At 37.5% G+C, this 144,179-nt stretch overlaps 1 pseudogene; it reads left to right on the top strand.

The window, feature by feature from the left end:
- The first annotated feature begins 29,577 nt into the window (after nt 1-29,577).
- LOC119865439 lies at nt 29,578-29,729 on the top strand (annotated as a pseudogene).
- Nucleotides 29,730-144,179: the final 114,450 nt, after the last annotated feature.

Raw genomic sequence — 144,179 nt, 5'->3', positions numbered from 1 at the left:
GAAAGTAGAAGCGGGGTCACTGAAAAAGTCAATTACTAGATCACCTACAGCTTCATAAAAAGGGGAACTTCACCTGTCAGGCAGCCTGGTTCTTTATCAAATTGTGTAGCTGGCAGCGTGTCCATTGGAGTTGGATGTCTTTCAAGTTGATGTTTCAGCAGTCAAAAGCTTTTTACATTATGATCAAAAAAGGCAATTGTCAGGCATTTTACACTACAGCTTGCTCTCAATCAAAGCATAGTCTACAGAGGATTGCAGGGGTGTAAGCAAATACCTTGTGAGGCAGATACATATAACACTGAGTACGAAGCTGCCCGAGAACCTAGGTAGGGCTGCACAGAAGGTTCGGGAAGGCTGCAGCTAAGGTCGGAGATCAGTAATAAGAGATGCAGATTGGGATTCTTACACAAAAGAAATTTCACTGTATTTAGAGCTTTCTGCTTGCCCCTACTTTCTCAAACCTTTTGCCTTCTCTAAAAATTACAAATTTCTTTTTTTTTTTAAATTACAAATTTCAAGAGGTCATGGACCATATCTGTGTTGAAGCAGGCTAAGAAAATCAGGCAGAGAATTCAAGGTTAGCTTAATATGCTAATCCCTTCAGCTTATATATCTCTTTAGAACTCTAGTTTCATGTATATCTTATTTAAGCATCGGAAAGACTGAACAGAATGTAGATTAGATGTTTTTATCTTACAAAGGCTGAAATCACAAAGCCTTGATGAAAAGAGTAGTATAATTATTGGCATAACTCTTCAGTATTTATGAGGTGTTTTCACATATATATTGATCCTTCCCACAATTTTGGGTAGGTAGGTAGGTAGGGGGTAGTGTTCTTGCACTACCTTTGCTGATAAAGAAATAAAGAAATTATGTCTGAGGATTTGAAGTGACTGCCTGGGATCATGTAATTGTGAAGAAATCAAAACTGGATTCAAGCTCCAGGCTTCCCATGCCACATCCAGCTCATCTTTAATTTATTGATTATGAGGACCTCTAAAGGATGTAGTAGAAAAGAACTCCAGCTTTGGGGGGGAGGGGGGAGTTCAACAGTCTCTGGTTTTTCTTCTTTTTGTAAGTCTTTGGGTGAGTCACTTAAACTCTCTATGCTTTAGTCTCTGTATATGTAAAATGAGAATAGTGTAGGGTTGTAGTAAAGATTTGGCAAAAAACAATTTGTATATAAAATGCCTACTGGAACCCTATTTGGTTCCCCAGTAGATCATCAGTGAAAAAATTATGATGATGATGATTCTCATTTGCAGTTGGATTTACAGGTATGGAGCTTAGGGGAGAAGTCTGGCCTGGATTTGGGAGACATGGGCATATTAAGGTCTAATACTTGCATTGAAGGAAGTTTAATAAACAACCTATTTGGTTAAGACCTGAAGCATTGAAGCATTGACCTTTCCATAGTCTTTCAATTTTCTGAACCAGAAAGACTCTAACCCTGCCGCCTAATCTCATCTCTGTGGGGAGTACCAGAAACTCCCTTGCTCTGGCATCAACAAGAAAAAGGTACACATGACATTTTGTGTGTAAGATTGTCTCAAGGGCTGTAAAAACAGAATGTAGTCAAGCTAGGAATGAAAAAAGCCACTTTTATTCTCTGCTTTCTTTGTATCTGCTGAGTTATTCTCTCCTTCTGAAGACCAAATTTCTTTATTCCACATGCTTTTTCCTAGGTCAACATCTCATTGTTCCAGGCCACCCATGGAGACTTGCTTGATACTCATGGTTGAGATTCTAATTCCTAGAAGACAAAAACTCCTTGTTGGCTTGGGTCAAGTGTTCCTCTTCTGACTGATTGTATTGACTAAGCTACAGTGAAGAAGGAAGAACCAGATGGTATAGATATGACGGCTAGAGGCCATTCTGGTGTATGGGATGGGGTCCTAGAGGCTGTGCAGATAACACAAAAGTTGTTTGTTAAAGTATTCTATTCTGTCTCTTCCTATAGTTATAATCTGACCTCATATAATGAAATAGATCATTATTATGATAGTCTCTGACCTTTTTCTGTCCATTTTTGAGTCTTGAGTTCATGGTATGGAATAATAATGATTTATTAAATCCTCAGCTTTCATCTGCATGATCTTATGTAATTCTCATATAGCAGAGCAGTGAGTAGATATTGTTTTCCATTTTCACTGGGGACCTGAGGGCACAGAGATATTAAATTCTTTGACCAAAGTCTACAACTAGTGCTAGAGATGGCATCCAAACCTGGTTCTGACTGGGCTGTCACAGACCACAATACTGCCCCAACCCTTTGCTTGTTAGGCCTGGTTCAGTACATTCTTGTCAATGGTTTGCTGTTGCCCTAAGGTTTTTGTCAGCTCTAAGAACTGCCAAAATTAGTGCTTTTGGACAGAAATTTGTTTAAATGTTATTTGAAAAGAAATGACTTACTGCCTTTGGAAATACTTTCTGTGGTTTTCAGAGTGTGTTGCAATGATGGAGAGAAGTAGTGCCGTTTAGAGAAAAGGTTGGAGGGTCTAATCTATCCATGTGCATGTGAAGTTTTCTCTTTAATTCTGTAACATCCAGCATTAAACACATAGGCACACAAGCCTATACATTTAGGGCAAGACTCCAAGGTGCTTTGTTCTTCTGCTCGGTCTGGGCTGATAAGCAGGAGCAGCTCAGGGTCTCAGGACTTGGTGGACGCACCTCTCAGACGCGGTGCTGGAAAATTTGGTAGGCTTTTCCATCCATAAGGCAAGAATACACCATGTGAAATGCATCTGCAGAGCTCTATTTACTTAGTTTCTGGTTACAGCTGCCAAGAAAAGGTTCCCTAATGTGCTGCAGCTTCTGTGCTAGCTGAGGTTGGGGAGGAGGCAGGCAACACTGAGTCTTATTATGATGTGGGCTAAAATCACCTCCTCTATGAATGTAACAAGCCAATAGGCGTGTAATCAGAGAACTGGGATCTCACTGAGACCTCATTTTTGCTCAGAGCATGCAGGCTTCTCTTGTGTGTGTTCAAGGTAGGATAAATTGTATATTTAGCCATTTAGCCTGGGACTGTTCTCCTGTGAATTGATTGTGTTCCTTTTCCTCCTGAGTCAAGCTTAGTGCTTTCTTTGATCTTTTTGATCCTGCTTTTTTATGGAAAAGCTACTTTTTCCAAATCCCAGCTTAGTATGAAGAGATACTGCAGATCTCCCCTGGTCATAGTCTGTATTTACAGGGACGTAGGATTTCCCTTGGCAGATTCTAGTTTTACCACTTTGTTAGCTATCCTTGCTCAGTATGGATCTCCATTTGTTGATCAGTGCCTGGGCGTGAGGGATTGGCCTACAGAGGGAGACAGAGGCTGTGTCAACAATTCAGGCCAGGGGGACAATTCAGAAAAACTGGTTTGGCCACTGTATTTTGGTCAAGACTGTTATTTTCATGGTTTATATGTGTGACAGAAAGTTCCGCAGAGACCAGCCATTCCTGATCTCACAACAATGCAAGCATACCATAAGTTGTGACTTGATGACAAATTAAAATAAAGGTGTTTTCAGGACCTTTTGGTTTCTTCTGTGTCATGCCAAAGGGAAGCCAGTAGCAGAGCAACTCCTAGACCATGCTGTTCTTCCTTCAGAAGGACCAATCTTCTATGGAATATAAAACTAGTTCATTTTGAGGATAGAGTTAGTCCTGTTTTATCCTATTCTGTGCTACTGCCTGGTAGCACAGAATAATGTGCTGCCTTGTTGCTCGATGGCTTTAATATTTCACCATTACATCTACTAATTATCCCTCTCCAGGACCCCGCATCTGTTGGAGATGTGAGAACCTGAGAGAGGGTATAGTATAAAACTATTTCTGAGTTCTAGGCTTCATTTCTTAAAACAAAATACAGCAACTCTAGGGTTGGGTCACAGGATTTGCTGAGGTTTCTCTTGGCTTGGAGAGAATGATGAATTCCTTCATCAGAACTAGCATAGTGGTTTGACTCTCTTCCCTCCTCACCTTGTGTTGGTCAAGTAAATTGGGGATTCCTTAGATTCCCTTCCTGTTCTAGGACAAATAGGATGGATTTCTTCCGGGGAAGGGCTATCCCTTCACCCAAAAGAATGAGAAATGGGGGGATATTTGGTTTTCTCTTAGGGTTTTTGTAGGTAGATAGGACTTCCAAGAGGAGGACTGGAGCTGCCATGGTAGGAGACCCTGAATGCATCTGTGTATTTAGGTACACAGAGCTGTAGAAACAGAGCATCAGCAATGTGGGCATTGATAAAGGATTTATGACTATACAGTTCTAGTATCTCAAGACTTGGAGCTGTGTTTGTCCTGGGTTGATGGGACAGTGTATAAGCTTGGAGAAGATACTGCACGAGCAGAAGACAGTTGCTCATTCTAGCAGAACCTTAGCTTCTTGAAATTCCTTATCTGTGGTGTTCTGGTAAATGTTTATTAACTGGATCTCTTTTTAAAAATCTGGGTTTTACTGTTTGCAATTTTCCTAGTATAAATATTTGTAATATTCCTTCAGTGGCTGGTCTCAAGGTACCAATGAAACCTTGCCGATGGCAGAGTTGAAAAGAAATGTGCACACCCAACTGTTATGAGTTGGGTGTAAGTAGGTTCCAGCACACCCTCTCCCTTATCTTCCTGCAACATCTTCCATGCTCATGTGCTCAGAGTCTGCCAGTGCAAAGCCCCTGAACTCAGACATTTACTCTTATTTCTGGACAAAGAGTACCAGACTTGAATGTTGTCTCCTTGACTGATTTTTGTGAAGTAGATTGGAAGAATTTAGAAGCCTTCACTTCTTTTCTCTGGGACAAACAGTAGTATGTTAGAAGCTGACACCAATATTCATGATGAATCACTTTCTCCTTGGGCCTAATCTGGAAGATACTATGTTTACCCAAATACCAGAGGTTGTAAGTTTCTCTCCCATCATAGCAGAGACACACAGACATGGTTTATTGGATACTGAAGTAGGAGAAACTGTGTTGAGTTCTAGCAGTGAATTAATAAAGCAGCCAATTCTAGAATTTTTGTAGAGCATATTGGCAGATATCAAAGCCTCATAAGAACTCAAATACATTTGAGAACACCCCCCCCCCCCCACACACACACAAACACCCCATAGTTAACAAAGCTTGAACTTTGAACAACTGCAATCTGGGAGATGGATAGTTCTCTAAAAGTAGCATTGAATGTTCAGATACAAAAGTGTAACCATCACAGCACAGATTAGAAAGATCAAAACAAAAAGGAATACTGGCTGGATGGAGTTGGAGATGCCTAGGAGGCATCTTCAAGCTCTCAGGCCCTAGGAGGCATCTTCAAGCTCTCAGGGCCTAGGAGACTGTGTTCCTAGTGCATTAGTATTTTAATATGCATCAGATGTTACGGAGGGGATTTGTTTAAAGTACAGGTTCTCGGGTATGGCAGATGCTGTCAGTACACTGCATGTATTTCCTGGGCTCCTGTTTTCCTCCCAGAGACCCCATAATGCCAGGACCTACCACTCTTTGCCTGGACTTTTCCTCTGATTGGAGGGATATACTCAATCTGAACGCAGGGCAGGCTGGAAATTACAGAGAGTTAATGCACTCTCAAACAATCATGAATGTGAGTTGGAACATAATCTAGTTCCTTAACCTTTAAATGGTAGAACTTTGAGATATGGCTACCTTTGTGGTTCTCCGTGTGTTCTGGGACCCTCTGGGGAAGCCTAAATTCTTTTAGGTCCGAGAGATCAAATTATTTTGAACTTATAACAGGATATTGTTTCCTCTTTTACTCTGATTTTTCTTGTAAGGGTACAGTTTGTTTAAAGTCAGTGAAGTTTTGACACATAGACATTTGGCAGTATAATGCGGCCCTGAATGATACAGAACTTGGTCACACAGTTACCTCATTGCTTTGAGATTAAACTATCTTGTGCAATTTGGCAACTTTTCCTGCCTTCAGTTGCATTGTTTGATATGTGATAGGAAATCTTTTGGCTTGTGTTTCAGTAATCAAATATAACAAAACTTCATCTACTTGAGCGTGCTTTGCCAGAAAATATGGAATTGTGGTTGTACCAGTCAGAGTGGGAAGATCATGCCAAAATCTCAGTGACTTAAAACCACAAAGTTTATTTCTTGCTCATGCTACGTGTTCTTCCAGGTTGGCTGAGAGCTTTTCTCTACATCACCTTCTCTCCAGGACTCCTGCTGTTGGAACAGTCACTGTTGGAAACGTTGGTCATTGTGGTTGAGAGAAAAAGAAGCGATACATTACTTACTGCTCTTAAAGTCACCCATAAAAATGCTCACATTTTTCTGGCCAAAGCATGTCCTATGACCACACTCACCTTCAAGGTTTTGAAGAAGTACAATCACACTAAATGTCTGGAAGAAGTAGAGATATTTGGCAGACTGAAATAACGGTTACCACCATTTACCCTTCTCACGAAATACTCTGCATTTAATAAAGAAAATGAATATACTCCTCCACAAAGGAATTAACTCACAAATTCAATCCATTTCCTGCACCCACAAATTAATTCCATTCCCTGCACCCAGCTTGAGAGGCAAGATTGCTAGATGATGTAAGGTGATTATTTTTTTTCCATTGGGGGAAGGTGTGTAGTGACCTGTATAATACCATGTTTGAATTAGTTCTGCTTGATCCAGAGACCACTTGTTATGCCCACCCAAACCATAATATAAAGGATAAGGTAGAACAGAGACACTACAACAATACTTTTGTTCATATAGGTAAGAATGAGAGTGATACAGTAGTCGCTTTTCTGAAGCAATTTTGAAATCTCACTGGGCAGACACTGAAGATCTACCTTGGTGGTGAATATTCCTTGGTTAACTCTGGGGGGGGGGGGTGGTGGTGGTGGTAGGGGTCATCTTCCAACTGAGCTGTTATTTGTGAACTTCAGATCCAACCTCTATGGGTTCATTCTTTTCCATCATTCTCTTTGACCACATCTGAAGAAGGCATTGGCAAACGCACCCTACTTTGGGTCTGAATGTTGTCTTAGCTTACCAACGGTATTTAGATAATTAAAAAACTCAAAGTTGGTTTTAAGTCTCAAACAGTAGAGTCCTTTTTTAATCCAAGTTGGGTTTTTTTGGCAATGTAATTCTCTCAAATAGAATTGCTTAATCTATTTAATCTCAGTCGACTTCATGTGCCAATAGAGGCTATGGTTCTTACAAATATATCCCTTAGATTGCTTAATTTTTCTCTCTCCTTAATTGTGGAGATGTCTATTTCCCATTAGACATTCTAAGACCAATGTCTGATAAATGTTTTAATCTGAAACAACTTAAATCTGGTGGTTCTCTGGTTGTTGGGATGGGAGTTGTAATGGAGGAGAAACTTTGATTTGTAGTAGATTTCATTCAAGCTGCTATAACAAATTACCATAAACTTAAATAATTCTTACAGTCTGGTGGCTGGAAGTCCAAGATCAGAGTGCCCAGCATGGTGAAGTTCTTGGCATAAGCTCTCTTCTGGTTTAGGTAGTCCTCTTCTCCTGTATCCTCACAGGAGACAGCTAGTTAGCTGTTTGGCACCTTCTTTTAACTACACCAATACCATTCATGAGACTGGCAGTCTCATGACCTCCTTACCTCTTAAAGGCCCCACCTTCCGATACCATCACACTGGGGTTAGGGTTTCAACAGATGAGTTTGGGAAGACCCATTCAGTTTTTTGAATAGCACTTGCTGAATTCCAGGGTGAAAATACTCCACCATGGCCCATTTCAAGCTACCAATATGATTGATAGAATCCCTGATTATACAGTATGTCCTCCACAGAGATGCTGTAATAACCTCAAGAGCACAGATAATAGCAAAATGTCACAAAATAATTAGAAAGTGAGCTTTAAGTATTCTTTGTTTTTAACATAATTTGTTATTTCAAATAATGGCTATGTTTAACAACTGTCTTACATATTTCTAAAACCTTGTTCATACTAGCTCATTAAGAGCCAATGACTAAGTTTATCACATCATGGCCTTAATGCAGGATTAAGATTAGATTTTTTTCTGTGTGTGATGGCCATGCACTTGATTTAACTTTTTCTATGAGGCTGAGCTTTAACTGCCCATTATTGTTTCACTCATTTATCAGTTTTGGGATTGAAAAGTAGTTGCCTCAAGTTTTAGAATGCCCAGCTGAGAGCATTCCTTGTTTAATAAATGTGGAGTAGGGCAGTCCTGGTGGCCCAGTGGTTTAGCACCATCTTCAGCCCAGGGTGTGATCCTGGAGACCCAGGATCAAGTCCTGAATCAGGCTCCCTGCATGGAGCCTGCTTCTCCCTCTGCCTGTGTCTCTGCCTCTCTCTCTCTCTCTGTATCTGTCATGAATAAATAAATAGAAATCTTAAAAAAAAAATAAATTTGGAGTAGTTTGTTACATAGCGATATCTAACCTATATACTCAACAGATCTTGTGTATAATTTAACTGGCCGAAACCAAAAGTAGATTTACATAGGTTGAAATGAGGAATTCATAGTCTCCTAGATTCAAAGTGTAGTTTCAACAAGCCAGAAAGGGCTTTGGGAGCAGTTGGGATTTGGGAACAATAGAAAACAGATCTCCCTATTGGAGCTCTCTCTCATCTGTGCTCCTTTTCATGTGCATTTTCTCTCACCAACTACTTCTACTTCATGATTTTTTAAAGGTTTTTTTTTTTTTTTTAAAGATTTTATTTATTTGAGACATACACACACACAGACAGGGGGAGGGCAGAGACACAGGCAGGGGGAGAAGCAGGCTCCATGCAGGGAGCCTGATGTAGGACTCGATCCCAGGTCTCCAGGATCACACCCTGGGCTGAAGGCAGCAGTAAACCGCTCAGCCACCGGGGCTGCCCTTTTTTAAAGGTTTTATTTTTATTTTTTTATTTTTTTATTTTTGTATTGGAGTCATCACCACAGTGTTAGTTTTTTCTTAAGATTTTTAACTGGTGTTAAACTATGATTGATCTAATTTGGATTAGTGCCCACTCATTGGGCACCAATTTATCATTAATAAATTGATTAAGGGTGTGGGGATAGGGAGGCAAGTAATCATGATTGATCTCCAGGTGTTATACATCTACCCTTAGACTGTAGCAGCTCATTTTACTATCTAAATAGTGGAGTGAAGGCTGTATAGTTATCCTGACAAGGCAAAGCCATGCATTATAGCGTACCCTGCGCATGTCAGCATGTACCCTAGTGATAGAAGAAATTGTACACAGGCACCCGAGGGGTTACCTTTACCAATAGCTTTTTTTTGTCCTGCATCCATCCAAATGAATGGACTCTCTGGAATGTCTGAAGTAAACAAGAATAAAATACTCAAAATAGAAATATTAAAAAGGCATCAAGGAGCAGGTGTCTTTTTAAGCTGAATCTCAAAAAAATCTTAAAATTACTTGTGCATTGAGACAGATTGGTTCTGTTAGGCTGCTGATCAGTTTTCAGGTTACAGATTGTATTTGTTTTCACATACAACTCCACAAATGCACATTTTAAACTCTAGGGTAAAATTTAAGCTATCGGTGTTGGAAATTAAATCCTCTAAATGAGTGGATCAGAGGTCAAATAGAGAAGACAAATGGCATGATGGAACTCCTATCTTAGAAATGAGGGCAAATAAATGGGTAAAAATATTCTCCTGTTTGTAGAATAGTGGTTAGGTATCCATGAACCCTGTGACCTGAAACATCTCTATGGGGAGAAGAAAGTTCAACCCATTGCAAAGAGAGCCTCATTCAGCTTTAAGATTCAACAATGATGCCTAATTTCTTTCCTTTTGAACAGGGTTCTGGTGAAGAAAAGCCTGCCTGAGAGTAATGCAAAGGTTAGGGCTGGTGTGAGCACAGGATGTGTGTCATCTTACAAAGGTAGAGACTAAAAGTTGGTTCATAAAGGGGTGCCAAGGTCAGTATTAAAAAACCCAAAAGCAGGATGTCTGTTTAGTAGTTGAGGAAGAGATTTGACAAAGTAGGGCCAAAACAAAAGAGGCTGTTATGGGCTGCATGTTTGTACCCCCACAGTTCATATGTTGTAGCCCTGGTCTCCACTGTGATGGTACTGAAAGTAGGGTGTTGGAAGATAATTAGGTCATGACAGTGGAACCCTCATGATGGGATTAGCATCCTTATAAGGAGAGACATGAGTGCACTAACTGGCATGTGTTTGCTTGTATGCTCTCACCCCACCATATGAGGAAATAGCAAGGAGGAGACCATCTACAGGTCAGGGAGAGAGCTCTCACCAAGAAATGAATCTCCTAGTATCTTGATCTTGGATTTTCCAGTTTCCAGAACTGTGAGAAATTTTTGTCTCAGGTATCCAGCTTGTGGTAGGGTTATGGCAGCCTGAACTCACTAGGACAAAAGCTAATGCATCAGGAAAACTGAATGAGCAGGGACAAATCAGACAGACACAACCAGCAGGAAGTTCATAGGCAAGAGTGATTGGCACCTTTAGTGGCTAGGTACTGTGGTCTGGGGCCATATTGCTTGGGAGGATGTGGCTTATCATAGGTACTGCACAAGATGGACAGAATCAGTCCTAGTTGAGGCTGAATTTATACTTCCTTGGCAACAAAGAAAAAATGATTATATTTGTTTTATATGTGTGATGGTGGCCTTGGAAGGATATTGAAAGAAGCACCAAAGGGTAAGTGTGTGAAGGTAGTAGGTGGCCTAATTTGTTGGGTAAAAGAAGAGAGAAAAGATGTGTGTATAAAAAGGCTCATGGGTAAAGCTGGCCATATTTAATTTACTGATCTAATTGTCACAATTGGAGTAGAAACTCTTCTGTAGGGTTGGCCTATTTCCCAGGAGTGTTGTGAAGAGTTTTACTGTTGGGATAGTTGCACATTTGGACTTTGTGGAAAACATTCATCATTTAAAATACTCCCTGCTAAGTCTTTCACTGCTTGTAGGAAGGCCTAGATGTTTAATCATGCTGATTTTATACTTAAAACACAGATTCTACTTTTAAGGACAATGAGGGATTCTAATCACAATTTCCTTATGCTATATAAACTTGCATTTTATACTTCTTAAGATAAATATTACTGAACCTATTAAGAAACCTTCTCAACTTTTTTCTGTGTGTTAGTTTTTAGAGTCTGTATTTGTTAAAAGAGCTAGTGCATTCACTCACTCTGAATTTCTTCCAAACACATTAAATGACTATGTAATATGATTAATCACAGTAGATTTTTTAAATAACCTATCATACTTTGCCATTTTTTTCCCTCTTGGTTCCCTCTGTCCCCCTTTTTTTTAAATGAGAAATGAGATTCCTAGAAAAAACTTCTTGGCACAGATACTGATTCTCCCAAACTGGTAGGCAGCCATGCTGCTGTAATTGGGTCTCCCAGTGGGATGCGGTATCTGAAGTCAGGTTGTTTTCAAAAGTTAGACACTGGGGTTCTGGCTGTGACAGTAGAGTCCTATTTAGTCTTTTATTATTCTTGTTCTGTAACCTGACTTTGGTTCAGGAAGAGGAAATCCTTGGACTTAATTGAAGACAATCAGCCAAAGGTCAGGAGGGTAATGCTAACCAGACCGTAGGTAAAGGTAGTGTGGAAATAAGAAGGTAAGTCTGAAGTGGATTCAAAGATTAGACCCAAAGATGGAAACCAAATGCACCTGGAAGGTAAAACATACTTGAACCCTGAAACATAGAGAACCCTAAGGAGATATAAAAATAAATCAAGCTTATTTAGTTTATTGCCTTTCCACTTCTCTGGTGGCTTATCCAGCTGTTACCCCAGTTTGGGCAGGCTGTTTGTAGGCATGATTTTTAGGTGTTTATCGTGGGGTGCCTGCTAGAGCAGCTGCTGGTAAAAAGGCCCTCAATGCCTTCATTATGTCAGCTCCCAAACGTCACAGTTCCTGATATTGAACTGCTTTGATAGGAGATTATATAGTGTTTCATTTAAATTTTAAATGGCACATTGCAGTGTGCTTTTAGGTAATCTGTAATGTGCCTCTGGGCATGGCACCAGTTTTATGTAGGGGTCTAAATTACACAGGAGAGTGGGAATGCTTTAAGATCAAAATGAGTATCCAGCCCTGTGTAGGGGACCTTCTGTCAATAACTGGATTGCCTCTTGTGGTCTTGGATATGGCTAATAAAATATCATATAAAAGTTACTGATTATTCAATGGATTATCCTTTGCAGAAGCCATTTTGGGTTGGCCTTGTTTTCCTTGAAAGGTAGCTATGATACCATTTTACAGATGAGGAAGTCAAAGGTTGTTTAAATAAGACTCAGAAATTCTTATAGACTAGCGTTATAGTCAGAAAGCTAGATGGAAACAATGCTTAGATCTGAATCCCAGTTCCATTGCATATTACTTGTATTACTCTGAGTTATTTAATCTTATATCTCTGTTTTCACATCTGAAAATAGGAATAATGCTAGTTTCTGCCTCATAGGGTTATTATGAGGAATGAGTTAATGTTTTTAAAGCATTTATTTTAGAACAGCAACTGGTACATGATAAGAATAAGCGTTTATATAGGTCTGTAGTCTCTTATCAGAAACCTTGAGGGACAGAAATGTTTTGGAATTGACAATTTTTCAGACTTTAGAAAGGTGATCAGAGACAGAAGTTTGTTATACCTAATAGCTGCAGCAGGATCTGGGCACACTGTAAGCAAACATATTGAAGCTCTGCAGCCCCAAATGGATGAATATTTAAGCTAACTGGGGAAAATTATATAAACAGGTTTACATTAATTCAACTTAGTACCAAGACTTGGTACTAAGTTACAAAAACCTGGTTTTCAGAGCCTCTTTGTATCTTGAAATTATGGATAAAGGATTATAGATATGGAGTACGGTGAATGGTAAATTATTGGAATCCAGAAATTTCTGAGGACCAGGCAGGAATTTTGTCAAGATTCTTTCTCTCAGTTTTGCACAATGAAGAAGGAGAACCTAAGTGGTTTGCTTAAAGTTCTATAACTGTACACATCAAAGATGGGACCAGATCTCTGGCTTCCTGCTGTTGAGCCCAGTATTCTGCACTAAACATAAATGTTTTCAAAAGCATACTGCCCACCTCAAAACTTTAATCCTGTAGAATAATATGATATCAAAGGAATTCTGGGATTCTTGTTTTGGAAACCCATTACCTGTTTGTTTTTGTTTTTGTTTTTTTTTTTGTGTGAGCCTTTATTCTAAGGAGCATTGTAAATCTACAAGAGGGCAATATATTGCACATCTTTCCTGTATTTATTTTCCCATACATTCCTTCTGTGAGAACATTTCACAGAGTACACTTTGGGTTATTCTTTTTTTACATTATTCTAAACAGGAAAACCTTTATGATCACTGCACTGAGTGGATACAGGCCAGGTAGTGATTCCCCATCATTTTAAGAAATGATAGCCCATTTCTTTCTAGAGACATCATTCAAGGGGGGAACTTCATTCTTCCCAAACTCTATGCTTCTAGATGAGGTTGGTTTGATTGAAATGGTACTAGGATACCCAGAATTAAGGGATTCAGGAATCTGAATGTAGCAATTTTTAAGAATGTGAAGTCCTGAGTATTTATGGAAGACATTGTTACAAATCATGGTTTTTTGAAAAGAATGTGGGGTTCATAGATAAACAAAGTTTTTACGGGTTCACTGACTTCATTTTATTTCCCATCCCACAACTTCATTAGAGCAGCACAATTTCCTTATCCTTTGGCTATTGAAGAATTTCTGTTTCATCATTTTTACCACAAGGCAATGAGGGAGTTGATGCTTACAACATCTGTGGGTAAATCCATGGCTTGGATTGAAATGAACCTTGTGGTATGTATGCCCATGAGTCTTCTAAAGAAAACAGGGTTTCTTTTAATGTTAAGATATTCCAGAAATGTTGTGCAGACCCTTAGAGATGAGTTGTTCTTCCTGAAATAATACCAGCTCTTTTGGATATGCAATGAGAGGGGTACATTATGTGCTTGAAGCATATTGTCCTAAGGCACTTTTGAGAGACTTTTGGTTAGAAATTGGCTGTTTAGTTAGGAATTTAATGCTGTTCTATATTCCTGTGAAATCTCTTGTCCCTTAAATACTTGCTGTTGGTTTCTCTTACAATCGATTATAATATCTCTTACAAGTTGATGATATTCTTTATTTAAAGAGTATTTGCTACTTTAGGAGTGAGATTTGTACTTGTGGACTTCATCTGTGCTACCAGCAGCATAGTAAGTTTCCTTAAAAAGGACCCTTGGTTCTTACTTGGGTACACATTATCATCATTCAGGATCTTTCAGTAGTGCTCAGTGCCCAGGCTACCCCTGGCAATTATATCAGAATTTCTAAGGATGGGATCCTAGCATTAGTTTTTGTTTTTGCTTTTTCTTGAAATCTAAAGCTGATTGAGTAGCTAAAGTTGAGAAACATTATCTTTGTCAAGATATCTATATCAGGTGGTATAAATTAGCTATCATTCATTAAGCATTATTTCAGGGGTTATAATCTAGTATCCTGTGAGCTGAATCCAGTCTAAAGATCTGAGTTTCTTGTTTTTGTGTTTTTTGGCCAGCATCAAATGATAAATACACTCGAATTAGAAAGCCCTTATACAAGGCTTATACTCCATTGGCCCCAGTCTCCTTAATTTGTTGTGTTACATCCAGCTGCTTTTCAAACTTTGATACCTGCCTGGCTACTATAGGTTGGAATTTCTGATCACTGAAGTACCTGGAGGGGTTCTGTAGTTCAACACTACATAAGATTAACTGAGAATGACAAAACCTACACTAAAGGCTGAAAATAGTTACTGTTTATGGAAGCAGAGATTCCTACTTGTACCCTCATAGCAGAGTTCTGTTGGGGCAAAGAGGTGTTCCCTGAGGTGCGAGGTAAACTAAAGCCCTAATCAATGTCTACCACGTGGTTAGTGGCAGTGGAATTGAGTGCAATGGACTCCTTCCCTGAGAGGACTAAATGAACCTGACCTCCACTCTGAGGGGGAGGCAAGAAGAAAATAGCAAGATGAGAAATAAGGTAGTAGTGGAAAGGGTAGAAATAAGGTAGTAGTGGAAAGGGTAGAGGGAGAACGGAGAGACTCCAGTTTGAGGAAGGGCTCCTGAGAGGTGTTCTAACTCAGTGATGAAGGAAGAATCTTGTGGCTTCCCTCACTTGGAAGGGCACAGTGAGTGTGGCAGGGTGTTAGGGTTTAAGCTGGCTGGTGGCTGGATCTGCCCTTCCCTCCATTTCAGGTTCAGATATTCTACATAAGTACATACCATGCAGGGGCCAGTGAATGCAAGTAATCAGAGGTTTATTACTCAGGGGTGAGCAGAGTGGTGGTGGTGGGGGGATTCCTGGGAGGAGGATCCTGTTGGCAGGGTGGGGCTCTCTGTTTGGACAAGAAGAATTCCTGATCATGGCGGCAAAAACAAGACAGGAGCCCTCTGAGACTTTTTTTTTTTTTTTTTTGGAATAATTCCAGGGCAGACTAACTTCCATTGGCCTGTTCTCAGGTGTGTGTGGGAGTGGGAGGGGGGTAGTTAACTTGCCCTGTGTATAACTTCTGGGGATAGCAGAAGTGAGTCAAAATGATATATAGAGAAAGAATTAGAGACCTTTCATTCAACAATTCAAAGTGTATCAAGAAGCTACTATGTGTAGACTCTGTAATCCAAATAGTTATAATCCCTGGGCAGAGAGGCCCAGACACACAAACATATTATGTCAAGGGGTAAGGATGTGACTAGGGTGGGATGTCAATCTACAGTCAGGGAAAGCCTCTCTGCTAAAGTGACCTTTGAGCAGAGCCTGAATAAAGGAAAAGAGGAGTAGAAAGCTACGTGGGCAGAGCATGCCAGGCAGGGGTGCCAATTAGTGCAAAGGCTTAAGCATGTTTGGTAGGGGAAAGGTAAGGAGGCCATTGTCCTTGTAGTAGAGGAAGCAAGGTGAGGTACAGGTCCTGTGGGACTTGGATGCTATAGTAAGGAGTTTGGATACACCTCTTCTTTCTTTCTTTTGTTTTCTTTTGTTGTCTTTCAGTATGAGAAGAGAAACCATTGGAAGCTTCTGAGAAGTGGGAAAGAATAATCTGATCAAGTATATAGCATTTTTCTTTTTAATAAATTAATTTTTTATTGGTGTTCAATTTACCAACCTACAGAATAACACCCAGTGCTCATCCCGTCAAGTGTTCCCCTCAGTGCCCGTCACCCATTCACCCCCACCCCCCGCCCTCCTCCCTTTCCACCACCCCTAGTTTGTTTCCCAGAGTTAGGAGTCTTTATGTTCTGTCTCCCTTTCTGATATTTCCCACACATTTCTTCTCCCTTCCCTTATATTCCCTTTCACTATTATTTATATTCCCCAAATGAATGAGAACATACACTGTTTGTCCTTCTCTGATTGACTTACTTCACTCAGCATAATACCCTCCAGTTCCATGCACGTCGAAGCAAATGGTGGGTATTTGTTGTTTCTAATGGCTGAGGAATATTCCATTGTATACATAGACCACAGCTTCTTTATCCATTCATCTTTCGATGGACACCGAGGGTCCTTCCACAGTTTGGCTATTGTGGACATTGCTGCTAGAAACATCGGGGTGCAGGTGTCCCGGTGTTTCATTACATAGCATTTTTCATACATAGAACTTGTAGATGCACACATTTATTGCAAGGGGGCAGGAAAGTGGGACAGAACTAGGAGAAGGGAGTAAGAGGAAGAAAGATTTATTCTCCTCCTGCATAGTCTCTCCTAAGGAAATGAGGCTGGAAAACTATCATGAGTTAATTTACCAAGGGTGGAATTTGCCTAAAAAGTAAAAGAAGGGGGGGGGGGGGAGGAGAAGCCCTGAGCCTTTCACATAAAACATATACTGGGGGAAAAAAGCTGGATAAATCTGAAATGCTCCCAGAACAGACATAGCCGTTTTGCATTTTGGTAGAATGATTGACCTTGGCAGTTGAAATCAATTGGGCGAATCTGGTTTGGATCAGTTTGAAGTGCATATGTTTTAAAATCTCATACCTACTTTCAAAAGGGTGTTCATGTGTCTTATTGTAACCTTGAATGAAAGCTAGCTATGGTGTTTCCTGCTCTATTTCATGGGGCCATTGAAAGCATTTGGTGAATGCTTAGCTGGGAGCCCTGGTCACAGCTCTAGTCTGGGTCCTCTTCCTCTTTATGCTCATTGTTCTGTGTCTCTGATCCCCTGTATCTGATGTTGTCTCTCATGTGTTCATGATGAGATTTATTCAGGCTGGGCACTTATATTTTAGAGTTGACAATTCACCACTAATCATGGTTTTCTCTACATCTAGGTTTGCATAAAGTTCAGTCCTTCCCAGTTTTCTGCCTCAATGAAGTTCAGGAACACATTTTTATTCTTTTACTGATTTGAATCCTATCTGCTGTTGCACATACCTATGCAGAGTGAATGCCCTGGGAATAACTCCCAGGGCTGCACAGATCTCTATAAAAAGCAACAGGGGAAAAAAACTCACAATAGCTTAACTTTGTTAACTCTTTCCCAAACATATTGGAGTATGGATTTTATTTTAAAAGGCAATGTATATTGATATTTTATGTAACTAGTATTCTGAGGGTCACAGGTTGGATAATGTTCTGAGTTTTCTATTTCCAAAATAGTTAGAGAATAAAAATTGTTACTGATAGAATCAAGTCAGGGTTCTATGTAGCTCCCATAGGTTATGGCTATAAAATTTGCACATGAAGGACTAAAAAATTATTGTACCCTGCAGCCACCCAGGTGATGGATGGCCTACCTGAAGACAGTCTAACTTCAAGAGAAATCTGGAGGGTTCACCCTGACTTGATCAAGAAGACCTGCTTTGTATCTTTTCCAACTCTTGTTAGGACTGGCATCTAGCCCAGATGGAATATTGGTCTCATAAGAATTAAGGATACTGGCACTAACATTCATTTTTTCATTCAATAAATGTACATCAAATTTCTATCATGTGTTAATTACATGATAAAGACTAGAGACTTACTATCTGTCCTGTGGTCCTTATGGTGACAGTGGATTTGCAGAGAGAATGAGGATTATTTGCAATTCTGAGTGATATATTTTCAAAAGGGCAAAGAGAAAATGAAGTATGTCTAAAGAGGGACAAGCATCATGATTGACTCTGCAAACCATGCCAAATATATAACAGTGGGTGTTAGATCTGATGGTTAAATAAGTATGTGCCTTCCAATGTTGGAAGGGTCACTATCTGGGGAGGATAGCAGCTCACCCTGAGTGGTTCTAGGGAACAAAACTAGAAATATTGCAGAGAAGTAACAGGGAGGCAGTTTCTGTAGGGGAAGCCCAGCCATAGAGTAAACTATTCTATGGAATGTAGAACTTCCAGTCTTCAGAAATGCTCAAATGGAAATCTGTCAATGCTGTAGAGAAGATGCTGAGGTAGTGAGGAGGTTGAGCTGGAGGATGTTAAGATTCTTCAAACTGTTAAGATTTTTTCCCCTTATACATGTTAAGGGCCGTGAAATGCATAATCTTAACATTTCTGGTCTATATTAGTTAGGATGTAGATGCTCCATGGAGGAGACACTAAGAATTAGAAATGCCTGTGAAAAATAAAGTTGTAGGAGGAGTTGGAGAGAAGCCTGAATAGTAAAGGTCTGACCACTGTGAAGAGGGAGAGGAAGGGAGACTGAGTAGGAATATTTCAATGACAGAGTGGGTAACTCTGAGAAAGTCTTGGGTAGGCTAATGGGGAACCCCTGAGCAAAGGTCACTTGCTACAGGAGTCCCATTTTGGGGAGAAATGACCTGGCGGTAGTACCCCTGCTGTGCTCATCCACTGGCTGGGGGTAGTCCGGAGGGAGCATACCCTCCATGTGAATACCACAGTGGATTGGACAACGCAGTAATTATACTGCTTACAATCCTTACCTGTGGTTCTCTCTTGAAGATCTGAGCAGCACACATGACTGCCATGATCTCTAGTCCCTAGCACAGCATGTTATATACTTCACCACTCCTTAAGGCTCAGTGTTGAAAGGACATTACAATATTTGCATTTTTTTTTACAATATTTGCATTTTAATAACCATCATTGTCTTAGCTAAAAGGCTACTCAGCGGTGAATTTTAGGTGTTAGGTAAGGATAATCTCACTATCCAGAATAGCCCTACTTTTTAGGAGCTGAATTCACAGAGCTGGGTCAGTCAGACACATGGCAGACCCAAGGAAACCGGGTGCTCTGTACTTTACCTATGGGGTCTTGAAGTGGACAGGAGTTGCTTACAGCTAAACTGTCTGCATTACCTTGAATTCCACATATATCAAGAGCCAGGACCAGGAAGGAACAAGTTGCAAGAAGGTATCACAACCCTGTTAAGGGCTATAGTCTTAGGTGTTATGCTTTTATTCCCAGCTGTGTTTCTCTCTGCCAGTCTACTTTTGGATCTGGAAGTGCCTCTTTGAACTTTCATCTCTTTCCTTGGACCTTGATGACTGATTCATCTTTTTTAGTTTTGCCTCTGGGGGCTTCTCTCTCTCTCTCTCTCTCTCTCTCTCTCTCTCTGGCTACATCCTCTGTAGCTGCTCCAACTAACCATTTCTTTAAGTCTAAAATATTTCCCAGCAAAGACCCACTGAGCTGGAGTCCAGCCATTTCTGAGAAGAAAACAGGTATATGTCTACAGTTTTCCCAACTTGAAATTATTGAGCTGATGTTTTTAGAAGTTGAAAATCTGTTTCTAGCAGAATCAAGGCTTAGTGGACTTAACTCCTTAGCCTGAATCTAGTCTCCTTTTTGCTCCAAAATAAAATTCCATTTGGTGCCAACAGTCATGCCTTAAGGGAAGCTAACTCTTGTATAACTTGAGAGTTGAATCTGAGTAATTCTAGGATAATCTCATCTTTCTAATTGGCTCAGGAATCCAAACTTAATCATTGTATGACATTTCTTGTACAAGACGGATTCATTTGGGATGGACATGTGATCTCATTCAAGACAGTAAGACTTAAGGAAACCAGCTGGGACATGTGAGGAGTTGATATGCTCTTGAAGAACCACAGGAAAGAAAGGCCTTCCTTTACTTGGGCATTGTTAGGCTGTGAGGTCTGGAACTGCTGAGGACATTTTATTCTTGCATAACGATAAAGTCTACAATTGGCAGAAGCTCACTGAATTCACAAACATAATTTCAGTCTGAGGAATAGGTGTGATATGAGATCATATGTACTATACTGAGCTGGGGTTTGCAAGGTACCTGGCATTTCATAGGTGTTCAGTATTGCTTTCTGGATGAATTTGAAAAAAAAAACAATATCCTAGATGGCAGATAGACTCTGAGATCTCCTCAGTCTGGGCTCTGTATTAACTTCATCTGAGGGCAGAGGAGGTCTGGAATTCATGAAACCTCCTTTTCCCGTAGTATAAGAGATTCAAATGGTGAAGGTGGGTGTCTGAAATCAGATGGTCTTGGTTTGAATCTTGACTTTCTATTAAATGGTATGATTGATGGAATACTTCATGACCTTCAGTTTTTCCATTTTAAGATGAGGCAATAATGTTTGCCTTCTAGGAGAAGTGGGCACTTTGTTTAGTACCTGGTGAATATTAATACTTAGTAAATGCTGGTGAATATCATTATTACTATCAGTATAGTAATATTAAGATTTCTTCATGAGGTTCCTGTTCTTCATAAGTCAGATGAATCTTGCAGGGCAGGTTCCCATTTTGCCAACAGGGTCTGAGCATTAATTGTTTTCCCATTGTTTTAATATTTTTTTCAACCCTCACGAATTCAGTTCCTTTTAAAGTACAGTCTAATCCTTTTGAGTCACATGCCTGATATTTGTTGCCAGGGTAACCCATCGTCAAAGTGGGTAATGAATGCCTGTCTTCCCAATCCTGTGCAACATTTACCATCTCCTTTTATAATGCCTTGTGGGTCAGGGAGTATGCAGGGAAGTTGGACTCTCAAAATCTCCTGTCCATTATTGCTTTTTGATAATATAAAACATACTACCACTCTCACATGGTGGAGGCACAAGGGATTGAAGCTTCCAACAGCCTGCCTAGATTTCTTATAATATGTTATGAGCTTAATCCAAATCGAACCCTATTTGGATTGCAATATGGTAACTGAAAATGTACTGCCTTTCAACTTAATTAGTATTGTGATCATGTGGTTTTCTAAGCAATTACTATTAAGCCTACAGGCTGTCATGTACTGATTTGATAAAAAATTCAACTCTTCCACTTCTACTAGAAAAATAATTATGCTCATCTCAACTTTTGAAGTATGTCCTGTAGCCAGCACTCATCTCCCTAAGTCCCACATTGAACTATTGTGTGCTTTTCTTTCACCTTCTGTGCTTTCTACTGCCTTTCCATAGTGGCCTACTATGGCTTCCCAGCCTGGATCTGTCTTTCCTGTTTCTCTGGAAAACTGTACCCTATACATTGCCCCTCTATGTCCATTCACTTGCTGACGCCATTCTCTTCTCAGGTAGCTGGGATGGTGTCCCCTTACATAATTACTTTCATATTCAGATAAATGGCTCAGGATTGCACAAAGGCAGTTCCTGATAGTAATTAGTGGAAGACCTAGGTTGCAAAGAGCTGCTTATCTCTAAACTTCAAAGGATTTCCCTCCCCTTAGGACATCTGAACTTGTTCTTTGTCTGAATGGTCTCTTTTCAGAGAACTTTTCCTGACAATGTAGTCTAAAGGAGCAGCATTTCTGTTCTCTCTCTCTCTCTCTCTCTCTCTTGAATGGGGAAGGGCAGAGGGGAAGAGAAAGAATACTAAGCAGGCTCCATGTCCAGCACAGAGCCTGACATGGTGTCAGTCTCACAACCCTGAGATCATGACCTGAGCTGAAATTGAGTCAGATGCTTAACCTACTGAACCATCTAGGCATGCCATCTACTGTTGTCTGTTTTTGTCATCTGATATTTATTTTTATCATTGAACTCCTTATTATCTGATACGATCTTGATAATAAACTTTTGATCTCCCTTGCCTAGAATTAAAACTCCTGTGCGTTTACCCTCATGGTTATCTTGGATGATGCTTTCTCCTCAGCACTTAGTAACTGACACTTAGAGACTTAATCATTTGAATGAATAATTCCATCTGTTTTAATAAAGCCTTTCTGATTTAATACCAATTATACCTAGATCAATGGATCTAAAGTATTAAAACTTAAAGTATTCTTTATATTTGTTAAAGAGTAAACTAAGAATCTCTGCATTATAGGTAATGGAAAAGAAAAAGAGAGGCTCTATGGTATCAGAGTCCTAGAAACATTCATGAAATTATAAACCTATTTTTTCTGATGTGGATATATGTTCTCTTAATGGTCTATGAGTGAATTACTGAGGACAATTTTAAAAATTGATTTGTTTCTCTTCAATGTACTAGTAATGTTTGTTACCTGATCTTCACCTCTAGGAGTTGGGGCAATAGGAGGACCCATGAGGAGTCTTTGTTCAGATAAGACACTTTATTAATAGCAGGTCCAGTACTTAATATGTGCTAGCCACTGCTTAGCTCAAATATATCTCTTACTTAAACATTTAATTGTGCTTAGCTGAATTAAATCAACCGGAGGCCAGAATTATCCTCTCTATAAATGAGAAAAGGGAGTTTTAGAGAAATAAATATATTGTTTAAAATGAAAGATATTAAGAGACAGACAAAATATGAATCCAAATACAAATGGAAAAAAAAAAAAAACAAGGACCTTTCTTTTCCCTGATTTTTAAATTTGCTAGCATTTAACTTTGAGTCTGTGTGTTGGATAAGTTTTTTTGTAGGGGGTGATGGTGGTAATTGTTATACCCTCTGTTTAGAATAGATTAATAAAAATGCTTAAGAGTCACTGGCTTCAAGGTAAAACAAAATTTGATTTATAATTGGTATAGCTGAATTGTAGAATATTCCCTAGATTTACCCAAAAAATAAGGCCTTCTTATATTGCTACCTCCCCAATTCTAGACATTGAGTAAATTTAGCAAATGGAATCTAGTTCTGCAGAGAAGACAAGCAGTCGTTACCTTTATGTTAGTGTAGAAGCACCACTAGAGTAAGAAAAGAAAAATATTTCACAGAAAAGCCTCTAAGGTGAGCTCAGTAACCCGTGAGTTCTTACTTTCTGGAGTGAAAGACCAGAGCCCAACGTACTGAGTTCCAAGAGCAGGTGGATTGCATAATAGAGGGGAAGGGTTGCTAGCCAGACGTTCAGATTTTGTCTGTCAGGATCACCAATCCTTTTCCTCTGGAGAAGAGAGAGTGAAGTACACAGATGCACAGAGGCTTCTTCCACTGCTTGCCAAGAGGATAAAAGCTCCTATTTTAGTGGATCCAGACAAAATTCCACAATTTACATGGATAATTGGAGGATGTCTGTTTCTTAATCTGTGTCAGTTTCTGGGCAAGAATTTTGGGGAAGACATGGTTTTTTTGTTTTTTGTTTTTTTTTTTTTTTGAAAAGAATAATCATCTGACTTTTGGTCAAATGGGTAAACAGATTACTGAAGAAAATGACTCTCACCCAACTCAATGTTGTGATGGGGAAATTATAAACATATGAGTTGGTTCTAGAAGCCTCTATTCCCATCTGAAAATCTTTTATCTTTTGAGGTACTGAAATTTGTATATATCTGATTTCTGTCTTAGCCATGAGTGGCCTGTCTGGATCCCTCCATTATTTGTGAATTTCTTTCTCCCATGTACTAAACCTGATCTAACTTTTTTTTTTTTTTTTCCTAAGAAGAGGGGCAGATGACTCAACAGTGCATCCCTCAGTGTTGATATTGTGGTTCAGAGCCACTTCATAGTCTTGAGTAAAATCCTGTCCATTTTATGCCATGCCTTTTGGGATCTTTTTTTCTTTTACGTTTCTTTGGGCAAGTGGAGCTCTCTGTTTATAAATGAAATGTATTACCCCCCCTTTTTTTTCTGATTCTTTGCCATGTTTGCTCCATCCTAATGGTATTGCATCTCAATCTTGGCTTTGGAAAACCAAGGAGAAGAATTGGTTATCCAAAACAAATTGCAATTAAAAACTAAAATATCTAAGGTCATGTGTGTATTTTTCATTTTTGAATAGAGGTTAATAATCATGTACATGTATACATGTGGTTATGATTTTCAACATTGATTATGTAGATCTGTCTCCCATTCTTCTGGGTTAGGCTCACACAGAGTTATGCTCAGAGGTAACAACCATTCCTTTGCCTGGTATGCCTTTTCTTCCCATCTAGGAACATCTAAAATATATTTTTCTTTCAAGGTCAGTCTCAAAGGACTAGATTAAAAGTGCTTGATTACAAAGATAATTCTACTGGACTTGGCTTTTATCACAGCTTAGTCACTTCTGGGTTGTGTAAGTATAGGGAAATTACTACTTCTAGATTCAATTTCCCCATATAAATTAGGAATAACACTTTATTTTTTAATTTAAATTCAATTAGCCAACATAGTACATCATTAGTTTCAGATGTAGAGTTCAATAATTCATCAGTTGTGTATAATCCCCAGTGCTCATTATGTCACAGGCACAATGCTTCACAAAACATTCATGAGAATCAAATAATATATGAACAAGGCTTGGTACTATGTCTGCTTCAATGTAAACACTCAAATGTAAGCCATTAACAAATTATTGAGTTCTCAGACTAATGTACAATTCTTTATTGGTATGCTTTCACCTTTCAGCTGTACCCTCCCACCTCATTTTCCATCATATGTAAGGTTTTGGAAGTTTTCCCATGGGTGTGATCTATGAAGAACATGTTATCATCATGTTCCTGGACTGCACTCTGAGGTTGCAGACACTAGGTATAAATAGGTTTGGTTTTTCATTATTCAACAAACATTTGAAAATCTATGTTCACAACATGTAAAGTGAGAGCCACTGTCTTTAGTTACAACATCAGAATAACTTTCAAATAGATTTTACTGCATGCTTAGAAACAAAACCAATGATAAAACCACTTATTTTCAAACTTTTGACTTTCTTGTGTTAATCCTAGTATTATCCTGTAGGACAGAGAAACCCTTTATAAAATACTACATGTATAGCTTAGTTTGAAAAATGCTTTTCTCCCCTCTTATCCCTAAATGAAAATCTATTTGACCCTGACACTTTCTAGAGATTATTGTAAAGGTTTTATTTTTAACAGTGTCCATTCCTCTGCTTCCTATTACCTGTTTTCAATTGCTACATGCATTGATAGCCAAATAAAACCTCTTGCTGCTGAAACATGACTGGGTCCCCCCCCATCTTAGCCCTGGAGAAATGTCTGAAAACATAACCAAAAGGGTATACTTTAGGGAGCCTTGAATATTGTACTACTTTAGGCTAACCATCTGGTTTCACCAGGCTTCTTGCTTCACTTTTTACTGGATTTGTCATCATTACTAGGGGGGATGACTTTAGGATAAATAGAGGCTTGTAGGACATTATGGTGAGTATTGAATGGAAGTCTAGGGATTTTTCAGCTTATGAAGACAGACCACATCCCACTGCCTGGGGGAAATTTGGGTACAGTTCTGCCTTTTCTCACAGAATCAGACTCTGATCTAATTTCCTTTACAGTTAAGGTTATCTAAAATATGTTCACACAGAAAGACAATGTATTTTTGGCTGTTAGCATTTGGTGTTGCCTTGGTGACAGTGTTCAGAACCAATTGCTAAAGAATTTTTTTTTTAAAGCAGTTTTTCCAGTTTTATTAGATGAGTACGTTTGTAAAGTTACATGTTCAATATTATTTGCCTTATTTTCTACAACTGTAAAAAACACCTTTTGAAGTATACGAGTATATTTGAAGATTTCACTCCTACCTTCCCACAGTCACTAAAGGAAGCTCTTAAGTAATACCCCCTTCTAATAGCCTGAGAAATAAAATTTTTAAAATGTATTCCAGGGAAAAAAATATCACGTTCATTTCAAGAATCATAAATCATGGTCTATGTGATAAACATGTGGAACTGATTTTTGTCATTTAACAGCTGAGAAAACAACTTAATGTCAATTTACTGACAAATTAAGCTGCTTATAGCACAACTGTTTTAAGAAACCATGTTGGTAGTAAAATATTTCAAAGCTGAAATGTGTGCAATGAACTTTGTCAGTGTAGTTTGCTAATTACTGAGAGAAGGTGAATCATTTTACAGGTAGGACATGTTCATTAGAGGGTGGTAAGATTATGGGATTATAGACTACTATAATGGAATGGTAATTTGGCAGTCCCCTAGACACCTCCTAGGAAAGCCCAGAGAGGGCAGAACGCTTGCTCAAATCTTCAGCCTGACATTCTTTTCCTTTATCTTCTCTAATTTTGGGCTGAAATTCTAGGAAGCCTGTAGAGCCAAGAGTCTATTCTTATTTTTTTATTTTTTTAAATTTTATTTATTTATGATAGGCACACAGTGAGAGAGAGAGAGAGGCAGAGACACAGGCAGATGGAGAAGCAGGCTCCATGCACCGGGAACCTGACGTGGGATTCGATCCTGGGTCTCCAGGATCACGCCCTGGGCCAAGGCAGGCGCTAAACCCCTGCGCCACCCAGGGATCCCCAAGAGTCTATTCTTATGTGGAGTGTACGGTGCCTATTTGGTGATCTGTCCTACTCAGGCATATATTGAAAGTGTTTTTACATGGAACAGAATTTTATTTACGAATTATAATAGCTAATAAACCTAGCAATTATTTCTTGTAAAGACAGCAGTTCATATATGACACCTTTAAAAGAAAACTTCTTAAAGGGCTATCCTTGTTCATGAAAGAATAGGAACTTGCTATTAGCATTATTTTTTGAGCATGGACAAGCTAAAGTATGGAGCTATCCATCCCAATGATGCTGTACTAAATTTTTGAGTAATTTTGTGTGTAAGTCTAAGGGCGCAGTATTCCAAAACATAATCTGCATGCCAAATGCATTCTAAATATATTTATTAAAAATGAGCCAGTACTGTAATGGTGGGGAAAACCTACAACAATATTATCACATACCCAGTAACAAAAGTAGAAACAGAAGTGGAGTGTTCAGTGAAGAATGATGGGAGAATGTACCAAATAAAAACTCAAAAGTGAGGGCTCAGTATCCAATTATAGAGAAGGATTGAGACCATGCTCCAGCGTGACCAGTGTGAAAATTACACAGCATAGCGATCCACCTTCTTCCCCCAAACAGGGATTCCAAACCTCCTGTCTAACCATGTTCCATTATAGTCTTTGCTCATGTAATATATCCTGAGCTGTATGGTTGGCAATGGGAATGATTCCCTATGTTACAATCTCTGCTGTATAAAGTTTGAGCAAAACTTCACTGGAGTGAAACAAGCCACGAAATGTTAACTGTTAACTTTTCAACAACTCTTTTAAATATGTCCTAAATAATGCCAAGTACACTGACTCTAGATAACAAATCAGCTCCTTTTGGGTTAAACTGCCAAGTTACAGGTGTTTGCCATGAATTTGGACTGTTTTGGGTTTAGATCTTAAAGGTCCTGGACATAATTTATCAATCTATCTCACACTTAGCAAAAATCTGGGCATCTACTACCTGCTAGTATTGCTACCATCTACTAGCAATAACACCCAGCTTTAGTGTCTATATGCCAGCTAGCCTTCTAAATTCTTTATATGTTTTGAATCTCCCAATGATTCTGTGTGTCATGTGCCTCTATTGTCTCCATTTTACATATGAGGAATCTAAGACACACAGTAGTTGGGTAACTCTCCCAATGACACAAAGCTATCTGAGGTGCAAACCAGTATAGCTTCAAAGTCTGATCTTACCCAGTATGCTGTTCTGCTTTTTTCATGGATCATAAAGACTTGGGCCCCAGTCTTCAGAGAACTTACTGTTTAATTAGGTAGATAAATGGATGATTTCAAAATAGTGTAATAAGTGCTATTAGAATTAAAGGATACTTAGGGGAGGCACCTTACCCAGTCCTGGATAATCAAAGGCCACTCCCTGGAATGATATTTTAGTAGAACCGTGTAGTTTGTGTTGTTTTCCAAAGTTCTAACAGACTCAAATCACAGGTCCATAGAAAACACTCAGTGCCTTCAATGTATAGTGCAGGAAACTGAGGTTCAGATGAATTATTTGGCTACAGCCTGATAAATTCTTTTTTAAAGATTTTTAATTTATTTCTTTGAGAGGGATTGAAAGAGAGAGAGAGCGCGAGCAGTGGGAAGAGGCAGAGGGAGAGAGAGAAGCAGGCTCCCTGCTAAGCAGGACTCTATTGTAGGACCCAGAGACCATGATCTGAGCCCAAGGGAGATGCTTAATCGACTGAGCCACCTAGGTGCCTCCATGCTGATAAAATTTTTCTAAGAACTTTAAGATCTAGACAGCGAAGTGCGTCTTCCTTTATATCTTATCTTTGGGCTATACTTTAAAGAATAAGTTAATGGTGTTCCTATCTTAATTGAAGATAAAATGATCTCCCTTGTTTTATACACCTTATTCCTTTTGATGTCACATGACCTTCGAGTTAGATACAAACTGTGGTGTGTAGGTTAAGTGATCTTGAAAAACAAAGGAAAGCTTGTTGCTTATTGACCCCATGGAGTATGTATTTGTGTGTGTGAATATAATATATATATACATATTTTTTTTCCAGGTGTACAGCATAGTGATTCAACACTTCCATACAACACCCAGTGCTCATCAGTGATGGGCACTTAGGCGGCCTCCATATTTTGGCTATTGGAGATAATGCTGCTATCCATATAAGGGTGCATGTATCCCTTCAAATTGGTAGTTTTGCATTCTTTGGGTAAATATCTAGTGTGATTGCTGGATCAAAGGGTAGTTCTATTAACATTCTGGGGAACCTCCATACTGTTTTCCTGAGAGGCTACACCAATTTGCATTGCCACCTACTGTGCAAGAGGGTTCCTTTTTCTCCACATCCTTGCCAACATCTGTTGTTCCTTGTGTTGTTGATTTTAGCCATTCTGATGGGTGTGAGGTAGTATCTCATTGTAGTTTTTATTTGTATTTCCCCAATCAGTGATACTGAGAATTTTTTCATATGTCTATTGTCTGTCTTGTTTGGAAAAATGTCTACTGTCTTCTGCCCGATTTTTAGATGGATTATTATTTGGGTGTTCAGATTCTTTATATATTTTGGATATGAACCCTTTATGAGATAAGTCATCTGCAAATATCTTCACCCATTCCATAGGTTTTAGAGTATAGGTCTTTCACCTCTTTGGTTAAGTTTATTCCTAGGTATCTTATTATTTGTGGGGCTGTTGTAAATGAGACTGATTCCTTAATTTCTGCTGCTGCATTATTTGTGTATAGAGATGCAACAGTTGATTTTTGTGTTTTGATTTTTGTATCCTATGACTTTACTAAACTTGTGTGTCAGTCCTAGCGATTTTTTGGTAGATTCTTTTGGGTTTTCTATGCAGAGTATCATGTCATTGTATTGGTGTATTTTGAGTATGCACTGGTATATTTTGAGGTGAAACTATATAAGCGGGCTCACCTACTAGCCTAGATTCTTATTTTAGAGCCCTGGCTTTACTACTCAACTAGCTAGCAAACTTGTTAGTGTATTTAGCTTTTTAGACCTTACTGTTTTCACTTATAAACTGGGAATGAATACTTACCTGGCAGGGGAGATACCATGATCACGAAGGTAGTATTCCCAGGGCGAGGCTTATCCATTGCACTCCAGATGTGCTGACCCCTGCGATTTCCCCAAATGTGGGAAACTCGGTGGTAGTGGGGGACTGCGTTCGCGCTTTCCCCTGAAATAAAAAAAAAAAAAAACTGGGAATGAAAATCACTTCAGTATATTAGTGCTTTGAATTCAAGTTGCATTGAGTATGGAGACTCTCAGTTGATAATTACTCAAAGAGCTCTCTTACAGGCTACCTATGAACTGTGTTAATAATATTCTTACCAAGACCTTCAATGAAAAGAGAAGAATCTTTCTTCTCATTCCTCACTGTGGGCTTTCCCTTGTGTTCTGTATACCTTTTAAATCCCATGAATGGGTTAGAGAATTCTTAAATGCCCCAATATTGTGTGCTTTTGTAAGGAGAGGGCTCATGATTTTCTTCAGTGACTGTGTTTTTGTGATCCCCACATTTTAAGAACTAGTGTGTATTCTACAAAAGAATTTGAAGTTCATTTAAGACCGATGCCTTTTCCCCCTTCCTGATCTGCACTTTTCACTATTTCTGTACTTTGCTGAGTACACGTTAGTGGTGGGAGAGGTCTTATGTTCTTTTCTGGATTTTCTCTTGAGAAAACAACTTCCAGGTATATAGCCAGTAAAGCTCTCTTGTTAGTAAATTGCCAATTAATGAAGTAACTTACCTATGGCCAGAAAGGCAGTTGTCAGAAAATCCACCTAAAACCTAACTAAGCCAGAAGAGATCTTGGCTTCTGCATTAATGTCTCTCCTGGCTGGTTTGGGTACAGGGAGTCTAAGCAGGGGCTGATCTTTCTGGAAAAACAGACTTTAAGAACAGAAAAGTGGGGATCCCTGGGTGGCTCAGCAGTTTAGTGCCTGCCTTTGGCCCAGGGTGTGATCCTGGAGTCCTGAGATTGAGTCCCACATCAGGCTTCCTGCATGGAGCCTGCTTCTCCCTCTGCTTGTGTCTCTACCTGCCTCTGCCTCTGCCTCTGCCTCTGCCTCTGTCTCTGTCTGTCTCTCTCTCATAAAAACAAAACAAAACAAAACAACAACAACAAAAAAAACGGGAAAGTGGTTGAAGCACTGTGTTCATCATTTAATATTGTAAAAGAAGCAGGATTCCAGTGAAGCCGTTGTCTGGTTTTAGAAAAGGGCTGGGACGCTTGGGTGGCTCAGCCATAGAACGTCCATATTGGGCTCAAGGTGTGATCCAGGATCTGGGATCGAGTCCCACGTTGGGCTCCCCGCATGGAGCCTGCTTCTCCCTCTACCTGTGTCTCTGCCTCTCTCTCTCTCTCTGTCTCTCATGAATAAATAAATAAAATCTTAAAAAAAAGAAAAAAGAAAAGGGCTGCTGTTCACTGCTGCTTCTCCTCAATAGTGTCCCTGGTAGTAGTGGTGTCAGAAGCCAGGAGGCTTTCACAGAAAGTAGATCTGTGCTATCACACATTTGTCTGATTGTACAAATGGAAAGGGAGGCTGACATCTGGAAGCCTGAGAGCCGAGAATATTTGCAATAGTGTAAAAATGGAATAGAATAGAGAAATCCCACTAGATGAGTTAGTCCCATCTATATCTTATTTACTTAGTGCCATATATATTTTAATTGATTCCATTTGGTTCATAATCCAGAAGCACTTGATCTCACCCATAGTCAAATAAGGCATTCAGATACAAGATGAATGTCCTCCCAGGAATTCCTGGCGGTCTGCCTCCCTAAACCGGTGACTCTCTCATCCAGGCCCTCCTCATCCCAGAATCCACTACCTCCTTCATCCTGTGACTTAAGACCTCTATTGATCTGGAGTGTCCATGGTTCTCTCCACTGGTGAAAGGAAAGGGATAGCTAACTTTGATCTAAAATGCTTCCAATGGCAATCCCATTTTTGAACTTGTATGCACTTTGTCTAAATAAACTCATTTCCCCTGGCCATTAAACTAGTCAGAAGGTTTTGGCTTGGACACTGAAGAAGAGTTAATTTCTGTATCCAAGATTAAAACATTATTTGCAACTAACAAAAACCAAAGTTTGGGATTAGATTGCCTAGAACAATGTCTGTGATTTAAGAATCCAAAGCTAAAAGTTCTTATCGATTGAAATTTAATGGTTGCTTTAAGAATTCTTATGTAGGAATTTAAAATAATTTTCTAACTACATAGTGTTTTTCAGCTTTTTACATTTTCTCCCTAAAGACAATTGCAGTTAAACTTAGGAAAGTGGTTGCAATGCTTATTGGCAAAGTTAACTATCTCCTAATATTTGGAAGCCTGACTATATTTTAAAAAGGACTTTTTTAAAAAAAAAACTGAGCCCATTCCCCACCTTTTATAATGTAAGGGGTGGCATAAGAATCATCTCTTTAAAATTCCTAAACACTCCAGAATTAAAAACTAACACAGTCTCTGGAATTCCAGATAAATAGTTATTATGAACATTTGGACATGGTCAGATGGAATAATTCTAAGGCAGCAGTAGTTTGAGAGGAAGGATGGCAATAATTTCTGAGAAACTTAGGTTGCATATTGCCTTTTTTTTTTTTTTCAAGACTAATAACCTTTTCAGTAAAGTCATCAGTCCAAAATACTAAGTCTCAACTGTGTGCTAAGCCATTGTCTCTTGATATCCACTGGCTATTGGTTTTCACACTTAATTTTCCCTATGTTTTTATTTTTCAAGTAAACTTGATATTCCAGGGTCCTAGTGGGTTATATGGATGTATTAAATAGCTCCTGAGTGAGATAATAGGTAACTGTAGGGAATAAAATTGTCAAGGAGCAGCTGGTACTCATTTCCAGACAACTGTGTTATACAGGAATATTGGCCAGTGTTACTAAAACATTTGATTCTTCAAGAGAACTAAAATCTAAGTTTTATGTGAAATATCCTGATTTTTAATTGATTACAATAAATATTGTAATGTAATTTATAAGAAATACATATTTCTCAGATATATTTTGTATGATTCATAGTTCTTGAAAATGCTTCAGAGCCCCAAAGGTGAAATAGGTGTCTCGTTCATCAATGAAGGTGACTTTTGGATCCTACTAAAGGATCCAAAACCCAGGGCAGGGGCTGGTTGCCAGGAAGACCAACCATGTGATTAGAGAGTTGGAACTTAGTCTTACCCTATGACCTGAGGCTAGAATTGAATCAGCCAATGGCTTAGTCAATCATGATTATGCAATGAAGCCTCCACTAAAAACCCAAAAGGACTGAGTTTGGAGAGCTTCTGGATTGGTGAGCATGTGGGGATATGGGCATAGAGGTACATCTGGAGAGGGTATGGAGCCCTTTCTCTATACCTCATCTATGTATCTATCTCTTCATCTGGATATTGATTTGTCTCCTTTATCATATCTTTTAACAAACCTGTAAACGTCTTTCCCTGTGTTCTTTGAGCCACTCTAGAAAATGAATTGAACCTAACGAAGAGGTCACTGGAACCTCCACTATGTAGTTTATTGGTCAGAGACACAGGTAACATTCTGGAGCTTGAGACTGGTATCTGAAGTGGGAGATGGGGTGCAGATGGCAATCTTGTAGGACTGAACCTATAACCTGTGGAATCTGATGCTATCCCTAGGTGGATAGTGTCAGAATTGAGTTGAATTCTCTGATATCAGCAAGGTGGCTAGATTGCTTGCTGTTATGTGGTAGGGATCCCCTTCCCTCATGTTGGAATTGGGTCCAGAAAAACCCTATAAGCATTGGTGTCAGTGAAGTGGGATTTGCTAGAATGGCCCTGGCTTACAAAAACATGTGGTTTTTGAAGAGAAAGAATACTAGGTAGGGGATAAGGAAATATCAACCCCTGATGGCTTCCTAGTCACTGACAATATGAAGCAGCAGCTACAGTGCTGTTACTAAATGTGAACATTACCAATGGAATTTAGAAATGGTAGTAGGGCAGACTCTGGAAGAGTTGGCTCGTTGTATATATAAGGGAATATGAAATAACAAGTGGGCTAAATATACAGTGTCATGGTTATTGTGCCTATGCAATGAAGCCTCCATTAAAAACTCAAATGAAAATAGCCAAAATGAAAATAAAAGAACATGGAGTCAGGCCTTGATGCTGAATCAAGACCCAGTATCTAGGCTGACCTGAGCTTTGGCCATTGGCTACAAAGCTGCCTAGAAATGGCATATTGTGCAGGGGCAACAGAAAGTACCCTAAGACCTTGGTCACAAAGGAGGTAGTTGATATAGGGGAAGGACAAAACGAAGAAACTACTGAAACCAGGGGATATACAGACATAATTCATATATACTGCAGGTTTGGTTCCAGACTACCATGATAAAGTGAGTCAAATTAATTTTTTGGTTTCCTAGTGTATATAAAGTTTGTTTATACCATATTATACTCTATTAAGTGTAACAGCATTATGTCTAGAAAATAATATATATACATATATACCTTAATCAAAAATACTTTATTACTTAAAGAATGAGAACCATCATCCGAACTTCCAGCAAGCCATAATTATGGATCACCATAACAAATATAATAATGAAAAAGTTTGAAATGTTTTGAGAATTAAAATGATACAGGAACATAGAATGAGCAAAGGCTGTTGGAAAAATGGGGCCAATAGACTTGTTCAATATAGGGTTGCCACAAATATTCAATTTGTAAAAACAAAAGAAACTCATGAAATATCTGAAGTGTAATAAAGTGAGGTATGCCTGTAGTCTAAAGGAATTGGATCGGTATCATCAACTTCCTAAGAAACCATTTTGGAAATGAAATGGACTGAAAAAATAACCAGTCTGGGGGCCCTGTCTTAGTTTTGGATGCTTCAGAGTAAGCATGTTTGGGTTGATGCAGGACCTGCAGTTCACTCTCGAAAAACTGTAGATGGCAGTACATGATCCAAAAACATGGGAGATTATTCTTGAGGGAACACCCCCGTTGGTGGAGTGGATAAAAACCACTTTCAAGTGTATTTATCTTGAGATAGACTGCCCAGTTCTTATGGAAGAACTGGAACACCTCAGATAAATGACTTTATGATGATCAGGATATTTACCCTCTGAATATGCCCATTACTCAAGTTATGGTAAATGCTGTGAGTAAGAAGTCCCCTATTAAATAGGCACCTTGTGTAACCTTACTGCTACAGAATGGAACAATAGTTTCAGAAGATTTATTATTTTGCTATCTTAGCTTCCCTGTATGAGTCTTACGGACACCAAGAACATTAAAGTAATTAAGAAAAATGAGGAGAAACAAAGGGGAAAGTCAAGGGGCTCAACATAGTGGAGTAGAAATCTTCAGTTATTGAGAAATGGGATATGTGTAACAGCAGACATTGATGGAGTTCAAACAAAGGTGTTGATGCAGCATTACCAGAGATTGGGTGGACCATTAGGACTCCCATTAAAGGGCTCCAACTAAGTCTGCTCTATTAACCCCAATTTGAAGGGATTTAAAAGGCTAGAATGCAAAGATTACAATGAGAAATTTAACTAGCAATCCTCTCGGACAATGCTTAGGAAGATTACTTAGGGTGGTTTGATGTAGAGACTAAGGTCTTCCGGCCCCGCCCCCAACCAGAGATGGTTGGCCATAGGCACACATGTGGGTAAAATGGTCCTGGAGTGCAGGAAAGAGAAGAAACTTGAGACTGCTTGATACAGGAGCTCAATGCATTATGATTCTACAACATGTTGGTGACGTATTTGCAGGGGCGAAGTTTAGATTTGGAGAATGCAGAAATACAATAGTTGATGAAGTAAGTTCAGTAAGAGTCTGAGTGAAAATTGAGGTTTTTGATTGGATGTGTTATTAGGAAGAATATATCTGATGATGAATTGCTCCCCTATCTAATATTGTAAAACAGAAGACATGTAAGCCTACTCTCATGCTGGTTTTAATTGGGCATGCTCGATGGGAACCACTAGAAGTACCAAAGCCTACACAGGTGGACAACTGAAAGCAATATGGACTATTACTCAGCCATACATCAATGTGGATGGAACTGGAGGATATTATGCTGAGTGAAATAAGTCAATCAGAGAAAGACAATTATCACATGGTTTCACCCACATGCAGAATATAAGAAATAGTACAGAGGACCATAGGGAAGGAGGGGAAGCTGAGTGGGGGAAAAATCAGAGAGGAAGTCAAACCATGAGAGACTCTTAACTCTGGAAAACAGAGTGGCTAAAGGGGAGGTGGGGGGTAAGTGGGTGACAGGTATTAAGGGAAGGCAGGTGATATGATGAGCACTGGATGTTATATGCAACTGATGACTTATTGAAAACTACATCTGAAACTAATGATGTACTATTTGTTGGCAAATTGAATTTTTTAAAAGATTTTCTTTATTTATTCATGAGAGAGAGGCACAGACACAGGCAGAGGGAGAAGCAAGCTCCATGCAGGAAGCCTGACATGGGACTCGATCCTGGGTCTCCAGGATCACGCCCTGGGCCAAAGGCAGGCACTAATGAATTCACTAATGTCCTTTCCAAAGATGGAAGAGTCTGGATAAAGATAATTGACAGAAGGATAAATAGCTGAGGGTAAAGGGATGAATAGATGGGTTACACAACAAGGGAAATCCAACATTTTGTTAATACTTCAAGAGATGCTCAGAACATAATGTTATCTGTAGCATACCAGATGCTTGGAAAGGTAAAGCTATGTTTGTTTTGCCAAGACCACCTCTGCTTTTGAAACCAGACAAGATTGAATGGCAACTTGCAAATCTGAGTGACATTGTTCTGGGAGACATTATCATCATCAGATATGTTGATGAACTGGACCAAATGTCAACGACTAAATGGAACTCGAGTGATGTGCCAGAGTCTTTTGTCTCCTTCCCCCCACGCCCCCATGCATCTATCACTTGTGTCTTCACTATAGGAAGGAGATGGCCCCTGCTATACAACAGTTAGTCAGTGGAAACCAGTCTTAGTACAGACCTGTGAGAAGAGGCAGAGTGGTTATTGGCTTTGTCCTCAGCCAACCTGGAATCCAGAACTAACTGAATCATGGTTAATTGTAATGATTCCTCTCCTTAATAATATGTGGCATATGAGCAAAGACTAACTTCTGTTGGGATGGCAAAGTGAACACCCCTGTCATATTTCCAGATTTGTTCTGTAATGAAACTGAATTGCATCATGACTGTACTGTGATATATTGCAATATTCCATCATTGATAAGATTTGACTACTTCATGTAAATAAATCTTTGCTAATACAGATGTTGATCAAATCTATTGGGAGATTGAATATTTTTGGAAGACGACTGGTCTAGGGAGGAACTAGATCTAACTAATCATCAGCTGATTTCTGTGCTAAATCCTTTTGCACAACTTTATCATAAAATACAATAGCAGTAGATGAGGAGGTGGGAAAAGAATAATCACACCAATAAAATACAAAAATGTAATGGATTTATAGAACAAATGAGCTGTTTTGTTTAATGTATGCCTACCCCACACTGGCTTCTCCAAATGTTAGGGCTATTTGTGTTGGTACTCTTGCTATACCTGTTCTATAAAAGCTACACCAAATGTAAGTGCTGTAACAGGTATGATCATTTTGCCACAAGGGATCCATGTTTGAAGATCTGGGGGTGGACTGAGCTATACAGTTGACCTTTGAACAATGTGGAGGGTAGGGTCTTCAGAGGTGCTGTCAAAAATCTGTATACAGGGGATTCCTGGGTGCTCAGCGGTTTAGCGCCTGCCTTTGGCCTGGGGCATGGTCCTGGAGTCCCAGGATCGAGTCCCACGGCAGGCTCCCTGCATGGAGCCTGCTTCTCTCTCTGCCTGTGTCTCTGCCCCTCCCTTTCTCTCTCTCTTTCTCAATCTCTCTCTCTCTCTCTCCCTCTCCTTCTCTCTCTCTGTCTCTCCTGAATAAATAAACAAAATCTTAAAAAAAAAAATCTGTATATAACTCTTAACTATCCAAAAACTTAATAGCCTACTGCTGACTGGAAGCCTTACTCCCAACAGTCAACAAATATTTTATGTATATTTTATATACTATAATCCAATAAAGTAAGAGGGAAAATGTTAAGAGAATCATAAGGATGAGAAAAGAGAATTTTAAAATCATAAGGGAAACATTTACAGTATTATAAAAAATGCATAAGTGGACTCACACAATTCAAACCTGTGCCAAGGGTCAATGGTAATGATTTCTAAGAAATACATATTCAGATGACCAAATCCTACTTCTCAGATTTTGTACATTCACAGTTCCTGAAGATGCTTCAGAGCCATAAAAGTGAAATGGGGGTCTTGATGTCAATGAGGTTGAGGTGGGGTCCAAAAGTCACCTAAGGGTGGGGGGGCTTGTTGCTAAGAGGACCAACCAAGTGATTTGAGGGTTGGAACTTTCAGTCCTACACTGTAACCTCTGAGGATGGGGGAGAATCAGCCAATGACCAATGACTTGGTCATTCATGAGTAGGTCATGAAACTGCCATTAAAAACCAAGACGGGCTGAGTTTGGAGAGCTCTTTTAGGTTGGTGAGCATGTGGAGATGCAGAGAGAGTAGCACAGCTGGGGCAGGAAGTTCCTAGCCCCATCCCCATACGTCACCCTGTTTACATATTCACCTGGCTGTTGATTAGTCTTTTATGATATCCTTTAACAAACTGGTAAATGCATTTCCCTGTGCTCTGTGAGCCATTCTAGCACATGAATTGTCTTTGGAATCTCCAATGACACATTTATTATGAAAAGGGAAAACAGGATGAGAACCCAGGTGTTCATAAGTCTCACTTTAAGTGAACCTCTCCTAGGTCATGAACCTCGTATGCAGATGCAGAAAATAGTCCTTATTACACAGCCTACGATCTTCTATTGAAATTTCATTCTTGTTCATTTGATGCCTCTGTTTTTGCATTGTATATAACTTGTGTTGTCTGCCAAACAAAAACACAGAGTAATCTGAACATTTCAGATTTGATCTATTTTGTTTACGTGGCTTTGAGGCATAACAAGGCATTTCCACAGGAGAATGAACCGTCATCTATCTAGTTCTTTCTTTTTCTATAATTTCAGCACAATTGTAGTTGGAAGGCTTTACTGAAGTCATTATGAAGATTATATATATCACTGCAAAAGAAATTGTTTTACTTTTGTCCTATACATCTCAAAGAATAACTAATAAAGGAAATCTTTGCCTAATAGGCTTAATTGTACCAGTACATGTTATCGTCAATTTATGGGGATTTTTTTCAGTGCTGCAGTTTGTGATAGTCCATACTTCTAACAGCTTCATCGTTAACCACTTAAGCAAGAATGGATGGCTTTATCTTGGTAGTTAGGCAAGAAAATTGTACTTTACTAAAACCAAACTTTTTTCTTTAAGTAGAAGAAATACTTCAATTCTACAAATCATCTTAGTAAACAAGGATTTTATTTTTCATATTAGTGATCAAGAAATCCCCCAAATGAATGACAAGGTGACCTGCGGGTCTTTTAATTGAGTCACACTATTTTCTGGTGTTCTGACAAGTTTCTGGAATGTTTTGGTAAGCTTCTGCTTCCATTTCAGAAAGACCTTTGGACATTATCAGTTTGATAGGTTGTGGTTTGCTTCCCAAAGTGGCAGCTTTACTTGCAGCTAGTGTGGTTCCAGATAATAATTAGGAGTGTCCTCAGCAGCACCTACGTGTGTCCTCCATCTGTTTCCTGAGTTTGTGTTTTTAAGGTCAAGCTAAGTCTCAGAAGCAAGAAAAATAGAGCCATGATGATGGTGCAGAGGTCAAAGCATACGTGGTAGCAAGCCTGGATCTTCTCCTATTGATGTGAATTTGGGCTACTTACTTATCAGCTCCAAGTTGTTTCCTGAAAAAATTTAAATAAAATTTAGACATAATCAATAGCCATATCCCACAATTACACATGTAAACACACTGATATGGAGCCTTTAATCACTTTAAATCACTCGCAGCACATCTATTAGATTTGTGATAGACTAAGCAAAAAAGAAAAAGTGGGGGGAAAGGGGAGAACCCTGCAGGAGAGCAGTAACAATTTATAATCCCTTATCCCCTTAGCTTTAACTAGCGATTTGATTATCTTAAAGACAGAATATTTTAATAATACTATTTATGGACTTTTCAGTCTTTGGCTTGGTGATTCTTCAATGCTTAAACACAGAAGCATTGTATAGGGTTGTGTGCCCAATCCCATCTTGATTCTGATGCTGCTTGGCTAATGTGGCTATGGTTGTATTTACTCTCTTGCTCTCCTTCACCAATTTAGGCATGAGGAAATAGAGAATCAGGGACTTTAAGAGACTGGGATTAGGCCACAGAACTAGTTTCTTTCTTTCTTTCTTTTTTTTTTTTTTTTTTACCATAGTTGAATCACTTCCTGAATTGAATTGAATATTCATTTTATGTGTGTATGTGTAGTATTTATATGAACTTCTATTTTTTTTTCTTATTTTTCCTCTTAGAGTAATAGCAAATCTTCTGGATTATTTTCTGAAGATTGTGGTATTCCAAAACTGACCTCTGGTCTCTGCCTTCTGCGCATTTTGAACATTTAATAATACATTCTAAGAGGAGCATTTTTAGAAAAGGAATATAGTGATGACCTTGCATAAACCAGCAATGACTGGATTTATTCATTTGAGATGATAGTTTTAACATTCAGAGGACCCTGAGAAGGCTGAAATTTTCTTGTAGTCATGGAAGGAGAGCTGTAATATGAGTAGGAATATGGACCCAAGTGTGTGTCTCCTGACTTCTGGATTGGTGCTCTCTGCACACCATTTTGTTTTTTCTTACTTAGTGACCATGTCATCCTTGAGGTTTCCAGCATAATCCTTACCATGGGGTAATTTCACTGCCTGACATCTCCTTGAAAGCATGATGCTTTCCCTTTTGCATAATTTGTTTCACCAGGAAAGCCTGGGATCCATAGGAGTCAAATTAGGCAGCATCATGGTCTCTTCATTGAACTGAGTTTGACCTTTCTATTTGACTCATCTGGCATTTTTCACAATGATTTTTTTCTTTTTTAACTGAAGTATAGTTAACCTACAATGTTATATTAGTTTCAGGTATATAACATAGTGATTTGACAATTCCATATGTAACGCAATGCTCATTACCATTAAGTATAGTTACTATTTGTCACCAAAGTGTTACAATATTGATGGTATTTCCTATGCTGTACTTTTCATTCCTGTGACTTATTTATAACTGGAAGTTTGTACTTCTTGATCCCCTTCTATTTTTTCCATCCCTCCACCTCCTCCCCTCTGGCAACCATCAGTTTGTCATCTGTAGTTATAAGTTCATTTTTATTCATTTGTGTTCTTAGATTTTATATGTAAGTAAAATCATAGGATGGTTGTCTTTCCATCTGACTAGTTTCACTTAGCATAATACCCTGTAGGTCATTCATGTTGTTGCAAATGGCAAAATTTTCTTTCTTTCTTTTTTTTTTTTAATGGCTAAATAACTGGGATGCCTGGGTGGCTCCTTGGTTAAGTGTCTGCCTTTGGCTCAGTGCATGATCCTGGAGTCCTGGGATTGAGTCCTGCATCAGGCTCCCTGCAGGAAGCCCGCTTCTCCCTCTGGCTATGTCTCTGCCTCTCTCTCTCTCTCTCTCTTTCTCTGTCTCTCATGAATAAATAAATAAAATCTTTTTTAAAAAAATGGCTGAGTAACTTTGCATTATATGTATACATATATACATATAAATTGTAACCATCCAAAATGTAGTGTGTATGTGTGTATATATACACACACATCTCCTTTATCCATTTGTCTAACGATGGACACTTGTGTTGCTTCCATATTTTGGCTATTGTAGATAATGGTGCAATAAGCATAGGGGTGCATATATCTTTTCAAATTAGTGTTGTTATTGTGTTTTGGTAAATATTCTGCAATGGAACAACTGGACTGTATGGTATTTCAATTTTTAATTTTTTGAGAAGCCTCCCTACTTTTTCCAACTGGTGATTGTACCAATTTATATTCTCAACAGAGCACAAGGGTTCTCTTTTCTCCTCATTCTTGCCAATACTTATTACTTCTTATCTTTGTGGAATCAGCCATCATCATGAGGTGATATCACATTATGTTATTAACTTGCATTTTCCTAGTGATTGATATTGAGCATCTTCTCATGTATCTGGCCATCTGTATGTCTTTAGAAAAAAGTCTATTCAGCTCTTCTGCCAATTACTTGAATTTTTTGCTGGGGTGTTGAGTTGCAAGAGTTTTTCATATAGTTTGGATATTAATACCTTATTGGTTATGTCATTTGCAAATATCTTTTTCATTCAGTAAGTTGCCTTGTCATTTTGTTGATGGTTTCTTTTACTGTGTAAAAGCTTTTTAGTTTGATGCAGTCCTAATAGTTTTTTGTTTGTTTGTTTGTTTGTTTGTTTTTTGCCTGTTTTCCTTGCCCAAGGAGACCTACTCAGAAAGATGTCATTACAGCTGATGTTCAAGAGATTATTGCCCATGTTTTCTTTTAGGTGTTTTGTGGTTTCAGGTCTCACGTTTAAGCCTTTTAATCCATTTTGAATTTATTTTTGTGTATGATGTAAGAAAGTCCAGTTTCATTCTTTTCCATGTAGCTGTCCAGTTTTCCCAACACCAATCATTGAAGATAGTCTTCATTTTATATTCTTGCCTTCATTGTCATAGATGACGTAATTGACCATATAAGCATGGATTTATTTCTGGGCTTTTTTTTTTAATTTATTTTTTATTTTTTAATTTTTTTTATTTTTATGATAGTCACAGAGAGAGAGAGAGAGAGAGAGAGAGGCAGAGACATAGGCAGAGGGAGAAGCAGGCTCCATGCACCGGGAGCCCGACGTGGGATTCAATCCCGGGTCTCCAGGATCGCGCCCTGGGCCAAAGGCAGGCGCTAAACCGCTGCGCCACCCAGGGATCCCCTATTTCTGGGCTTTATCCTGATCCATTGATCTATGTTTCTGTTTTGGTACTCTTTTGATTACTATAACTTTGTAGTATATCTTAACTTCCAGCTTTGTTATTAAGATTGTTTTGGTTATTTGGGGTCTTCTATGTTTCCATACAAACTTTAGGATTATTCTAGTTCTGTAAAACAAAAACTATTGGTATTTTGTTAAGGATTGCATTGAATCTGTGGGATTGCTTTGGGTAGTATGAACATTTTAACAATATTCTTCCAATCTATGAGCATAGTATATTTTTCCATTTGTGTCACTTTCAATTTCTTTTATCAGTGGCTTATAGTTTTGAGAGTACAAGTCTTTTACCTCCTTGGTCAAGTGTATTCCTAGGTATTTTTTGATGCAATTGCAAATAAGACTGTGTTCCACATTTCTTTTTCTACTACTTCATTGATATATAATGCCAATTTTTATGCCTTCTATTTCTTGTCTGACTGCAGCTAAGACTTTCAGTATTATGTTGAATAAAAATGGCAACAGTGGACATCCGTATCTTGTTTTTTTATTTTAGAGGAAATGCTTTTACTTTTTCCCCATTGAAGACTATGTCAGCTTTTTGTTTGTCACATATGGCCTTTCTCACACTGAGGTATGTTCCCTTTAAGGCCATTTTGTGGAGGGTCACAAGTCTTGTTTTCTGTTCTTAAAATATGTCAACACTTCCTTAGATCCATCCACTGGAAGCAGCCCAGAAAAACTACATAATCTCCATGTTGCTTTCTAGATTCATTAAGTAAACAATTAAAACCTATAGATCTTCCCATAAATTTTTATATATCTGCATCAAAGAACAACAGCATGTTGGTAATGAGTTTTATGCCACTTCTTTTAAACTTCTGAAACTATATTCTGTGATTAATATCCAGTCCAGAGTCATTTATCTTTATCTGCTTTTCCTCTAGCACGTTAAAGTCTTAATTTTTTTCAGCTGTTTTGTTGTTATTGTTGTTCAGGGAAATAGAGAACCTGTTTTCCCCAATTTGATTGGTCAATATATCCTTTTCCTTACAAGGTTTGGGAAATTTCAATTTTTCAGGTGACCTTTTTGATGTATATAACTCCTTTTTAGATGAGACAAGATGGCTAAATAGTTAAATAACTTTCTGTTTGATTTTTGAAACCAGGCATGGCTGTGGCAAAGACTCTAGCTATTGACCCAATCTATTCACCTTCTGGGAATACAACTAGATGATATTTTCAACATTCTTTGCAGTTAATGTGGCCATATCACTAAGCTGTAACCAATGGAGGAAGTTCTGTGCATCCCTTCCAAGCCACGGTGTCAAACCTCCTACACTCTATTCATTCCACAACCATATATTGAGTGCCTGCCATGGTCAAGGCCCTGGTACATGTAGAACTTGTGATTGTGTTGGTAAGAGGATGACCATAGATAGGGTTAAAGAAAATAAGGTTTCTTTAATGGCAAAGAATGTGGAAACTTATCTGTGACACACCCCACCTCACCAAGAGATGTTGGCAAATTTGTAATATTATTTTTTGAGATATAATGACCTATACCATCATGTAAGTTTAAGCTATATAATGTTCATTTGATACATTTATATGTTGCAGTATGGTTACCATTGTAGTGTTAGTTAATGCCTATCATGTCACGTAATTATTATTTTCTGTGATTAGGGCATTCAAGATCTAGTCTTTTAGCAATTCTGAAGTATATAATACAGTATTGTTAACTATAATAATTATAATACATTGCTGATTACTATACACTGTAAGGTAGACCTCCAGAATATGCTCACTTTATAATTAAAATTTTATACTTGATTTTTTTTGTTTAAATTCAATTAACCAACATATAGTAGTAGTTTCAGATGTAGAATTCAGTTAATTATCAGTTGCATGTAACATCCAGTGGTCATCACATCATTCAGTTACCCCGTCTCCCCCACCTACCTCCCCTCCATCAATGCTCAGTTTGTTTCCTATAGCCTCTCATGCTTTGTCTCCCTCTCTGATTTCTTCCCATTCAGTTTTCCCTCCCTTCCCCTGGGATCCTCTGGACTATTTTTTATATTCCACATATGAGTGAAGTCATATGATAATTGTCTTTCTCTGATTGAGTTATTTCACTCAGCAGAATACTTTTGACCAATGTGAAACTGATTTAGGAAAGCTCTGAAGTAAGGCTTGGGAGGAGGTAGAGAGAGGTGATCTTGAACAAGGTCTTAAAAGGACCCTGATTTTTTTTTCTTTTTCCTTTGCTGTAATGTGGCTGGAATGAAAGTGGGAAGACTCAAATCATGGCAACAATAAAAACATTGGATGGCCTCAATGTAGAGTAGTGTCTCTGGGATGCCCTGATTAACACCACGGCAGGGGATTTGAGGCTCTATGAAGAGGTCAGGTAAGGAGTTGGTGTGATAAAAAAAAAACATGTTCTGGGATTGATAAATAAGAGCACAGTGTACTATTCTATCTGGCAGTTGTTTTAAGGAGATTCTGTTTTTGTTCATATCATTGGCAGCTTTGCATCCTCATGGGGACACTGAGGCCAGGAAAGCCTGCTCCTCTTACTACCGTAGGCTTCTGTGCCTCCTGCTCTGTGTAGCCATCTTTGTGCCATGTGTTTCCTCCATGGTAGGAGTTTTACTGTGTCTGTTGGAATTTTTCTGTAAAACACCATCACCCTTGTGACCATTCTGGAACAATGGTGAATGAAACAGGACCTATTTTTTAATTTGCTTGCAGGGGATTTAAATAGGCATACAAATGAAAAAGGAAACAGCCTAGTAAAGCCATAGTAAAAAAAAAATGAAAAAGAAAAAACTATGGAAAATTCTAAGAAGGAAATTAGACGGTGGGTAGTGCTGCTACTGTTGGCCCATTGTGTGACTTCATGCCAATTAGAATGGCATCTTCTCTTCTCTGAGCATAAAGCACAGAGCTTGGGAAGCAGACAGAGCTAGAGTGCAACTCCTGCTGGATCCCTACCCCCCTTGGTTGGATGCCTTTTTGTAGGATACAGTGTGCAAAAATGTACATGGCAAAAAAAAAAAATGTACATGGCAGCCATGGAGATATAATAGAGAGCATCCTTGGGTAAGGAGGCAGAACAGCTGAAGGATGGGAAGGTATTAGTTTTATAAAATTGGTGGGGGCGGGTGGAGACCTTTTAGAAAACAAAATCAAGGGCAGCCCGGGTGGCTCAGCAGTTTAGTGCTGCTTTTAGCCCAGGGTCTGATCCTAGAGACCCAGGATTGAGTCCCATGTCAGGCTCCCTGCATGGAGCCTGCTTCTCCCTCTGCCTGTGTCTCTGTCTCTTATGAATAAATAAATAAAATCTTTAAAAAAGAAAGCAATATCAACACTTATAAGACCTCTAAGATGAAGAGCTCTGCATGTTCAATAAGATGGAAATCAATAAGTAGAAGCCAGTGGGGTCAGGGATAGTGAATTGGAGTGTGTGGAGATGAAGATATAAGAAGGGTTCAGGCCATACACAGTTTATAAGGCAAGTATAGAATTTGGATCTCATTCTGAGTGTAGCAGCAGTTGGAGAGTTTAAGAAGGAGAGTAATATACTCTGAGGGACAGCCTGGCTTCTGTGTATAGAAATGAGGCTAGTGGAAAGGTCCAGATAAGAAAAGGTAGCTCGAACTAGATGGAAATGGAGCTAGAGGAATGTGACAGATGTGTAGGAAAGTGACACATATATAGGATGAGAAGATATAATGTGTGGAGCTAGGGTAGGGTTATTTGGAATGAATGGGTTGAAAGGACATGGTACCATTGTGAGGCCCTTGTCTTGACTTACCCAGGACTGTGCTCTTAAGGTGGAAAGGGCAGGTTGTACAGAAAGTCTTCCCTCACAGAGTGTTGTCTCTGTTTTCTTTTGTGTCCCCCATAGAAGATAGGGGGCCACCTAGGACGGATTATCTTAGTGTGGTAATCTCTAGGATCCTGAGACAGCCCTGGGAATTAAAGATAACCGTTTTCAATCTAATGGTGTAAAACGACTCATCTACCAATAAGCCAGCTGATTAGCCAACTGACCCACCAACCAATGAACAAAAAACACTAAATATCTGAGTTAAATACTGAACTGATGTTTTTCCACTCAAGAAACCACTGAACACATTCATGCTGGAACATGATCCATGTTTTCTCACAACTACTAGACTAAACCAGAACCAACTTGAAAATTTTTCCCTCCAAACCAATGTGTTATTCAAAAATTCAAACTATTCTTATTTCAAAACTGTTTTTGTTATAGTTTTCTCTATAGTTTTCTTTTATAAATGTATAAATAAATCGCACTGGGCTATGTAGAATATTGAAAAGAGCAGAACTTAGAGGATTTGGGTTTAAGTATCTTTCTGCTACTTGTTACATGTGTGATCTTGGTTATATAACAATCTTTTTGTTTTCTTTTTATTTGTAGCATAAGAATACTCTTGTATTGTGACAGTACATGTTAAAGGACTTGGTGAGTTCCTGATGCAGAGTAAACACATACCAAATGTTAAGTTATAATTCAGTGAAGTGAAGGAATAATATTAAGCAAAAATAAATAAATAAATAATATTAGGCAAGATTTGGGGGTGACATAGTGATGCCCCCAAAAGGTTTTCTTGTTGCCTTGTGCCTGCTCAGTGAGTGACACATTTTAGTCGTAAGTCCAGCAAGTTTTACTCTTAGGTCCTCTGACATAGTTCAGGAATTAACTATGAGGAAGAGAAAAAACTTCTTAAATAGGGTCAATAAGATCATATTTTATGGTAACTTGAATCATGCTGATTTGGATAGTAAGTCCACAAAAACACTAATGAGGTCTTCACTTTATGCACGTAACTTCAAATGTGAAACACTTCAAACTGAAATTTTCCATTTCTCAATAAAATTTTAAAGTTAAGAGACTTAATAGATTGTAAAGTATACTTTCTCACTGCCCTCACTTATTGGTAAACACCCAGAATGCTTTGAGTTTTGGATAACGTAAGCGTTTAATGTGTCTTTTGCAAAAATGCAGAATCCAATTTTAGTCTGGAAAGAAAATGCTGAAGGAATAGCAATTGATGTATTAGTGATTGTCCTAAAAATTGTAGAGGAGAGAAGAATATATTGCTAAGGAAAAAGTAAAAAGGTGGGAATGTATTCTTAAAACTTTTCATCCTAAATGAAATTCCTTCCTTTGTGTACTAGAGTTCCAGATTTCTCTGAAACTCGGAGACACCAGAGCCATGAACATGCCTTGGTGATTTTTTTTTTAACTCTAAGAAAAATTTGAGTCTAGCCAGGGAGATAGCTGTGCTTCACTGAGCAGAGGATGACTGTTTGGATCTAGTGAATATTAATGAATGGCAACATATTGGCATTTATTTTGCTCTAAAATGTAAATTTCTAAAAATGTACATTTTAAGAGCAAGATATAAATGTTTATGCACATTTCAATGACTACCACTGTTCTTGTAAATAGTTCTAGTTTTACATAATAATTTCCTTTAACATGCCAGGGATTTCATAGGTATTTCTTATAAATCTATCAAAATTGCTGCAAAGTAGACACTATTATCCCTTTTTTGTAGAGGGTGAAGCTAAGGCTCAGAAATGCTGGGTGACTTGTCCTTGTCCAGGGGCCATACAGATAATAAGTGGCAGAGAAGGGATTCCAGTTCATATCTGGCTCTCTAGCCCATGCTCTTGCCATGTACACTCCTATTTTCAGGATGCCACTTCCACTTGGGAGAGCTTAGCTGCATCCAAAGTCCAGCTAGGAAGATGTCAATAGTGTTTTGAGGACTAGCCTCATAAAACACAAGCCTAAGGGATCCCTGGGTGGCGCAGCAGTTTGGCGCCTGCCTTTGGCCCAAGGCATGATCCTGGAGACCCGGGATCGAATCCCACGTCAGGCTCCTGGTGCATGGAGCCTGTTTCTCCCTTTGCCTGTGTCTCTGCCTCTCTCTCTCTCTCTCTCTCTCTCTGTGTGACTATCATAAATAAATTAAAAAAAAAAAAAAAAACCACAAGCCTAAGTATTAGAGCCACACACAGAGGCACCCAGGCATTAGCACTGTCCTGCAGCAGACCCTAAATTAACCGATGGCTACCTGGATAGCATCTCCTCTCAGTGCAAACCATTCACTGTTTCCATCTTAAAGATATAAGGGGGACTATTTGCTCTAGTCCATTACACCCTACCAACTTGTCTGGAATCAGTTCATAAGCCTACCTGCCAAAACCCATCTCTTTGCTTTTAGTACTCCTGATACAAATGGAAACATTTTCTGGAAGTCTTAACTGTTTTTCAATGTGAGTTCTTCTTTCCAAGATCTACTTTCTTTTTTTTTTTAATTATTATTTTTAAAAGATTTTAAATTCTTTATTCATGGAGAGAGAGAGAGAGAAAGAGAGAGAGAGAGAAAGAGAGAGAGAGGCAGAGACATAGGCAGAGGAAGAAGCAGGATCTCTCCAGGAAGCTCAGTGTGGGACTTGATCCCAGGACCCCGGGATCATGCCCTGAGTGAAGGCAGACACTCAACCACTGAGTCACCCCCACGTCCCTCCAAGATATACTTTCTATGGAATACTCTCACTCCCCAGTTCTTGTGTCTAGTAAGGGTCTAGAGATAAAGGCTGATGGGGGAAACACACGCCTAGAAGGAGAATATGAGATGATTATTTATCGCGTCAGAGGAGGATGAATGTCACTGCATTCTGAGCTGTGTGTGGCACCTTGCCCTGTATTCCTCCTCAGATATGCCCTGAGAGCTCAGGGACCTGGAACAGTGCAGGGACATGTTGCCATTTTCTCAGCTGGACCCAGAAAGTGGTTACCAGAAGAAGCATCTCCAGGAAGGACTAAATCACAACCTGCTGAACGTGAGTTACTGGTCAAGGGAACAGAGAGACAAAGTACAAACAAAACCCAGGACAAGGTGTGAGGCTCTGATGACAGAACACAGTTAGGAGTGGGACTTGGAAATGCCTTGTCATTGTAGAGACCTTTTATCCAAACTCTAGAAAAGAGCTTGGGGAAATTCTGAGACTCTCTAAAGGGCATGCTGTAAATGGGTATCATTTAGGTGAGAGTTGGGAACAAGTGGGAACATGCTATTTTTATTTTTCAATTTATTTTTATTAAATATTTTTTGACTATTTTTTAAAGATTTATTTATTTATTCACAAGAGTCACAGAGAGAGAGGCAGAGACAGAGGCAGAGGGAGAAGCAGGCTTCCTATAGGGAGCTCGATGTGTGGTACTCGATCTCCAGACCTGGGCTCATGCCCTGAGCTGAAGGCAGATGTCTCCCAACCGCTGAGCCATCCAAGTGCCCCTTGAGCTTTTATTTAGATTCCAGTTAACATAGTGTTATATTAGTTTCAGGTGTAATTCAACACTTCCATAGGAACATGTTTATTCTATATCTGAGCTCTTCACAAGAAAACATTTCAGTAAGTTAAAGTCCAAGGATGGATCACAGAACAAACTAGTTTATGACACTGACCCTGGTCTTCCTCCCATCCTTCTGTCAATAGAAATGTCTTTCCTGGTAGGTTCTTGGAAACTGGGGAGCTTTAGTCTTATTATCTGCCATTTGAGTAGGCCAAGAGGGCATGAAAATCCCTGTGACCTGCAGGAAGAGGATTTGGTTTGGGTTTCTTTTGATGTTACGACTGATGGGGCGGGGGTGAGGCTTCTTCTGGAAAGGGTGACTGTGTGTATGTCAGTTTCTCACAAGAACCCTATCTGAAATTGCAGCCCTTGTCTCTAGCATTCACCCTGTTCTTTTCCCACCATAACACTTAAGCAAGTAATGCACCCGATAGCTTATCTGTTAATGTCTGACCTTGCCCCTTACTGGAATGTGAGCTCCATTAGAGAAGAGATTTTGTCTTTTTTTTTTTTTTTTTTTTTTTTGTGATGGCTGAATGCCCAGTGTCTAGCTAGTGCCTAACACATAGGAGATGCTCAATAAGAATTTGTTTAATGTATGGTGGGGTGGGGTGGGTGAAATCCAAAAGGAAGTAGTGGGGGCCTGCAGAGAACAGGAAAGATTTTACCATCCTAAAGCATTCAAATTTATTTTTGTCTTACATGCTCTTTAAAACATAAAATAATAAAATAAATGAAAGCCAGCTGCCTAGATTCAAGGAGCCATCTGTTTTCTCCCTTGGAATAAGATTTAGATAATCTTAATACATTGTCATGTGTCACCCAGATTTATTGACAATAAATAGAACTTGAATTCAGGACTTCTCCCCATCCAGGGAAATGACCCTTAATTATGTTTGCATCCTCCATCTCTCTGCTTTGGTGCCATGATAAACAGCAACTTGATAACATCGAATCTCAATTCATTATAGGCTCTTGAAGAGCTCATAACTCTTCCAACATGGCAGCTCCATTAGGCTCGTCACACACCAAACACAGGAAGCCATTGTGGATAGAGAAATCAGACTTACTGAAACCTGGTCTGAAAACTTCATCTTTTTCTACCCCCTACTTAAAAAAAAAAAAAAAATAGCATGCAGCTAGTTGAAAGGCTGCTTTTTTCAGAAAAGAGGTCTCTTCTCTAATCACTTCCAGGATTTGGTTGGATGTGACTGCCGTTTTGGGATTCTGGTGAGTGAGTATGTTCCCTCGCCTGGGGGCCTACTGGAGTTGGAGCCCTAGAGGAGGAAAGCTATTCATTCAGAGCTGTCAGCACATCTTTCTCTATGAATTACTCTCCCCAACCCATCAGGCTTTTTTTTTTTTTCCTTTGGTATAATAGAAGACTTTCTGTGAGAATGGGGCTCATTCAGAGCAGGTCACCACAAACATAGATTTCCTTGTTAATACACATTTGAGCCAAAGTATACTTCTCAGTAAATGGGACTGGGAAGAAATGGAGTGGTTGAATCAGACTTTATTTGTTATGTGGGCTTTATGAATAGATTCATATTACCTCAGCCAAACAAAATCACTCTATCTTGGCACTGAACCTGGGTGGCATGTTTGATATGGCAACCAGAACACAGGAGTTTATCGTGGAAATGAAGTAACAATGTGTGTTGAGTAGGGAAGTAAGTAAAGAGTGGATTATGTTAAGTCTGTCTCCTTCCCCCTAACCCCCCCACATTGACGGGCCTCCCTAAAGTCCTTGAAAGAACAGGAACAGTACACTAGGTGCAGAGATCCAGCCAGCTTTGTCTTTTGACCTTGGCTGCCACTGCAGGCATGGATTTTGTAAAGAATCAGGCTGACTCCATCACTCATCCATCACTGACCCTGAAGGTGATGGCTATACAACAGCAAAAACAGAGTGACTCAGGCTATTAGCTACACCAGGGATTTCCCAATCTGTTGTTGCTTCTAGTGGTTTCCAGGCGTGTTGTTAAATTTCACCCACGGTTTTTTTTTTTTTTTTTTTTACTAATTAAGGTAAATATATTTTTTAAGGAACTGAAAAAGATACTGTTTGAAGCTGAAATTTCAAAAGAAATAGAGATCACCCATTGGCACAATCCTAAATAAATAATGCATTTCTGAAGAATTCATTCATCAGCTGGTTATTTGGCCTTCAACAGACCAAACAACCCCCTTTTGATGAGATTTTTATTGAACAATGTCCATTTTTCATGTTTCCTTAAGAATCAGGGTGTTGTAACAAAAATGAACTTGATTATTACAAGTAAGGGATATGTATGAATCTGTTAATTAAGCGAAATATAAGCCTTTCTTTTTCCTTCCTTCTGTCCTTCCCTTTATTCATTCCTTCATTTCATCCATTGTTGGGACTGGAGCTGTTTGCAAGTCAGGAATACAGGAGTCTTTTTAAAGCAGGGAGATATGTAAATCCTTAGGTTTATGAGAAAATATTTGTTTATACCACTAAATTGGATAGGCCGTTGAATTTTCTAGTAATAAAGGGATAGTACAAGACCTCACTTAGTTATAATTCATTGTCCTTCTTGGATATACCTTTGTCCATACTTTTTTTTTTTAAAGGTTTTATTTATTTATTTATGAGAGACCCACAGATAGAGAGAGGCAGAGACACAGGCAGAGAGAGAAGCAGGCTGCCTGTAGGGGGGCCTGATGCGGGACTCAATCCCAGGACCCCAGGATCATGATCTGAGCCAAAGGTCATGATCATCTACTGAGCCACCCAGGTGTCCCCATGCTTGTTTTTTGATATCACTCAAGTCTTGGCCCAATTGTGTATGGATACATAGCATCACTGTGGCAAATTCTTTTCAGGTCTGATACTCTGCCCTTGGCAAATTGCATACCATCCATGAGGCTTAAAGTTTTAAAATCGATAGCTTCTATTTCCTGTTTCATCAAGCATTTGTAGGATTATATGAAAACATTTCAAAAAACAAGAGTTAAAATGAAGTGATTTAGCTCAATGGTAAAATAGGGTTCTGGTTATAATCCATACATTTAATTCCAGTTACTCTCATATTAGCTAGGCAATCATAAGTAACATTTCTTAATCTCTCTCAATTTCTTTATCTGTATACTAAGGATAATAGCAATTATGTAATTGATAAGATTGTGAGAAATTAATGAAAAGCAGCATAGTATCTGGTACAAGAGTAATTTCTCAATAAATGCTATAAAATACTTAAGAAAACATTTCTTATTTACATTATATATGGAAGAGTAATCTTTATCACAATCTCCTAGTTATTGTAAAACTGAATTCATAGAATTGAAGTAAAAAGATGTTTGGTTTATTTGATTTTATTTTTTTATTATATTTACAGGTAAGGTTAAAGAAACAACTTGTGATAGAAGCAATGGAAGTTAACATATCTGGGAAAAAAAGGGGAAGAAATTGTTAATGTTGCCATTCAACAAAGCTCAGAAACTGGTCTTCTCTACTCTCTGTATACCCTTTCATGAGATGACCCCATCCATTTTAGGACTTAAAACATAGATTTAAAAAAATCAGTCTCTAATCTGGACCTTTTTTCAGAGTTGCCCATTTCATATTTCTAGTTGTAAATTTGTCATTTCTTCTTGAGTGAATAGCAAGCACCCCAAACTGAACACTCCTGAATCTGAACCTTTGATTTATTTGTATTCCCCAATCTTCAATTGAGGAATGCAACTGGGAATGCAGTCAATGGCATCACAGACTCCTCAACTCAACAGAAATCAGGAAGTCCAGAAATCAGGAAGTCCCTCTTGATTCTTCTCTCATACTTCCACTGTTTATTCTATCAAGGTTTTGGTTCTTCCTGTGTAACCATTCTTAAATATCTTCAATTTCCTTCATCTCTATTATACCCATCCTGGTTCAAGCTAACTTCTTTCATCTAAACTTGCTGTTGCCTCTTAATAAGCTTCTCTACTTCTGCCCTCAGTTCTTTCTTTTTGATATAGTACCAGAATATTCTTTTACAGAAGTGGATTTGACCAGGTAACTTTCAAGCTTCAAATCACTTGACAAAGCATAGATTGAAATACAAATATCTTGGCCCACAAGGCTTCACATGGGTGGATTCTAGCCAAATGTGCCTTTTTGTAGCTTTCCAACAAGTTGAGACCAAGTTGTTTCTTGTCTTTGAAACTTTTCCAAAGCTTTCCCCTTTGCCTAGAGTGTTCTTCCTCCACACTGTGATATTCATACATTCTTCTTATTTTTGTTTTTAGGTCAAGATTTAATTTATAGCACCTTTCCAGATCCTTCTAAGTAGATATCCACCCTAATGTTCTATTTCAGAGCTAGGTTATAAACACAGTTTGAATTATGCAACTCTTTCTTTGAGTACTTAATTGGTATTGTCTTCTCACTAGACTGTAAACTCTATGAGGGAAGAGTTTTGTCTATTTGTAGATGATACTCAATACCTGGCACAACATAGGGATTGTCTTAGAAACTCAATAAGGGAGTTTCTGAGTGGCTCAGTTAGTTAAGCATCTGCCTTCAGCTCAGGTCATGATCCTGGGATAGAGCCCACGTTGGGCTCCCTGCTCATCAGGAAATCTGCTTCTCCCGCTGACCCTCCCTACTGCTTGTGCTCTTCTCTCTCTCTCCCTCATAAATAAAAAATCTTCAACAACAACAAAAGAAACTCAATAAGTATGAAAAAATGCCAGTTTTGTAATCTAATCATCAGTTATGGTCTAAAAAGATAGAATCTAAGTATCTTAAATAATCTATTTTAGGCTTTCTACAAATAACTCAAGATCTAGAGGTGGCTTAGCTTTCTTGATTACCAGGTTATTTTTTCCCTAAAAATTTAAGAGTTAGAATAGATAACATAATTTTGTCTCATTGTAATGATTTCTTTGTCTCAGTATAAAAACAATGATAGTGTGATTTTTTTTTTTTTTACATCTCGTATAAAGATATAACTTTACCTCTATATCTCATTATTTAAGGAAATGAACAAAAAGCTGACAGGTGCATGAAGTTGAATCTTAAACTTTTTTTCTTGGAAAAATTATTTGTCCTAGTGTTGGTGAGTTGTACTGAATTGGTGAAAAACAGTATGTGTTTTTATGAGTCTCAAAGAAATTTGCATGATCCAGTGTCCAATAGATTTTACAATTTTCATATCCATTTTCTTAAAACTACACATACGCATGTGCGCACACACACATGTACTTCTGTCTCCTTAAATATAAATTCATCTTTAATAATTTTCAGGTGTCTGATCATAGTTTCTACTTTTCATCCAGATGTTTTTGACTCCTCTAGTGTTGCTGGTTCATTGTGCTAACTCCCTGCCATCCTTTGAAGTCCTCTTCATAGGCATATCTTTTCAATTCTCTATTCATTATTGCACTTTGAAGCCTCTCCAGTGCTCATTATCTTTCTGGTTCTACCCAAAGTCCCAACTCAATGAACAGTTTGGAGGAAGCACTAAATTTGTGAATCTTTTGGTCAGCTCTGCCAACTGAGATTATTTGAATGTTTCTAATTAATCATATATTTCTGGCCCTTCTGCTAATTTCAAGAGTATATAGCAATGCTACTATCCATTCCATAGATAGGACTATTCATAGTGAGGTAGTGGCTCTACTATGAGACAAGATTGTATCCCTAGGGCATTCTTGCTTTGGTGTAGCAGGTGTGCTTCTTAGTCTCAACAAGAATCCAAACAGCTCTGAAAGCAGCACTCATGTCAACTCATGATGACAGAGCTCACCCTTGTTCTTTGCAAAACTTTGGCAGAGAAAAGCCTCCATTAATATCTAAACACAACTAAAAATTCTGGAATTGACAAAATACAGGAAGGACAATGGTATATAAATTGTTCCTTTCCATATTGCGTTATAGACTAATAACTATCATGCATTTTTGTTGTGTATATTCTTAAATTTAAAATCACTTGCTAGTGTCATTCAGGCATGTATTTTCTGTTGAGGTTTTTCTTAGAATTAAAATTTATATATTTTGGTACTGTCTAAATTTTAAGATCTGAAATGCTTAGAAATATTTTTGAAATGGAATTTTTTAATCAAGATATAATGGACATAGAACCTCATATAAGTTTAAGGTATGTAACACACTGATTTGAAACATTTATTTATTGCAATATGATTACCAACACAGTGTCAGCTAACACTTCTCTCATGTTACATATAAAATTTGCATAGTAAGGGCAGCCCAGGTGGCTCAGTGGTTTAGCACTGCCTTCAGCCCAGGGCGTGATCCTGGAGACCCCAGATCGAGTCCCACATCGGGCTCCCTGCATGGAGCCTGCTTCTCCCTCTGCCTGTGTCTCTGCACCCCCACCCCCGTATGTGTGTGTGTGTGTGTGTGTCTCATGAATAAATAAAATCTTTAACAAAAACAAAAAGATTTTGCATAGTAAATTTAGAAGACAATTTGTGTTCATAGCAGTTTGCATAGTTTAGTTAATGAACATTTGCTGACCACATGTGTGCTAGGTGTGGGACTGCATGGTCTAATAAAGAACTTAGGGTTTAGTGGGAAGAACAATAAATATGAAGAAGCACTTGTTTCAGTCTGTGTGAAGGTTTGTAAGAGAATCAAAGGTTTCAGTTCAGTACACAGCATTCAGACAAGATATTCATTTCAAATGAAGAATTCATCGGAAAATAATCAAGAAGCATAGAACGGAAAACGGAAGAATGTTGGCAGGCAGCTCTAATTAGATTAATGATAAAAGCTGACATGTGTCAGGTCATTTCAAGTGCTTTATAGAATTTATTTTTTTGCAGTAATCCCATGATGGTGGCTACTTTTATTTTCTGTGATTTACAGATCAGAAAACTAAGGAACAGAGAAGTAGGTCATTTGCTGAAAGTCACATGGCTTATGGACCTGGGTTTGAACCCAGGCTTCCTGGATCTGGAGCTTAAGTGTTTAACTAAGCATGATGTAAGACTGGCTCTCAGGCTAACCAGGGGATTACCCTTGCTTGCTCATGCTCATTCTTTGTTCCCTGTACCCCCTTTTGTTTCTCTTTTTTCCATTGTAGAATGTAAGAGAAAATAAAGATGAAGACATAGCCCATTTCATAGATAATGAGGAAAGAAGGCTAAATAAAAGGTCTTTACTTCATTAACTCTGGAAGGCAAGTAGCAAAGCTATGCCAACTGAGTAAAGTTGCGAAAACCCTGAGCTCTGGGTAAAATGAGTCCACTGAGCCACCACAGCTTGCGCTGGGTAGAGTGAGAGAGTAGAGAGTTGGGGATATTCTTTAGCAGAGGATTCCCTCTTTCTAATGTGAAATATTCTGAAAGGCGTGCAAAAGGCAATTTTAAAAAGTAGCACCTTCTCTGATGTCATGAGCTATGGGTATTCTATGCCAGTGACAAATCACTAAACTACTCTAAAACTAATAATACACTCTATATTAATTAAGTATATTTAATTTTTAAAAAACCAAAAAGAAAACCCCATAAAAATTGAAACTTTAAGGAAGAAAAAAAAGTAGTGCCCTCTCCTAAGGCTTCATTATTAATAATAATGTTCTTTGAAATATGTGTTAGCTAGCCATACATAAGACTTAAACTTGGTTTAATAAATGTCAAATAGTATGTAATATTTATTAAGCAATTAATGTTTGCAGGCATTGTTACAAATTCTTCTCCTGTTCTAATTCCTTTAATCATGTACACTGTTTTACAGATGAGAAATGGAGTCATAAGAGACCAGGTCACATGCCCTTAACTCTTTTTACCCTTTGCATTTGTATCTGTTTGCCTGGCATACAGTAGGCACTCAATAGTTTAATTACTGAATTACATGGATTCTTGCTGAGATGGTTTCCCATTGTAGATTTAGTGTTTTTTTTTTTTTTTAATATGACTATTTAAATGAACTTCAGTCTAGAACTGGGAAGTAGAGCAGTGGTAAAAGTCACAGAAGCTCTCATCCTAATAGCTTCAGCTTTTTGACAGCCCATTGCTTATTCCAAGCCATTTTCCACACTTATTACCCTCATGTCTCTCCAACGGTACTAGGGAGAACAGCCCCTTGGAATATTCTTATACCACTCCAACTGATTACTGTAGTTTACTGCCTGTCTTTCAAACATTCCTGCCTTATAGCCACTAATATGAAGTTTGAATCTCTTCCAGTTACCAATAACTTAGCTCTCTCTCTCCCCTCATGTTCACAAGCCAGTCGCTGTCAAAAATTAGGTTGGACAAGTTAAATGGGCACAGAAGACTTTATTCAAGGCTATTACAGTAAAGGAGCAAGACTGAAAGTCCTGCAGAAAAGATGGGAAGGTTTTTAAGCATGGTGCTGGGAAAGGGGCTGGCCAGTATGCCTAGGTTCTCTGCTAACTGTTGCTTATTAAAGTTGGGCTCCTATCTTCTCAGAGAAACAGGGAGATATGCTATCTTTCTTGCATTTCAAGGGAATGGCTCCCAAGTCCTTGAGAAAGATATTCCTGAGTTGTAAATCTGGCAAGAGGCTAGGAGAAGATTGACATCTCAAGGGAACCAGGAAATTTATAATGAAAAATTTCTTGAAGTAAATGTTCTAAGAAAAAGGTGGTGTTGTGGGGGTGGGCCAGTGGCCTATGGTCTAATATTTAGTCAAGCTGAGGGAAACTTTCAGACTATCTTGCTCCTAGCACATACAGTCTTCAGATTTCATTGTGTTCTAATGAAGTCTTTGGCCTCAAAAGCATGAGCTGCTTAAATATAAGCAGCCTTAGCCTGCCTCCATCGAGCCCAGTGACTGACTTCTAGAAACACACAGTAACTGGGCAATGAATGAGCAAATGGAGACCCCTGACATCCATAATAAAAGGTCTCTGGTACCTAACTTTTCAGTTACAGTTCTCTCCCCAAATGCCTTTTGCTATGGACTTTCAACTGACATGAAACTAAAGAGTTTTCTCTTGTGTACTTTTTCTCCAAAGTAAATCAAGTTGAAGGAATCTTGTTGAGAGAAAATGTGAGGAGTTAACCTTATTGCTGATGACAGTCATGTCTAAAATGTCTTCTTTAATAAGTACCTCTTTTGTTCTCTTTCTGCCTCTTGGTAGAACTGTCATGTTAGGCCCTTCTACCATCTGGCTGCCCTGTCCTCACCCTCTACACATACACATGTGGTGTAGTGTTTGGCTGAGAGTGGTGTAAGGAGAATACACCAGGTCCAGAGCCAGAAGATTGGAGTGTCCTAGGGCTTGGATCTACTCTAACTCAATCTTTGAAAGCAAATGTCCTACACTGGTCAGCTGTATCAGCTCATAGAGAATACACCTAGACTATCTCACATTCAGATAACAATTTCCAGAATCATTTGGAAAGTTGGAAGACTCCTGGAAGACCATCAGCTGGTACTGAGGAGTGGCCCTAGGATAGGGCATTGAGTTCCTGTTTATTATAGTTATCCCTGTCCCAACTCACGCATAACTGAATGAGCAGGCTATATCACTTGCATGGTTCAAGGTCAAGCCCATCATTTCCTTTCTCAACTTCTTCATCAATTAAGAGGGGATAATAATACTTAATAGGAACTTTTGGAAGAACATGAGGGATTTTTTTACTGGTCCATGCAATTTAGACATTGCATATCCTGCCCCCCTTTTTTCTCTACTGCTGATATGTAACCTCCTTCCTGTGTTTGGCTCTATACAACTCTATTCTATCTCCCAAATCAATCTTTGAGATCTATCTATTCAGATGCACTTTTTGCTTCTTTGTCTCCTATCGGCTTTATAGTCAAGACACTAGGATGGGATGAAGACGGGAGTCCAGTAAGAAGAAAAGATGTGAGACAATATTCAAGGGAAGGGAAGAAGAGTAGCGTTAAATGATTCATGTTTTGTTGTCCAGAATAAAAGCCATGCTGTTGAGAGCCACTATAAACCATAGTTGCTGGAAGTGCATTTCTGTGATTTTTTTTTCTTTTAACAAATGCAGTTTATACTCTTTAATTAAGTTGTCCTCTTCAATAGTTGGAAAGCCAGTAAAATGTCCTGCTTGCTGGAAAGAGCGATCATGCCTCAGTCTTTGTTTCCCTTGGCAGAATTCAGAGATAAATAGTAATACTTTTATAGCTCTTTCAGTCAGGAAACCCCTGCTATTTAATATTTTGAAAATTATCTCCATTTCACACGTGTTATCCTGCTGAGACACGTGGGAAACAGGTAGCTTCACACTGCAGTGAGATAGGGAAGAAGCTGCCAAGACTAATCTGTCCTCTGATAGTGATTGGGGGTGGGAGGCATTTGCTTTTGGGGAGCAGATGAAAGAATAAAGGAACCTTCCAGAGAAAGTAGAAGAGACCTTCTATCTCTTGGGAGGGGAAGAGGATTTCCTCAACTTTGTTAGCCTGTTCTATGTATGGTTGTAAGGACTATGAAACTTTGCTCAAGGGAAGTCCTATCTAGTTTATCTAAAACAGAACCTAAGAAATTCATCAGCTTTTTCAGATCTACCCAGAAGATAAAGAATAAAAATGAGAAGCCATTTTAATTCGATGATAAATACCTTTGGAATTCTGCAGATCTGGATTTGAAATTCTTGTTTTATATATGCTTGCTCTGTGATTTTGGATGAGTTATTTAACCTCTTTACTCCACCTTTAAAAAATAAGGTTTGATGTAAATTTTAGAGATGATGTTTGTTAAAACGTCAAGAATATTGACAAACCTAGTTCTTGATATAGAGAATGTACTCAAATTCTAGTTGAAAATGTAGATTTTCTGATTAGGGTTGGGAATGGCCATGCAGGGGGAGGTATGGAAGAAGAGAATGAAGAAAAAGTAGTTTTTAGTAATGTCAGAGGGACCAGTAAGTCAATGATGTTATGTCAATAAAGCATTTGTTGGCATTAAGGGTATTTATCTTTTTGTCCATGAGTTGGGGACAGCTCTTCAAGGATGCCTAAGAGTGTGTTTTCCCATAGATAGCGGATGATACATAAAGGATGTGCTTCTTCCAGCCTATGTCTCTTTGGATCAAAGAGCCTTTGGTTTCCTCAAAGCCCTCTAAACCCTCAAAGACATCTTCTATTTTGCCAGCCAGACGTAACAAACATTGCATTTTCTTGTAAAAATGCACAAAAATCCCAACAAAAATCAACTGTTAACTTACTTAAGTTTTTCTCACATAACTGACCAGATGTTTAAAGCACACAGTTTTAACATATGGGTTTAACTCATTGTGAGCTTAAATCTCTATAAAATCTCTATAAAACTAAGAAAGCAAGTCTCCTGAACAGGTTGATTTAATCCAAATGTTATATTTTGGAGTAATCATTGATCTCGTCTTTTTCAAAGCTGTTATCTTCAAACCCTTGTCTTCTATTTTATGGCTTATAAAAAGGGAAAGGCAGTCAGTATTGATAACTAATCTTTTTCTATGACCTTTTATCATTTACAAAACACTTCTATAATTTTCCTAAACCCTTTTAGAAATACCTTAGTAGTCAGGTAAGATGATATTGACTCTATACTACTAAGTAAGAGAAAATGAGGTTTGGAAGTGTTTGATGTTCTTACTCGAGGTCCCCCACTAACAGGTACCAGAGTTGGGGTTCAAATCTGGCCTAACTGGCTGGTGTCAGAGTGTCTTGCATTGTCCTACACAGCCATCCACAGACAGCCTCCACCCTCTGCTCATCTCTGAGTACTGAAACAAGGAGGCAGAGCACCATCTTGTTTCAGCTCAGCTGGGATTGTGTGATCTGGACATTCAAAAATTTTCATACTCTGAGCCTCTCTGTGAATACCCATAAAATCACCTCAAATATTTATTTTGGGGTTATAAATTTTAGCGATGGGCAATTTCTCAAATACAGAGTGAAGATAAATGAGGTTTCAACTGCCATCTCCAGACTGGGTTAGAATTCTTGTTGGTTACCCTTGGACTTTGTCATAGTCTTTATCACCTAGTTTTAGAGTTGCCTATTTATCTCCCTACCCTGTGAGACTACATAATCTAGAAGATTGGGAACTATTCTATATAGTCCATCATTGTATCTCCAGGTCCTACCCAGCACTTGACATCTAATAGGAGCTCAAAAAGTATTTGTTGACTAAATGAATTGATAGAAATACTAAAAAGTATCCCACACTGTCATGCTTTTATATAATTATCTGCATAATGGGGGCTTAATAAGTCCCTGGTTAGTGTCTTACCAAGAAAGGAAAATGGGCAAGTGCCTTCAGCTTTACTACAGTTCTTCTGAAAGACAAGGTTGATGTGAAAACTTTGAAGTTCTGGGAGTTTCCTCAGTTGCTTCTACATGTGAAGAAAGTCTGAACACATGTTAGAAGAGTCCTTATTTCAAAGGGTTCCAGTATTGCCTTAAGTTAGAACTTTCTCCGTTTGCCCAACACACCCATAAAATTATAGCTATGCCGAAAGCTTAAAAGGAAGGCTGACAAGTCCAATTTCCAGGTCTTGTCTTTGAATATAGAGAAACTGTCCAATGGCACAAATGATGAAATGTTAATCACAGAAGTTTGACAGGGTCAAAATCAAGATGAATTATTCTGTGATTGATTTTAACCAAGACATTCCACTCTCAAAGGGATGATTATTTTTGTAGTAAGAGCAAATATATTGCAATATAAGGAATATACTTTATATAAATAAGGGAAAGTTTATTTTGATACCAAAGAATTCATTAAAAATTATCATGTCACACCTGATAGAAAATGAACCAGCCCATGATTGATAGGATTATGACTCACATGAATAAGCCCATTCATTCCCCTTAGACCTCTGTCTTACGGGTAGTGTCAAAGCTTCCATGAAGAAATTTGCCCTGGCCACATATCAAGTCCTCATAGGAACAAACCATGGACTGAACTCTAGGACTCTGGATCTCAGCAAGTGCCCTCTATGTCAGGCTGTTCTAATCTCAGCCGTGTTTATCTTGAATACAAAGCTTGGCAAGATGTAGCCTAAATTTAATGGAACTATGGTCATTCCAAATTTTTACAAAAATACATGTCTTTCTCATTCCAATATAAATTTCTGGTTCCCATGTTCATAATTATCCATCAGATGAGGGTCTCAAATTTTTTGTTGAGTAACTTTGTTACAAAAAATCAAAATAGAACATTAGTTCTAACAATTGATTTGATCTTTGTAAGTGAGAGAGCTGATGTATATATTCATGGTTGTTTGGGAAGGAACTACCTTTTGCCAACAAAAACTATTGATGTTAGACAGTAAAATTGCCTCTGCTGACAAGTCTTTCCAAGGTGCACCTAAATTAGGAATAATTTGCATTGATCGTATTCCTCTCTCTTATATTGGTCTGTGTTGTGGGATTGCTATTGTGAAGTGTTCTTACTCTGAACTGATTATTGCTAACACATTATTAATAGGTTGGCTTGTCACTTTTGTCTCCAAGCAGCAAGGCCAGTTAAATTTTACTGTGTTAGTGTCAAACCTAGTAAATTGGCAAGTATGTTCTTTAGTATCAGTGATAATTTCATTGACTTCTTTAAATTTTATCTGTTGAGTTTTCCTTTTTAAAAAATTCTTAGCTATGATTGGTACCAAAGTCATTTTATTAAAAATATTTATGGCTAGTTCCAGATAGCCACATGACCCAAATATATTTTATATATTTTATCCTCCCCCTGAATTTCTATATATCTTCCTAGTTTCTTTTACCTTCCTGTTCTCTTTTCATTTTCCCTTTTTCTTCTCCTTTTCCCCCTACTTGTCATCTATGATACAAGCAATTTAAAAAAAGAAAAGATTGATGAATCCAGAGCTACTTATTAGACCTTTCTCTTAACAAATTGCATCCTAACATTAACTCAGGGAATGAATCTAAACATTTAAGTGACCTCGTATACCCAGAGAGTATATTGTTAATGGTCATCAACCAAACATTTTTTTGTGATAGAATGATTGTGTCAATATGACCAACAGAGAGGAGGTGAAGTTGCCCTTAAAGAGAAACATAATCTTACTGTATTCATGGAAAAATAGAAAAAGGAAATCAGGAAGTCAGTCTGATGAAGTTCTGACACTTTAAAACTTTTCTAATCTTTTTGTCAGGCTTCATGCTTTGCACACAGGAATTACTGGAAAGAAGTCAAAGACCTGTGTGAGTACTAATGAATGTTTTGTGATCTATCAGTGATTTCTGAAAACTATTGACAAAATTTGGAATTTTGTAGAAGAAAAACTATTTGATGATACTTCTCCCTAATTCATCATTAGAATCAATTGCCAAAGCTTTTATAGGAATCCAGAATTGATTTTTTTCTTTGGCATGGCCATATGTGTAAATTTAGTTATGCTGTCCTCTGTCAACATCAAAACTTCCACTAATAAAATAAGGCACATACGAGTTGCCTGTTAAGGAGAGATCCTTTGAAACTTGTGATGGTATTTGAAAAGTTATTCAAATATAGAAGAAAGAATATATGTGCTGAGTTTAATATTCAAACATTCTGCTGTTACTTAGGTAATCGTTATCATTGAGTGTATTAATCACAATTAAACCCAACATAAAAGAACCCTTGATTCTTTAAGGACAAAGACAAATGCAAATTCAAAGGTGAGGATTGCTGAATCTCATTAAAATCAGGACCAAGAAGATGAAATCACAAGCTTTAAAGAGAGGCTCAAGACTTACTGAGTAGAATATTTTAGTTTGTATTTAAACCCTGGATCTGCATGGTTGTAGGTGTGTGTAATGGTTCCTATAACTGTTCAGTAGACTCTGTTTTAAAATAGTCATTAGGACATGGTGGAAAACTATAGTTTGTGCACATCGAAAGCACTGATCCTGATGCATGCAGTCCAAATCTGATTATTATAATGAATCAATTATTGTATCCAAAGTTTGTACTCATTGTTCCCCTGGAGTACACACAAAATGTCTGTAATAATGGCACATGTGACTCTTGTAAATCCCTATTGCTTCTGATTTGGAATTCAAAGGAAAGACTATGGCTATAGTCCATTCTCCTCCAATTCTCATGAGGTATTGAACATAGAGAGGAAATGGAGTCTTTTTGCCCCTTGGAATGAGAAGGAATTACAATTCTTATTCAATAGTTTTTGAATGCACACATGTATATAGACATAAGCTACCCATGGGTTTATGTTTCTGTCAGTCCTTTCCCATTTGGATCTGAGACCTGTCAGTCCTTTCCCATTTGGATCTGAATTTTAAGAATTCTCTAGTAAATGATGAGAACATATGTTAAGCCCATTGTTCCTACTGACTTTCAGTCAAATTTGCTGTCCAACAGAATTATTTTTTTCCAGTAACTCACTTTTCTGCACAGCAACCAGAGTGATTTTTAAAAAACACAAATCTGGTTACAAAATGCTTCTGGTTAAAGTCACTAAATGTTTCCAATTACACTTAGAATTGGGGAGAAAAAAATCTTTCCCCTGTTCCACAAACCCTACATGATGTCTGACAGCATTTGATGCTAATCCCTTCCTGGGCCACTCCATTCCAACCTATTTCTCATGGCAGGGACTCTACATACATGGGTTTTCGGCCTAAGTACTGCCCACACCTTCCTCTCCGTAGGGGTCTTTATGTGAAGATGGTCTTTGCATCTTTTAAGGTCTTCACTTGTGTCATTCTCTTGTAGTGTGTCCCATATGCTTTGTTGTAGGTATTGTAATCCTAAATTGCAGTTTGCTTTTTTGTCTGTATCTAAGGCTAGATCTTAAGAGTGTTCCCTTCCTTCATGGGTTTTATACCTAGAACATAATCAATAAGCAGTGAAAATGACTAAAGGAATGAAGGCACTAATACTGCTTTAAAACATAATTAAATTTAAATGTGTGTGTAGGCTTCCACAAAGTGGCAAGAAGAAACGAGAGGGTCTTTCCAAGAACTTTCTTACTACAACCATGAGACATTTGAAAAGCCAACCATGATTGAATTGGGTACATTACTGAGAGCAGGATAGATCCACTTCTTAAATGGATGGCCGTAACTGCTTAGCCCCAATGATACTGTTTAAATGTTACCAACTGAGCAGAATTTTTCCAACCACAACCTATAAAGGAGACAGTACACAGACTTGTGCTATAGACACATAGGGAATCAGAATCTTCCATTCAAATATGAAAGCAGAACCTGAGAAACCAATTTTTTTTTTAATTTTTATTTATGATAGTCACAGAGAGAGAGAGAGAGAGAGAGAGAGAGAGAGGCAGAGACATAGGCAGAGGGAGAAGCAGGCTTCATGCACTGGAAGCCCGATGTGGGATTCGATCCCGTGTCTCCAGGATCGCGCCCTGGGCCAAAGGCAGGCGCCAAACCGCTGCGCCACCCAGGGATCCCGAGAAACCAATTCTTGAGAATGAAAATCAGATCATTTGACACCAGCCCATTTCGAATACGTCTGTGATATATGGGCCCAATTACAAACCCGGCTGCTTTCTTATTGTGATGAAGAAATGACTTTGCTGTTTTATAGTCTGATTTGATTTTTCAGTATTTTACTATTTTACTTTCAGTATTGAGCACTGACTACACGCCAGACTGTGTGCTAAGAAGTGCAACTATAAGAGTGAGCAAAACTTTTATGAAACTAAGAGTTAGATAAGTAACATGTCATAGTAAAGAATGATAGATATAATCAAGGCAAATTTGAGGATGTGGAATAGCAGAGAAAATCTTAGTTGAGGGGCCAACATTATTACAACACTAAGTGCCCATTGTAAATCCTACCCTTGTCTTAAGAGAACTTCTCAGACTTTATCTCATTTAATTCTTATAACAACCTAAGGATGGTGCTAATTATAGTGGCAAATTGAGACCTTGTGTTTTAAAATTTGCTAGAGGCACTTAATTTAACTTGTAAAAACAAATTTTTACAAAAAGAAATGCCTTTAACTCTGTTTCTAACTTTAACAGCATCTGCATACTGATTAAAATAATTAGATCTCGGTAAGGTCATGGTTAGTGACTTAGTTATGGCCTATTTGGTTATAATGTCAACCTGTTATGACAATCGTTGCATCTTTTTTTTTTTTTTAAGATTTTATTTATTTGAGAAAGAGCATAAGCAGTGGGGGTAGGAGCCAGGCAAAGATGGAGAAGCAGAGTCCCTACTGAGGAGGGAGCCCAATGTGGCTGGATCCCAGAACTCTGAGATCATGACCTGAACCAAAGGCAGACACTTAACTGACGGAGCCCCCCAGGCACCCCAAGTAGTTGCATCCTTTAAGTGACAAAGGCTTTAACAGGTATGGTTTCCTATAAATTACATTTTAGTTTCAAGGTTACAAGTCTTTGGAACTATTATAAATAATCCTTCTTAGTTCTAGGATATCGACTCAATCCCTGATGACAAGATATAGACCAATTATAGATAGAATTTGTTTACCGGGTGTGTAAATACTTGCTCATCCATTTACTGCTTACCAATTGTGACCATGAACTCAGGGCTTGGTCGCCATCAGCAGCTGAGCCAACTGTATCCTAACTTCCTTAATGGCTTATAGCTTCCATATGTTACAAATTAAGACAAAGTGATTTTACTCACAGCAAAGCAGCTAATTTGAAGCTCAAGCTCCTTTCACTGTGGTGCTTTATTTCTGGACATCACTGGGGATGTTCCACTTCTCAATTTCCAGAATAATTTTATGGCTCAAAATTTCCTTTTTAGCATTTCCGAAGGATTCTCTTTTTTTTTTTCCTCACAATTTTTGGACTCTCCCTCCCTCTAAAACAATTTTTGAACATAATACAAAGAAAGTTTGATCACCAAAGACTCCTCTGCCAGCGTACAGTTGTATGTAGTCTCTTCTGATTAGTGTCTGGTTTTGTGAACTGACATGTTTTTAATTATGGATCTAGTCTTGTTAAGGTTGGTAAATTCTAGGATTTCTTCACCTATGGTTAGACTTTAAAATGAATATGGCCATAGTAGTTCAGGATCTTGGCTAAACTCCTCAGCCTAAGGTGTATCTAAGCGGATGGTTGCTTTATTGACTACAGGGCAAACTTGAAGATTGTGCATCAGTTTGGGGTTCCATTTCTAGGTACCCCCTAAAATTTACATGTTTATCTTTAAGAAACATAGACTTACATCTTTAGGGGAGGTTCCTAAATGTTATACCTCTAAGTTTGCTCTTGTTTTTATAGTCTAAACAGTTATTGTTGTGTTATTTTTGATACACTTAATCTTCTTAAAGCTCTTCCTTTGTGATAATAATGTTTGTGTCTTAGAAAAGAATTCTTCCTTTTAGTTTCTCCTAAATAAATGATGTTAATTAAAATTTTTTTTCCAACTTGCCATAAATAAAACTTTAAACTATTACTGTGGAAAATGAGGGGGCACCTGGGTGGTTTAGTTGGTCAAGTGGCTCAGGTCATGATCTCAGGGTCCTGGGATAGAGCCCCACATCAGGCTCCCTGCTCAGCAGGAAGTCTGTTCTCCATCTCCTTCTCCCCCTGCACCTCCCCCTTGCTCATGTTTTCTCTTTCTCAACCAAATAGTCCTTTAAAAAAATGAAAAAAGGCTCCTATATTTACCACCTAAAAACAAAACAAAACAACTTTCTCAGTAAGAAAAGTACAATACATACAATGGGTTAAGGATATCCAGGAACTATTGCTGCATAAGACCAGTAGAAAATACCAACAAATACCAAACTGTAATTTTTCAATGATCCTTTAACACACAAAAAAAATTACAAAAATTAAACCTAATTACATATTAAAAATAGACTTAAATTCACCCATGGATCCAACAGGCTTGAAAATGGAAAGAAAACATATTATTAACTGATTTAGGAAAAAGTACTACCTATAAACTTAGTTACTATTGTTGAAAGACAACTCAATTCTCTCACTTCAAGATTCATTTCTGAGAATAATTAGTAGAAATTCACCTTGTGATGATGTGCATTTAGAAAGAGGCTCCGTAAACACAATGAATACACCACTTTAATAACAACTCTTCCATGTTGAAAGTTTTCTGGAATGAAATACATGGATTAATTCCCATCAAGCTATCTCCTGTTACTTACATTTATATTTCTCTTCAGTAAGTTTTCACATTTAAGGTGTAGGTCATCTAAGTCTTTCCTACACCATTTACTTTAGAGGTTTTTATCCACTGGATCTTTTCATGCCTTCAGTAGCACCTAGGATGACAGGAGGCTCTCCCACATTCTACACATTTACATTGGTGTCTCTCCAGTGTGTGCACTAATGGTACTTTCAAGTTTGCATGAAAAGTGAAGGCTTTCCCACATTTCTCACATTCATAGGATCTGTCTCCAGTGAGTTCTTTCATGTTTTTGAAGGGAATTGGAAGAAATGAAAGCTGGACTACATTTTTCACATTCATAGGGTTTCTCTCCTGTATGAATTTGTAAGGAACTGTAATATTTGAGGGCTTTACCACATTTTTTACATTCATAGTTTCTCTTCAGTAGGATTTCTTTCATGTCTTTTATCACTTTGATGGAACAACATAAGTTTTTCCCACATTATATATGTAAGATGCATCTCCCATATTCATTGTCATATGTCTTTGAAAGATCATGTGCCACATAAAGGCTTTCCCACATTCTTTATGTTAGAAGGGTTTTTCTCCAGTATAAATCCTTTCATGTACTTGAAAAGATTCATGAGAATGGAAGACTTTCCCAAATTTCTTACATTCATAGGATTTTTCTTCGTGGTGATTTCCTTCATGTTTTTGGAAACCTAGGTGAGAAGTGAAACCTTTCCCTCATTGTTTCCCTGATCGTGACCAGGTTCCTGAAGGTTTCCTTCATCACATCTCTGTAGAGTTTCTTATGTGAAGGATCAAGTAAAGCCTGCTCCTCCAGGGTAAAGTTCACAGCTACATCTTTAATGACCATTGGGACCATTGCTACATTTTTCGGTGTGTATAGCACCCTTCCTATGATGAGTGCAAATCCCAGAGCCACATGGGTGACTGCAGAGACACCAATGAGCATTTAAGGGGCTGGGGATAGGAGAACTCTTCCTAAATAACCTTTAATTTAAACTCTAGGGGATGATTTCTAGAGTTCAAATGTGCTTCTAAGTGTCTATTCTGTGCTGTTCCATCTTTACAGGGGAGTTGCTTAGAAATCTTTGCTATGGCATATCCACCCACAGTCCAGGAACCACAAAGGACAAACTGAGCCTTGGTGTGAATTAGATTAATTGAAAACAAATAAACAAAGGAAATGAAAAACTCAATAGGCTTTTATCTGGAAGATGCAGTTCTGTTCCAGGTACCAAACTTCCCAAGCAGAGCGCTGGTTGAATTTTAGCATTTGCATAATGCACAGCTTACACAACTCTCCATGGCTATCCTGGCAGGGAGCTCTGTTTGAAGTTTGCTCACCAGTCGAGTGTAATGCAATTGCTCCCAGGCTACCAGTTTCAGGTTCAATGGGCCAATGTTTGCCTCAGTGGAAAGATTGGCCAAGGTCCTGATTCTTTTCACTACTTCACAGTAAGCATATAGAAGTAAGACAGTGAAACAGTACCACTTGAGGATACTTCATTTTGAGGTGTATGTAGTTTATCAGAAATGATGGCACAGTTCCTAAGAGTCTTCCATTTCAGGTGGAATGATCAGACACTAAATTCTTACTAAGAAGGTAAGACTTCAAACTCTGGATTTTTTATAAGCTTCCTTAGGGCAGAGAGCATGCATTCTCTTTCTATCCCTAGAGATTAGTCTGGTGTCTAGTACATAGTAGATACTTGATGAATATTTACTACATGAATATAGGGATTTGTAAGCATTCCTAATATAACCCAGATGGGACAGTTCTCCCGTCCACATAATTGCATCTTCTAAAACTTATTTAATTCCACAACTCATGAAAAATGAAATATTTTACCAAAGATTTTATAGGAAAACAGGGGAGTAGAGTCAGATTCCACAATCTCTTAATTTGATGTTTTCTTATGATTGTTACCTATCTTTGCTTTTTCTTATCCTGTTTCTGCTTGCTGCTCCTCCTCCTAAAAACTCCAGTTTTGTATGAGTCAGCTTTGAATTGAACTTGTGACTTTCATGCAATAACACCCAAACCTCATCATTAGCCAAAATGTAACTCCTTGTCTTCCCTGAAGAATGCTCTGAAGTAGCAAGAATGAAGGTAGGCATGTCATCCTTTCCTCTCTAGTGCACAACTTATGTGTTCAGTAAAATCTCCTCCAAAGGGAAAATCTGCTGAAACAATGAGGCTTAACTACATAATTACTCCAATTATTTTCCTTCTTTAACCTCTTAATTATCCCAAAGCAAACTATAGTCAGGCAGGGGAGAGATTTTTGATTCTTATCTGAATCAGAACAATTTCAGGTATCATTGTATCTCCTTGATCCCTCTAGAAGATTAGTGACCCTATTCCATCTCTGATAAAAGATAGCAGTGTGATGTTACTCATGCAAGCCTAATATTTTTCTTCAAAATGGAACTCTTGAGACTTAAACCAAAGTCATGGTTTTACTCACTCAGCTGCATATTGTACTCTGCAGGGAGTTTCACAAAATATGCCTAATTTAACTTGTGTGTGTGTTGGGGGGGGAGGTAATTCCCAGACACCCAGCTTTTAAAATCTCTCTGAAAGTGACCCTAATACATAATGAGGTTGAGAATTACTAATATAAGGGCTGTGGCAATAATTAATGTGTATGAAAACATTCAAACTAAAAAGGATTGTATGAATACAAGATTTTCCTCTAGCCTTTTTGTTAAAGTAAACCAAAACCTATAAAACATTATGAGATATTTGTTTCATGCATGCAGGTAGGGTAACCAACTTGTCTGGGTTTGTCTAGGACTAACCTGGTTTCAATACTGAATCTTATATCTAGAAACCTCCCCCCAAATCTGGTCAAACCTGGATGGTTAGTTACATTAACTGCAGGCTTCATTGTACAAGTGAGATGTTAGGTTTATTGAATTCAAAGAACATTTTAAAAATCTGTTTTTTATAATACTGGGATATTCAATTGAGCTGTTAAGTCAAAAGAATAGAACTGCTAATTGAATTGAATGTATTTGAATATATTTATTCTCTCTGCACCTTAAAAAGGAAACCCAAAACAAAACTATCCTATTTTGTTTTTCCTTGTTTTTCATGTCTTTAGTCAGGATAGTCTCTAAATCTAAAATGCCTTTATTCTCCATCTTTACCTACCTGTTGTTCAAGTGTTTGGGATTTTGATGATTCTCTAACTGTAGAAGAGAAAAAAAGCTGACAGCAACATTTGTGTTAAGTCTCCCTGGTGATGATTTTTTTTTTTCTCCTTTGAAAATATAAAGTTTATGCAAATATTTAGAATTTAAACAATGAACATGTTTGTGCTCAAAATATGTCATGAATCAAAGATAACTTTGTAATAGGTCAGTATGTACCAGCCAGAATGCTTTGATTTAGAAAACTTGCCTTGATCAGTAAAATCAATTGATCCTGTAATCCTTAGGACTTGATTTTTTGCTGCCTGGCAAAGGAAGAATCAAATCAATGAAAGCTTGCTCCTAAGGAATGGTGTTAGTGAATGTATGCTGGAGGTGTTGGCAGGAGGGTGATGGCATTTCCTTCTCTTCCACCTTCCAAATTTCACACAAGGGTCTCTCATTGTCTGAATCTAACTTCCCTCCTGGCAAAGGGATCAGAGATATGTGTTTTCCAGGTGCCTTATACCTGATGGTACAATAGAGAGCATAGAAGGGTGGAGATGATACTGATTATTAGCAGACACCTGGCAAATTACCACATTGACTTCAACTTGTTGACTAGGGAAGACAACTGGCTCCATGGAAGATGATTAGAAAAAAGGCTTTCTGGTAGAATTTGATTTAGTGCTAATAATTTGGGGTCACATAGAGGTATACTCCTTGGCTCCTTTTCCTGTTCAGGGAACAGATTGAGGAGGGTCACCACCCATCTCAGTACCTGGCACTTAAAATGCACTCAATACATGATGGTTATCTTGATGGGATGAGCACTGGGTGTTATTCTGTATGTTGGCAAATTGAACACCAATAAAAAATAAATCTATAAAAAAATAATAAAAACATACATAAAAGAAAGTGAAAAAAATACATGGTTGTTATCATTACTATTAGGCAGAGCAGCATGAAGGCAATTAGCTCTTGGCAACATGTGGGGCAATGAGGCTGAGTCACTCAGGAAACTTGGGCATTGGCCACAAAAAACCCTGTCACTACCACATGCAAAAGACAGAACAAAAGGGACAGCTGATTAGAAAAACCACATGTTGAAATTTTTTTCACATCCTATACCTCATTGCCCAGCATTGCAGATATATTTATGAATTTCTGCTCAGAGATCTGTCCCTCTTCTTTCTACGTAGTAGTTCCTAGTTCTTTCCACATATGCTTACTGAGCACTTGCTATACAAAAAGCACTCTACTGGAATCCAGGGAAATGATTCTTTTATACTTATACAGTTCTGACACTTCTCTCCCTTTTATGAAGAGTGTGTGTGTATATTTGGCTACATGACCATATAGTGCTTAGTGTGCCCTAGGTCCTGAGGATAGAGTTAGAACATTATTTTCCCTCTTTGGGATTTTGTTGGCCTAGTGGGGAGCTAGTATAGACATGAAAGAACTTATATAACTCAACACCAAAAAACCCAAATAATCCAATTAAGAAATGAGCACAGAAGACATGAACATTTTCCCAAAGAAGACCTACAGATGGCCAACAGACACATGAGAAGATGCTCAACATCACTCATTAGGGAAATGCTATGTCAAAACCACAATGAGCTATCACTCTGCACCTGTCAGAATGGCAAAAATTAGAAACCAAGTGTTGGTGAGGATGTGGGGACACAGGAACACTTGTACACTGTTGGTGGGAATGCAACCTGGGACAGCCACTGTGGAAAACAGTATGGAATTTCCCCCAAAAAATTAAAAATAGAATTACTCTATGAACCAGTAATTACATTACTAAGCATTTACCCTAAGAATACAAAAATGCTAATTTGAAGGGATACATACACTCCTATGCTTACTGCAACATGATTTACAATTACTAAAATTTTTTTTAAAGATTTTATTTATTTATTCATGAGAGATACAGGTAGAGGGAGAAGCAGGCTTCCTGTGTGGGACCTGATGTGGGACTTGATCCCAGCATGCCAGGATCATGCCCTGAGCCAAAGTCAGACACTCAACCACTGAGCCACCCAGGCATCCCTACGATAGTTAAATTATGGAAGCAGCCCAAGTGTCTACTGACAGATGAATGGAATATTATTCAGCCATAAAAAGAATGGAATCTTGCCATTTGCAACATGGATAGATTTAGAGTATGATTCTAAGTGAAATAAGTCAGAGAAAGACAAATACCATATGATTTCACTCATGTGGAATTTAAGAAACAAAATAAATGAACAAAGGAAAAAAGACAAACCAAAAAACAAGCTCCTAGCTATAGAGAATAAACAGATGCTTATCAGATGGAGGATCAGTGGGGGATGGGTGAACTAGGCGAAGGGGGATTAAAAGTACACTTGATGAACCCAGAGTAATATGGGGAATTGTTGAATCACTGTGCTGTATACCTGAAACTAACATAACACTGTATGTTAACTGTACTGGAATTAAAATTGAAAATAAAGACAGACATGAATGAGAGGATTTGAATATTAAGGAGTTTATAAACAGAAGAGGTCCGTACCTAACTAGATTTACTTCTAAAAGTTTTGACGAATCAAGAGGTAATAAAGTGTGGTGTTTTTTTTGTTTTTTTTTTTTTTTTTTTTTAATGGGGCATGTCTCAAGAACACAGGAGTCAACATGAAGGGATTCTTACTGACCGAAGCTAGGACCATTTGAGTGCAAAATAATTGACAATATCAAATTATCTATCAGTCATTGAAAAAAACAGTATGCATCCATTCTGATAATAAATACAAAGAGGACAAAGGAGCTCTTGCAGGGGAATGTTATGTCTAATGTTATGTCTAAGGAGCACAGGTATCGCTAACTCGTAATCCTGCAGTCATCATACTGACGATTGTTTCAGCCAAGAATTCTCAGTGAATATTTGATATAGGTAGAAAATTTTTAGAAGCAGTACCACGTTTGCGTGGTCTTTTATTTATTTTTTTCGATTGCGTGGTCTTAAAGTGTTTCTCCTCTGATTGCTTATTAGTTGCAAAGAAAAAACATAATTATGCAGTAGTTGTAGCATTTTACATTCCCATCAGCAAGGTTTAAGTCTACATTAAAAAAATCTTATTGATAGTTTATTTTTAATCGAATATATTTACTATTTTATTAAAAATCCAAACAATATGCCCCTAACAAGGAGAGAAAAAAGTCTCCCTTGCCTGGAGATACCAACCATTTACTTTCTTACCTTAATTTTTGAGGATAGCACATTGTCATATTAGTTTTAGGTGTACAACATGGTCATTCAGTGTGTCTCTACATTATGCTATGCTCACCACAGATGTAGCTACCATCTGTCACTGTGCAATGCTGTTGTTGTATCGTTGACTCTGTTCCCTAAACAGAGTACCTTTGGTTTCCATCACTTTTCATTCCGTAACTGGAAGTCTGTATCTCCCACTAGCCTTCCCACTGGCAACAGTCAGTTCTCTGTGTTTGTAGATCTGATCCTGCTTTTTGTCTTTTCACCTTTCTGAATTTCAACTATCCTAGTGGGTATGAAGCAGTATCTCTTGGTTTTCTTAATCTTATTTTATTTAAATTCAGTGAACAAATAGTGTATTATTAGTTTCAGATGTAGAGTTCAGTTAATCATCAGTTGCATATAACACTGAGTGCTCATTACATCATGTGCCCTCCTTAATGCCCATCACCCAGATGCCCCATCCCCTTACCCAGCACCCTCCAGCAACCCTCAGTTTATTTCCTAGAGTTAAATTTGTCTCCCTCTCTGAGTCTGTCTTTCTTTATTTTTCCCTCCCTTCCCCTATGATTTTAATTTGCACTTCCCTGATGACCAATGATGTTGAGTGTCTTTTCAATTACTCAACATGGCCAGAGTCTTCAATATATTTGCATCTGCAAAAGGCTCTGCCCTTAGATTGCAACCTGTATGAACCAAGAGAAATAAATATCTCTCCAGATATTTCTTGTTCCTTTGGGTGCATGTAAGGGTCACTTTGGCTGGATTGTAGGAGGCTAATTTCAGAAACCAGACCAGTGACTCATATGTGATTGCAAGTAGATATTCTAGGCTAACTATGATCAACTATGGAATTCCAAATTCTTTCTTGTTTCGTATGCCATCTGCCTATTTTTTTAAATGCACACCAGGATCCTTGATCCTGGTATATGACCATGATGATGACTACAGTTTCCTGAGTACTTCTCACATTTGAACTTCATGAAAATGTTGTAACAGTCATTTGACAAGATCTGTCACCAAGACCATCTTTTAAAATCATCCCGGAAACCCCAGTATGAAAATTATTTTACGGATGATGAAACTAAGCAGTTTAGGTACAGTCTCAGAGTCTCACTGCTAGTTGCTAATAAGAAAAAATAGTGAGGACCCTGCCTGCTGGCTCTTTTTCTCTACTCACTGTGCCCTGCTTTAAAAAAGAAAATGCCTAAGGGGCATTTACTATCACACACACTACAAAGGTTTTTTTTTTTTTTTTTTTTTCCTGGATTATTCTGGACCATTGCTCCTCCTTTTCATCCTATTGCCTTTTAGATTATTTTACCGTCAAACAGCATCTGTTTGGGGACAGAGCAAGAACAGAGAAGACCAAACTAAATACACCTCAGTTTGTTAAAGTGGCGGGAGAGTAGATGAGAACTACTTGGCAACCAGTTCTTTCCCTCATTCCCCTCTTATCTAATTCTAGTGGAGTGCCTGCTCCATACTAACTGGAAGGAGGGGTCAGAAACTTTTATCTATAAACATTTATCTATAAAATGGGGATGCTAATCAATGCTTTATAGGATTGTTGTAAAACAGAGTAAGATTTCTTAGTATATTTCTACTATTACAGTCAATGTCCATAGGGGCTGCTCAAGAGATAAGTGACACAAGCATCCTGTCGTTAAACAGTTTTTAATGCAGCACAGAAATTTCTATTGATCTTTTATTCAGTTTTCCATTGCCTTAAATATTTCAAAAGTGACAGGGTCACAAAACCTGATTGACTTGACCCTTTGGGCTAGTAACTTAAATAAGAAAAAACCTAATTCTGGGGTATAGTGTGATATAAGGTTTGAGTCTCCATATTCTTCCCCCAAAAGAGAAAATCCTCCATAGCAAAATAAGGAATTATTGTCTTCACTTAGATATCCATTTCAAAGATTAATAAATTACTAAAATCATGAACTTAAAGCCTTTCATTTTATTTTCTTGCAATAGTTTTTTGGTCTTCTTGGACTGTGTTGGACAAGGAGTTTTAGGTCTCTAGCTTCAAAGGCACCTACTTATTCAAACTTCTTCAATGAGGAAAACAGTCTTTCAGAGGTTTGTTAAAAAAAAAACCAAGGCTGCCAATGCTACAAGCACTTTGCTGACACAATAGGATTTTCTATGTCTATTTTTTTTCTTACCTTTCTAGGCAAGGGGATAAGTACCTGCAAATTAATTTAGTCTCAATCTAGACATAGTCATGCTCATGGGACTCTCTCTCTTCCTCTGAGTAAGAGTGGAGAAATTCAGAAACACACACGTGTTAACCTGATATAAGTCCTCAGGCAACTTTGCTGCCAAAATGCATTGCCAAGAGACTGTAAGTCATCAGGCCTTTCTGACTTGTTATAAAATGGATTCTCCTGATATGCAAAAGTGAATAAGGAAAGATATAATGAAATACTGATGAACAAGGTAAGTGACTGGAATACCTGCCCAGATGTGAGAAAGCCATCTTTGCAGAAGGGCTCAAGAAGCCATTAAGAGAGCCTGTGAAGTACCTTGTGGCCACAGAAAGAGATGACAGATATCAAGGAACCATGTTGTATGTTGGCTGTGTAGGCTTGGAGCTACTTCTCTCTGCTTGATTCCCCTCATCAATGAAATGGGGTTATGACCTATGCAGTGCAGTGTGAATACACACAGAAGGATTTGTCCAACCACGAGACTGGTTAGCTAGTGAATCACAAATACGAATCTACAATCTTCCATATAATTTAGAAATTATAGCTAGGTTAGTTTTTTGCCCTTATTTTAATAAAGAATTAAATTCATGCCTGGAGAAAATAAATTCAGCCACTTGGACCTTCAGCGTTGTCAGGATTTAGTGGATTCCTTTCTCCCAGTGTAGTACTGACCCAGGCATAGCTGGGGTCCTCATGATGGCACAGGGGGTTATGTCACCTTTGGCAAGAGGCAAGGACTACAACTCATTTCTAATGAGGGGACAGTTTTCATCTGGTTTCACTCCTAAGGAATGTCAATTTAGCTAATTCAGCTTTTCTAATAGTTATTTTCCCATGCTTAAAATATCAGGTGTGTGTTTGTGTTTTAAAGACCAATATGGGTGCCATAAGGTGGAAATGAATCACCAGAAAGAGATGTAGATGCATCATTCTAGGCCCCACAGAGAAGAAAAATGAAAGAGTAGAAACTTTATTACTGACATGAACAAAACTTTTCAACTTTTTTCTTCAAAGATTGTTTTATAGATTGGTTCTGAGGATTGATTTTTATTAATATCTGGAGTTCTATGCATTTGAAAGGCTAATAGTAATGCCATTTTCTTTTTTTTTTAATTTTTTTTTTTTTATGATAGTCACATAGAGGAGAGAGAGAGAGAGAGAGAGAGAGAGATAGAGCCAGAGACCTAGGCAGAGGGAGAAGCAGGCTCCATGCACCGGGAGCCCGACGTGGGACTCGATCCCGGGTCTCCAGGATCGCGCCCTGGGCCAAAGGCAAGCGCCAAACCGCTGCGCCACCCAGGGATCCCGTAATGCCATTTTCTTAAGGCCTATGGTGCTAGTGCTACGTTATAATGACTCTACCAGGTAGCTTTAGGTGGAGAATGGTAGGAAGACCACTCCAAAATGGAATAAAGGTCAAATCTCATTAGTCCTATTGGGAGACACCTATGAATTCAAGGTCAGGGCCTCTAAACCTAACCCCAGAGATTTCCTTACTGCCTTAGTCACCAGCTAAAATCAAGAGGACTGGAGAATGCAGATTAGCTTTGCTATACTGTATTGTTACCCATTATTATTATTTTGTCCTCATTAGGAGGCAATGAGATCAAGATCAGATCCAGGGGTTGGGCCATGTACTCCATTGGAGTAAAGGATCTATATTAGTTATCTACTGCTGCATTAAAAAAATAAATAAAACAGCTTAAAACAATGTATACTTACCATGTTGTAGTTTCCATGACTCTGAGATCTGGATATAGATCAACTGGGCCATTGGCTTTCAGGTTTGTCATGGGGTACAGTCAAGATGCTGACTGGAGCTGCACTCCTACAAAGACCCAACTCAGGAAAGATCTATTTTCTCCAAACTCATTCACATGGTTGTTGGTAGTATCCAATTCGTTGAGGAACTGAATTGGATTAAGGGATTCAGGATCCTACTTACTGTATGTTGGTTGGAGGTAGCTCTCAGTTTTTGCCGTGTGAGCCTCCCCATGGGGTGGTTTACAACACGGCAGCTTGCTTCCCTAGAACAATCAGCCAAGAAAGAGAGATGGTTTTAGCAAGAAGGAAGTTGGCCATGTATAACCTAATCTCAGAAGTGCTGTTCTATCACATTTGTTGTTTTCTATTCACTAGAAAAAAGTCACTAGGTAAACTCATCCTCAAGGGAAGGGTATGAATACCAAGAGGTGCAGGGGCTATGGGGGCCCCTTTTAGAAACTGAATACCATAGGAACCCTAAAACTTTCAGCATTCAGGGCTTAAGAATTGAACAATCTGAATTTGGAGGATGGTGCTAGGTATTTAGCTTTGTGTCTGTCTGAGCCCTGGGTACAGAACAGAATTTTAGGTTATCTTAGAGGCTTGAGTGCAGTTGGGCAAAATTTGTCAAGTGCCTACTATTGGTGAGCACTTGTGCTAGGTTTTGTGAAAGATATAGGAAAAAAAAAAAAAAAGAAAATGAATTTATTATGTGACCAGCACCAGAATAGGTGCTTTCCTGTACATCACCTAATCCTAGTATATGGTGCCTACTCTCCTCTTAAAGGTGGAAAATGAGGCTCAACAGCATTAAAAGGTTGCTTACAATTACAAAGTAATTTACCAGGAGGGATAGTATTTAAATCCAGAGTTATCTTATTGCAAAACTCTTCTTTTCTCAAGGAAGTACCATTATGTGACTTTAAAATTTTCAGCTGAGTGTGTATGAAGTGTTTACGGAGGTATTGTTCTCTCCCCTGCCCCCATTATCCCAGAATTGGTTTTATTGAATGAGTTTTAAGCATGATACTTGAGGCTACCCTGAAGATTATAAGAAAGAATATCCATTATGTATCTTTTAAGGGTATGGTTCATTCTTAGTATCTTTTTCTAGTAAGATTTTCATGTCTGATCTTAGCAGTAAGAGTAGCTATCCTAATAGGAAATTGTTTTCACTTCATGGGCAGATTTCCCATTTTGGGAAATGGTGGGTCATACATCCGGCTGTTAGAAAGCTCAAAACCAAAAGCATGAGAGCCATGATATATGTCCTTAATCTCATTCCTGACTCTAATGTCCCTCCCTCTACCTGATTTACCTTCTATGCTCAGATTATATTTTAAGTTTATACTTTGATTTATTCTGAATGGCTTTCAAAGCAGTCTTGAAATACTTATGAGATAAAATATAATCAATTAATTAAAAGTTAACCATAATTCACTTGAAACCAAGCTAAATAAAAAATCAAACTTTAAGTGCTACGTTGTGCCATGACTCTAACTGCAGTGGGACTTGAGAGAGAATGAAAACAATGGGGATTGGAGCCCAACTTTGGGTGCTCAGAGTACAAAATACATACTTCTACCTTGGGGGAAGGCTCTTCTGGGACTAATAGCACCATGAAAAGTATTACTTTAGAACGGCAAATAAAAGAATAAATGGCATGGAAATCCCACCAGTTCGTCTTATCTGCCATAAGTTTGCCACCTAAACTGGTGCTTTCTGAAATCTTCTTTAGGAGGTAGGGCTCTAATGGTTCTACCATCAAGGCTCATTGAAGTTGTGGCTTGCTTGATGGGGACCCTGACACCAAATCCAATTTATTTTGTTGGATTATTTTCTACCTCCTGAAAGAGAAGATTCTATAAATACTTAATGCAAAAACTTCTCCAGTAGATGGAGCTTCATGACTTGCAGACAACCATTTTCTTTTCTTTACCTATTTACTTCTGAATCTTCTTTTCACCCATTTCCCCTCCAGATTCCTCCTCTTATTCCTCCTTCCAACTTTCCCTCCTAATTTTTCATCCTTCTTTCTTGCTTCACATTGTTTTTATTGTCATGCTGCCCATTCTCTATGACTATAAAGGTTTCACCAGACTTTAAAACCCTGTAATCTGTCTGGGGGGTTGCCTGGCTGTTAAAGTCAAGTTTCTTAAAACCTATGTCCCCTATCCATCACCTTCAGGGTGAAGGGGATATATACTGGCCTTTCTCCACTGACTTCTCAAGCCTGGGCCTTTTATGCATTTGGATACTGACTTTCTCAGCATGAACTCATAGTACCCTTGCTTTGTTCCTTCTCTAAACCCCAAGCATCATTCATTATACATATAGGCATCAGATTGAGTGACTGACTAAGCCTATGTCTCTGATCAGCCTGTGAACTTTATGCCTAAGAGCACTTTTCACTACATGATCTACTTATTGACTTTCAGTGATAGGATGTAAGCTCATGAAAACACAGATCTTGCCTTGCCTTGTTTACCACTCTAGCATTAGCTCATAGAATAGATTTTGCCATTAATAGATTCTCAGTAATATTTGTCAGTGAATTAGTTGAACTATTGTCTAGGGTTCATTCAACATACAACCAGGAAATAGAAACCACCTTAGGTACTCTAAGTGGTAAGGAATTTAATACATGTAATCAACCACCTTTAAAATAATTGAGGATTACAAAAAACAGGTTCTAGACTTCTAGAACCATACAGAATCAATCTGAAAGCCTTGATACTCAAAGTGTGACGTTAGGTTCTGCTTCTAAGAACCTAACCTAAAACACTATGGGCTTGGGGTGGTTAAGAAAGATTTACATGCAGATTTGTAACTGCTTCCCCATTTGTTGCTTTATGGAAACCACTAATATACAATCCATAGAACCTCTTCCTTCAGGCATAAATCCAGTATTTCAGTTAGAAGGATAAGCATTGTTTTCTTGGGTCAAACATTTTGTGAGGTTATGCTAGCTGGTTATAAGTTTATTATTTTCTGAACACTTAAAAATGTCTCTTCCAATTTGCTTCATTACTTCAGTCTTCCTTTAAAAGAATACTTTTTTTGGGGGGGCTACTGTTTTCTTTCTTAAACTGTTAAATTTGAAATCATAACCATGAAGACCATTACTATAACTTATGTTCTTCTGGATGTTTTGTCAGTAGAAGATTTGAAGAGTCCGGTTCATTTGTTGAATGATTATATTTCTTGTACAGAAGGCATAAAGTCTGAGATAGTTTTTATTAACTGTAACAAAATTGGCATTTTTAATTTGCTCATTCACATAGTTATTTTGATCCTATAGCCACTCTGTCCTATTTATAGAGCTAAATAATGTGGAATTTTCAAATAATTGGAAGTTATTATCCGATGTGGGAAACAAAGACAAAAAATTAAATTTCCTTATAACGTACAGCCCATTGACAAATCCTTGAGATAGGCAGTGAACTTACACTAGGAATTCAACTGCCTCCTGTTAGTACCATGCTAAAGGCAACAGGCAATCTTAGCTTAACATTATCCTGATTCCCCAGGATCCTGGGCCATTTCCTCCAAACCCTTATGTTTCCACATCATTGTGGCACCAGAATGTGAGGCTCGAGTCTTCTTATTTGGACTCTAAACCTTGGTGCAAACTTGGTGAATAGTTTCTCTTCTCTTTCTTTACCTTCATTTTGGGAGATTTTAAGACTTATTGGAATACTTTCATGTTGATTGCTCAGACTATAATTCTCTAGCCTGTGGTTACTCTACAGGGAGGAGAAAGCCTGCCTTTTGGTTGGAAGTTCGTACCATGGCCAGAATGGCAATAAGACCCAGAAACTTGATGCCCTCTCTTTATTACTGTCCTTATACAAAGCTGTCTGTCTTGGGCATGGAACAACCACCTAAGTCACTAGGATGGCTGCCAAGCTTAAGACTGCTGTAGTCTTTCCTCCTCATTGGTCTAATGTGATCCCCTCTACATCCCCAGTCTAGCCATTTCTGGCCATGAGACCTCCACTCAGAATCAGCTGAAACTAGTGCCTGATTGAATTAAAACCCAACTGGGGAGTGATTTCTTGGGAAGTTGGCTGTAAAAGACTATGTGTTGGGATGTCATTTAGACCACGATGGATTTCTAACCTTACTGTTGTCTGTCAATGTTCTCTACTAACTACTTAAATTACAAAATGTGGTAATCTTCCCTTGTGAAAGCTTACTGTTTTCCATGGATTAAAAAACAGTGCATGCTTCATTGTCCAGCCCCTTGGTCCCCATGGCAAAGTATCTCAGTCCATATGCTGGCATCCATTTTGCCATCTAGAATGTGATGGGGAAGCGAGGGGGGTAGGAATGCTAGAATTCCTCCTACATGGCCTTTATGGCAGAGTGGTGATCATAGGGATTTTGTTCAAAGGATACCTTGGGTCGCTTTGACACCAGGAACCTCTGACCTATCCTGTCTGGGATGCCACCCAGGAATCAGTGGGGGATTTTCTTGGTAATGGACCTTCTCTTTTCTTCAATTCCCAAGCACTCTCCCTTGGAATTCCTTTTAATGCACTGGAAACAATTCAGATTGCACAATTTGGGAAAGGACTGATCTCTTCTAACACTGCATGGCCTCAGTATGATCTGTCCATTAGGTCTCTTCTATAGGAAACAGGGAAAATGGATAGAGGTACCCTAGGTCTGGGTCTTCAGGGCCCTAACTCAGGAAATGGACCTAAGGGCCTCCTGCAGAACCAGGCTGATAAACTCCCCCCTGACATATTGGATGATAATTATCTAAATAGACCTTCTCCTGATAGAATCCAGGTTGCTGGAGGAAACACTGACTCTCCCAATGAAGGCGATGCTGACCCACTCTCACTGTTCCTCCTCCTAATAGAAATGGGAGGAGGCTAATGGCTATAATTGGAACCAACTGTAGTTAGTCTACCTTGGAATGGGACTTTAAGGGATATTCCCAAACAGCTGCTGGAACTCCCTTTATTTTGGGGGAAGTTCCTTATCTTCTCCAGTCTGACGTGGACTGCATGTTTCCACTTTGGTGGGGGGGGGGGGGGGGGAAACATGGCATCTGCTCATCAGTACAACCTGACAAAGTTTAGAATGGAGAAGCCCTCTTTCTCTGGCTTTTGACAGCACCTCACCTCTTCTGCCTTCCCCTCCTTCTCCTCTTGTTTCTGCACCACATTGGGTGTGGCCGATATAACTGGTTCTTACACCATCCTTGGTGCCTCTGGCACCATTGGTTCCTCTTTCTACCTTTACTGTCAAGGAATGAAGAGTACCCACCTTGGAGTTAATACCACCTACTTCAGATTTCCCCACCAGTGCCCCAGGTAAAAATTAATAATGGGGAACAAATTGATTGACTTATAAGGGTACCTGGGTGGGACATAATTTGCTTTTTAAACTATTTACATTTGGTGGTTTAATTAAGATAGACATGTCTTTAGAGTTATCAGCATTAAATATGAAACTTTTTTTCTACCAAGGTTTACTGAAGGTCAAATAAGCTTGTATCGTCTCTGTTGCAATTTGTTAGCAAAAAAGATGACTTATAATGATGGTTTATTTTGTCTATCTCAAAGTTTTTAAGGGTAATTGTTAAGGTAGTCTTTGCTAACCTAAAACTTTAGAGTTTTGTTTGGATGATAAATTAGTATTGAATCCATTGGACATCTAGGTCTTTTCCAAATAGGATGACGTGCTAATGCATTAATTACTGAATGTAGGTTTATGCTTTTGACTTCTTATTATAGAAACTAATGTTTGGGTCTGTTGGTAAACATGCTTTGTGATTAATTGATTCATAAATTTGCCATCTAAAAAGTTCTAGTGTAACAGTTCACAGTTGGTTACTACGTAGTTTTCACTGGAGACTAAGGTTTCTAAGAGTTAAAATTCTGCTAAATGTAATTAAGACTAATGGAAATAAGGGAAGCAACTCTGTAGAAAAGTAGATGTGTAAGAAAGATACAAAGAATGAAAATACATTTCTGTTGAAGATAAAAGAAGGTCATTTTGTCCTAAGTGAGATTGATTGGAGAGAAATAGGGACAAAATCTGAATGCAAAGGAAAGTTATAGAAGGGTTCAACTGAGATTGAAATGAATGGATTTTTTTAAAGTACACTGGTATAAGATTGAAAGTCGGCTTTCTCTGTTAAAAAGACAAAGTTTTCTTGGATTGTTGGTCTGCTCTTGATAAGAAAATATAAACAAAGTTGTGCTCTCTTTTGTCTACCCAGAAAAAACAGTTATGTTTTGTCTTTATCAGGTCTTTGATGAACTGCAATCCTATTTAGGCATGTGCTTTCAAACTTTGTAAGGTTTTTAACAACTCTCCTCACAATTTAAAATTATAGGTGGCATCTTTTTCACTATTAATAAGTAATGATACATTTTGATATAAAGTCAGTACTCAATATTCTGATTATTAAAGTGTTCTGTGTCACAGAATAACTGAATTTCTTTGTCAATTGCATCATGGTGGACTCATCAGATTTTTAAGTGTCTATTTCTGAGTTTTTTGTAATTTATAATCATTGTTCTGATGCTCTTACAAAATGTGTTTCATCTTTAAGGAGATCCATAAAAAGGGCTTTTAGGATAGGTACAGATATTTGATATCCTAAGATCAAAACTGAAATGGGAAGAATTTTCAGAACTAAGAAAGACTGTATTCAAACTGAATAAGAATTAGTAACATGGGACTAAATTAACTGAAAAAAAGATGATTATAGTTTTTGTGACTCTTGTTTAAAATGTTGCTGGTTCTCTATGTTCTTCCAGATTAAGGAAACTTTCTCTTAAGATATCTATGTCTTTAAACATGTGATAAAGTATTCATTTGTGAACAAATTGAAGCATTTAACTTTTCTCTCTACCTGAACACTCTGAAATTCAGAAGGTCTCAGTAAATATTCTTTCTTCCATGGAAATCATAATCATTTTCATTAGTTCAACAAGAATATGTTCTGCTCATAACAGGACACCACTGGAAACATTATTTTACTAAGGTTTTGACTGGAATGTCATATTTGAGAGAGACATGCATAAACTTAGATATGACCAAATAGCTTCAAGGAACTAAGGTTGACTTATGAAACATGGAGCCAACAAAGTCCCCTGGAAATGTTGGCCTGATACCTTGCTTATAGAGTTCCCAGCAGCCTCACCGGGTGAGTAAAGAATGTCACTTCCTGGCAGGTGCAAGAATCTCAGAATGTTTTCAGGATCTCAAATAAAGAAATTCACCCAAATCTATAGGTATTGCAGGCATGCCTAATGACAAATATTTGACCTGGCTTGTGGCCTAGAGAGGCTACTGAAAGTTCAATCTAAATTCCTTATAAAAGTCTCAGCAAAGCAAATTTTAAAAGATCTATATGGCCAATCACTATTCTTGCTGAGTTTTTATAAATAATTAGATCAAATTTGTTAAAACTGGATTTGTTTTGCAAATGAATTAGTCTTGATTTGTCTATCTCTGGAAATAAGGGTGATTATAGAGACAAAAATGTTTCACTAACACATCTTTGCAAATGTGAAATTCTAGTTCTGATTGTCTTTGAATGTTTGTTTCTCTAAGCCGGACAGCTTGAGGTTAACTTCAGAGATGTTGCCACAATAGCTCATGTATAGACATTTTTTGTGCTTGTTAGTCTGTGGGGATAATAACAGGACCCCATGGGCAATTGATACTTTTAAGCAGTTAGAAAATGAAATAGACTTTCTAACAATTGTATGACTCAAATATCATGTTGACCAATTCTATATGGCTGGGATGACAAAATCATTCCTTAAAAGCTGGAGCATACCCCACTTATGGAAATAATGGATGATACCACTTTCCTTATGATTGGATTAGATGACACACTTGGTAATGCCCGTATTCCCAGGTAAGTCTCCTCCCACTTGCCAGTGATTCCTCATAATTAGGATATTGTTAAGGATAAACATAAAAAAAAAAAGGCTCCTTTTTTCTTTTTTAAAAAGATTGTTAAATTTATTTTAGAAAAAAAGAGGTCATGCATGTTAGGGGGGAGAGGGGCACAGGGACTGAGAGCACACAGTGGGGAGGAGCAGAGGTAGAGGGAGAGAATCTCAAGCAGGCTATGCTGAGTGCAGAGCCCAAAGTGGGGATCAAACCCATGACCCCAAGATCATGACCCCAGCTGGAATCAAGAGTTGGATGCCCAACCAATTGAGCCATGCAGATACCCCAAACAAGGAAGGTTTCTTGATGGTTTTATTCCTTAGCTATATTTGTCCTAGAAGCCATCTCAATTGATATAAAATTGCAAAGAGGCTTTAGTCAGACAACAACAGTTACCTTTGACCAGACCCAACTTGTAGTCACCCACAAATTCATAAGGTGGCTCTCTAAAACCAAATGACCCTTGGTCTCCTGACTGCAGTTTAAGGAGGCCCAAAGTTAGATGACTGGTTCCTAACAGAGCCAGTAGCTCTGTGGCTCTGACCTGTGGCCATGGCTTCCTCCAGGCTGGATAGACTGCTGTACTCTTAGTTTTGCCTGGATACATGGATGTGTTATTAAAATCAATACTAACTCAGCCAATCTTCCAGATTTAAAACAGTGGTGGCCATGTTCTTTGTTTCATTGGTATGACCACCTAGCATCCATCTTTGTTTCTTCTTTGGGACTGGAGAACATTGTTTGGTACATTGAAGCTCTTAATAAGTATATGGTCAAAGCCCTAAATGGCACTCAAAATAGCATTTCTCTATTAAATACTTAACTAACTTGAATGCAGGAAGCAGTCTACAAAATAGAGTGGCATTAGATGTTTTAACTCCTGCACATGGTGGAACTTATGTTATCATACAAACAGAATGCTGTATGTTCCAAATTACCACAAAAATATTTCTTGACTTCTACCTAACATAAATACTTAAATTGGTGCTTTAAACCATCCCTCTCTTTCCTTTAATGATTGGTCAAACTCCTGGACTGGAGGAGGATTTTTGTCAACTATCAAACGACGCTTGGTTGGACATCTTTTTGTTATTCGAATTGTGTTTTGCTGTTTTTTCCAATCTCACCACCTGGTATTAAGATTCTTTCACTGTCAGAACTGTAAGTTGACAGATGATCCTTTCCACTTGGGAAGATCTATACTTTATGGTCTCCTTTGGGTTCAGCTGTGTCTGTCTTTTGTAACTCCCATATATTTAAGCCCCCAACTGACCAATGTTGACCTACAGGTAGGGCCATCTCTACACCCCTATTCAGCAGGACGAAGTTATAGAAGATAAAACCTCCTACCTTCAGCAACCTTAAAGATTAAAGGGTCAAAATCGTTCAGGAGGGAATAATGTGGGAAACAAAGGCTAAAGAAAAAATTAAATTTCCCTTATAACTGACAGCCCATGACAAGTCCTTGAGAGTCCTTCATAGAGTCCTTGAGAGTCCTCATAGAGTCCTTCCTCTATGAACTCAATGTTGCCTCAATGTTGCCACATTGTTAAAGGCAATAGGCAATCTGAGTTTAACATTATTCCAACCTCCTGGATCCTGTAAGTCTACTTTAACATATAAAAATTCCTTTGGAAACTTCCTTTTTCTCTAACCTCTGAGATATATGTTAGCAGTCAGTTTTCAGGAATATGGCCTACTATATATCTAAAGGGTTTCATGATTAAGGTTTTTATTAGACAGTAATAAATGACCTTTCCTAAAAATAGCTAGAGCCTCAAGGTTCTGGAAAACTTGCTTCCAAAATTCCTTAGAGACATATGCTATCCCTAACTCTCTCCCAGCCTGAAAGTATATCATCACTCACCCATTACAATCTCAGTGCAGCCCTTTCTGCCCACAAGTCCTGTCCCTGTACTTTAATAAAGCCATCTTTTTGCATCAAAGATGTCTCAATTCTTTCTTGACCATTCACTTTGAACTTCAACATTTCTACATCATCATCTATTTTCAAGAAACATATAGTCTGTTTAAATGCATGAATTATCAGGTTAGTCCAGAGGCTAGTTTGATATTCTAGTTTTTAGCTTAATTGTACTGTTATAAGAAATTAGAATAGCACATGGGCATGGATCAACTTCCATTCAGTTCACTCAATTAAAAATGTTTCTCTTTTGGATTCAGTAATTCCTCCTTTTCCCCCATCTTCAGGCTTTAAAAAAATAGTTAAAAATCACTGCCTCTACCTCCTTCTTGCTTATTTACTTTTTTCCCCCATTCTAATCTCTTTCCCTTCTCTAATTCTACTGAATGTGCTCTAGCCTTGGTCACCAATCCAGTGGATATTTTCCCATTTTCATCTCTGTGTTTTCTGTAACTTTTGAAAATCTTGAAAGTCCTCTCCCTTAGTTTCTATAACATCATTAGTTCCCTGCATTTCACATTCTTCACAACTCTCTATTTCTGAATTAATCAGATTCTGTCTTAGTCTTTATTTTATATTCTAGTCCATGCTCTTTTTTCTGATCTTGTCCATTTCTGTGTTTTAAAATGTAGTAGAATTCTGATAATACAACTTTTCCTAGACTAGAAATCTAGAGATCTTTGGCATTTAGCAAATCAAAAGTAACCTGAAGGGACACCTCGGTGGCTCAGTGGTTGAACATCTGCCTTTGGCTCAGGGCCTGATCCCAGAATTTCAGGATCTAGTCCCACATCAGGCTTTCTGCATGGAGCCTGCTTCTGTCTCTGCCTATGTCTCTGCCTCTCTCTCTCTGTGTCTCTCATGAATAAATAAATAAAATAAAATCTTAAAAAAAATAACCTGAATAAGTCCAGGCATCCAGAATTTGTGACTGATTTGTTATTTGCAAACAATGGTAGTGAATTTTCATCTAGTGCATGCATTGGCAGACCTCTTGTTTGTAACTACACATTACAGACTGAATAGAAATGGAGGTGACTGTGGCTTGTGAGCAAAAAGAACAATTATGTAAGTAGACATAATGTTTTCTGGCTCACCTTGAATCCGAAAAAGTAATATACGTGGAATGTGGTAAAAGATGAAAATTCCCTTTGTATGAAAATGTTGAAATTCTCAAAAGGCTGACTTAAGGAAACTAATACCAGCACTTAATTTATGCATTGCTTTCATGTACATGGCTTAATTCAATCCGTAGGGCCACTACATAATTATTATTAGTTATTAGTACTCTTTTGGCTGCAAATGACAGAAAACTCCAAATGGACTAGCCTTTAAATTAAGCAAATCTAATGGCTCATGTCACTATGGGAGGATAAAGACTATTCCGTCAAGTCTGGGATAGCCTAGGCATGGTTGGGTTCAGATGCTCAAGCGATAGAACCAGGGATATTTCTTTCTTTCCTCTGCTTTTATTTAATTTTTGTTAGCATCATTCTCAGATAGCCCTCTGTCACATAGTGACAAAGATGCCTGCAAATAGCTCTAGATCTTCTATATTTTATTAGCTCAGTAGTCCAAATAAAGCACATTACTGGTAGCTCCTGGGCATGGTTTTTTCCCAGCTTCCGGCTACGTCTTGTCACTTTTGGAATTGGGGAATAGAGTCAACCTTATTTGAATGTATTAGGCTGATAATGGGGGAAGGAATGGGCCCCAAATACATAACAAACACACTGTGCATGTGCATAAGTTTTAGTATCCTATTTTCTTTTAATCACAGAGGCAGCTCAGAGATATTAAGTTGCCTGCCTAAGGTGATATGGCCAGGAAGAAGACTTTGAGAAACAGATATTATCCTAAAGTCAAAGCATTATAGATACTTACAGCTGAAAGTGACCTGAAACTAAAATGCATATTTTTCCCCCATGGTTCTCCCTCTTATTTGTTGTGCCCTAGGGATTGTGCAAAGTGTTCCAGGAGAGGTGGGAAGTTCCTCCTCATATCCAACAAAGCAGCTGTGTGTTTATCTCTGACATTTGGACTACATAAGATTCTGTAAGAGAAAACTTTTCCTGTCTTACAAAACTTTCCAAACATTATATAGAAGTTACTATCCCAGTGATAGAATCAGCACAAGAGGTGTTCAATCCTCTTACCTGCTCTCTGCCAGTATAGATCAGTATTGGAAACTGAACTATCTTTCAGTGATCCTTGAGATAGATTTTCTGAATATAGAACAGATAATCAAATTTGTCTATTTCTTAGCCGATTCAAGTAATTATGGATGTTCTCAGACTTTTCCTGTCAACCCAGAGGATATAATCTGTTTTTTTTTTTTTTTAAGATTTTTATTTATTCATGATGAGAGACACAGGCACAAGGAGAAGCAGGCTCCCTGGGGGGAGCCCGATGAGGGACTCCAACCCAGGACCCTGGGGATCACGCCCTGAGCCAAAGACAGATGCTCAATCCCTGAGCCACCCAGGTGCCCCAGGATATGATCTCTTAATGGAAGCAACTCTAAACTAGGGAGTTAATATGGAAAGGATGGAAAGGGTAGGCAGAGGGGGAAACTGTTTTATGATGTAAAATTTCCCAGAGTTGTTCTAAAATTCTAAAGCTTTCTCTTTTCCCCCAGGTGGAGTACATACTTTCATGAAAAGTCTTACCTTCTGTTTTGGCATCAGAGGTTGTAAAACTCAAATTCTTGAGGGGCCTGATATGTAAAGTACATTTGTTTACCAGGCTGGACATAATATTGAACTGGATTATATGCATTGTATCTATTCAGCTTCAGAGGACTGGGGCTCAACACAATCTTAAATGATGTTTTCTGTGTGGCAGCAAACTAAATTTTATGTGTATTTTTAAATATTAGAAACTGAGGCTTTTTTAAAAAATAAAACTGATCCCTTTAAAAAAGGATCAATTTAAAAAAAGAAAAACCTCCTTTATTTAAAACAGGCCCATGGGTTCCTGTGTATGTCCTGTTTTACCTTATTAGTTGATGATATACAATTATTTACTGCGCACTTTGTTGAGAAAGACTCAACATTTGACTTTAACATTTGATCCAAACTCCACAGAATGTACAAACATGACTTCATGGGTTCTATACAACAGATATGTCAAAGAAAAAATATTCAGAAGACACAACAAACTGAACTAAGGAGCGCTGTTTTTAAGCGTTTTTAAATTGAAACTTGATTGAATGTTGTGTTTGGCTGAACCTATATGTTTTTTGGTGCTTAACTTATCTGTATTTGGATGTGTTGACCCCACCCTGTTATTAAGCACATTCTTACAGAGAATGATTTGATTTCTATAAAAGCAAAGCAAAACAAAACACCAAAAAACATGAACAGAGGAGACATTTACTGCCTTCTCCTACACCACCCTCAACATAGGGACTTTTTGTTTTCAAATGTATTACGTGTTTGGCTAATGCACAAGTTTGCATCTTTGATCGTAGTCTTGGCATGTTCTTGTCTAAGTGCTTAATGAATCCTTGTTCTTCCTCTTCAGTTTCTACCATTCTTCCTCTACTACCCAGAAGAAAGACCTAAACTCCAAGGACACAGCAAGAGGCATGCTTGGAAAATGCTGAAAGGACAGGGCAGGGCTGGAAATTGACAAATGGAGCGCATATACAGTTTATACCAGGGAAGGAAAAAGTAAAAGTGAGGTGTTCTGGAGGCTTATTTACCTAAGGTCTAGTTCAGTTGCTTATATTCTCCTGAATTTTGGATTTGAATATGTCTCTGAAAGTCCCTTGTTTCTCCTGAAGTGAATGAAGTAGAATTGGAGTGGTAGAGCTTTGTGAAAGAGAATCCATGAACTGGTGAAAATGATCATCCTCTGGTTGGCTTTCCAGTGAGAAACATTAACAGCTTGTGGGCTAAGAGGTTGCATTGAGCAGTGCCCATGTCCATAGAGTTTTGAGTCAAAAAGAAATGGGTTTGGGGCTTAATTTGGTCCCTTCTGTGCAATCTAGGCCAATTATCTTCTCAGTCTCAATTGCCTATCTGTAAAATCCGAATCACATTAGCACTTCTCTCATAGGGAAAATGAGTTTCTGGCACAAAGGTAGTGCTCAAGAGTTGCTAGCGATTTATAAGCATAAGAATTCCTACAAGAAGAGGAGCCACGCCAATATTGACAGTACACTTGCCAAATATCCAAGTTTGGCAACAAAAATCTTTTGTTGGGAAGTCACTAGTTCCCTTATTTAATTGAATCCGTCATCTAGACAATATATCAAACACCTGAATGCAAAAAGGGACTATTTGTGTGGTAGTAATAAAGTGTATTATCCATCTGTAGTAGCACAGAACACATTCAGTAAATGTTTATTGAATGGATGGCAGGGATATTTAAGGCCAATAATGGCCTCGTGCCTCTTGCCAGAGGCATAAGCAGTAGGTAGCCCCAATGCCTCCTTAGCAGGGTTGCTAATGTTGGTAGCTGTTGAATGAAACTTTGGTTTGGGGCCAGGACTCTGATTTCCGAGGAAGCAGCAAATCTCAAGCTGTTCTTGGTAGACGCTTTTAATTCAACAGGTGGAAGCTAAAGTAGAGTTGGGGCTTTATGTTCTGATTCCATGCCAAAATTCTTATGATATGAACAAACTGGTAAACCTAAAATTATAAAGACTTTTCCTGCTGTGAACCACACAGGGCTTGAATCATTAGTCTCAAGTTTTGTTTGAATTACAACTGAAAGGATCCGACACCACGGAGGACTTCGATTCTGACGATAATGTGCCTTTCTCTAAATCCCCAAACCTCTTAAGAAACACGGCCTATCTCCTTTGAAAATCCCCAAGTTCAAGAATGCCCATACTTGTCAAACTTCCATTTTCATGAATTTCATGTTGTCTCCAGAAATACTTATCTTTGACAAGTGATTTCTCAAAGACCTGTATTTATACAGGCATTTTAGTTTTTCCGAAGAATTTAGGATTAAAGACTGAATTCCCATTCTTTCTAGCCCGAGGCTATTTTCAGACTGTTAAATCCTTGATGCTAAGAGATCCTTATTGTGAAGCTAATGAACCAATGCTTAGTGTATTTACACTCCAACTGCTAAAGTTGATTCAAAGAACAAGCCTGCTGCAAACAACCTTGCCAGACACAGACAAAGGGAGACTATTCATTAAAATGGTTTGATTTCCAATAGGCTTTAGTCCAGATTTTGCTAAACTCTTTTGCCAAGGAAGACTGCTTTGGTTCTCCACAAACTGGGCAGTAAAAGCTGCAGAGGCCAATGCCTTCCTGTAAGTGTTTCCCAGAGCTGGGATTGGTAAACTATGGCCCATGAATGCAATCCAACCCATTGCCTTCTTTTTTTTTTTTTTTTTTTTCATGGCCCATGAACTAAGCATGTTTTGTTCATTTTTAGATGGTTGGGAGAAAAAAAATCAAAGAGATGATAGTTCATGATGCCTCAGAACTACATGAAATGCAAATTTTAGTGCCTCTAAGTTTTGGGAACACAGCTTTCTCATTCCTTTTTGATTGCATGGCTCTCTGCATGCAACAATGAAGTAGAGTTGTGACAGAGACCACATGGCCTGCAGAGTGTAAAAGTACTATCTGACCTTTACAGAAAAAGTTTGCTGCTTTCTGTACCAGAAGAATCTTAAAAGCACGTTTGAAAAGCTTATAGGTTGTACACCATTCTGCCTCTTACTTGGAGGTGGGAAGTTGGTGAAATTAGCCCAAACACACCTGCAGCATGGGGAAGTGGTGTAAGAGAGACGTAAGTTTGAGTCTTGGATCCTCCATTGTATAGTGGTATGAACTTAGGCAAAGTGCTAAATGCTAAATCTGATTCTCCATTTCCTCTATTATAAATGGAATTAATTCTTCATTATCAAAGGGTTGCTTTGAAGTTTTATTATATATATTTATTACATAAAGATATAGCTAGATGCAGATATGTCCCTATGTTATGTGGCAAAGTTTGTCACATAATAAATATGCAATCAAGAAAAAATAGTTCTGGGATCCCTGGGTGGTGCAGCGGTTTGGCGCCTGCCTTTGGCCCAGGGCGTGATCCTGGAGACCCGGGATCGAGTCCCACATCGGGCTCCCGGTGCATGGAGCCTGCTTCTCCATCTGCCTATGTCTCTGCCCCTCTCTCTCTCTTTGAGTGACTATCATAAATAAATAAAAATTAAAAAAAAAAGAAAAAATAGTTCTTTTCTTTTTTCCTAAACGACTTCAGAGAAAGAAGTTTGTTTTGGAACTCACATTTTCTTTCAATTTTACATTGAGGAATCTATGGTAGATGCCTTATAAAAATCACTGCCATGTATATCTCAAATGAAAACCAAAAAACTAATATCAACCATTAGTCTTCTGTGGGGTGGAGAATTTATGTTAAGTATCTTACATTCCATGCTGAACCCTCTCTTTTTCTAGGATAAGCAATCAAAATTCTTTTGTCTACCTCATGATATCTACTTTTCCCAAATTTAATGATTTTAACTTTCCTTGGGCTTTATACTAGTTGTCCATTCTAACCCAGTATACTGTGTTGAGTGATTTTTAGAAACTCACTCTGAACTTGGGGTACATAAACTGACTAGATCTGGTAACCAGACTAAGGTAGGAATCCTCGTCATTATCAAAGGAGGACCAAACTTTATTTGCTCCAAATCTTAGGATTTGTAAGAAAGGATAGAGAAGCACTGTATGTGTATTTTCCTACCGGATAAGCATATAGCACTGTGAAGAGTTCTAGTGGTAACTTTTAGAGTCAGAGTCCTATGTGTTTTAATAATTTAGGATTATAATCATGTCTGGCCAGGTGGAGCATCAGGGATTCTATTAGACCTTACTCCAAAATGTTTGCTCATGAAGTATAATTATAATACATTCAAATTCTACATGTTAAAGAGATCTTACCTGTTTCTCAGGAAATTGGACATTTCATTGTTGTAGAATAAATATTGCATTCACTTTATCTGAAGTCTAGTTTGGCTCTAAACTCTATCTCAGATAATATGGAAGCAGAGAGATCCTTATTCATTACATAAGCATGATGAACTGCCTGATTCAGATTAAATTTACATTAACCAAATACCTGAGAGAGGTCTGAAACACAAAGATTACTTTCGTATGCATTATATTTAATCTTCATGCGTTGTGAAATATTTTTCCTTTTTACTGTGCATTTTTTCCTGTTTTTTTCTCTTTATATTTATCTCCTCTCTTTTCTTTAGATTAAGTTTCTAATATCTCCAATCTTTTCCCTCTATTTTTTTGAAATGTACATGCCACATATCTGTCCTTTTAATGCCAACTGCAGCTTTCTTAACATACATGTAATATTTAACAAAATGATCATATTTTAATTCTTTTGTACAATAAGGATATTAGAACAACTTATCCCTGATGACAACCTTTCTAAAGAAATTTTTAGATTCTATCATGTGCTCCTGCATACATAATGAATAAAATCATTTAAAAAAGATACATAAATACATTTTCAATCTTTTTTCTCTTTCCATTTGTATCTCATATCTCCCATTTAGTATCCTTTTGTTTTATTCAGAAGCACAATCCTTTAATTATATTTCTGAATGACTGTTGGTGGTGTATATACTCTTAATTTTTGTTTTTCTGAAAATTGTTTCACTTATCACAATATTATGTTCATTGTAGAAAATATAGAAAATCTTATAGAAAATATATATTATCACATGTAGGCAATTTTCACTTTGAATGTTTTCAATATGTACAAATTGCAGTAGTCAGGGTTAACACCAGTCTCTCATCAACACATTTTAAATTTCAGTTACCATGTTATATTAACTGTGAATAATTGCATAAAATATAAACTTTCTGCTCGCTGTTAATTGCACGAGTGACTGTTAATAACAAATGCAGACTCATGATTAGCATCAATCACATCATTTCTTTCAAAGTCTAAGTGATGGCTCGCAGCACATCCATTCAGTTGATTTACAGAGAGCAAAGCATTTTGTTGAGTTACTCCTTTTCTCTCAGTGATATAGTCATATAGCGTTTTACAAAAATAGATAACCAAAAGAGGAAATTGGCCAATTAAGATGGAATAGTAACAGAGATGACAAAATAAGGGTGCAAGTAAAATTTGAACCATATATAAAGGGAGGTATAAAACAAATAGTTGCTTTTAGAACATTGACCTGTTTTGCCATTTGAGACGATATATATAAAGTTAGAGGAACTTAGTGTAGATGAACTTGTCAGCATAAATGAAAAAATAGTTGTGATGAAAGATGTCCTAGGGGGAGGTGAGGCTGGCAAAGAACAACCCCTAAAGCACAATGGATAAAATGTTTGAAGACGATCCAGAATTACAAGTATACAAGTTGGCAAGGGTAACAAAGATGTTCATTCTGTAAGTTATACAATGTAAAGGCAAAGTATTGCTTAAACAAATCTTGATAAGCTTTTACCAGAAAACACATCATTTCTCAGTGTTTCTAATGTTTTCAATTATACTGTACTAAATAACCTTTTTCTTTTTTTCACTTCCTTATTTATAAGTGACAGGAAGAAGGTAGTTAATGTTTTGACAAGTTTTAAGGGTCATGGAACAATTATAATTTTCCCATTGATTAAGATCACTTCATGAGATTTTTGCTTGCACAGTCATTTTTATGATACTGCACTTTTGTGCAAAGCCAGGACTAACTTTATATTATAATTATTTATGAATATAATATTGTAAATAATTACAGTATTTAAAAATTACCATTGTCAATTTTTAATTTACATTCTTCTGGTTCTCAGGTCTCTTTTTGAAATATCTGTATTTTGTATTTGTTCTTGATAGATAATTTTCTTGACTATAGACTACTTGGTGTATAGTTATTTTCCTTCCACTCATTAAAGATAGCATTCCATTACCTTCAGGATTCCATTGTTCTTGAGAAGTCAGCTATCAATAAAATAACCAATAGATTTTAGGTAATCTGTACTTTGGTTATTTTAAAAATTCCTTTTCTTTTTTAGAGTTCTCCAGTTTAACTGCTATGTGTGTAAATGTGTGTGTTTGTGTTAAATCTTATCTATTTAATCTTATCCATTAGTGTTTTAATATATGTATATATACATATGTATATGTATTATATATTTCACTTTAATGATAGACATTCAATTGTCCAAAGGCAGCCATACTATCAGAACTAGATGTTAATCCTCAAAATTTTCCATTAGAAGTGTTTTAAAATGATATTTTTATTTTGGGATAAGGTTCTAGGAATTTCATAGTCTCCACTCTAATACCCACTGTCTTTTTAAATTCATTCCTAAGTCTGGATAAAGCTTTACTTACATTCCCAATCCTCTCGATAACTATATACTTAAGAAAGAACCTAGGTCTAAGAAGATTATAAACAAAGATGGAAATTTCTTTTAGTCTGCATATGACTGTAGAGATATTTTGAGTACTATATAGTTTGTGCTGTTACTTGCAGGAACATGCTTAACTCCATACTTTGCTTTGTTCTTTTCTTTTCTTTTCTTTTTTTTTCTTTTCTTTTCTTTTTTTTTTTTTTTTCTTTTCTTTTCTTTTCTCTTCTCTTTTCTTTTCTCTTCTTTTTTCTTTTCTTTTTTCTCTTTTCTTTCTTCTCTTCTCTTCTCTTCTCTTTTCTTTCTTTTCTTTCTTTTTTCTTCTTTCTTTCTTTTCTCACAAGTGGAAGAGGGAGAAGCAGACTCCATGCTAAATGCAGAGTCAGTTGTGGGGCTCAATCTTACCACCCTGAGAGCATGACTTGAGCTGAAATCAAATCAGATGTTTAACCAGCTGAGCCACCCAGGCACTCCAGCCAAAGCTTTTTTGGCAGGTGTTTTGATATTAGGGGTGTACAGTTTATATAGCCTTTTGTTGTACCTCGGTTAAGTATAGGTCTAAAAAGATTTTGTCTTGCCACCACTATCAATAGAAATATTTCTGGGTTCCAATCAATATTAGGTAGCTTGAGGATCTATCCAAGTATAGAACTATTCTAGATGAAAGCAGATTTCACAAGTATTAAGGTTTTAATGGCAGATCAGAACTGTGTATATGTAGTAGGCCCTGGTGGAAGCCACACCTGGCTTCCATGGTTGAGGCATGAGGCCAATGAAAAATGCATGTGTAGAGTCATGTGCATTCTGTGCTCTGTCTAGGCAATGACTAGAGAAAGGTGATCAAGACTGTGCAAAGGAGCAGGGAAGGAATAGATCTAGAATAGTGAAAACTTTGCCAGGCTGCTCTGTCAGATAATAGGACAACACATACACATGAGAACTTTCTCAGATGAAGAAAGTACAAAAGAAAAAAGTCAGAAGGTTACTATACAAGTTTTATTAACCCCCCACAATCAGTATGTTTTTGGTAGTGGTTTGCTTTTTAATTTTCAGTTTGAAAAATAAAAAATACATAATAGAAAACTTTGAAATAGAGGAAATTACATATTTAAAAAAATCCTCTCTGTAATCTCACAGCCACTTAGAGATCACATAGTTATCCACCTAAATTTTTCTACTTTTTGTAGTGGAGGTTTTACATTTCTTTACTTGGATTTCATTTTCATGTGTGGTGTCAATGGCAAATCTCTGGTGACAGATCCGTGTGGAATGGAGTGATATGCCAGGATTTCTGCTTTCTGCTAACCAGCAGGCAGGGCTGGAGCTGACCTCCAGCAACTCTCTGTCCTACTGATGCCCTGTTGTAGCTACTTGAAGTGCCTCCATATGTAACTTAAGCCTTGTATTTACCATGCAAGGTAGGTATTATCCTCATTTTAAAAATGAGGTCACAAGCTGAGAGACTTAGTGACTTATTTAATTTCATAAAGCTTTGTGAATCACACACCAGGAGTAAAACTCAAGCTTATAAGAGTCTGAGGTTTGAGTTCTTCATCATTCAGCACACAGAGAGTGCTGTTTCACAGCGTGCCTGGAGCCTGGTACACAAGAGCTTCCTGTAGATAGCTACCAAGATTGGAAATCCCCGAGGGTGCTTTGATGGATGACTTCAGATTCTGGGATTTTGGAAAATAGTCATTGCCCACAATCCTATTTGGAATATAATGCTCAGTGTCTGGGGCCCATTTTTGAGAAAATGTATGAGTTTGGATGATGAATCTTCAGGTCCAGGGATAGAAACTCAGGGTGGTAAAACCCATCAGTCAAAAGCTGTTGTAAAAGCAGTTCCCTTGGAGAAAACCAATCAACTAGGCCCATCAAAAGTACTGATTGTTAACATGTTCCTATTTTTCGAAAGAATGGGACATCCTTTCTCCCTATTTTGACTTGTCAAATATTCCATTTAAACATGGCATCCTGGGGTTATTAATGTTTTATATTCTGTTATTGCATCAGATGTTGAAACCTTCAGTGTGTAAACAGATTTTCAAAGCTAAAAATCTGATGTCCCTTGTAGGTATTTTTTGATCAATTTTATAACTATTTTATTAGAATATTTAGTCATTTTAGAGTGGCTATCAATTTGGTATACGCTAGATGACTAATTGTTGTTAGATTTCAACTTACCAATCAATGTAACTAGAAAGTTAGGTGAATAAAGTTAGTTTTTTCTTAAACATTCACTGTGAAATGTTTGTCTATTTCAGGTGGCTATTTCTGCTCACTTGGTTTTCTTCCTGCCACCCCTCAACCCAGATTTTTACCTCATCTGCTAGTGATTGTTCTGAATAGAGAGATAAAGCAGGAAATAGTCTGGCTGTCCAGATATAAAACTTCTTGATGTTCATCAGGATTTTATATTCTAAGTATTGTAGACTTAGTTTCCGTCTCTATTATTATTATTTTTTAGTTTCACTCTCTTTAAGAATACTCCATGGCAGCAGAGTGCTGGACTGTCAACCCATTAGCAAATAAACACACTCATGGAGAATGGTGAGACTTGGAGAAATTTTGCTTTTTATTGTTCTCTTGCTCATGCATATAATATATATATATATACATATACATAAATCCTAGTTTTAAGACACTGAATATATTTTTTAAGAAACTAAATATATTTTTTCATAGCCATTTCTACACGGGGATTTAATTCTCAGGAGGAACCACAGACACCTATTCTGTTGTTCTATGGGCAGTTAAAGTTAAAAAGAATTATCAATCATTTCGATGTTTATTAACCTTGAGATCATTGCTTTACTAGAATTATGAGAGTTGACTACATTTAATGTCTATCTTGTCATACATTTTTACATTAGCCTGTAACCAGGGTATCTGGCTCCAGTTACTGATACATCATTGTTTAATGTTGTTGTTTTGCATTTCTTATATTATTATTGAAATAAGCCCCAAATGAAAATCTCAGTTTTTTTTAGTCACTTCTTCAGAAACCACACTGTTTGTGGAATTTTCTATCAGACCAATGTGTTCTTGGAAGCATTGTGGAGTAACAGTTTTCAAATATAAGCCCTGTATTTGCCATTTAAAAGAGTCACACAGACTTGAATTGATGTTTTTTTTCCACTTTTATATTATGCATATAATCTAGTTATAAACTCATGCTTATAGTTCTTAAATGACTAAAATAAATTATGAAATTACAAAATTACCAATTATTAAAAATTTTAAGGCCAATAAAATTCAAATTAAAGATTTAATGATAGATGATTTTGTCTTTTGAGGAAATTGCAGACCTCCAAGAACAAGTCCATGGATGCTTGGAAGTAAAAGTAGAAACACTGGGGTATTACCTGATAGATGCAGGATCTTAGGAAGTCCAGTAGCAGGACCTGGTTGAACTACTTCATCAGTGCAAATTTAATATAGTGATAAAGCTGAAATTTTCATTTCCACTTATCTACCTCCTGTGTCTCTTTCAACTTCTGAATTTGGATGTGGGGAGGATAGTTGTGGTAAACACTTCCAAATCTTAGATGTTCCTCTTTTTATGCTGAAACAGTATTTTTGGCTTCCATTTGCCTGTGGGAGTTATCTATACCCATTCTTTGTACTTTCAAAATATTTCCTCTTTAACTCACTGATCGTGTCCTTACTGGAATGTAAGTTTCATTAGAGCAGGAACTGAGTAGAATGTGGCCATGCTATAGCCCCAACACCCTAGCACAGTGCCTGTGACATAGCAGGTGCTCAATAACTCTTTGATGAATGAAAAGTATTAAGCACACATTTGTTTATATGATACTTAAAATTATCCATTCAATGGCTCAAGCTACCTTTCTAGGCATGTTTCCCTATTTTTCTATCTAAATATGATTGAAGGTATGAAACTCTTTGATCCAAGGTTTTAAACTCAAACTCTGAGTTTTAAAATGTCATTCAAATAATGCTTCATTTACTTTAGGCTCTATTTTAAACAATCTTTAAAAAAATGTCTTCTTGGATTTCTGGATGTTATGGAGCTGTCAGATAACTGCATGTCTTTGATTATGTGATGTGATAATATTTTTCCCAGGCTGAGCAATGTTCATTCCATTGCAATATTAAGTGCAAAAATGTTCCCTACGGATTTCTACATTTCTTTGAAGAAGGATAGTACATTTGAAAATCCTTACTGATGATACACTGTTTTTCTTTTTGTACTCACACGGACTATAAAATGAGACTTTCTAGTCCAATATGTTTCAAATTTCTTAAAATAATTTTAAACTGGAGCTAAAGTAAATACAATAGCACTGTTAAAGTCACCAGTATTATAATTTCACTTTAAGTCAATCACTGAAGTTATAACTGTGAGGATATTTATACTTAGTATTTTTCTAATCATAGGATCTGAGTCATGCTACCTGCACACACTTAGAATTAGAAACATATACAATATAGTTATTGTGTGTGTGCCTTGTGAACACATGTCTGAAAAATGGAGATATTTCTTTAAGCTATGTGCCTCCTTTTCTCAGCTATTAATCTTTTTGATTTAAGTTTATTTCCATTTAAAGGTTTGTGGTATTACTTTGATCAGTTACATTTTGCTGAAATACTGAAACTTTGGTAATGGTTCATTCAACATAACATAATATTTAAGATTGGCTTTGTCTATAAAAACTGGCATGTATGATGACAATATCTATAATCATGTTAAAATAGAAGTCAGCTTTAAATGCAGAGATTGTCTAGACATTGATTTTATTTATACCTGGAAAGTATAAATATTTTTTGCCCATTTTACCTCTGCCTGTGTTATAGCTTAATAGTAACTGATCTCCTTAACACATCTGGACATTTCCATTGTTCTTATAGACTATTCTTTACTGGCATTCTGACTGGTCACTTTTGTATTTTGCTGGAAGAGATTATTTCTTTCCTTCCTGGCAGTGTGACTCCTCTTAAATGTATCTTTACCAGATTTATGAAATTTTCTTTTTCAAACACAATATCCTTAATCTTAAATATTTTTGTTATCATAGTGAGCATTTGAAGAATGGTACCTTAGAGTTGTTTTATATATCTTCAAATCAATTAATGCTTCCACCTGATGACTTTGCTGGAGGAGAAAAAAAACAGATGTATCCCATGCCCATAACCAAAATTTGCAGTGGCCACTAAAAACTATTCTAATGTCCCAGTCATCCTCCATTTTAGTGACAAAAATTTGTCACAACAAATACTTCTAAATGTCTCTTCTTCTATCTTTCAGCCATAGAGACAAAAATCTTTCTAGAGGCCACGGATTTTGTAACCCCTGGATAGATGATGGGGCAGGTGATAGATTCACAGATTGAGAAGGTTTGGGGACTTTGTGACATTTCCTGGCAATGGTCAATAGCAGTGGCAAGCTTTTTCACACATGTGTCCTTGAATTTATCTTTCTCAGTCTTGTTTCTCTCTTTCCTATAACAAAAGCAAAGAACAACAAAAACTTTTAAAAAATCACTTCAACAAAATGAGAAGAAAGTATATTTTTGTCATTGAGCTAATGACATTCAGACTTGGGCTGTGCCTTAAAGATTACCCATTCTGATCCTTCTTTCAGTGCTTGAATTCCACTATATCCTGACCCTTCACCTCTATCACTCCAGATACATGGCCAGTTGTTTTAGTTTTTTAACAATTTAATGCAGTTCAAGCGACAGGGAGAATATTGGTTGTGAGGTTAGGAGATTCACAATCTTGTCCTCACAGAGCAGAGAACATTCAGATGAGCCAGCAGATCTGTGTTCCAGCTCCAGCTCCACTGCCAGTTATCAGCTGAATGGATCAGCCAAAGCAAATGGCTTCATTTCTCCAAACCTGTTTGCTTGCAAACTAGAAAGCATGTGACAATATTATCGTTGAGAAAGAGTTCATAGAATGTTCATTCGGGAAATAAACATGATAGGTAGAAATTTTCGATGACATTAATTTATAATTACAGTCTCTATGTGAGTCACAGAAACCAGACATTTCACCAAAACATGTTGATTTGAAATTGAATGAATTCAATGATATCACAACACTGATAAGAAAGTATAACGTGTTCTTTTTTTTTTTATTGTCTAAGTTTATTCCTTTGTACACTTAATAGGTATTATGGGGTGAAAGCCTAGCATGAAGCAACAAAATTCAACTGAGTGAATCTGAAGATCTAATTGGCTTTATTGAATGATTCATGAATTGGGCACCTTCTCATGTAGCAGGTAGAGGGGAGCTCTAAGGACTTATAAAAATGGAAGTTTTTTTGTAAGAAGGGGAGTAGGGCAAGAAAGTTATTAGCTGAAGGAAAGGAGTGTTCCAGCAAGGCCCCTTTCCCTTAGACAGAAGTGGAAGAAGTCTTATGCAGATTACCTCATCTTCCTCTGGGGGATGGAGAGGGCCCAAGTGGCAGACTCATTGCTCTGAATAGAAAATTCCTGACTGACCGTTAAGACTACATTTCTGGGAGAGGCTGAAACTGCAATTAGATTAGGTATTAGAACCCGGTTTGGGGACTCCACTTAAGTGACCCTGTTTTGGGCCCTGTAGTTTTCTTTTTGACACTAGAGGAGGAGAGTGGTATAGTTTTGATGGTTCACAGGAATAATATCAGTGGAGTGATGGTTAGATCAACTATTATTTTATCACTACTTTATTCTTGAGAATAAAGACCCACAACGATATAGTACTTACCCATGTCACCGAGCTAGTTAGTGTTAGGTGCAGGATTGGAATTTATGTCTTTTCATGCCCAGATCCTAAGTCCTTTCAATGGTACCAGAAGTGGCAAATAGCACAGTGCACTATCATGTTTTTCACCACTTTATCTCATGGAGATCACTGTGAATCAATCTTTTCTCTTGAAAAGACTTTGCAAGTGTGATCAATAATGTGACCCAGGAAGCTACAGCCAATTGATTGGAGCTAGCAAATAACTGCTATGCTAAACTATAGCATTTCTATCAATACTGGTCTTACTTATGTGTTGCTTGCAGCTACACTTATTTACAGTAGCTTAGTCTAGATATGTCCAATTCAGGGTTCCCTAGGAATAACTTTTAGTGGGAAATCATGCAGTTAGTTCAGCAGCCACAGAAGAATGTACTTTCTGGCCACCCACATTATGTGGGAGCCCTAAAATCGACACAGGCATTTGGACAAAGATTTGTAGCTATCAGCACTGCTAACGCAGGCTCCCTTCCATCCTGGATTCTCCCCAAGTTACTCTATATCATGAGAATCTGGCCCATTAGGCAATGGCACAGTCATGGAGCTGAGACAGCATCATGAAGGGTAGTGCTAGATTGAGGACACCATGAATCATACCTACAGGATTGACCGCACAACGAAGCCTTTTAAGGGAGGTAACAACTAAAGACATTGTGGGTTATCACAGGAATCTTGAGCATAGGGCTGAGAAGCCTCATCCTATTTCCCCTCAGAGCATTTCCCTCTTATGTGTTGTCAGTCTGAAGTCAAACCTCCTGTTATGCTTCTGGGGACACCAAGTGGGGAGCAGATGGGGATTCCAAAGCTAGTACTTCACTTCCCTCCACACCCAGTCCTTCATCTGTCTGGAAACTACACGATCACTTCAAAGGAAAGCTCCACCTACCAATATATTCAGTTTGGTATTAGACTCATTTCCTCTGTCAAATGGGAACATAAGAATTCCTCATCAAAGTATACATTGTTCAGAACTGATCAAAACATTCTACTTCTTTAAAACCCATTTAACTTATGGGACCGCTGCTTCCCTGTACATGACTCCCTTATAATTTTTATCAAATATAATTTTTGTGCAGCAGAATGCACAGACCTTGAAAACAGTCTGATCCTTGACAAATGGGTACATATAACCAATATACCTATTTACTCCCCACCAGAGATAAACACTTTTCTGATTTTGATCACTATACATTTAATTTTTTGTCTTAGATATTTATATAAGTGGAACCACACTGTATATGTACTTCTGTGTTAGGATATTTTGAGATTTCTTTAAAAATAATCTTTCTGTATTTTACATTGCAGGGTTTCTTTTTTTTAAATACATGCATTTATTTTTCTGCATATCTGATCTCTTAAGACTTGCCAATGAATTTTTCATTCCAGATACCTTATATTTTTTAGGCGTTGAATTCTTCTTTGATTTTCTTCTATGCTTTTCATTTACTTATGGAAATTTTCCTTCTCACTCATTATGTCTATCTTTTGCTTTATCTTTGAGTATGCTTATAATAGTACTTAAAATTTCCTGTCAATTCCAATTTCTGTGTTAAATCAGTATTTTTCTCTCCAAATTATGACAACAATTTTCCTGCTTTTTTTTTCTGCAACATCTAAGAAATTCTTTTATTAGATGGGCAATGTTGTAATTGTTACAGTACTAGGAGTCTAGATTTCCTGTCAAAGATCTTATGTTTACCCTTGGCAGGACATTAGTCTTAACTTAACTACATAAGTTTTTAGGCTTTATTGGGTAGGTCTACAGTACCCCTTTTCCTAGGAGACCACATTAGCCTTCATTTTAAAGTACAACTTTTCTGGGATTCAGCTGAACACCTAAGGGTGTTCAAAATTTCTCCAAATTGGGTTGTTGAACTCTAATAATTTCTAGCATTGTTCAGCTTTCTTAATGTCTATTCAGCTCAGCGTCCCTTTCCCCAGTAGTTATTTATATGCATGTGTGTGTACATGCATGTATATATCTCCATATACATATCGAAATAGTACTCTATACATATAAAATTGGAGTATTTTGATGTATAAATTATAGATGTAATGGTAGTTCTCTCTAATGAAAAAGTTATAGCACTTGGTTTGGTCAATCTAGAGAAGAGAAAGTTTTAAAGGAATAAAGATTTTTTTTAAAGTTTTTTTTATTAGAGAGCAAGAGAGATAGCACACATGCTCACCAGCAGAAGGGGCAAGAGGAGAGGGAGAGAATCTCAAGCAGACTCCACACTGAGCATGGAGGCTGACCTGAGCTTGATCTCACAACCATGAGATCATAACTTGACCTAAAACCAAAAGTTGGAGACCTAACCAGACTGCATCACCCAGGTGCCCCAAATGAATAAAGATTTTTATTGCTGGAGTATGACAACATATTTGCCATTTCCAATCATTTCATTTCTCAAGTGTGAGGATTTTGTTGCCATTCAAAAATAGACTTTAATACTTGATAATCTTGTAAAAGACAGATGGAAAATACTGCTTTTGATGTCATTTTCTTACCTCTCTCTTTAACAAGTGTCAAAATGGGAAGATCCTATGTCGTTTTCTCTTCTTGACTTTTCCAAAGTATCCTATGCATTTGATATTAAATAAACTATAATGGAGAATCAGGTTAGGAGGGTGGCAATTAATGCTTTAATTGTATCCAGCTCAATGCCTGGTCCACTGTATACTCATAAATGCTAGGTATTTTGTTCTTCTGCACTATTTTTTTTTTAAGATTTTATTTTTAGAGAAAACGTGAGTATGGGGAGAGGCAGAGGGGGAGAGAGAGACTCTTAAATAGACTCCACGCTGAGCAGAGAGCCACATGTGGGACTCCGTGTCATGACCCTGAGATTATGACCTGAGCCAAAATCAAGAATCAGATACTTAACTGACTGAGCCACTCCCCTCTTTTAAGAGATTTTTAAAAAAGATTTTATTTACTTATTCATGCAAGACACAGAAAGGTGCCCTCCCCTCTTTTGAGAGATTTTGTTTAAAGATTTTATTTCCTTATTCATGTAAGACACAGAAAGAAAGGCAGAGACGTAGGCAGAGGGAGAAGGAGGCTCCCCGCAGGGATCCCAGGACCCCAGGATCACGACCTGAGCTGAAGGCAGATGTTCAACCACTGAGCCACCCAAGCATCCCCTTTCAAGAGATTTTATCTGTTAGAGAGAACATGAGTTGGGAGGAAGGGCAGAGGGAGAGGGACAAGCAGACTTCCTGTTGAGTGGGTATACTATTTTAAATGGAGTATTTTTACTTTTATTTGCTATAATTAATGATACCTAGCATCAGAATGACATCTGTTTTTTACACCTGTGACATAATCAGACAAGGAAAATGACTTGGAAAGCAGGTATATTAAGTTCAATTCTGGCAAATCCACTTATTTATATGGCTTCAGGTAGATTGTTTTTTGTGCCTCAGTTTCTTCATGTGTCAAATGAGAATAATAATGCTGCTTTATAGAATTAAATAAAATGATGTACATTCAGTGCTTACCACAGTGGAATGTAGAAACGTGCTACATGGAAAGTGATTAAAAAGGTACTTATGACCTGTTGATGGTGGAAATGGTCATGATAATGTAATAGCTACCAATCTCAAAGTTTATACCGGAGCCAAACAAAACATAGGACCAGAAAACATAGGTATGACACTAAATCACATGCTATTTCTACTGAATTGTGAATTTTGTCTAAAATAATTTTGGGGAAAAGTTATGTGAAATTCTTGTGGGTCTTCTGAAATAATGACTCTCCACCACACCAGGAGCTAGCCTCGATGACTGGACAACTCCCCTGCCAAGCTTTTAGACTTTTTTCTTCTGCAGAGTGTGTGTGGTCTCTCTGGCTACAGGCAGGTCGAAAGAACTTATCCTTTGAGCTGATGCCAAATAGACTTGAATGGACACATCAGTCTCACTGGATGACAGTGCTTACTAACACTTTCTCCAATTTCTTAGAGTGAACCATGATGTGCCCAGTTGTTTTTCTCTCAATGATGGCTCCAACTCCTACTTTGCTAGTTAGTGGAAAAATCTAAGTTTAAACACAAGGATCCCAGATGAAGGTCTGCAAAGGCTTTCCTCCTGGGTTTCATTCCTATCTGAAATAATCAGGGGCTCCTTCTTTTAGGGAACTCCAATGCCTCCAACCTGTGTCTTCTTTATTTCCTCTGGAAATAAACTACCACAAAGTCAGACCTTTTCATCCTTTGAGATGTTTCTGTTATTGGTGTTGCTCCATTATGCTTAGTGTCCTTCCATCAGTTCAGGTTTTGAGAAAAAAAGGGACAGTACCATTTCTGTGACTACCATGTTGGATGCTGAGCACTAATGGGCTCAGCTTCAGCTGACCCCTCGTAGCTCCTCCCTTCATCACCTCCAGACATTTTGGCATTGAATTTCCTTGAGTAAATGGCATTTTAGAAACTCTTTGCATTTCTCCCTTTTCTTTCTCCTATTTATTTTCCTGGAGTATTTTTTTGAGTTAAAAAAAATGAATCCTCTTTCTTCCTCCCACTGCCCTTGCTCATACGCTTCATCTGTCCACTTGCTCTCTAACAGTCCACAGTGGTAAACCTAATTCTGAACAATCACTGTTCTTTGGTGGGCATCAGGTAAAAAGCTGGAGGTAACTGAAGACAGTTTTTTTCTTTGCCTGATTACCTCTTCCCCAGCACATACTTGTCCTTCTTCCAGACCACTTGTTAGCATTGTCAGTAAAGCTAAGAATAGTCTTGGGCTCACATATTGCCATAGTTCCCTATATTTACTTTGGAGGAGGAGTAATAATTTTTGTGATTTTTTTTACTTCAGTGATATGAAATTTTCCTGTCTTTGAGCCATAAAGGAAGCCAAATATTGAAGTCCATCATTGTAAAGCCAAAAGAATCAATAGCTAGTTGTATGGAAAAATTCAGTGTATCCCATAACTTCTAAAAACAGCTTCACAAGTCACTATAATAGACTGGTGACACATTAATAGCTTTCAAATGGTGTAGATGATCTTGAAATAAAAGCTTGCCAATACTATTACTTAAAATCATAGACAATTGGTAGATTTCTCTGTTAATAAAGAAATATCAGGGGCATGCAGGGGACCCCAACTTGGCTCAAGATGTATCTGTAAATCTTCAATCTTTAAATAGTTGCTGAGTTTATTTTACATTTGCTGATATTCATAGAGAGGAATTCTTAGATTCATATTGTGATTTGACAGTCAGTATACACTAATTTTTCTAGGTCCATCTCTCCCTATGTCATATAAGGCTCTCATTTATTTATAAGATATAATTAGGTGAACTTTATAGCTAGGTGATCACATCTTTTATTGCCCAAATTGGGGTCTTTTTGACAATGAAAGGGGGAGCACTATTAATTTCCAGACAACAGGTGTAAATTGAGACTATGTGGTCAATGTAGGGTAATCACCCTATTTAAACATAATAATTTATAATTTTGGTGCTGGATTTGTATCTGCTAACTAAAGTTAGGTTATATAGTAAGATATTTATCTTATTGTAAATACCTAAACCTGTAAATGCATTATTTGTGGTATGTTTTGCGTGTCATATCTTCTCATGATTTTCATGGGAAGTCAGTGGAGTAAAGTGAATGGCAGTTTTATAATCTCTAACCACCTCACCTCCAAAGCATCTGACCTACCATTTAATTATGCATATAAAAAGTTTGACTATATAATAGTCATTCTATGAATCTTAATCAAAGACTCTTTCCTGAGATGGAGAATCACATGCAGTAATTTTATTACGGAGTGCTTTTAGGCTCAACATGTGATGGAAGGTGAAAAAAGAAAGATCAGACAAAAAGTTGAACTGTGATACAGTTGCAAAACTGAAGAACCACCCAACTTCCACTCTCCTGAAGGATCAGCTGAGGTAGAGTTGTCCTGTACTGAGACAAAGGGGCTGGGCCTTCAAATTTATTGTTAATCAGTTATTGGATATGGACCCCCTGGGGTTGGGGTGTGAGTTTGGTGAGACAAATCTGTGGTCTTCTAGTCAATTGCTGAAGGTGGACTCCACCATGAGCTTCCCATAGCCAATACTGCTATCAGTGGGGGAATGAGTGCTTCTGTCTTAAATTGGGGATCTAGGCAGTACACAGTAGTATCCACAACTGAAACTACTCTTCTATTTAGATAATCTCAATTCAAACACTGAAACATATTAACTTCACTAGTAATTAAGCATATTAAAACACACACTTGCTATTACAGGGAGAAAGAAAACCTTTTTAAATGTGAAGACAGAAAACAAAAGAAAGGCTGCCTTCTATTCAATTAATTAGGATAAGCTATGAAACTTCCCAAGACCACTTCAGAAATGATGCCCGATTATTTCTGAATCTGGCTATCCTTGCCTGATAAATTTAATCAATAGAGTTTATCTGATCAATTTTGTAGTGAGAATGTGTCAGATTTTCCAAACCACAGCTGAGAAGGTGGATAGGACAGTGTTTCCAACTTGACCTAGTTTTCCCAGGACAATACTGGCTTTAGATTAGACTTCTGAATCCCAGGAAACTTCCCAGTTATGGTTCAGTCAGGATGGCTGTTCATCATGCATAGGAAGCAAATCTGGGGATAATTAATAGCCAAAACTGAAGCTTGATTCTATAGAATTTTGTTTGGGAATAAGCAGGTAGATGGAAGGAAAGAATAACTCTTTCCAGCTCCTACAAACCAAAAAGCCTCCCCTAGTCATAAGTAGAGACCTGAAGGTAGAACCTGAGTCATGACTGACCCTTAGTGTGTCATAGTTAAAAAGAAATGTTGAGTTGCAGAATATCACTTTCTTTTTTCTTCTTTTTTCTTTTTGTGTCTATTTGTCTAAAAGTAGTTGTAAAGGTTGTTACATCCATTTTTGTAAAACAACTGGCAGTTTTATTTCTTCAGGTTATTTGGGAATAGCAGAGAGTTACAGTCCATGGCAAGCAAACAAGCTATAGCAAAACCATAGGCAAGTCCAGAAACAAAAGGAGGGGAATGCTGCTTTACAGAGGAAAGGGGAATTGGGAGAGGCTGTTAAACAAAAAGTCCATTGGAGAAAACTGACAGTTTGAAGTATATTTGCCCTCTCATTGGTTGAGTTGTGACTCCCTCATTGGCTGGGCTGTTTCTGGAGAAATTTTTCCTCCTACTGGGGTAATAAAATAGTATCTACCTGCAAAGTCTGTCTCTTCCTTTTGGATCTGCAACTGACAAGTGTGGTGGGCTTGAGAGCTCTCCCTGCTGGCTTCTTGACTCCATTTTAGTGAGGCTTCCTTTTATTTATTTTCAAAAGGTGTAGAAGACTGGAAATTTGGAGAAAAATGGAAGTTTGTGCTAATGATAGATTAAAAGAAAGATTTCTTTCTTTTAAAAGAAAGATAATTTCTTTTATAAATTAGAAAAGAAAAAAGAGATTTCTTTCTTTTAAAAGATAGATTCACCTATCACCAAAACCATCTCACAATGAAATTCATCTTCCAAAAAAGGACTGAGTAGAGTTTCACACTCTATGTGTGAGAACATTAGAACTTTCTCTGGGTAGATTTTCTACTTCAAGATAACATTGTCTATCATGTAATAACCCTGGATTTGTTGAGGTAACTATAGCAGATGGGACAAAGTGGGCAGCACAGAAGTGTTATGTTACATTCCATCAGGAGGCAAGGATAGGAGTAGGTGCAGGCTGTATCATATAGATTTGTACAGGTGAAAGGTAGAGGCAGTGACTGTAGTCTCCTTAGGCTAGAGCCTGCTAAAGTTATGCAGGACCTCTTTGCAGATTCTGGATGTCATTCTTTCTGTCATGAATAAGCCAAGAGGCAATGAAAATGCAGAGCTAACCCTGGCCCCATGAACTATCTTTGACATTGGCATCTGCAATGTCTTAAGCTCTCTGGGCAGTTTGGATGAAAATGTAACTCTCTGGGTGGTCACCAAGAGTTTGATCTGTGATATCAGCTTTGCTTTATAAAGTTTCAGGCCTTGTTTTCTTCCTAATGTGAAAAACAACTTTTTGCCCCTCGTGTCTTCTCCTATTAAGGAGACACTGTACTTCTTGAACCATGTTAGAATATGAATGTAACATGTATTATAGTTGGAGGTTCTTTAATTTGGAAAACACTCAAAGTCAACAGCTCTTACCTTCAAGGTCATGGAGTAAGAAGTTCAAAGTAGCACATCCAAATGTAAGATTATATAATGTAAACAGTTCTACCATTCAGCCTTATGAATTAATAGATATTATAATATTCCAAATGACTATGGTAGAAAAGGGCCTGAATGAATTGGTCTACCAGCTGGTCCATTGGGGAAAATCGTTTGAAAAGCTTTGGAGCAATGCTATTCTCATTTAGTGTAAGTAGCCCTCACCTTTCTAAGAGATAATGGTTTGTGGCTTGCTACTGGGTCTTAATAGAAGATAAACAATCGATTTTGAGATATCAAGTAACCATATAAATAGAACCCCTCATTTATTCATTCAGTGGGATACTTGTGTGTCAGGGGGACAGTGATTTATCTTCTCTGGAATAGGCATTCATATGTAAATTTCCATTTATTATTTCTATTACCTTTTGCCAACTCTACTAACATTCAGGCTTACTGAATAATAAATACAGGATCATATTAATACATAATATTGCTTGGGAATAGGAAACACATTGTGGTACAAAAGTAGTAAGACAACAAACTAATGCTCATGATTCTTTGGTTTCTCAATCACCTAGAAGCAATTGACTTCAAAAATGTCAGAATGACATAATATTTTGTTTTTCTCCTCTGGCAGTCTAGTCTGTATTGCCTTAGAACTTTGAACACCCAAGGGACATACAAAAATTCAGCAGTGTACACCCTGAAATGAAAGCTCAAACATCAAATGTTGACATTTTGAACTTCTTAGGCAACTGGTAAATGAAGGTTAAAAAGTGAGTGGGATATGGGATTAATAGAAGTTATTAATCTTTAACCTCAAATAGAAATGGTGTAGCTTCTACAAAAGGGAGAAAGATTAAAAAAAATTCAGGAGTTCACTAGATCCCCTAATTATGGCAGGTTCATTCATAAGTTTATAGATGACTAACTCTATGTTATACCTGAATAATCCAAAATATTAAATCTCAAGGAATAAAGTTAGGTAAAGAATCATGGCCATCTGAGATGCCAGCTGAAGCAAAATTGGGATATGATTTGAGTAGTAAAGGAAGGAATTCAATACTGACCAATATATTGTCAATATTTTTCTTGAATTAAAGACTTCTTATATTCTAAGATATTCGCTTTTTTATCACTTCATAATCATGGAGTTTTGGATTTACATGAATTTACAATCTCATTAAACTCATTCCATTTTAATGATGGATGTTTAGAGGTCATTGGGAATGATGGATTTTAACTAGGGACTTGAGGCATTCTTATCCATGTGCCTCTAAAAATGTGTATTCTTGAGTCCCATCCCAGTTATTGAATCAATTTTTAGAGGCCTGGAGTGTTTGTATTTTTTTCTATTTATAGATCCTATGCTAGATGCATTAGAAAAAATGGTTGGTTTCTTCCTTTGGCAAGTGATTAAATTTATTAGGAATATAATTTGGGGTTAAAAATACCTGTGAGAAAAAGTGTCTTATTTAATGTTGGCCAACCTAAGGAAATGACTTTATTCCCCACCCCCACCCTGGTTTGCTTTCTTATAGCTAGGGGGCATGGTCAAGTGACCTATACTGAGCCAGTAAAATGAGTTGGAAATGAACTGGATTTTTAACTGGATACTGGTATGGATGGAGAATCTTCTGTCAATGGTGATCATTTTCTAAGGAAAACAGCTACATGAGTGTCAATGATGGCATTTATTTCTCCTATTTTAAGATTCCTGTATCTCCTAAATAGCAATGGGGCATTGTCTAGTACATGATAAAGGCTCAGTAAATGTCCATTAAATTGTATTGAATTATTATCTCTCTTCATGAAACTCATAATAATTTGGAGCAAGAGGATCTTCTAGAGGTTATTTATTCACTGGTATTTAGCTAGGATTCCTATTGTAGACCTCCTGAATACAAATCTCTAGAGAAAGGATATATTTGTCAGGAACTGGTTAAAATAGAACCCACTTTAAATGTTTCAAATAGAAGAATCCTAATGAGATAATATATGAAAAATCAAATAGGGCAAAGCAAGGCACCCAGAGATGAATTAGCAAGAACATTATTACTTGTCTCTAAGACTATAGGGACAAATGTGAGGTGGTAATAGCAGTGCCCAGAGGCTAGGATGTCCAGGCAGCTAGAATCTCCATGGAGGTTTTTACTGTAGAAACTGGGATCAAAGAACTGGAAGCTGTCCAGCAAGAACTAGAGCCATGGAGACAACACGGCTATTTGCAGGGATACCACCTAGAGATGTTCATGAGATATAGGTAGATGGTTTTCCATGTCTATTCATCTCTTTGAATAGGTCCTGATGTCTGAACTTTAAATCAAGTATTTAGATGCCAGTTCCTATGTTTCTATCTGTATTTCCTAATCTGACTTTAAAAGCAATAAAGCTGCAAGGGTGAGGGCTGATACTATGGTTTCTCCCTTCTTGCCCACTCTTATCAGTGTTTTCCACTGGTCAGACCTCGAACCAGAAGCTAGCTGGCAAGGAATCTTTGGGAATGGAACATGTTTGGATAGTGTCTCATAGCCTGCAGTGGTCAACCCCAATCATTTGTGTACATCCAAGTTGTACAGGTGATTTTGGTGTTAACCACTTTTTAAAAGCCCCAGAAACAATCTTTCATTTTATAGATGGGGAAGTTAATTATTTAGAATGTAGGTTTCTGAGTTCCAACAGCTACACACAGATTGAGATGCTGCAGTTCCTCCAAAGTCCTCTGTATCTTTAATAAGTAAGGGTGGGTAGCTGGCAGCACCAAGCCTAGAGGGACAGGACTAGTGATATGGCTCGTCTTTATGGTCTAATCCTGTCATCATATTCTGTAAGTATTTTGTCTTAAAAGAATATTTTTAATCATGTTTGTATAATATTAGATTAAATTTGAATATATTTTTTTAAGATTTTATTTATTCATGAGAGAGAGAGAGGCAGAGACATAGGCAGAGGGAGAAGCAGGTTCCCTGCAGGGAGCCCAATGCGGGACTCAATCCCAGGATCCTGTGATCATGCCTTGAGCCAAAGGCAGACACTCAACCACTGAGCTACCCAGGCATCCCAAATTTGGATATTTTAAAACAAAGTTTTTCATTATGTTCCTGCTGCTCTCTCCTTTCTGGTCTTCTGGTCACCCAACTCCACACATTTATATAGGTTGGTGATAAATGAAACAAAATAGGAAGGGGAGGGACCAGAGTATGGAAATGTTGTTGGCATGGATATGGCCTTTAAGGTATTCTAGGAATGCCATGGGCAAAGCAGCACAAAGAACCTAGACTTCATTGAGGTAGTGACATTTTTCAAGGGTTTATAATTGATGTCATGCTGCAGGCTTAGAGAATGGATATAATATTCAAAATCAGAGGAGACGGAATATTCTAGATAAAAAGTCAACCAAAAACAGGTTCTCACAAAGTTCTACTTGCCAGGGAGGATTGGTTGACAAGAATGCTTATAGGTTATTGAGATCCAGACTCTAACTTTCAGGGTAAGAATCTACTCTTAGCAAGGAATTGAGGAACTAACTAGAAAGCAAGGCAGAAGGCAAGTCAATAAGGAAGGGATAGGATACAGAGAAGGCTATGGCTCAGTGGGTGTGCAAGGATACAGGGTTTCTCCAGGCTCAACACATATAAGCTAATGGTGGCATTCCACAATTCAGACCCTCAAGCTGGATGTTCCTAGCAGGGTCCTTTCCTGACTGAGATGGGTTTAAGACCAGGATGGAATTGAGCCTTTATGTGAAAGATGGAGCTGACCAATGCTGGGTGATGTCCTCCTCCTTGCTATTATTTATCAAATGGACTTGAGATAATCTGATCTAGTCTATTGTCCTGCCAGATCACAATTAGATCAGTCAGTAGTTGTCCTTGATGATTGTCATAGCTAATGGAAACCTATAAAGAAAGCTATCATTTAAAATTTTTATTTTCAAAATTATGAAAATAAGTTATGACAATTGATAATTTTGGACAATACCAAACTATTTAAAAGTATGAAAGTCTACCACTTTCTCTCTTCAGTTCTACTTTCTATTAGTATGAAATTTTAGCTGGTTGGGGTTCTATAACATTCTGAATGAGGAGGAATTACTTGGTAAGCCCCTGTTGTGAAGGAATATTATATTCCTTTTCCCTAAGGAAGTAGCCATTCTAACCTCAGACTCTGAGATATCTTGAAAAGTTTGGGTCTCAGATTTTGACAGGTGACCTTTTTTTTTGAGTGGGTTAAATAAAGGATGTGTTATTTAGGGAAGAATGCAGGCAGTTATTCTGATGTTTCTTCCTTGCAGGATGCCAAACATCTGGATATTTGAAGAGCTGGGGAAATGAATTTTACCTTGATAACTTTAACAGGAATTTCTCAGCAGAGTTCTTATTTTAGAGTTCCAATGAATCTAAATACCTTAAGCTTTCAACCATTGGAATGATTGGGTAAAGAGGTTGCATAGGAAAAAAAGAAATCTACTTGAGATGGGAAAAGGAGAGTGAATTTGCAAAACCTATAGGTGATTGATTTCAAGTAGACAAAATCCCTGATGGTTAACTATATTTTTGATATTTTCCTAAATAGTTTCATATCATATAGATCTTGCTGCAGATCTGCCTAGAGGGCAGAGGGTTAGATTGTCTGATCAGCTCTCAAGGGTCCTTTTGTGGTTGAGAATCCAATAAATTTTCTTCATTTTGTCAGATATATGGTGGAGGAGAATCATGCTTATCTTCCCCCTATCAGATGCAAGGATCATTTTTAGCCAAACAGTTCTTGATGCTGAACTTCTAAAAGTCCTATCATAAATCTGTTTAGGTGCCTGAGTCACAAAGTAATTGATCACTTGAATTTTAAGTTTTTATTCTTAAAGCAAGCGATAAATGTCCATGTCATCAACATACAGATGATTATGATGTTTATGACAGATGTTTATGATGTTTTTTCAGCCCCCTTCATTTCCCCTCTTCAGTTCCTTAAGATTTTCAAATGAAAACATTTCACCTTTAGAGAATAGTTTGTGAAAGTGGCAGGTGAATCTGGATTATTTAGTGAGTTTGTTAGGGCTGAAATCAGCTGCTCTATTTCCAGGCATGAGCATTAGGGTAGGTTAGGGCATCTACTGACCCTCATTCTAGATCTAGCAACCACATTCACCAGAGCAAGATGAAATATTCTCTCAGGACAGTGGGAATTCAGGGCTTGAATGGAAGAATATGTAAATAATGGATAGCTCTCCGGGACAGAAGCCGTTTGTATAGATTAATAGAATACTACAAAAGAGTGGGGAGACTACTGTTGTTTTTTGGGGTGAGGGTGGGAGAACAAGATGGTTGCAGCACTAAATAAATACTAGTAAACATTCTTTAGTATTGAATTAACTATGAATGAAATTGTGGTAACTTGACAGGGGAAACCACCTGGGATGTTTTGGGCTTTTGTTCTCCCTGGGGCTTAAGACAGAGCTGCCAGGGATACCATGGATCTGTGCATCGAGACACTCATGCACTGTGCATTGGGCAACACTAAACACATTTTAAATTTCCTGGGACCAGTATTCCCAAGATTCCTGACAAAGGAAGTTCTTAGTACTTTGGAGATGAAAGAACTCTAGGCGATCACTGATTTTGCCATCTAATCATAATACTTGACGGCCAGACACCCTGCATGTATGTGCCTACATGGCCACATAACAGCATACACATTATCAGAATTCTGTTTCACATGTTTCCTTATTTTATAATTTCTTTCCATGTGCTAATCCTAAATATTAGTATAATACTTAAAGGTACCTTGAGAAAGAACAAGTTCATATCTTGACTCTGCCTCCTACTAGTGGTATGAACTTGGAGAGGTTTCCTTAGTTGTAAAATGTGCTAGTAAATTATTGTGAACCTTAAACAATGGATTCAAACTCTATAGTACAGTACCAGACACAGTAATGACTTTGTACATACAGAGGGTAAGCACTAGGCCTTTATTCCTTATTTTCTATACTATATATCATTTCTTATTTCTTAGTTATTTGATGAGTGTAGATCTGGTCTGTGCAAGTAGCTTAAAATATCAAATTGGAGAGGGAAGATACCTTATATGTTTTTGTTGTTTTCTGAGGCATATAACAAAGGATTAGGTGTATGGTAGACATTCAATAAATCTCCACGGTTTTGAAAAAAGATATGCATATGCTCCCCAGATTTTTCCTCTGTCCCACAATCACCTCTAGTTTTTGAACATTGGTAAAGAAGAAGAACCTTTGGGTGTTAGGGCACATACATGAGTTATCTGTAATCAAATTATGATAATGTGCTAGATGGTAAATCGTTGCCACATACAAAATATATAGACATTGACCTTAAAAGCGAAAGTGTTTTTTATTTGGTGCCAATTCATCATTTCAGTTGTTTCTATTTTATAATGTATAACCTAGTTGCTTTTCTGCTGTGTACCAAGGATGAGCATCTGAGAAACCAATGTAGCTAGGCCCTTTCATCTCTGGATTGGTCACTAGAGAATATGGGTCCTTTGGCTTCCAGCTAGCAGGGAATTAATAGAAGCTTAGATGACCCATTAATAACCAAGAAACAGTTTAGTTTACAAAGGAAAAGCAAATTTTATTTTGAGGGGAAATCAATTACATTAGCTGAAACTATTTTGTAATAGATGCAATATAAATATGACTAGCTATTCGGGAAACCTAAACTCTTCTGATAACTATGTCAAAAATGACCCATTTGCCTTCATGCTATGATCCTGTTCAAGACTTGAATGAGTAAATCTATTTTAGTTTCTAACTCGAGAATTTCCTCCTCCTGAGGAACTTATGTTATTATAGTAATATATACTTAAGTTTCTGTATAGACTGTACAATGATATAAGATCTTACCATTTTAATTGGACATCAAAGAACATAAATCCATTTTCCAAATGCCAGTTTGATCATCAGAAATCCCCTTTATGCCAAACTATAACATATCGTGAACTGCCTTTCAATATACAGAACAAGTTTCCCACAGAACTAGCATGAACTTCAGTGAATTTCTTTATTCCCTAAGCGACACCAACATTTTTTCACTTCCAAAAAAGCCGCCAGCTTCTATGTAATATCTTTATTTTAAGAAACTGGCAAAAATCAAGAAATAACTCAGAGAATTGGGATGGGAATTTGATCTTGAAATGATTAAGATGGGAATATACTCCCTTGTGTAGAAAAGAAGGAAACCTCACATTGCATTGATAGAAGAGAAAAAATGTACCTGCAAGTAGCCCAACATCAAGTCATTATACTTGGAATTAGATTTCTGAGCCCGTTTGTGGGTATACAACAGGCGGGTAAGACATTCAACAAAGGGAATAGGCAGCAGGGTGGGAAGCAGAGACAGACTGAGATGTAGAAACAGGCATGGAGAAGTTTTCAGAAACAAATAAGTAGATACAGAGGCAGAATAAGAGAGAATGGTATGGGTACTGAGAAGGCAGGACACCACGAAGCGACATCATGGTGAAAACCCACAGGAGATTTTTTTTTGTGTGTAATAAATATACTCACAGTGTTATGTGCCTACACATGAGCAAATTGAAGATTACAGAGGATAAAGGATTCGTTTATAAGTAGAGAGCCAGCCAGTAAAAAGAGCTGGAACCAGAGCCTAAGTAATCCAACTCATATTCTTTCCACTCTTACTGATAAGTTTAAATGTCACATATTAAGCACCATTCTTGTAAATGCTATAACCAAATTTAATGTTTTCTAAGTAATTGTTACATAGACTTTAATAGAACAGTAACTGAAAAAGGAGGGTCCTGGTTATTTTCATTTATAATTAAAATTAAGTGATTGTTTTTTTGATAATTTTGTTCCTTCACAACTTTTAAGATCTTTTGATTGTGGATGTCCTACAATCAGATAAACCATACAGGTAATAATTTGTAGAGGTCTTTGACCAAAAGGTATATTATTTCCTGAAGCACCAAACGCAATGATTAGCATTTCCTAAACATTTCTTTGGGTAAAAGGCATTCCTCATTTGCTGTGCCATCACCAAGGAAGTTACTGAGCACTCAAAAATCTCATTTGCTCTTTCTCATTGAATCATAACTGACACCTACTGAGGGAAGTGGTATTAAAATGACTGTTGGATAGACAAAGAACCTGAGTATGATAGAGGTTAAGTTGCACAACTTTGCATATCTAGGAAGTATTGAAGTTTATATGGATATGGCCAGAGTTGGCAAGAAGCAGAATCTTAGACCCACAAGAATATATATAACAAGCAGCAGCAGAAATGAGTGAATTTTAGGGCAATATATTTTAGATTTTAGAGCTTTGTTGGCAAAGCTAGTATCTGAGCCAGTGGAACACTTGACTGAATCCATATAAATAAGTTCATTTGAGCATAAAATAATTTCATGAAAAGAGGTTGATAATGGCTATACAAAAAAAAAAAAAATTGTAAGTCACCACTGAAAGGATCTATATTAACAAACTCACCAAAATACATAGTTAGGTGCCTTCTCAGTTTCCTAATGTAATGCCTTAAGTTCAATTTAAAACTTCAATATCCCAGAAGGACATGAATACATTGCTAAATACCTTGCTAAAATTCTCATATTCTATTTATTTAGTATCTATGTGAATATCCCAAGTTCCAACTTTTCATCACTTTTTTACATGCATATGAAACTGATGCTTCTTGTCCCATAATAGCCTCTCTTATGAAATAGATATCTTTACTGAGTGGCAAAAATAATTTTCCAGAATGCAGAAGGAAAGAAAATGAACATAAAATCCAAGAGCTTTGTACTTCTAGTTGAATACCTGCTATGATTCTAAGTAACTTTGCAGCCTTGGGCAAGTGACATGAAGTCTCAGAGCCCTTGGGAGGATCATTTTGATCATCTTTAAAAGGGGAATGCTAATTTGGTACCACTTTCTCAGGAGAATGTTGAGGAGAATTAATGCATATGTAAGAGTTGAATAAATTGTAGTGTTGTGTACCTCAAACTGATTTTCTAAAATTTCTTCTGGTTCTATTATGGCCAGTCACTTGTTTATCTCTTGCTGCTTTTATTTTGCTGACAAACTTAGGAACAAGAGCCATCAGAAAGGAATAAGAGCCCTTTTGGAAACCACTGAGTGCTACCGATACCAGATAAACCCACAGAGTGGAAGAGCTAGGCATAATGTCCTGTAATGCCAAATAACATAACCTTAAGCCTTGACCTTTTTTTTTTTTTTTTTTTTTAATGATAGTCATCACAGAGAGAGAGAGAGAGAGAGAGAGAGAGAGAGAGGCAGAGACATAGGCAGAGGGAGAAGCAGGCTCCATGCACCGGGAGCCCGACGTGGGATTTGATCCCCGGTCTCCAGGATCGCGCCCTGGGCCAAAGGCAGGCGCTAAACCGCTGCGCCACCCAGGGATCCCAAGCCTTGACCTTTGATGGATGTTCACTAACATAGTTATTAGATAAATTACAAACATATATCAATGAAAAAATATACATTTATATTTTATAGCATTATTAAATATTGGGAATCAGGATCCTGCCATAAAAAAAGGAAAAATTGTGCAATAAAATTTTTGTCTTATATACCTTTCCTTCAATTTCCATTTTATTTTATTATATATTTTTTTAAGATTTAATTTATTTATTCATGACAGACACAGAGAGAGAGAGGCAGAGACACAGGCAGAGGGAGAAACAGGCTCCGCGCAGGAAGCCTGACGTGAGACTAGATCCCTGGTCCCCAGGATCAGGCCCTGGGCTGAAGGTGGCACTAAACCACTGAGCCACTGGGGCTGCCCTTAATTTCCATTTTAAATGGACCTATTCCATCTAATTCTAAGAAGCATTTTATTCATATTTCATAGTGGTCATTAGAGATATATATTCGGAGTTGAGAATTCTGATAAGAATAAGCATAGGAAAGTTATTGAACATGATAAATTTTGTGATTGTCACATGATGGACTGCTGTGAGTTTTAACTAAAAATTAAGTCAACTTTTAAGTCTTAAAAGTACTCTTTTAAAAACCCTGCCTGTCACGTATAATTTTAACATTTCAAAATTTTTAGATAAAGTACAGCCTTATTGTATTTATAGTTTATTGGTATTATGGTTAGGAATGACAAATCTAACCATTCTTCCCATTCTGGGTAACAACCAATGTGTTATATCAGTTTGAGAGGCACATAAATGAGAAACCAGATGGAAAAACACATTGTTCACATCCAAGATCTCTGATACAGCCTGGAATTTGAAGAAGCAAATTAAGCATGATTATGTCTTATGAATTAACATATTCTGACCTTTCCTTGTGTGTGCTCAGACATTTCTGTAATGTGTAGAACCCAAGTTTTTCTCAGCCTATGCTGATCATGAGTCTGCTTTATAATTTGCCTGTGTGTGCTCCACACAGCACAAAACACAAATGATTGACCCTTCTGCTTTTAATGCGCATATTTATGCTTTTGCCAAGTTCAGGAGGTATAAAGATTAGAGGTTGCTTTTTCTCTTTAAAGCATAGAAAATTTACAATCTATAAATTATTTTCCATTGCCTGTGAGTTCTCTACAATATGATTAAGTAAATTATATTTCCTTCCTTAGAGATAATGAAGAGATTGAGGAGAAAGCATACTGTTCATTTTTTTGTTGTTGAGGTATAATTGACATAATGTTATATTACTTTCAGGTATACAATGTACTGATTCAATATTTGTATATATAGCCAAATGATCAATACAATAAGTCCAGTTAACATCTGTCACCATGCAGTTCTAAAGTTTTTTTCTTGTGATAAGAACTTTCAAGATCTCCTTTCCTAGACACTTTCAAATATGCTGTACCTTACATCCTCCTGATTTATTTTATAACTAGAAATTGCTACATTTTGGCTTCCTTAACTCATTGCACCCACCTCTTGACTCAGGCAATCACCAGTCTGTTCTCTGTATCCTGAGCTTAATTTTTGTTTTTGGGTTTTTTTTTGTTGTTGTTGTTGTTTTTCAGACTCTACATATAAGTGAGATCATATGGTATTTATCTTTTTCTGTCTATTTCACTTAGCATAATGGTTAGTCCATCCATGTTGTCACAATGATATTCCATTGGGCATATGTACCATATTTATCTTTTGTCCATTGATGAACATTTAGGTTATTGGCATGTTTTGGCTATTGTGACTACTGCAATTGAACATGAAAGTGCAGATATATCTTTGAAATAATGATTTTTGTTTCCTTTGGATACACACCCGAAGATGAGATTTCTGGGTCACATGATAGTTTTGTTTTAAATTTCTTGAGGAACTTCCATACTCTTTTCCAGAGTGGCTGTACCAGTTTACATTTCTACCAACCATGTACCAAAGATCCCTTTTTTTCCACATCTCACCAGCATTTGTTATTGCTTCTTTTTTTAAATTCCAGTATAATTAACATGCTGAGTTATAGTGTACAATAACATGATTCAACAGTTTCATACATCACCCATTGCTCATCTAGACAAGTGCACACCTTAATCTCTTTACTTATTTTACCATCCCCCCCCTTCACCCACCTCCTGTCTGGTGTTAATTGCTTATCTTTTTGATAATAGGCATAATAGCAAATGTGAGGTGATATCTCGTTGTGGTTTTGATGTCCATTTCCCTGATGATTAGGGATATTGAGCACCTTTATATGTACTTATTGGGCATCTATACATTTTGGGAAAATGCCTGTATAGGTCCTTTGTCCATTTTTAAAAATTGGATTGTTTTTTGCTATTGTGTTGTATTATTTCTCTATGTATGTCAGATGACTCTTTATCAGAAATGTGGTTTGAAAATATTTCCTCCCATTTCATAGATTGTCATCTTGTTGATAGTTTCTTTTGCTGTGAAAAAGTTTTAGTTTGATATAGTACCACTTGATTATTTTTGTATTTGTTGCCTTTTTAAAATTTATTTATTTATTTATTTATTTATTTATTTATTTATTTATGATAGTCACAGAGAGAGAGAGAGAGGCAGAGACACAGGCAGAGGGAGAAGCAGGCTCCATGCACCGGGAGCCCGATGTGGGACTCGATCCCGGGTCTCCAGGATCACGCCCTGGGCCAAAGGCAGGCACCAAACTGCTGCGCCACCCATGGATCCCTATTTGTTGCCTTTGCATTTGGTGTCAAATCCAAAAAGTCATTGCCAAGGCCAATGTCAAGAAGCTTACTCTCAGTGTTTCCTTCAAGGAGGTTCATGGTTTCGTATCTTATTTTTAAGTCTTTAATCCATTTTAGGCTGATTTTTGTGCATGGTGTAAGATAAGTGTCCATTTTCATTCTTTTGCACGTGGGTTCATTTTTTCTGAGACCATTTATTGAAGAGACTACCCTTTCACCATTGTATATTCTCACTTGTTTTGTTGAATATTGATTGACCACATATGCTTTTAATTTATTAGTTTAGTCATGGTAGATGTTATGGACTGAATTATGATCCCCCCCTTCCAAATTTATATGTTGAAGCCCTAGCCACCAAAGCCTCAGAATAGGACTATGTTTGGAGATAAGACGTTTAAAGAGATAATTAAGTTAAAATGAAGTCACTAGTCCAATGTGACTGTTTTCTCACAGTTCTGGAAACTAAATTTCTGTTTTTTTAGTCATCTGGCTTGTGGTATCTTGTCATGGCAGCTCTTGCAAACTAATACAGTGGAAGAGATTTCAGTTTGCTATCCCCTCCCTCTATGATAGATCTTACCACATTGGTTAAGGAATCTATTAGTGTTGTGCCAGTTACCACTGAGTCTCACAATTATAGTTAGGCCTGGGAACACTGTATCCATGGGTCACTGAGCTCCCTGTGAGCCATACTTGAATCATAATTTCATTTATCAACTAGTCTCCATGTTCTGCCATTCTAACAGGGGACCATGGTGATACTTTGAAATTTTGGCTTGTGATGTTATTTTATATACAGTGTCTAATAGTCTTGGAAAAAATATAGTGCATGGTTATTACCCAAGTATATATCCCTAAATCCTTGAGAAGACAAATTGAGGAAATTACTACCAAACTCACTGTTTACTGAGGACAATATTAAGCATTTTCAACTCATTGAGTGGTTTTATATTTCACAAGATTGTTTTAAATGTGTTCCAGGAATCCCATTTCCTCTTAAAGACATCCTGGTATCTCTCATAATTTCTGTAATCTCAAAGCTAGAACCAGTTAGTTTCTATTATTTCTGGTCTAGTACCAGTTAAAACTCTGATCTCATATTTAATTTAAATATCTTCAGATCCTCATCAGTATAGATGAGGCATCTGCTTACAGATCTACAGGTATGGAGAAGGCATTGTCTGTTCCAATTCAAACTACTGGCATCCGGCATGAATAATGGGAGATGTGTGTATTCTGTTTCTGAGACATTTTCTTTATGATAGGTATAGGTAGGTAAGGACAATGATGTTGGTTTTTTTTTTCCCTGTTAGTTATTATTATTATTCAATTTCTTGTTGCTCTGGCTACAACTAATGAAACATTGATTCCTACTGAATAAAAAGGTATTCAGTGTTGGTGCTTTTCTGGGAGGAGAGCAATTATATAAGTTTTAAGGAAGGACCCTGTACTATGGTCATCTCACTATAAACTTAGCTGGTGTGGCTAACCTGTCTCCTTTTAAGCCCGTTCTCCCATTAGCTCCTGCCAGAGCAATCCACCATACTCCTTTCCCTTCTCTGGTAAGCAGCCTTCTTGGTTAAGATATTAGCAAGATGTATCAAGCTCGGGGACTTTATGCAATGCCCACTTGTCCCTCATGCTTTCTACAGGTAATAAAGTCATGTAGGTTTCCTTCTTTACTCTTTCTATTTTATATCCATGTCCTATTATTCATGTTTCTTCTTGTCATTAAGTCCCAGATGCAGATCACCAAGGTCTAAGCAGACGTACAAATGGGAAAGAGATTTCAGTCTTCTTTCTGGCATTCCCCATATTTAGCTAGGAGTGATTGTCCTGGAGTCCTTTGTTATCAAACAGGGAAACCATGCCTGCCCCTGACTACACATGAGGAGGGTATCACCTCTCATCAGGGATATTGTATTCACACAATAATAGTTGATCACTCCAAATATTACAACCTTCTCCATTTCTATTTTTATTTTGATTGGTCTTTGTGTGGCAGGACTAGAGTGATTCAAGGTCTTAAGAAACCTGTGTTATAGAAACATCTCTTACGTGTATTGAGATTATTCATGCTATGTTGCTATCCTCTTTAATTCACAGTGTAAGATCTTACTCATCACTTCCTTAAGAAAAATCCCTCACCTCATCCTGTTACTCATCAAAGTTTAAAATGACTGAAGACATGGAGTTGCATTATATGGTAAAAAGTGAAGAATTATGAACTGAAATACAGGGTGGTTCAGATTTAGATTATTATTTAATGTACATTAATGACCTTGAGTATTATCCCTCCCTGTATCCACACCCTTTTCCATGTGAATTTAGAGTTTTTCCTCATTCAAAAAGTCAAAGGCTAAGATGATTTCTCTGCTCCTTCTTTTTCTGTCTGCCCATAATCCAATGGGGTTTTAGGAGAAGTGACAAAAGTAAATCCCATTTACTTCTGAGGTTCACTTATTTAAAATTATATTTTTGACAAGTTGAATACGCAATGATCACTAACTTAGAAAAGTTCATTTTTATGAAATGTTTTATAACTGATTGGGTTATAGATTTCACTGTGAGTTTATATGCTAAATTTCATTGAACTCTATCTTTAAGATAAGTGCAGGTATGTGTACAATACTGCACCAAAAAAAAAAAAAAAAAAAAAGCAAACTGCCAAGAATAATATAAGTTCTTTTTTGCAGTTTTGCTTAGATTATTTCTTGTTCTGTTAGGTATGTTAGTGATTTAGTTATTGATAAAAATTATCTTAAAAGTTAGCTTTTAAAACAATAAATATTTATATCACATGGTTTGTTGGGGTTCAAGAATTTAAGACTAGTTTAGCTAGGTAGCTCTGGTTCTGGGTCTAAAGAGGGTGGAGTCAAGTTGTTGGCCACCGGGGCTTCAGTCAAGTTGATGCTGATTACTGGCAGGAAGTCTAAGTTCCTCATCATGTTGACTTCCCTTGAGTGTCCTCACATTGTGATAGCTGGCTAACCAGGAGAGGAAGAAAGCCAGCAGAAGCCACATTGCATCTTACTAATTATTTTACTAGATGTTAATTATATTGTGGAAATTTAAGAAATACTAACTTTTCAAATATTTCTTGTCCATTCTCTCTTACCCTTCTTGGATTCTGAAACACATTTTAGAAAATTCCATATTTTTTTCACCATTCTTGGAGGTACTGCCCCAGTATTTTTCATTGCTTTTTCCTTTGTTTTTCATTGGGATAATTTACTTAGAAATTATAGGACAGAGCAATAATTTTCTGGATAAAATGACTGATTTTCAAATATTTATAATTTAATTTCATACACTCTTCTTGCAACAGTTGTATGAAACAAAAAAGGAAGATTCTTTATCTTATTTCAGAAATAAGGGAAAAATTCGAAATTATAAAGACTAACCATTACCATGGGCTAAGAATGAGTTGTGACTTGGGTTTAAAATATGAGAACCAAAGTTTTACTCTTACTAAGTGATAAATATCTGGGTAGAATATTTAGGATTTTGTTATACTTAAATTGGACCTTGACTCAAGTATGGAAGAGAGGTTGTCTTGAGGGATGCTCTTAAGAATATGCATGTGAGCAAGTTTTTGGTTTGTCTTCTTTGAAGCAGCCCAACACTTCCTTGGCTTTCTATATTTTCCAAAAGGTCATTCCTTCGTGCTTCTTTGCAGTTAGAGTTCTTATGATATCTGTCTCCAAAATGAAAGAAACAAAAAGGTAGAGCTGTGTGAGCTGAAGTGCAGTTTATTTGTACTTCATATGATAGTTCGCTAACCTTAATAAATGTATGAACTGGTAAAATCAATATGCTGCAGTCATGGCACAGATTAGCATCATGTTATGTATGAAGGAATTTCAATAAATTGTTTAGAGGATAGAATTGAAGCCCTAAGAAAATGACATTAAAGAATGTGTTGGAATATGGAATATGAACAGATTGTATGGATTTCTCTGAGGGTGGGGAAGATGAAATCTAAGTGTCTCCAGAGTAGAATGATAAGATTCAAAGATATGCAGATATGGCAATTAATAAGCCCATAAATCTGTGACATTTTTTCTATTATGGCAGAATTTTAAAAAAATTATTTAAAGAAATTGTAAATTGAGATGTTAGGCCCTCTGCTTAATTCTGCTTCTGCTCCTTCCTTTTACACGTGTTGCTACCCAATGAATATCTTGTACCCCAAACTGTCTCTGCTTTGTCATCTGTTTCTAAAGAACTCAGCCTGTAACAGGAGCCATTACATCAGTGTGTGATATGAGCTGACTTAGGTTTTGAAAGAATCAAGAAGTATTTCATTTAAAAAAAAAAACATGATTAGGAATTCAGCTGAAAGGATTCCCTGGTTGATTTCATGAGAGTAAGGAAGAAAGAAGAGAAAAAGCTCACCACAAAGTTTTATGAACTGAGCAAGCAGAATGGCATTGCTGCCACCAGTGGAGCTGTTGATTAGGCATTTGCCTATATGAAGTGAGTTGAGGATAAATGATTAAAGTTTGTGAATTACAGTATGTAAATGGTGCAATAATTAGTGGCCTAAGCCTTAGGATGCTCCAGTGTTTAGCTCTTGGGAGAAAGGAAGACCAGGAAAATATAAGAAGGAAATATTAGTAGTTTGGAGAAAACCAAAACACCATGGGACTCTGTAAACCAAATAAAGGAAACGTGTCCTTGGAAGAGCAGTGTTTAACTGCAGCACATGATTCTATTAAGTAGGATAAAATTTACTTTGACATATAAATAGCTTTGCCTCAGGCGAGAGGATCTAGAATGAAGCAAGCACATTAGTAAATTTGGTCTGTGTTATTCCAGTACATTATTTTAGGCTTAAAATACTTAAAAATATATAAAATATTTTATACTTTTATAATTTTACAATTTTCTAATATTCAACATTATGAGTTATGTATATCAATATATAGTTATAAATGACTCCATAAATGTGTATATGTGCCTATCTAAATACATACCTATATATAAACGTGTATGTGTACACATATACACACATATGTGCACACATAACATCTCTGTACATGCATCATAATGCATATGGACATGTACAACATGTACATATTTCATGTAGACATACATATGTATATGTTTGCATAGACAGCTGCAATGTGCATACACATATGTATGTTTATAAGTATGCATGTAAATGTGTGTGTGTTTCTGGGATTTTACACCTAACTTTTTAGTCGCTCTGTTATTTATGAAATCTTAAGCCAATGAAACTTGCTTTCTGTACCCTTCAGTGAAGAAAGCTCAAAAAAAATATCTTGCTGTATTGTCAGTCTTCAAAGAGTGGAGTTCACTCTACTTCCCATCTGTTCTTTGATCAGTCCCTGGTTCATTCAAACAGGGCTTTTTTTTTTCCTGGTTATATATTTTGTTCGGATTTTCTGAGATTTATATATGAAAGTGTTCCTCTTTCCTTAAAGTGAATTTTGCAATATCATCTAATAGAATAGTGTAGCACCTCTTGACATACTTTTTAAATTTTTTATTATTTTTTATTTTTTAATAATTTATTTTTTATTGGTGTTCAATTTGCCAACGTACAGAATAACACCCAGTGCTCATCCCGTCAAGTGCCCCCCTCAGTGCCTGTCACCCATTCACCCCCACCCCCCGCCCTCCTCCCCTTCCACCACCTCTCCTTTGTTTCCCAGAGTTAGGAGTCTTTATGTTCTGTCTCCCTTTCTGATATTTCCCACACATTTCTTCTCCCTTCCCTTTTATTCCTTTTCACTATCATTTATATTCCCCAAATGAATGAGAACATATAATGTTTGTCCTTCTCCAATTGACTTATTTCACTCAGCATAATACCCTCCTGTTCCATCCACGTTGAAGCAAATGGTGGGTATTTGTCATTTCTAATAGCTGAGTAATATTCCATTGTATACATAAACCACATCTTCTTGATCCATTCATCTTTCGATGGACACCGAGGTTCCTTCCACAGTTTGGCTATTGTGGGCACTGCTGCTATAAACATCGGGGTGCAGGTGTCCCAGCGTTTCATTGCATCTGTATCTTTGGGGTAAATCCCCAGCAGTGCAATTGCTGGGTCATAGGGCAGGTCTATTTTTCACTCTTTGAGGAACCTCCACACAGTTTTCCAGAGTGGCTGCACCAGTTCACATTCCCACCAACAGTGTAAGAGGGTTCCCTTTTCTCCGCATCCTCTCCAACATTTGTGGTTTCCTGCCTTGTTAATTTGTCCCATTCTCACTGGTGTGAGGTGGTATCTCATTGTGGTTTTGATTTGTATTTCCCTGATGACAAGTGATGCAGAGCATTTTCTCATGTGCATGTTGGCCATGTCTAGGTCTTCCTCTGTGAGATTTCTCTTCATGTCTTTTGCCCATTTCACGATTGGATTGTTTGTTTCTTTGGTGTTGAGTTTAATAAGTTCTTTATAGATCTTGGAAATTCTTGACATACTTTTTATGCCACCTCTATCATAATCTTCACATGCACTGTGAATGAATTCTCTTTGGTTTCATTGTTTATGATAGTAGAATTTTTCTAATTCTATGCCAATATCATATTTGTAATCTGTTCATTTGAAATGAATATTTGGGAAAGCACCATTTTCTCTCCATCTTTTGGTACTTCCACTACTCACATGCATACATGAATCTCTTTTCTTTCATTTTCTTGGCTATTCTTGTATGCTTTTAAAAATGTACTTTTATGTAGAGCCACATGGGTGGCTGAGCATCTGCCTTTGGCTCAGGTCGTGATCCTGCGTTCCTGGGACCAAGTCCTGTATCAGGCTCCCCCTGGGGAGCCTGCTTCTCCCTCTGCCTTTGTCTCTGCCTCTCTGTGTCTCTCGTGAATAAATAAATAAAATCTCTAAAAAAATGTACTTTTATGTAAACCTTAGTTGATATTGTGATTAATGTTGCACTGAATTCATACATTGACTTAGGCAGAAATGATATTTGTTGTTAATCTCATCTGTATTCATTATAGATAAGTGCTTTTATGTCCTTTATTTTTATTTTTTAAAAGATTTTATTTATTTATTCATGGGACACACACACACACACACACACACACACACACACACACACACAGAATGACAGTGGCAGAGGCAGAGGGAGAAGCAGGCTCCATGCAGGGAGCCCGACATGATACTTGATCCCGGGTCTCCAGGATCACACCCTGGGCTGAAAGCGGCATTAAACTGCTGAGCCATCCAGGCTGCCCTCTTTTATGCCCTTTATATAAATAAACTTCAATATTACAAAGTTTCTTGTCAATATATGGATTGCTAATATGCATAACTACTTTTTAGTGGAAACATGTGTTCTGGTATTTTTGAAATCTAAGTAAAATGACACATGCAAATATTGGCCAAGGTAGATCACTATAAAGAAATTTCCAAATATGTGAGTGTAAAATTTGGATTCGTCCTGTGTCACTATACTACAACAGTATCTAGGTTGTCATATATAAGTGAATAATGTTCATTGTCTTTCCTCATCCGTTATGGTATCATGAGAGAGAGATTTGCATTTCTGGTAGGAAGTAGACACATATGGAAACCATGATGGGAAGAGATCCATAGAGAATTATTGAAAATGGTGCAAAATACCGTCTAGTTATCAGTACTTATGAACCTAGTGTTGCAGCTAAACCACTAGTAAGCATAAATATACCATGAATAAAGGACCTATGAAAAGAGACATATTTTAAAGCAAAATTCTTCAAATCGACTCTGATTACTTTTTTTTCTATAGAATCTTTTCCACTCCAGTCAAGATTACCTTTACATTATATGCATTCTAAATGCATTTATATATATACATCCAGTACTTTCTTACTAGTGACAAAACTAAGGTATAAAATAATAACTGGAATTTTTATTAGCTCCTCTCTTGCCTGAAATTATTGTTTCCCTCCACACCAAAATGATACCAAATTTTCTTACTATGGATGTTCACATCAGGGGTCACCAAATTTTTTCCAACAGTAAATATTTTAGGCTTTATAGACTTAAATAGTCTCTAGCTTTTTACAATTATTCAACTCTGTCATATAATTTAGTAAAAATGTTAAACTGGAAAGTCAAGAGGAAAACACTAAAGTGTCCTGTGGAAAATGATTGCAGGAAACAGTTACCATTGATAGATCTTGTGAAACAAAGAGAAGTTGGAATTTTAACATTTAGGAGCTGAAAAGAGGGATTTAGTAGAGCTGAAGCTCTTATCACTGAGGAGGTGGCACTGATTATTTAGTGCTGGTATCTCTAAATTGGGAGCAGGGGCCCTGCATGGCCCAGACCCAGGGCTTTGTAAAGGGCGGGGGGGGGACCAGCTATAACTCTTATAATGCACCCAGGGACCAGAGTGCATTATAAAGCTGGTTGTGTTGGTGCAAGGAGCAGTTGCCACTACTGGAATGAAGAGGCATTATGGAGACATACTAACATAGGAATGGGGAATAGACAAGGGGCAAGTCTCATCTTCCTCTTGCACCTTTGCAATATGTGTCTAGCTCCCCCTATTGGCAAGGGTTGACAGGGAACCAGCTGGAAAAGCAGACGTGGATTTCAGTTCTAGCTCTAGCATCAGTTACAGAGACAAGAGAGTGCTTGAAATTGAGAGATATTAATCTCCTAACTAGCCCAATGTGTTCACTCACTATGGCCATTTGTGGGCAGCATCACTAAAAAGGTCCATTGATTATGGCTATGTCTTATTTATGTGTGAATATATTACCAGTGACTAATTCTTCCTTTTAAAGAACTTATCTAAAAAAATGAACTGTATGCTTTTTGAAGACAGGTCTTAAGCCTTGTATTTTTGCATCACTCAGTCTACTCATTTACTTTTCTGGATATGTTTTAGAGAAATTGTCTTCCCTCAGGTTTATATTTCTCTGAATTTGAAAGCCTAATGTAAAATTTGATAGTGTATTAATCAGTTCAATTTGATAATATTTCATTAATATTAATAGCAAAAATCTTTAATGTGTATGCTATCTTGCCTTTATAAAGAACACAGAATGATTTTGTGTTTGTTATATTAATATTCAAATTAAGTAGACTAAAACAGTTATTTTATATTTTATAAGTGAGGAAATAATTATGATTAAGGAAACTTTCCATGATGAGAAAGCTTATAGTGAGTAAACTTAGTCTGATTCTAAACTTAAATGGATTTCAGCTATTTGTAGAGACTTAGAACAAGTGCCAGTGGACTGCATATTCTAAAAAATAAATATAAAATCTTTTAGTTCCTCATTTCAAGAGTATTTTAGTTCAAAATTCTCCAAAACTAATGACTACCTTCAAGAAAGAGTCCTGTTCTTTCTCTGTAATGCTGGGGACGAAAAATTTGAGAGAATAATAGCAAAAATATTTTCTACTTTTTAAAGAAAATATTTACCAAGCTATAGTAATACAAAATTTTGTTTCCTATAATAAGGCAAAGTGAAAATTTCTCCATATTTTAGTGACTTAAGGGGGACCTTCACTTCCACCATTTGAATTTCATTGCTTTGTGTTATGACATTTTATGGATTATGTGAGTTTCAAATCCAGATACCTGAATATTCAATATAGTATGTATTATTCTGCTAAAGATTTTGCTTGATTGGGATTTGCTAGGAAGCAATGCAATATCAGTACAGGACATATAGTAAAAGCAAGTAAATGTACAAGTTTGCCCTAACCATACCAACATACCTAAAGATGAGGACATTTGACGGTGAGGTAATACCATAGAAAGACTTTATAGCGATCTTGTAGATGAAGCTCTTGAGAGTGTGTCAGGTCTCTGGGGAAGACCATGAGGAGGACCATAGGAAAGAGGATATTATAGATCAATTATGAGGATTCAAAAGTTTAGCCAATGTCTATTCATGATCTGGTCTCTACTCCCTGGGAATTGTTGATACTTTCTTTAGAACACCTCATTCATTCTCTCATTCATACCTGTTCCCTGTAAAAGTGAGTTCCATCATACTAATGTTGAAGCATATTGCCTTTTCCCACCATTGCCAAGGCACAGGAACAACATAGCTGTAGAGAAGTTAAGTGAGAGAAATTGGAATCCCTGGGGGTAATGCGGCTCAGTTCATTAAATGATGAAATATGTAAGATATGGAGGTCTATGGATCTAGATAATTTAAATACATCATTCCAAAGAACAGATTTACTCCAAAAATCACACTATAATAAAAGAATTGCCCATTCACTGTACACCTCCTAGAAACTAGATTATTTGGATGGTAACAAACCTTCAAAAGTAAGCCATGTTGTTTTGTTAGGCTTATTTGCATATCCTTTTAACTAGAGCTTAGGCTTTGCATCTTGTCTCAGATTTTACAAATCCCTGTAGCTTTTTCTGTGCCTGTTTCATACTTCAGTATTATGAAAAAAATTTTATCGCATTCGTCCCACTACACCATAAAACTATGTAAACCTTTTGCTTCATATATATCACCATTGTTCTCCGTGTGCACACCCCTCTCCAGCAGGACACTGCCATGGCTGTCTGCTCTTTATTTTCATTGCCTATTAGCTTTTTGCTAAAGCAAAGCCAATAGAATCTGAGTGCAAAATAACAAAATATAATCAGGATTTGTTTCTCCTATTATTATATATTACCATTTATTATAATTACTATAATTATATTTATTATTATAATTACCATTTTTATTCACCTTATGTTAGACACATGGATTATAAAATTTAAGAAGTAGAGGTCTTCATCTTAGACCATTCCCCCCTTTATTAAGGTAGGACTGATATAGAAAAATTGCATATATTAAGTGACGCTTTGATATACACTGATATGCTTTGATGTGCATTGTGAAAGAATTAACACAAATAAGCTAACTAGCATGTCTATTATCCCACATAGTTAGCACTTCTCTCATGTGTGGCAAGGACATTTAATATCTACCCTTTTTAAAAAAAGATTTTATTTATTTATTCATGAGAGAGAGAGAGAGAGAGAGGCAGAGACACAGGCAGAGGGAGAAGCAGGCTCCATGCAGGGAGCCCAACATGGGACTCGATCCCTGGTCTTCAGGATCACACCCTGGGCTAAAGGCGGTGCTAAAATGCTGAGCCACCCAGGCTGCCCTAATATCTACTCTTTTGGCAAATTTCACATATAGAACACAGCTTTATTAATCATTGTTACCATGCTGTACATTAGATCTCTAGAACTTATTGCATAACTGGGAGATGTTGGTCAGAGATTACAAACTTTCAATTTTTCCTCTGTCTCCCAGCCTCTGGTAACCATTATCCTACTCTCATGAGAAAACTTTTAGGAATGATAGATATTTTCTATATCTGCACTGTAGTATTTAGGTGATAATACTGTGAAAAGCCATCAACTTGTATACTTTAAAAAGATGGACTTCTGTAGGCAAATGATAATTAAAAAGAAAAATGATAAGTTGGGTTAGTTCAGATGCATTTCTTGATTTTGGAAAATGGATGGGCTCTGGGTTATATAAAAAATGGGAAAACGTTTCATGCAATGTTTATAAACTTAGTATAATTCTCATCGATGCTGCTGTATATTATTGGCTGAGTGACTTTATGTCTCAATATTCTGATACACCCGTCTCTCACTCTTCATACTCAAGATTCAGAATATTTTTATTCTCTGCTTCTATAAATTCAGTTCTTTTAAAATTTATTGTATTTTTAAAATATTTTATTTATTTATTCATGAGAGACACAGAGAGAAAGGCAGACATAGGCAGAGAGAGAAGCAGGCTCCATGCAGGGAGCCTGATGTGGGACTCCATCTGGGGTGTCCAGGATAACTCCCTGGGCTGAAGGCAGGCACCAAACTGCTGAGCCACCCAGGCATCCCATAAATTCAGTTTTTAAGATTTTACCTGTGAAATCCAGCACTATTTTTTTTGTGAGTCCTATTTATTTCACTTAGCATAGTGTCTTCTAGATTCATCCATGCACCTTAAATATATATAATTTTAACAAACTTTATTCATTATCTTCCAGGCTCTTTTCAAACAATTAAAGTCTTTCTCCCTTTGGATGAATGAGCTCATCTTTATTTTATTTTATTTATTTATTCATGAGAGACACACAGAGAGAGAGAGGCAGAGACAGAGGCAGGGGGAGAAGCAGGCTCCATGCAGGGAGCCTGACGCGGGACTTGATCCCGAGTCTCCAGGACCACGCCCTGGGCTGAAGGCGGCCCCAAACCGCTGGGCCACCAGGGCTGCCCTCATCTTTTTATTAATAAGGGAATTGGATAAATTTTTTAAAAATGTGTCTCATCAAGAATCTGGTCTATATTATATAAATTATATACTTCTGAACGTCCTTTTAATTTTTTTTGCTTTTTAATATTATTCTTATTCCTCTAAGCTAGTCCCTCCACTTGTAGTTTTGATAGCATTGTTATTGCCAGTTAGATTTTACTCAGGAAAACAGAACCTAGGCAGAGTCGTTCAGTAGAAAGATTTTAATTTAGGGAAGGAGCTACCAAAGAATGGAAAGAGCTAAAATGTCCAATGGGATATTGAGGCAATCCAGAGATTGGCAATGAGAAACCCACTCTGGCTCTAGGGCTAGGTGGAGAGAGGAATGGGTTGATGTTATCAAAGAACAACAGATCAGACTCTCTTAGTTCTCTTCATGAAGGGGAAACAACTCCTTTTAGAGAAGCTGATCAAAGATGAAGATAAAACAATTAAATATTTACTTTGGTCCTTGAATCTCCCACTGGTACTACACACAGGGGAATCAGCTCAGAAGCCAGTTGTGAAGGGATATAGGGAAAGATTCTTTGCTCTCAGATTCATTCTCTACTCTTCTTCAAACAAGTAAATGATTAGGGTACCCCCACCCCCAGCATGCTTTATTGACCTCTCAAAAGTCCATGTCATGGTTAGTTCTTTAAAACATAAATAAAATTATTTTTATAATTGTGGGTAAATTGGGGCACCTGGGTGGCTTAGTCAATTAAGCATCTACCTTTGGTTCAGATTCATGATCCTGGGGTCCTGGGATACAGCCCCACATAGAGCTCCCTGCTCAGCATGGAGTCTGCTTCTCCCTCTGCCCTTATCCCACTTGTGCTCTCTCGTGTGCTCTCACTCTCTCTCTCAAATAAATAAATAAAATCTTTTTAAAAATTATGGGTAAATGTGGACACACTTGCTCAGTTTCAGTATATGAGTTCCACGAACAATATTTTTTTTTCTATGAGGTCACCCTAATGTCTCTCGACCACCACTGAGCTAATGCTTAATCTTGCCTCTGAGATTTAAACTTTTTATATTCTCCTTATTAGAACTTTTTTTTGGGGTGAGAGGGCTTGACACTGAAAGTACATGTAAAATATTTGAATCCCTTTCTATTAGCAAATAAATGTCTGAATATATAAAGAATAAACAATCACTTAAATCAGAGTAAAAGAATCTGAAAAATGCAACACAGTATGTAGTGAAAATGTTATCTTATTCCTCTATTTATAGTGCTTTAACTGTTGCTTCTGTTCATATTGTTTTCCCTTTCTGGAACACCATCATATATCACTTGAGATGCTTCTTTTCTCTACATTTCTCTTTCTTTATCTATGGTTTAGTTATGTTCTATTGATGCGTCTTCTATGTCTAGTCTGCATATTAACGCATCAAATCAGCTTCCAATATTAGATATTGGAATTTCACTCTGACATTTCCATTTGATTATATGTAAAAAAAAAAAAAAAGAATTTCAACAGAAAAATGGGAATCCTTGTGAAATAAAGTCCAACTTTTCCTCTATTTTCTTGCTATATTAATCAGTCATTTTATATAAGTTCCAATTATCTGTTAATATTCTCCCTAATTTTATATAGGCCATCATCTTTTCTTCTACTTTTGAACATAATAATCATAGTTATTTTAAGTTCAATAACTGGGGTGCCTGGGTGCTTAGCTGGTTAAGCATCTGCCTTCAGCTCAGGTCAGGATGCCAGGATGCCCCAGGGATGGAGTTCTGCAATGGGCTCCCATGCCCTGCAGCTTTGATGAGAACCTCTCCCTCTCCCCTGTCCCTCTCCCTCTCCTTTCCCCTCTCCTCCTACCCCTGCTTGTGTTCTCTCTCTCACATTCTTTCTCTCAAATTAATAAAGTTCAATAACTGGATATAATGCAGATTTGTTTCTATTGTCTTGTTTTAATGTGGGGTTTTTTTGTTATTACTGTTGATTTTTATTAGGTATCTTGTCCTAGCTTTTTGGCTTGTCTAGTAATTTTTTAATTAATACAAATTATTTATAAAAAGATGGAGGAGCTCTTTGTATTACTTTGTTCCAATCTTCTAAGCTAGTTGAACAGTGGTTGCCCACTTTAACACTTCAAGGACTGTGTGATTCAAGATTCAGTTGAATCGGTGGTAAGGCATAGAATTGTTTTTAGTCCTTTGGTTCTTCAGGGTTTTCATTTGGAAGCCTCTGTATTCTTTATGATTGTTCACTTCTGGAAGATTGAAAACTCAAGTATTTTTCTTTCTAGTTGAAAGCTCCCACAGCAACTTCTTGCAAGATACATCTGTGAAAGCAGGGGAAACAAAAACAAAAATGAACTATTGGGACTTCATCAAGATAAGAAGCTTCTGCACAGCAAAAGAAACAGTCAACAAAACTAAAAGACAACCCACAGAATGGGAGAAGATATTTGCAAATGACATATCAGATAAAGGGCTAGCATCCAAGATCTGTAAAGAACTTATCAAATTCAACACCCAAGAAACAAACAGTCCTGTCATGATGTGGGCAGAAGACATGAACATACATTTCTCCAAAAAAGACCCATACACATGGCCAACAAGCACAGAAAAAAATGCTCCACATTACTTGCCATCAGGGAAATACAAATCAAAACCACAATGAGATGCCACCTCACACCAGTGAGAATGGCTAAAATTAATAAGACAAGAAACAACAAGTGTTGGAGAGGATGTGGAGAAAGGGGAACTCTCTTGCACTGTGGGAATGTGCTTTGGTTTTTAATTAGCCATCTTGGGCACTCAAAAATTCAGCAAATGCTGATGAAAAGGGCTATATGATTGAGTCACCCTCTACCAAATCTTCCTGAAAAGTTCTGCTAATTTCCTTGTCCTCTTTGAGTATAAAATCTTCACTCTATTCAGCTTGTGTCCAGATTTATTAAATGCCTACAGAAAACAGCTAGAGAAATTAGCTCAGCAATTAACATTTCTCTCTTTTGAAATCATATTCCTTCCCCTGTATCAACAGCTCTTTTTGCTGGCAATGAGGTATATTATTTTATCTGTCTTTTCTAGTTGTTGGCAAGATATTGACCTGCTTCTAGTTATTTCATCCAAAACAGAAATAGAAAAACAGATTCCTTTTAACGTTGCATTTTCTGATAATTTGTTCCTGGCATATTGCTATCAGGTTGAGTTTTGTTGTTATTTGATATTATATTAACAGAGATTTTTCTGTGAAAAGATCTTGAGTTTTTTCTATAGTCATCATTATCATATGGTTTTTCTTTTTAGTGTGATTTGTATTGACTGATTTTCTAAATAAAACAATCTTATAACCTTGGAAAAATCTTCATTGTTCAAAACACATAACACTTTTTTAAAAAAAGATTTTATCTACTTATTTAATTTATTTATTCATAAGAGTCACAGAGAGAGGCAGAGACATAGGCAGAGGGAGAAGCAGGCTCCATGCAGGGAGCCTGATGCAGGACTGGATCCCAGGACCCCAGGATGGCTACTTGAGCCAAAGGCAGATGCTCAACCACTGAGCCACCGAGGTGTCCCAACACATAACACTCTTTAACACTAGGTTTGTTTCTTAACATTTGATTTTTTATATATTCTAATTCTTTAGTGATTTCCCACTTTTTCATTTTTGGTCTTCCTTTTAACTATTTATTATGTATCACATTTATTATAATAGTTTCCAAGTCCTGGTGAGCTAACTTCAAAGTCTGAATCAAACCTAATTTAGTTTATGATATTTGGATTTCTCTTCATTTTCAGTGATGTGGGCCTATGTTTTTCAACATGCTTAGTAGATTTTAAAAAGTAAGGGCATTGTGCATAAGAATTGAACAGGCTCTCTGGACTTTGTGCATAACAATTGAATAGGCTTTATATACTGCCATCTTGAGAGGGTTTACACTTCCCTCTGCTGGACAGGTAGAGTGGTGACTGTTTACTATTAATGCAGGCAGGACCTGAGATGAATACAGTCTGCACTGCAGTTTTTTTATTTTTTTAAGCTTTCATTTATTTATTCATGAGAGACAGAGACAGAGACAGAGACAGAGACAGAGACAGAGACAGGGACAGAGACACAGGCAGAGGAGAGGGAGCCCATGCAGGGAGCCCGACATGGGACTTGATCCCAGGTCTCCAGGATCACACCCTGGGCTGAAGGTAGCGCTAAACTGCTGAGCCACTGGGGCTGCCCATGCCCTGCAGCTTTGATGATTCTCAGTGTACCTCTGATACATGCTGATGATTTACTGTTTTTATCGAGAGCAGCATGTATTCTGCATCACATCTCTTCCTGTGTGTCCTAATTTCTAATTTGGTTTCCAGAGACAGGTATACTCTACAAGTGCTTTTTTGATTTGCTTTTAGCTTCCCCTGTCATGTGTCAGATGTCCTGGGGCTGAGGGGTGGGGTGGGGAATATGTATGATTAACATATTCCTGGTAAATATTAGGGCACTTTTCCTCTGGGTTCTTCCATATACCCAGAATTGGCAACTATCTGTAGATCTCCATCCAGAAGATGCAGAAGTTGACTCCCTTTCTGAAATCTTTTGTACTCTCAAGTCAAGGCTCTCTTTTCTCATCTTGTCAGTAATTCTCTGCTTTCCCTAAGTACATTATGATCATATTTTTATACAACTTTTCTATTTCTTAGGTGTATTTGTTATTAGCTATGCCATACTTCTAGGAATTTACTTTGAGAAATGAATATACATCTTCACATTTTGAAACAGATTAATAAACACATCCATCCAATTTTAGTAGAAGAATTTATTTAAAATAGGGAGATAATGTCTTCAACTCTCGATTTTATGAAAAAAGTTTGATTTCACCTTGATTTCCTTCAGGAATGGTCACTGGGTTTAGAAAGGTTAGGATGACAGTGTTAAAAGGAACAACAACAAAAACAGCAATTAGGATGTTGGTTCATTGTCTTCCAACTTGCACAGTTCAGATGAGAAGTCTGTTTTCATACTGACCTTTGTCCTTATGTCAGTAATGAAGCTTTTTCTCTTGCTTCTTTTAAGATTTATTACTTAATAGTAGTATTCAACACTTGTTTTTGATGCATCTTTCTAGTTTTCTTGGAAGCCAAATGGAATAAATGCCATGAACTTCCTGGATATGGGGGTTTATAGATTTAGAAAACTTTTGTCATTGTTTTTTTCAATTCCCACCCCCACCCCCATCTTCCACTCTGTCTTTGGGCTCTAAATATCTATAGGTTAGAACCCTTGATTTTCCCACATGTCAGACTCTCTATTACAGGAAGAGTCTTATATTAGGTCATCTCAACACAAGGTTTTCCATATTCAAAAGTTACATTTGTACAATATACCTTTGTACATATACCTTTCAGTATACAGTGGTAAGTCCACGCATGCCTTATTATTGCTCTCTTAAGGCAGAGTTAGTCATATCTAACTACCCTTCCACAACACTCTGACATACAGATCTAGTACGTGTGTGGATATGAAGTTTGGTCTAATTCAGGACATTATCAGGTCATTGGGATAATCCTAATTGAAAAAGTTACCTCATGATATATAAAATAACTCTGGGCCAATTGTGGAAAGATAAATGAAAAAAATATTTCTTTTTATCAATTTCCGTTCAATCTCTTGAGTTTGTAAAATAATACCAAACTTCTTTCTGTTATTAAAGAGCAAATAGAGTACTTATCTAAATAAAATGGGTTTTATTCAGGTCATGGTGTACCTTTTGTAGAATCTTATAAATACTAGTTGTGTGCTATGGGACGTATTAAAATATAGGTTTGTAGATGTCAGTTATCAATCCGTGGTTTACAACTACCATCATGTCCATTTCAATGGTAGTCAGTTGTCATTTAGTATTATGGCATGTTCAAATCAGAGCAAAATTTTCCAATAAGCATAAATGTGAGAAAATATATGGTGGAAAATCTGAGAGAAACTTCAACTAAATGTTACTAGGGAGACATAGTTAGGACATTGATATTCTTTTCTCAGAAGGGCAAGCTATTCTGATATATAAAACGTAGAGGAGATGTACTACCTTGAATGTCTATGTGTATGTATGCCCTGTGCTCTGAGTTATTCTTGTCACTTATTATGGTATACAAAGTAAAAGAGGTTTCAAATCCTTTCCTAGTAAGATAAATTAATGAGAACGGCAACTGTCATTGGCAATATTTGTTTTGTTTAATGATGATGTGACACCATTGTAATTTTTGCTTTTGTAATGTTTTCCAGGGAGGGAAACAAGTCTCATGATAGAGCTACTATTTTTTTTTTCTCCCACACTTCAATATGTAGGTTCTCTGCAGCATCTTTTCTGCCATTAAGTTGAGCAAACTTCTTGCTTTTTT

Source organism: Canis lupus, chromosome 13 (genome assembly GCF_011100685.1).
Source record: "Canis lupus familiaris isolate Mischka breed German Shepherd chromosome 13, alternate assembly UU_Cfam_GSD_1.0, whole genome shotgun sequence".
In the NCBI taxonomy this organism is placed as follows: domain Eukaryota; kingdom Metazoa; phylum Chordata; class Mammalia; order Carnivora; family Canidae; genus Canis; species Canis lupus.
The sequence above is the reverse complement of the archived record's forward strand: the minus strand, read 5'-3'. Positions and strand labels throughout refer to the sequence as shown.